Source organism: Musa acuminata, chromosome BXJ1-4 (genome assembly GCF_036884655.1).
Source record: "Musa acuminata AAA Group cultivar baxijiao chromosome BXJ1-4, Cavendish_Baxijiao_AAA, whole genome shotgun sequence".
NCBI lineage: Eukaryota > Viridiplantae > Streptophyta > Magnoliopsida > Zingiberales > Musaceae > Musa > Musa acuminata.
Window position 1 is genome coordinate 1,068,900 of NC_088330.1, and position 117,910 is coordinate 1,186,809.

At 39.0% G+C, this 117,910-nt stretch overlaps 16 protein-coding genes, 2 long non-coding RNA genes and 1 other non-coding gene across 25 annotated transcripts; 10 read left to right on the forward strand and 9 right to left on the reverse strand.

The window, feature by feature from the left end:
* Positions 1 to 8,991: 8,991 nt before the first annotated feature.
* On the reverse strand, positions 8,992 to 12,533 carry LOC135640382 (uncharacterized). Its single transcript, XM_065154747.1, has 2 exons — positions 10,553 to 12,533; positions 8,992 to 9,595 (listed from the first exon to the last, which is right to left on the reverse strand). The coding sequence occupies exons 1-2, from the start codon at positions 12,459 to 12,461 to the stop codon at positions 9,453 to 9,455; spliced, it is 2,052 nt and encodes a 683-aa protein (XP_065010819.1). The 5' UTR covers positions 12,462 to 12,533; the 3' UTR covers positions 8,992 to 9,452.
* Positions 12,534 to 16,037: 3,504 nt separating this feature from the next.
* On the forward strand, positions 16,038 to 17,977 carry LOC108952583 (protein WHAT'S THIS FACTOR 1, chloroplastic). Its single transcript, XM_018824883.2, has one exon. It carries the CDS (start codon positions 16,149 to 16,151, stop codon positions 17,694 to 17,696), a length of 1,548 nt encoding a protein of 515 aa, XP_018680428.2. The 5' UTR covers positions 16,038 to 16,148; the 3' UTR covers positions 17,697 to 17,977.
* A 2,590-nt stretch (positions 17,978 to 20,567) lies between these two features.
* On the reverse strand, positions 20,568 to 24,465 carry LOC135640388 (uncharacterized). Of its 2 annotated transcripts, none has more exons than XM_065154777.1 (3): positions 24,296 to 24,465; positions 22,123 to 24,072; positions 20,568 to 21,169 (listed from the first exon to the last, which is right to left on the reverse strand). In XM_065154777.1, exons 2-3 carry the CDS (start codon positions 24,023 to 24,025, stop codon positions 21,027 to 21,029), a joined length of 2,046 nt encoding a protein of 681 aa, XP_065010849.1. In that variant the 5' UTR covers positions 24,026 to 24,072; positions 24,296 to 24,465; the 3' UTR covers positions 20,568 to 21,026. The 2 variants fall into 2 exon arrangements, with proteins under 2 accessions (XP_065010849.1, XP_065010844.1); XM_065154772.1 differs by having other exon boundaries at positions 22,123 to 24,075.
* A 4,258-nt stretch (positions 24,466 to 28,723) lies between these two features.
* LOC135640392 (hydroxyproline O-galactosyltransferase HPGT1-like) lies at positions 28,724 to 39,606 on the reverse strand. The gene is made up of 12 exons (XM_065154782.1): positions 39,319 to 39,606; positions 39,148 to 39,211; positions 38,944 to 38,993; positions 38,648 to 38,841; positions 37,467 to 37,530; positions 37,318 to 37,390; positions 35,686 to 35,809; positions 32,676 to 32,763; positions 32,533 to 32,583; positions 29,522 to 29,593; positions 29,280 to 29,392; positions 28,724 to 29,044 (listed from the first exon to the last, which is right to left on the reverse strand). The coding sequence occupies exons 1-12, from the start codon at positions 39,414 to 39,416 to the stop codon at positions 29,022 to 29,024; spliced, it is 1,014 nt and encodes a 337-aa protein (XP_065010854.1). The 5' UTR covers positions 39,417 to 39,606; the 3' UTR covers positions 28,724 to 29,021.
* A 1,975-nt stretch (positions 39,607 to 41,581) lies between these two features.
* On the forward strand, positions 41,582 to 45,525 carry LOC103980390 (transcription termination factor MTERF4, chloroplastic). Its single transcript, XM_009396784.3, has 2 exons — positions 41,582 to 42,985; positions 45,101 to 45,525. The coding sequence occupies exon 1, from the start codon at positions 41,799 to 41,801 to the stop codon at positions 42,954 to 42,956; it is 1,158 nt and encodes a 385-aa protein (XP_009395059.2). The 5' UTR covers positions 41,582 to 41,798; the 3' UTR covers positions 42,957 to 42,985; positions 45,101 to 45,525.
* A 1,942-nt stretch (positions 45,526 to 47,467) lies between these two features.
* Positions 47,468 to 52,600, forward strand: LOC135640400 (V-type proton ATPase subunit E-like). The gene is made up of 6 exons (XM_065154793.1): positions 47,468 to 47,781; positions 48,469 to 48,569; positions 49,776 to 49,959; positions 50,327 to 50,523; positions 51,847 to 51,946; positions 52,354 to 52,600. Exons 1-6 carry the CDS (start codon positions 47,473 to 47,475, stop codon positions 52,387 to 52,389), a joined length of 927 nt encoding a protein of 308 aa, XP_065010865.1. The 5' UTR covers positions 47,468 to 47,472; the 3' UTR covers positions 52,390 to 52,600.
* An 825-nt stretch (positions 52,601 to 53,425) lies between these two features.
* LOC135640404 (pentatricopeptide repeat-containing protein At3g61520, mitochondrial-like) lies at positions 53,426 to 56,471 on the forward strand. The gene is made up of 2 exons (XM_065154802.1): positions 53,426 to 55,897; positions 56,099 to 56,471. The coding sequence occupies exons 1-2, from the start codon at positions 54,061 to 54,063 to the stop codon at positions 56,125 to 56,127; spliced, it is 1,866 nt and encodes a 621-aa protein (XP_065010874.1). The 5' UTR covers positions 53,426 to 54,060; the 3' UTR covers positions 56,128 to 56,471.
* Positions 56,472 to 60,927: 4,456 nt separating this feature from the next.
* Positions 60,928 to 62,201, forward strand: LOC135640420 (HVA22-like protein f). Its single transcript, XM_065154823.1, has 5 exons — positions 60,928 to 61,056; positions 61,133 to 61,159; positions 61,249 to 61,371; positions 61,675 to 61,921; positions 62,020 to 62,201. Exons 1-5 carry the CDS (start codon positions 61,010 to 61,012, stop codon positions 62,089 to 62,091), a joined length of 516 nt encoding a protein of 171 aa, XP_065010895.1. The 5' UTR covers positions 60,928 to 61,009; the 3' UTR covers positions 62,092 to 62,201.
* A 182-nt stretch (positions 62,202 to 62,383) lies between these two features.
* Positions 62,384 to 65,631, reverse strand: LOC135640424 (uncharacterized). Its single transcript, XR_010497317.1, has 2 exons — positions 65,251 to 65,631; positions 62,384 to 62,776 (listed from the first exon to the last, which is right to left on the reverse strand). It is a non-coding gene; the product is annotated as an uncharacterized LOC135640424 (long non-coding RNA).
* Positions 65,632 to 65,801: 170 nt separating this feature from the next.
* Positions 65,802 to 71,895, forward strand: LOC135640408 (casein kinase 1-like protein HD16). Of its 2 annotated transcripts, none has more exons than XM_065154817.1 (16): positions 65,802 to 66,314; positions 68,349 to 68,483; positions 68,559 to 68,632; positions 68,713 to 68,782; positions 68,874 to 68,929; positions 69,013 to 69,084; positions 69,234 to 69,328; positions 69,450 to 69,516; positions 69,637 to 69,766; positions 69,848 to 70,066; positions 70,170 to 70,300; positions 70,377 to 70,551; positions 70,706 to 70,796; positions 70,883 to 71,040; positions 71,224 to 71,412; positions 71,495 to 71,895. In XM_065154817.1, exons 1-16 carry the CDS (start codon positions 65,994 to 65,996, stop codon positions 71,552 to 71,554), a joined length of 2,043 nt encoding a protein of 680 aa, XP_065010889.1. In that variant the 5' UTR covers positions 65,802 to 65,993; the 3' UTR covers positions 71,555 to 71,895. The 2 variants fall into 2 exon arrangements, with proteins under 2 accessions (XP_065010889.1, XP_065010881.1); XM_065154809.1 differs by having other exon boundaries at positions 65,803 to 66,314; positions 70,158 to 70,300.
* A 5,172-nt stretch (positions 71,896 to 77,067) lies between these two features.
* On the forward strand, positions 77,068 to 82,921 carry LOC135640427 (elongation factor 2). 2 transcript variants are annotated; one of them, XM_065154835.1, is made up of 3 exons: positions 77,068 to 77,151; positions 79,632 to 79,765; positions 80,267 to 82,921. In XM_065154835.1, the coding sequence occupies exons 2-3, from the start codon at positions 79,675 to 79,677 to the stop codon at positions 82,705 to 82,707; spliced, it is 2,532 nt and encodes an 843-aa protein (XP_065010907.1). In that variant the 5' UTR covers positions 77,068 to 77,151; positions 79,632 to 79,674; the 3' UTR covers positions 82,708 to 82,921. The 2 variants fall into 2 exon arrangements, with proteins under 2 accessions (XP_065010907.1, XP_065010915.1); XM_065154843.1 differs by lacking the exon at positions 77,068 to 77,151 and adding an exon at positions 77,281 to 77,301.
* A 997-nt stretch (positions 82,922 to 83,918) lies between these two features.
* On the reverse strand, positions 83,919 to 86,132 carry LOC135672269 (profilin-like). Its single transcript, XM_065180728.1, has 3 exons — positions 85,848 to 86,132; positions 84,656 to 84,793; positions 83,919 to 84,319 (listed from the first exon to the last, which is right to left on the reverse strand). Exons 1-3 carry the CDS (start codon positions 85,968 to 85,970, stop codon positions 84,185 to 84,187), a joined length of 396 nt encoding a protein of 131 aa, XP_065036800.1. The 5' UTR covers positions 85,971 to 86,132; the 3' UTR covers positions 83,919 to 84,184.
* A 2,166-nt stretch (positions 86,133 to 88,298) lies between these two features.
* LOC135585705 (ATP-dependent 6-phosphofructokinase 6-like) lies at positions 88,299 to 96,377 on the forward strand. 4 transcript variants are annotated; one of them, XM_065154857.1, is made up of 15 exons: positions 88,299 to 88,802; positions 89,223 to 89,269; positions 89,382 to 89,421; positions 89,518 to 89,580; positions 89,670 to 89,807; positions 91,661 to 91,819; positions 91,922 to 91,975; positions 92,494 to 92,562; positions 92,646 to 92,775; positions 93,176 to 93,216; positions 93,369 to 93,593; positions 93,788 to 93,836; positions 93,911 to 94,065; positions 94,946 to 95,095; positions 95,878 to 96,377. In XM_065154857.1, the coding sequence occupies exons 1-15, from the start codon at positions 88,515 to 88,517 to the stop codon at positions 95,950 to 95,952; spliced, it is 1,683 nt and encodes a 560-aa protein (XP_065010929.1). In that variant the 5' UTR covers positions 88,299 to 88,514; the 3' UTR covers positions 95,953 to 96,377. The 4 variants fall into 4 exon arrangements, with proteins under 4 accessions (XP_065010929.1, XP_065010947.1, XP_065010940.1 ...); XM_065154875.1 differs by lacking the exon at positions 95,878 to 96,377 and adding an exon at positions 95,808 to 95,831; XM_065154868.1 differs by lacking the exon at positions 95,878 to 96,377 and adding an exon at positions 95,184 to 95,291.
* Positions 95,330 to 95,908, reverse strand: LOC135640445 (uncharacterized). The gene is made up of 2 exons (XR_010497329.1): positions 95,795 to 95,908; positions 95,330 to 95,563 (listed from the first exon to the last, which is right to left on the reverse strand). It is a non-coding gene; the product is annotated as an uncharacterized LOC135640445 (long non-coding RNA).
* A 2,751-nt stretch (positions 96,378 to 99,128) lies between the features above and the next one.
* Positions 99,129 to 100,424, reverse strand: LOC103980382 (transcription factor RAX2). The gene is made up of 3 exons (XM_009396774.3): positions 100,177 to 100,424; positions 99,948 to 100,077; positions 99,129 to 99,870 (listed from the first exon to the last, which is right to left on the reverse strand). The coding sequence occupies exons 1-3, from the start codon at positions 100,310 to 100,312 to the stop codon at positions 99,456 to 99,458; spliced, it is 681 nt and encodes a 226-aa protein (XP_009395049.2). The 5' UTR covers positions 100,313 to 100,424; the 3' UTR covers positions 99,129 to 99,455.
* Positions 100,425 to 102,066: 1,642 nt separating this feature from the next.
* TRNAV-UAC (transfer RNA valine (anticodon UAC)) lies at positions 102,067 to 102,139 on the reverse strand. The gene has a single exon. It is a non-coding gene; the product is annotated as a tRNA-Val (tRNA).
* A 100-nt stretch (positions 102,140 to 102,239) lies between these two features.
* LOC103980380 (RNA polymerase sigma factor sigC) lies at positions 102,240 to 107,472 on the forward strand. Its single transcript, XM_009396773.3, has 7 exons — positions 102,240 to 102,404; positions 104,051 to 104,229; positions 104,328 to 104,912; positions 105,000 to 105,230; positions 105,318 to 105,458; positions 105,566 to 105,766; positions 106,907 to 107,472. Exons 1-7 carry the CDS (start codon positions 102,311 to 102,313, stop codon positions 107,186 to 107,188), a joined length of 1,713 nt encoding a protein of 570 aa, XP_009395048.2. The 5' UTR covers positions 102,240 to 102,310; the 3' UTR covers positions 107,189 to 107,472.
* A 2,234-nt stretch (positions 107,473 to 109,706) lies between these two features.
* On the forward strand, positions 109,707 to 110,347 carry LOC103980538 (germin-like protein 9-3). The gene has a single exon (XM_009396973.3). It carries the CDS (start codon positions 109,707 to 109,709, stop codon positions 110,319 to 110,321), a length of 615 nt encoding a protein of 204 aa, XP_009395248.2. The 3' UTR covers positions 110,322 to 110,347.
* Positions 110,348 to 114,161: 3,814 nt separating this feature from the next.
* Positions 114,162 to 115,394, reverse strand: LOC103980378 (probable serine acetyltransferase 1). The gene has a single exon (XM_009396769.3). The coding sequence runs from the start codon at positions 115,352 to 115,354 to the stop codon at positions 114,440 to 114,442; it is 915 nt and encodes a 304-aa protein (XP_009395044.2). The 5' UTR covers positions 115,355 to 115,394; the 3' UTR covers positions 114,162 to 114,439.
* Between the last annotated feature and the right edge of the window lie 2,516 nt (positions 115,395 to 117,910).

Consider the following 117,910-nt stretch of genomic DNA (forward strand, 5'->3'; position numbering starts at 1 on the left):
TTGACATGATTTTTATGACCATCAAATTTTAGTGTAATATAACGAAAAAAAAGAGTAAATTTTTCTCCCACTGTAAAAGGGATTTTTTGCTTTTTTAGGTATTATTTTCTTTAAAATAATACCTAAAAAAGAGTCGAAACAAACTTTTTTTCCTCTTTAAAATAAAATAACACTAGCTAGCTCGAATTAATTTTGTACCATAATACAACCCAAATAGTCATAATATCTCTTTTGTAGGCAATATATTTTCTCTAGTTAAAAAATATATTTCGAGCAACTTAATATAATCGACATGGCCAAAGCATCCCCATTCGCTTTTGCCTAAAACTAAAAAAAGAAAAAAAAAATCTCGAAGTGCCTAATGATTAACACATCTTATCATTCCCTTATATTTGATGCATTCATCCAAAATTAAAATAAAATATTCAAAGTGCATGATGTATTTAATAGGGCCAATGTATCTCCTTTGGATACAATGAATCTATTTAGGATAAAAAAAATATTTCTAAATTATTTAATGTAATTAATGTGATTTAAAGTATATCTCTTGCATCCACCTATACAAAAAGATTGGAGTGTCTAACTTAACTAATGTGACCTATACAAAAGGATTGGAGTGTTTAACATAACTAGTTTGGTCTAAAATATACCTTGTGATGTATCTATTTGAAACAATAATTGAAACATCGTTTAATAGTCTTTTATAAAGATAATTATTATAGAAGTCTTGAGTTGGACATTATACTCTTATCTTGAAGAATGATGGAGCAATTGATATGATCATTATTTTCACTCAATTGTGACTAGACATTTGGAGTCTATTCCATCCGAAAATAATGTATTAGTTGAACATGTCATATTCATATTTCATAATATATATATATATATATATATATATATATATATATATATATATATATATATATATATATATATATATATATATATATATATATAAACTTGATCATGAGAAGGAACAAGGGATATATCTTTTTTGTCTCATAAAAATTTTGCTTGATTGAGTCATCCTTCAAGAACTTTTTTCCTAATCCATTTAGATGCATGATAATACTTCGATAGGTCAATCAATCTTACTATTTTAGGTTAATTATCGATATTAACTGTATCATCTTAGATATATATATATATATGATCATATAAGTTAATAAGGATATAAAAATATTTATATAGTGATACCTATTTGGATATCATAATAATTAAATCAACATCCAATTTTATAGTAAATGATCCATTTAATTTGAGATAAAAGCATATGATTCAACACATAAATGATGTTCCCATAAAACAGTTTGACGTTTGATGATGGACTCAAGAGGTACCCAACACTTATCTCTCGTTAGATAACACTTTTTTTTTTTTTTTGGGTTTGGTTCTCCTATTCTTCAACTAATATATAATTAAATAATACTTATCAATGTTTCACTATAGGAGAACTTGTGCCTCTACTACAAGACATCTTGTAGATGTCACTATATTATTTTGTTCCTTTAAAGTCTCAATCCTTTACTATCGTGAGTCCTCTTAGTTGTAAAGAATTATTCATTATGATAAGAATCTCACACAGTTTTATTTTTTTCAAAATAGATCCTAAAAAGTATTTTTATTAGATGAGCCTATCTTTGTATCTCACGTCATAAGGTTTGGGTCCTTTGGGAGATCTACATAGTATGATTTAGGAATGAAAAAAAAAACATGTTAGTATGGATATCTTTTAGAATCTATCCAAAAAAAAAACACTAAAATTAGTGTCCATCCTATCTAACCAACTTATTTTAAAAAATAAAAATATTAAAATCCTCCGAAAGATAATAATTTAAATTTTAACACTCCCCTTTAAAGTAGTAATCTTCGAGTTACCCTTTAAAGAGAGATTTTATAAAAATATCTATAACATTATCTTTGCTTTTGATCTCTCGTACCTCAATAACTCTTCGAAGCATATTTTTTCAAATGAAATAATATTTAATTTTGATATAAATTAGTTTTGTTATCAATTTTACGGTATTTTGATTGTTATATCGTAAAATAGTTAGTTTACTAATTTGATAACAAACATCCTTGATCAAACGTTTTAGTCATATACATTCTTGAACATATAGTATGTGAAGAAGGCTTAGAGTTAAGCATAATCATATAAAAAGATAGTCGAAAGTTGATCTACGATTATCTAAATCACCTCCTAGATTAGCATCTATATAATAATATAATTCAAGATGAATACCCTTCTCTGATCACAAACTAAAAATAGGATCCATTTATTTTAAAGTTTTCTTTCTTGTATTCCTTAGAGATCATATAAAACAACTAATAAGATCAATTAAAAATATAATAATACAAAAATACTAAGGGCCAGAGAGAACCTTGTCATTATTACAATTTAACATAATATTTACATCAGTGGAGAAAAACTATCTAACTTTTGTTAATTCTAAACCTTTCAGAAAAAAAAAATACTTTTTTTTATTCATTATCTTTAAATTATTAAACTCTCCCAGGACTTTTATTTTAGACCGAAGAGAAAGATTATGATGAAGTTTTGAAATCACTATTTCATTATTATTGGTGACGATCATATCTTCCACATATAGAGTTACAATAATACGTAAAAAAGAAAAATAATCACAGACACAATCGATTACTATGTGTGTTCTTTTTCGTGGAAGTTTGACTTGATATCAGCACTTAGAATTTGTGCGCGTATCAGTATAAATCATTTGTGATGGAGGTTTAGTATCAGAACAAAATGAACAAAGATTTGAAATTAATTTGACTTGAAGTATTTAGATCAATGGCTTAGTTATAACATTATTATATTTTAGGGTTCAGACTATTTATTATTGATTAAAGAATGAATGGTGCTGTGGCCAGTGTTCCTGTTTACTTCCCCTCCTCATCTGCTGATAAGCTTCCACCAATACTGATGCTTTACTCTCCCGGTTGATTTAGATTCAATCTCTATGCTTTTGGATGTGAGCAGATGAGGACCGACGAACCACTTACTAAATTGTCACTTGGAGATAGGTCTTAACCCAACCCAACCCAACCAGTATAATGCATTTCCTTTTTATTCATTTGGTTTGGTCCCATATCTTTTATAAACATAAGTCATAACAAGGAATATATATATATATATATATATATATATATATATATATATATATATATATATATATATATACACAACAAGTTATCAACATCTCACGATTGCTTGTTAGTCAAGACATCTTAATAATCGAGCGAACATTAAGCCGCTCGAGTTTAGCTCAACATGCAACTTTAGTCCCACATCGCCAATTTAGAAGTAGATCAATATTATAAGAGCATAGGTCTCCTGTTGTTGTTTGCGCCACAGACCCTGGAAAGTCCCCGGGCCTCCAGCCGCAGAGATGCGGTCACGTAATTGGTGTCTCGACGAGCTTCGGGCCAGTATGGCTGAGACACGTGTGGAGCCTGACAGGCCCGAACCAGAGAGATTAATCATGGCCGTTGAAAACAGTTATTCACTCGATCCGTAACCGGATCACCCAAAATGCCACACATTCCCTTCATGTTGCTTGAGATCAGTAGATCTCTGCCATTGAGATAAATCACATACTAGTCCCCGGGCCTCCAGCCGCAGAGATGCGGTCACGTAATTGGTGTCTCGACGAGCTTCGGGCCAGTATGGCTGAGACACGTGTGGAGCCTGACAGGCCCGAACCAAAATGCCAGCCCGAACCAAAATGCCACACATTCCCTTCATGTTGCTTGAGATCAGTAGATCTCTGCCATTGAGATAAATCACATACTCTTCTCTTTGTATACTAATTGGTATTGTCTAATATTCTGTCTGCCATTTCTTCCACATTTATGCATACCAGAAGATGATTGGGTCTGTTGACCCTGGAAAGTCCCCGGGCCTCCAGCCGCAGAGATGCGGTCACGTAATTGGTGTCTCGACGAGCTTCGGGCCAGTATGGCTGAGACACGTGTGGAGCCTGACAGGCCCGAACCAGAGAGATTAATCATGGCCGTTGAAAACAGTTATTCACTCGATCCGTAACCGGATCACCCAAAATGCCACACATTCCCTTCATGTTGCTTGAGATCAGTAGATCTCTGCCATTGAGATAAATCACATACTAGTCCCCGGGCCTCCAGCCGCAGAGATGCGGTCACGTAATTGGTGTCTCGACGAGCTTCGGGCCAGTATGGCTGAGACACGTGTGGAGCCTGACAGGCCCGAACCAAAATGCCAGCCCGAACCAAAATGCCACACATTCCCTTCATGTTGCTTGAGATCAGTAGATCTCTGCCATTGAGATAAATCACATACTCTTCTCTTTGTATACTAATTGGTATTGTCTAATATTCTGTCTGCCATTTCTTCCACATTTATGCATACCAGAAGATGATTGGGTCTGTTGACCCTGGAAAGTCCCCGGGCCTCCAGCCGCAGAGATGCGGTCACGTAATTGGTGTCTCGACGAGCTTCGGGCCAGTATGGCTGAGACACGTGTGGAGCCTGACAGGCCCGAACCAGAGAGATTAATCATGGCCGTTGAAAACAGTTATTCACTCGATCCGTAACCGGATCACCCAAAATGCCACACATTCCCTTCATGTTGCTTGAGATCAGTAGATCTCTGCCATTGAGATAAATCACATACTAGTCCCCGGGCCTCCAGCCGCAGAGATGCGGTCACGTAATTGGTGTCTCGACGAGCTTCGGGCCAGTATGGCTGAGACACGTGTGGAGCCTGACAGGCCCGAACCAGAGAGATTAATCATGGCCGTTGAAAACAGTTATTCACTCGATCCGTAACCGGATCACCCAAAATGCCACACATTCCCTTCATGTTGCTTGAGATCAGTAGATCTCTGCCATTGAGATAAATCACATACTAGTCCCCGGGCCTCCAGCCGCAGAGATGCGGTCACGTAATTGGTGTCTCGACGAGCTTCGGGCCAGTATGGCTGAGACACGTGTGGAGCCTGACAGGCCCGAACCAAAATGCCAGCCCGAACCAAAATGCCACACATTCCCTTCATGTTGCTTGAGATCAGTAGATCTCTGCCATTGAGATAAATCACATACTCTTCTCTTTGTATACTAATTGGTATTGTCTAATATTCTGTCTGCCATTTCTTCCACATTTATGCATACCAGAAGATGATTGGGTCTGTTGACCCTGGAAAGTCCCCGGGCCTCCAGCCGCAGAGATGCGGTCACGTAATTGGTGTCTCGACGAGCTTCGGGCCAGTATGGCTGAGACACGTGTGGAGCCTGACAGGCCCGAACCAGAGAGATTAATCATGGCCGTTGAAAACAGTTATTCACTCGATCCGTAACCGGATCACCCAAAATGCCACACATTCCCTTCATGTTGCTTGAGATCAGTAGATCTCTGCCATTGAGATAAATCACATACTCTTCTCTTTGTATACTAATTGGTATTGTCTAATATTCTGTCTGCCATTTCTTCCACATTTATGCATACCAGAAGATGTTTCCAGTGCCAATGATTGGGTCTGTTGACCCTGGAAAGTCCCCGGGCCTCCAGCCGCAGAGATGCGGTCACGTAATTGGTGTCTCGACGAGCTTCGGGCCAGTATGGCTGAGACACGTGTGGAGCCTGACAGGCCCGAACCAGAGAGATTAATCATGGCCGTTGAAAACAGTTAATCACTCGATCCGTAACCGACGGAGTGATTGGGTCTGTTGACCCTGGAAAGTCCCCGGGCCTCCAGCCGCAGAGATGCGGTCACGTAATTGGTGTCTCGACGAGCTTCGGGCCAGTATGGCTGAGACACGTGTGGAGCCTGACAGGCCCGAACCAGAGAGATTAATCATGGCCGTTGAAAACAGTTATTCACTCGATCCATAACCGGATCACCCAAAATGCCACACATTCCCTTCATGTTGCTTGAGATCAGTAGATCTCTGCCATTGAGATAAATCACATACTCTTCTCTTTGTATACTAATTGGTATTGTCTAATATTCTGTCTGCCATTTCTTCCACATTTATGCATACCAGAGGCCCGAACCAGAGAGATTAATCATGGCCGTTGAAAACAGTTATTCACTCGATCCGTAACCGGATCACCCAAAATGCCACACATTCCCTTCATGTTGCTTGAGATCAGTAGATCTCTGCCATTGAGATAAATCACATACTCTTCTCTTTGTATACTAATTGGTATTGTCTAATATTCTGTCTGCCATTTCTTCCACATTTATGCATACCAGAAGATGTTTCCAGTGCCAATGATTGGGTCTGTTGACCCTGGAAAGTCCCCGGGCCTCCAGCCGCAGAGATGCGGTCACGTAATTGGTGTCTCGACGAGCTTCGGGCCAGTATGGCTGAGACACGTGTGGAGCCTGACAGGCCCGAACCAGAGAGATTAATCATGGCCGTTGAAAACAGTTATTCACTCGATCCGTAACCGGATCACCCAAAATGCCACACATTCCCTTCATGTTGCTTGAGATCAGTAGATCTCTGCCATTGAGATAAATCACATACTCTTCTCTTTGTATACTAATTGGTATTGTCTAATATTCTGTCTGCCATTTCTGCATACCAGAAGATGTTTCCAGTGCCAATGCCTTCTGACAAGTTTGGTTTGCGCCACAGGACGGAGTGATTGGGTCTGTTGACCCTGGAAAGTCCCCGGGCCTCCAGCCGCAGAGATGCGGTCACGTAATTGGTGTCTCGACGAGCTTCGGGCCAGTATGGCTGAGACACGTGTGGAGCCTGACAGGCCCGAACCAGAGAGATTAATCATGGCCGTTGAAAACAGTTATTCACTCGATCCGTAACCGTTGGATCACCCAAAATGCAGAAGATGTTTCCAGTGCCAATGACTTCTGACAAGTTTGGTTTGCGCCGCAGGACGGAGTGATTGGGTCTGTTGACCCTGGAAAGTCCCCGGGCCTCCAGCCGCAGAGATGCGGTCACGTAATTGGTGTCTCGACGAGCTTCGGGCCAGTATGGCTGAGACACGTGTGGAGCCTGACAGGCCCGAACCAGAGAGATTAATCATGGCCGTTGAAAACAGTTATTCACTCGATCCGTAACCGTTGGATCACCCAAAATGCCACACATTCCCTTCATGTTGCTTGAGATCAGTAGATCTCTGCCATTGAGATAAATCACATACTCTTCTCTTTGTATACTAATTGGTATTGTCTAATATTCTGTCTGCCATTTCTTCCACATTTATGCATACCAGAAGATGTTTCCAGTGCCAATGACTTCTGACAAGTTTGGTTTGCGCCACAGGACGGAGTGATTGGGTCTGTTGACCCTGGAAAGTCCCCGGGCCTCCATCCGCAGAGATGCGGTCACGTAATTGGTGTCTCGACGAGCTTCGGGCCAGTATGGCTGAGACACGTGTGGAGCCTCACAGGCCCGAACCAGAGAGATTAATCATGGCCGTTGAAAACAGTTATTCACTCGATCCGTAACCGTTGGATCACCCAAAATGCCACACATTCCCTTCATGTTGCTTGAGATCAGTAGATCTCTGCCATTGAGATTCTTATGTCCATAAATCACATACTCTTCTCTTTGTATACTAATTGGTATTGTCTAATATTCTGTCTGCCATTTCTTCCACATTTATGCATACCAGAAGATGTTTCCAGTGCCTGCCAATGACTTCTGACAAGTTTGGTTGGCCCAGTAGATTATGGCACAAGAGAAAAGTGATGATGGTGGACAGTTCATCTCAAGTGTCTTCTGCTGAAGAGGAAATCTGAGTATGGCTGTCGCAACAATTTCCGCAGGAAGACTACAAGTACTTTAGCTAGAAAAGGTGCTGGTAACTTTTAGCTGGCACTCTCAGATCATCGGTGATTGCAACCATCTTTGTCGTTCAAGCCATGAGCTGGAACCTTGTATTGCTTTTTCTGGGTTTTCGATTGGGTTCTCAATCTGAAGTGGCAACTATTAGATTGATTACTGGATCAGGCAATCCTAGCTTTGTGGATCTCATTCAGTTTTCGAGTGGGTAGGAGGTGCATGAGGACTTCCTTTTGCTGAGATTTTGTACACAGTGGACCATCATTTACTGCTGATGTCTTTGTTCCAGAATTTTAGGTTATACAAAAATGGGATTCAGATAAACCCATCGCTTTGTATGTAATAAAACAATATGGATGTAATGCAGAGTTAGATGACATTGTGAATAATGCTCTAGAAATGACCTCATGAGATGGAAAAATTCTTTAATAAATGGCATGTTCTTTGGAAATTTTAGTGTGGTGTGGTGCATGCTTTTATCCATCGCATTGTTTTTGTTGCCATTGTTCTTCTCACATGAAGATGCATCAGACCCTGTGGTATATAGATTGTCCAATGCAAAACCGTATCTGATGTCTAGGATCCCAGAAAAATGTCCCTAAATTCTCCTAGAATCTAGCAAGCTAATTGACTGGCCATCAGAAAAAATCTAGTCCTACTCGAGTTCTGATAAAAACCAGGTGCAGGCTGCTCCAAATTAGAACATCAACTCGTTCGATAAAGCTGCACAGACTCTGGCAGCAGGGTCATTGGTCATAGGAGGGGAATAAGGCATGTATGAGATTTCTCTTCAATGTATGGCCAAAACATTTGAAAGTGGTAAGGATTTGCTACATGAGTTGTTCAATTACATTTTGTTCAAATTAGTAGGGTCGATCGCTCCTAAAGAGTTAAACATGATTCCTCTCCGGGAGATTTAACTTACGAGATTCATCGAAAGATTAATCTTAGAATCGATAACTTGTGGCTCTAAGACGAGCAATTAAAATTTCAATCTAGTAACTTAATTTTTATAAGGAACAATTCCTCGTGGCTCTGAGATGAGCAACAAAATTTTGATTTAATAATTTTATTTTTCATAGTGCGATAGATCATTCGTTACCAATTAGGTCCATCCTAAAAGGAGAAAACTGTATGAAGAGTGAACAGTTCTTTGTGGCTCAAAGAGAACAACAGTCCAATAAGACTAATGACTTGCTTTACTCAACACTAGGGGTTAAGTCCAGAGGACAAAGCCAAAAAGAGCAACAAAAATTACAATTTAGGATCATCATTAATAATGTGCTTCCACCCACAAAAGAAACATAAAATCAACTATACTTCAACAGTGAAAAACTGATGAATTGGGTATTCAACATCTCTCATCTGAACCAGAAAGATCTCACACAAAACATCAAGGGAAAAGAAATGGCTGGTGAAGACCTTGCAGAGTATGAAAACAGTATGCTGCAACATAATGACACCCACAACACCTCCTTCTCATGAACACACTCTCCAGGTTTAGGGCAGCTAAAGACTGCATGAGAGATATGACCTGCAGTACTCTGTGGCTTGTATCTATCATGTTTCACTACCTTGTATCCGTCTTTCTATGGAAACACAAACCTTGACTGTATCATAAGGATTAAGACTTGTCTGCTAGCTATGTATCTGAGTTATGTCCTGATGTCTTCTGCCTTCCTGGGCTCATCACAACTGGTTGCAGCTGCCTTTCGGAGTTCATCTTCACGCTGCGTCCACATGATAATTGTGGTGATCTGACCATTCTTGCTTTCTGGTTCTGCCCTGAAGATTCAAACAAGTAGTATAAGATCCATTTCATCGCTAGCTAAAGCATCATAACTCAAAAGAAAGTGAAGAACTCTTCTGAAGAAAGTTGTTCTTTGGCACATGATCCGATGTTGCTCTTTGGCAATAAATTTGCTTAGCAATGTAACAGTCTAGCGGTTGTAGAAAAACAGCAAATAGATACAAATGATCCAGAATATTTCAGAAAACATGACTTTGAGCATATTGAGAAGTATATACTTAATATACATATGCCGAAACTATTCATGTTTCATTCAGAAGCAAAAGGCCCATAAAGACAATAAGAAGAAGACTGTTTAGAGTAGCTCAATTATGTCCTCCAAATATCTCTTTTGGTGTTTACTGACTAATTTTTTACTTGCTAGCTCTGGAAGTTACTCAATCTTAAAAGTACATACACGGCTAATCCTTGTGATATCATCGTTGGCTGCATCCGCTACCTACTTTATGTAACAATCTTTAGATCTCCACCTGCAGCGAGGATGATATGGAGAGAACAGCTCCTTGGCACATTCCTACTTATTCGATACTCACTGCTGAGACCATACAATGGAACAGTGTCAAACAAAGGAAGAATAAGAACATTTCTGCCAAAGAGGTCGATATATTCCCTAATTCACCTGACCTAATGCATTTTGGAGACTTTTGGTGCGGAGATTGCTAAATGGGTAACTCATCAATCCCTAGTGCAGCATACTTTTTACATACTTCCACTAAGAAGATATCCTTTGATTTCTATGCTTGACACAATGAAGAAGGAATTGTCCACAGGCCATGTCTCTGTTTTGGTGTGTGTCATGTGTATTTCCATGAGGGAGGGGTAAGAAGAAGCATTCAGTATGGGATCAATCATCTGTGGTCAAAGAACAGCCGACAGACTGCAATGCAGGCATTACAACAAACACAACGAAGGCAATGGAGAATGTATGTTACCTGATGATTGCTTGTTGGCCTTTCCATCGGCCTTCCTTGCCGATGTTGTTTTCTTGTTCGTGTCAAGGGTGACCTTTTGAGGCAACGACTTATCGGCACTAACAACGGTCGCGATTGTATCATCATCATCTGGAAGAACACCATTACATGCATTCTCATCGCCGCAAACTGATGCCCCCTCGCTGCCCGACTCCGAGCTCCTCTCCTTCACGTTCGCGCTCGTCCTCTCCCTTTCCAGCACTCTGAATGCATACATTTGGAAGGGCACTTCCGAGGCTCGGAGAAGGTCGCCCCTTGCCCAGTTCGCGAACCTCTTCGACAGACTGCTCTCCAGATCGAAGTAATCCACCGGCGGCGGCGGCGGCGTCGGATCCGGCTGGCTGTGATCTGGATTCAGCACCAGGAACCGTTTGAGGTAACGGAGCACCCTGCAAACAGAGGAGAAGCTCGGGCGCTGCGAGGGATCAGAGTGCCAGCATCTCCTCGTTAGGGTCACGAGGTACTTGGGAGACTGAGACGGAAACAATGGCCTCTCCCCGGCCCTGATGTTCTTGCTCATCTTGTCTCCCTGCAGATGGTTGTCCTCGAAGGGTACCTTTCCTGTCAAGAGTTCGAAGCATATCATGGCGAAGCTGTAGACGTCCGCCTTCTCCGTGCGCTTTGAGCTGCTGCTGCTGCCATCCCCCGTCTGCTCCTGCTCCAGTAGAACCTCCGGAGAATGCCAAATGCATGATGAAGCCTTGGAGTTCGTCGCCGGCGACAGCCCCAAGCCGCCAACTTTCGCGTGCAGATAGCCGTCTGGTGATGGATTCCTCGCCTTGAAGAAGATGTTCGAAGGGTTCAGGTCGCCATGGTAGATCTGCTTCGAGTGAAGGTACTCCATTCCTCTGGCTATTTGAAGCATCGTGTCCACTGCCACCAGCAAAGGAAGCACCTTTCTCCTTGTGGAGCAAACCTCTCGTATGTAACAAGAGAGATCTTTGCTTATCAGCTCCATCAGCATCAAGCACTCTTTCTTCTCTTCGTCGGTGAAGCAGTACATGTACTGCATTACGTTCGGGTGCGCGATCGATGAGAGGATGGAGATCTCGTTCGTCAGTGACGCTGTGTCTCCGATAACGTGCTTCACCACGAAGGTCTCGCCCATCCATTGGATCTCCTTGTAGTAGACGCTCCCACTCCCAAATCTTCTTCTTACTTGGTAGTCCGGCGAGCCAACGAGGACTGAGCTCGGCCAAAGCTTCCCCTTTGGGCCAACCAGGAGCTGGGCAAGCCTGTTCTCCTGCTTCGTCAGAGGCCTGGACCCGGAGCTCGCCTTCTCGGCTATGGTCTCGGAGAGAATCCATCGGTCCTCCTTCCATGCCGTCTCCAATCTGGTGCGCAGTTCTTGCGAGGACAAGTAGAGCTTCCCTAGCTTGTGCTGGAAGAGCTCGGGCTCCATCCACTCCCTCTCGTACTTCTTGGAGAAGACGAGCCGCTTCTTTTGGATGTCTTCCTGGTCACCCCCGGCGGTGGCCTCGGCGACGTTCTCGATCGCCTCGAGCACGACGGGGACGCACCAGAGCAGATTGTGGAGGTGGAGTTCGACGCATTCGGAATTCTGGATGAGGGCGACGGCTTTCCCCCACCACTCCCCCGGCTCGAGGCACCGCCTCACGTACTGCTCTCCCTCCCGGAAGAAGCGGTGGAGCTCCCTGAGAGGTTGCTCGAGGGCGCGCCACAAACAAGCAACTTTAGTCCCACATCGGCAATTTAGAAGTAGGTCAATACTATAAGAGCGTAGGTCTTCGATAGTTATTCGCTCCACAGGATGGAGTGATTGGGTCTGTTGACCCAGGAAAGTCCCCGGGCCTCCTTCCGCAGAGATGCGGTTACGTAATTGGTGTCTCGACGAGCTTCGGGCCAGCATGGCTAAGACACGTGTGGAGCCTAACAGGCCCGAACCGGAGAGATTATGGCCGTTGAAAACAGTTATTCACTCAATCCGTAACCGTTGGATCAACAGAACGGGGCTTATGATCCTGTGGCGCTCTTTTTCTATCATCAAAATTGTCAGTCGAATCTTTTTTTTTTTTACCATCATATTTTGTAAATGGTGATCCAAAATTGTATTACCATCGCGCCACAGGATGGAGTGATTGGGTCTGTTGACCCTGGAAAGTCCCCGGGCCTCCTTCCGCAAAGATGCGGTTACGTAATTGGTGTCTCGACGAGCTTCGGGCCAGTATGGCTAAGACACGTGTGGAGCCTGACAGGCCCGAACCGGAGAGATTATGGCCGTTGAAAACAGTTATTCACTCAATCCGTAACCGTTGGATCAACAGAACGGGACTTATGATCCTGTGGCGCTCTTTTTCTATCATCAAAATTGTCAGTCGAATCATTTTTTTTTTACCATCATATTTTGTAAATGGTGATCCAAAATTGTATTACCATCGCGCCACAGGATGGAGTGATTGGGTCTGTTGACCCTGGAAAGTCCCCGGGCCTCCTTCCGCAAAGATGCGGTCACGTATGGCTAAGACACGTGTGGAGCCTGACAGGCCCGAACCGGAGAGATTATGGCCGTTGAAAACAGTTATTCACTCAATCCGTAACCGTTGGATCAACAGAACGGGACTTATGATCCTGTGGCGCTCTTTTTCTATCATCAAAATTGTCAGTCGAATCATTTTTTTTTTACCATCATATTTTGTAAATGGTGATCCAAAATTGTATTACCATCGCGCCACAGGATGGAGTGATTGGGTCTGTTGACCCTGGAAAGTCCCCGGGCCTCCTTCCGCAAAGATGCGGTCACGTAATTGGTGTCTCGACGAGCTTCGGGCCAGTATGGCTAAGACACGTGTGGAGCCTGACAGGCCCGAACCGGAGAGATTATGGCCGTTGAAAACAGTTATTCACTCAATCCGTAACCGTTGGATCAACAGAACGGGGCTTATGATCCTGTGGCGCTCTTTTTCTATCATCAAAATTGTCAGTCGAATCATTTTTTTTTTACCATCATATTTTGTAAATGGTGGTCCAAAATTGAATTATCAATGTCCCCGGGCCTCCTTCCGCAGAGATGCGGTCACGTAATTGGTGTCTCGACGAGCTTCGGGCCAGTATGGCTAAGACACGTGTGGAGCCTGACAGGCCCGAACCGGAGAGATTATGGCTGTTGAAAACAGTTATTCACTCAATCCGTAACCGTTGGATCAACAGAACGGGGCTTATGATCCTGTGGCGCTCTTTTTCTATCATCAAAATTGTCAGTCGAATCATTTTTTTGTTACCATCATATTTTGTAAATGGTGGTCCAAAATTGTATTACCATCGCGCCACAGGATGGAGTGATTGGGTCTGTTGACCCTGGAAAGTCCCCGGGCCTCCTTCCGCAAAGATGCGGTCACGTAATTGGTGTCTCGACGAGCTTCGGGCCAGTATGGCTAAGACACGTGTGGAGCCTGACAGGCCCGAACCGGAGAGATTATGGCCGTTGAAAACAGTTATTCACTCAATCCGTAACCGTTGGATCAACAGAACGGGGCTTATGATCCTGTGGCGCTCTTTTTCTATCATCAAAATTGTCAGTCGAATCATTTTTTTTTTACCATCATATTTTGTAAATGGTGATCCAAAATTGTATTACCATCGCGCCACAGGATGGAGTGATTGGGTTTGTTGACCCTGGAAAGTCCCCGGGCCTCCTTCCGCAAAGATGCGGTCACGTAATTGGTGTCTCGACGAGCTTCGGGCCAGTATGGCTAAGACACGTGTGGAGCCTGACAGGCCCGAACCGGAGAGATTATGGCCGTTGAAAACAGTTATTCACTCAATCCGTAACCGTTGGATCAACAGAACGGGGCTTATGATCCTGTGGCGCTCTTTTTCTATCATCAAAATTGTCAGTCGAATCATTTTTTTGTTACCATCATATTTTGTAAATGGTGGTCCAAAATTGTATTATCAATGTCCCCGGGCCTCCTTCCGCAGAGATGCGGTCACGTAATTGGTGTCTCGACGAGCTTCGGGCCAGTATGGCTAAGACACGTGTGGAGCCTGACAGGCTCGAACCGGAGAGATTATGGCCGTTGAAAACAGTTATTCACTCAATCTGTAACCGTTGGATCAACAGAACGAGGCTTATGATCCTGTGGCGCTCTTTTTCTATCATCAAAATTGTCAGTCGAATTATTTTTTTGTTACCATCATATTTTGTAAATGGTGGTCCAAAATTGTATTATCAATGTCCCCGGGCCTCCTTCCGCAGAGATGCGGTCACGTAATTGGTGTCTCGACGAGCTTCGGGCCAGTATGGCTAAGACACGTGTGGAGCCTGACAGGCCCGAACCGGAGAGATTATGGCCGTTGAAAACAGTTATTCACTCAATCCGTAACCATTGGATCAACAGAACGGGGCTTATGATCCTGTTGCGCTCTTTTTCTATCATCAAAATTGTCAGTCGAATCATTTTTTTGTTACCATCATATTTTGTAAATGGTGGTCCAAAATTGTATTATCAATGGTAAGAGAGTTCTAACAATTAAAATATTTGACGTCTTTATATGACATATTGTTAGCAACAAACAAAGCTAAAGTGATTTGTTATGTCTATGGTTTGAATCAAGATTCTGGTTAACAAGGAAATGTTTTCTTTGTATTGAGAATAACCTCATTTATATATCCAAAATCGATAACTACGATAAACTTTAAAATTTAAACGTTTTTATTGGATAAACAATAATTCCGAGATATAGATTTACTCGTTTCCATGCTCAAAATAGTCTAGCAAATTATTCGATAACATGAAATTTTATTCTTGGATGATATTTCATCAATTGTACTCGCGAAACTATTTCAAATTTTATTTTAGATATTTATCCACATGAAGACAAAAATAAAGTTTAACTTTTGATTTAGTTTGCCTACATGCCCTAAAACAAATACTCAAATTCGATTATTTTTTCATATTATTATTTAGACACTCTTATTTACTATCTACGATCTCATTTTAATTTTTTTAAATATTTCTTAATTACTACTTCACAAATGAACTTAAATATTATTTTTTTATTCTCCTTTTCTTCTTTTTCCTCCTTATGTCAAGAGAGCAACAAGCACGAAAAAGCATCCATGCTAACAAAGAGCATGGGAGAGCATCCATATCGATAAAAAACATAGAAGAGTGTCGATGATTTCGACAATGAACATACGTTAGGAGGAAGAAAATACGAGACAATAATGTGGGCAACAACGTGTCATGTCAACAACGTTAGCGCGGAGCATGAGTTACGAGGAAGAAAAATAAAATAAAATTAATAATACTATAATTATAAATAGTAAAATACTATTTTATTATTTTAAAGAGATTATTGATTATCAATAATAAAAAGTGGTGGTGAAGAATAAACTTCTTACCCCTGTGTACGAAGATACCCCCAAACCAATCCTTAAAGACAAGAATGCCCCAGCAAAAGAAGATAACATGCACCTCCATGATATCTATCCAACGAGGGTTTCTGTTGTTCCCAAAACCCTCATCTTCTCTTCTTCCTACTCTCTCGCTCCATACTCTTCTCCCTCTTTCCGATCTCCATATCGGGTCCATCTATGGATCCAAGATTGCTGCTTTCCTCCCAAAGAACAGCGCCTCCCTCCCCCTTTCCCTTCCTCCTCTCCTCCTCATCTTCCACAAGAATTCTCGTCTCCTTCCCCCCAAGGTCCGCATTCTTTGGCTCCATTCTCGTTGAGGGACTCGGCCGGAGAGTAAAGGAGACACCTTTGCGCTCGACTACTGTGACGGCTGCCGTCAAGCGGCGCAAGGAGGTCCCTTTCGATTCCGTGATCGAGCGCGACAAGAAGCTGAAGCTGGTGCTCAAGATCCGCAACATCCTCGTGAAGCAGCCCGACCGCATCATGAGTCTTCGCGAGCTCGGCCGCTTCCGCCGCGACCTCGGCCTCACCCGGAAGCGCCGCTTCATCGGGCTCCTCCGCCGCTTCCCGGCCGTGTTCGAGATCGTCGAGGAGGGCGTCTACTCCTTGCGATTCCGGCTCACCCCTGAGGCCGAGCGGATCTACCTAGAGGAGCTGCGCTCCCGGGAGGAGATGGAGCAGCTGCTTGTTGTGAAGCTGCGGAAGCTCCTGATGCTGTCGCTCGACCGCCGGATCCTCCTGGAGAAGATCGCCCACCTTCGGCACGATCTCGGGCTGCCGGCCGAGTTCAGGGACACCATTTGCCAGAGGTACCCGCAGTACTTCCGGGTCGTGCCCACTGACCGAGGCCCGGCGCTCGAGCTCACGCACTGGGATCCCGAGCTTGCCGTCTCTGCTGCCGAGATTGCTGAGGAGGAGAACAGAATCAGGGAAGCTGAGGAGCGCAACCTGATCATTGACAGGGCTCCTAGGTTCCGAAGGGTGAACCTGCCCCGAGGTTTGAATCTCTCGAAGGGAGAGATGCGGAGGTTGAGCCAGTTCAAGGAAATGCCCTACATATCTCCTTACTCTGATTTCTCTGGATTGAGGCCAGGAACATCTGTGAAGGAGAAGCACGCATGCGGCGTAGTCCATGAGATCTTGAGCTTCACATTGGAGAAGCGGACTTTGGTCGACCACCTCACCCACTTCAGGGAGGAGTTCAGGTTCTCGCAGCAGCTGAGGGGAATGCTTATCAGACACCCTGACATGTTCTATGTCTCGCTGAAGGGGGACAGGGACTCCGTGTTCCTTCGCGAGGCTTATCGTGGTTCGCAGTTAATTGAGAAGGATAGGATGTTGCTTCTCAAGGAGAAGCTGCGGGCGCTTGTCATGGTTCCACGATTCCCAGGAGGGGGTGCTCAGAAGTCAGATGAGACAGAAAAAGCCGATGGAACATCAGGAGGCGGAAGCGGCGTCAAAGGTGACGAGGAATGGTCTGATGTGGATGGTCTTTTGTCCGATGGGTTTGGCAGTGGATTTGATGACGAGGATGACGAAGATGATGATGATGATGAAGAGGATGATTGGAGCGAAGAAGAGGATGAATCTCCTCCTGATTTTAGTGATGGTGAAGGTCTGAACTTCAATGCGAAAAAGCCACAAGCAGTTAATGGCTTAATAAAGGTTGAAGATCAAGTTCTGATTCCTACACTTCCAGATGGCCAGCCAAGAGAGAGATGGTGAACAATGAATTTGTTCTTTTTTCTTTGTTTGGGGCTATTTTTGGGTAATGACAATTATACACACGATGCCCTTGCCCTTGCTGATCATATACTGTTGCATCTACTTGCAAACGCAAATATTGGTACGCTTATGAACAAATCTTCATGCATTGTAGTGTCGAGAATTGAGACAAGAATTTGAATGCGTGATGACATTTCCTTGTGTCAAAATATCTCCGTGCATTGTTGAATTTTATATCAGTTTTTTAATGTAATGACAATATACTAGTTTCTACGGATTTAGCTATCTGTCATGGTTCACCAAATTGTTGGTTTGTTGAATTCTAGTGCATATAAGTCTAGTTCTACATGATGTCAATGTCCATCATGAGCAGATTCTTTCAAATTCTTTGCAACTACAATACCCCTGCATTGGATCATGTTTCTGAGTACCCATCACCTGGCATTTAAATTTAATTTTCTTGTTCTCTTTGGTCTTCTTTTCATGCCTTTTCATAGATTATTAAGCTTTTTTTATACTCTTATGATGATTATACTACTATCCTAGCATCATTAGAAACTAGGTTTACTTCAAATATCTCTTATATAATGCGAATAGCTGTCGATAACATTCTTCCTCCATGACCATTAGATGTGCTTCTTGATCTAACACCTTATGTTTATCTAATAGTTTCTAGGGTTTTACCAGTTCTCATGGTTCACCAAATCACAGGTTTCTTGAATTGTAATTCACATAAGGCTATTTCAATGTTTATTGTCAGCAATTTCTGTCTTATTGTTTGCAAAGTGCACTACCCTTGTGTTTGATCATACTTATCAATTACTTATTAACTGACCTTATTATTTGATTAAGCTTTTTCTATATATTTCTCTAACCTTCTATAGAGTAATAATGTTGTGATACTTCATATATGATGATGCTACTTCATCCAAGCATCATCGACAAGTTGGATTACTTAAATTAGCTTTTATATGGTACCATAAAAGCTATTGATAAGATTCCCTATTGTTAGAGGAACTTTCTCCCACTCTTTTAGATGTTTGCTTCTTGATTTAACATCATGCTTTCTGTGTAAGGCAGATATGATATATCCGAAGTGTTTAGCAATTTGTAATGGCTGGCCAAATTGTTGGTCTCTCGAGTTATAAGACACATAGGTCTTGACAGATAAAGAATGACATGGTGGACACGTAGGCTGTACGCAACTAACAGGTGGTGGTCGGATCGGGCAACACATAATCACCATGGGCGATACGTGGCTGAATGGTCGACCACTTGAACCCCCTTAATTGGTGCAGTCAGCCAACATGGGCATCAGGTGTGGTGAACATCACTCCATGCCTTCACCCAAAATGCCACACATTCCCTTCATGTTGCTGGCAAGACATTATAGAAGATTGTGAGATCAGTAGATCTCTGCCATTGAGATTCTTATGTCCATAAATCACATACTCTTCTCTTTGTATACTAATTGGTATTGTCTAATATTCTGTCTGCCATTTCTTCCACATTTATGCATACCAGAAGATGTTTCCAGTGCCAATGACTTCTGACAAGTTTGGTTGGCCCAGTAGATTATGGCACAAGAGAAAAGTGATGATGGTGGACAGTTCATCTCAAGTGTCTTCTGCTGAAGAGGAAATCTGAGTATGGCTGTCGCAACAATTTCCGCAGGAAGACTACAAGTACTTTAGCTAGAAAAGGTGCTGGTAACTTTTAGCTGGCACTCTCAGATCATCGGTGATTGCAACCATCTTTGTCGTTCAAGCCATGAGCTGGAACCTTGTATTGCTTTTTCTGGGTTTTCGATTGGGTTCTCAATCTGAAGTGGCAACTATTAGATTGATTACTGGATCAGGCAATCCTAGCTTTGTGGATCTCATTCAGTTTTCGAGTGGGTAGGAGGTGCATGAGGTCTTCCTTTTGCTGAGATTTTGTACACAGTGGACCATCATTTACTGCTGATGTCTTTGTTCCAGAATTTTAGGTTATACAAAAATGGGATTCAGATAAACCCATCGCTTTGTATGTAATAAAACAATATGGATGTAATGCAGAGTTAGATGACATTGTGAATAATGCTCTAGAAATGACCTCATGAGATGGAAAAATTCTTTAATAAATGGCATGTTCTTTGGAAATTTTAGTGTGGTGTGGTGCATGCTTTTATCCATCGCATTGTTTTTGTTGCCATTGTTCTTCTCACATGAAGATGCATCAGACCCTGTGGTATATAGATTGTCCAATGCAAAACCGTATCTGATGTCTAGGATCCCAGAAAAATGTCCCTAAATTCTCCTAGAATCTAGCAAGCTAATTGACTGGCCATCAGAAAAAATCTAGTCCTACTCGAGTTCTGATAAAAACCAGGTGCAGGCTGCTCCAAATTAGAACATCAACTCGTTCGATAAAGCTGCACAGACTCTGGCAGCAGGGTCATTGGTCATAGGAGGGGAATAAGGCATGTATGAGATTTCTCTTCAATGTATGGCCAAAACATTTGAAAGTGGTAAGGATTTGCTACATGAGTTGTTCAATTACATTTTGTTCAAATTAGTAGGGTCGATCGCTCCTAAAGAGTTAAACATGATTCCTCTCCGGGAGATTTAACTTACGAGATTCATCGAAAGATTAATCTTAGAATCGATAACTTGTGGCTCTAAGACGAGCAATTAAAATTTCAATCTTGTAACTTAATTTTTATAAGGAACAATTCCTCGTGGCTCTGAGATGAGCAACAAAATTTTGATTTAATAATTTTATTTTTCATAGTGCGATAGATCATTCGTTACCAATTAGGTCCATCCTAAAAGGAGAAAACTGTATGAAGAGTGAACAGTTCTTTGTGGCTCAAAGAGAACAACAGTCCAATAAGACTAATGACTTGCTTTACTCAACACTAGGGGTTAAGTCCAGAGGACAAAGCCAAAAAGAGCAACAAAAATTACAATTTAGGATCATCATTAATAATGTGCTTCCACCCACAAAAGAAACATAAAATCAACTATACTTCAACAGTGAAAAACTGATGAATTGGGTATTCAACATCTCATCTGAACCAGAAAGATCTCACACAAAACATCAAGGGAAAAGAAATGGCTGGTGAAGACCTTGCAGAGTATGAAAACAGTATGCTGCAACATAATGACACCCACAACACCTCCTTCTCATGAACACACTCTCCAGGTTTAGGGCAGCTAAAGACTGCATGAGAGATATGACCTGCAGTACTCTGTGGCTTGTATCTATCATGTTTCACTACCTTGTATCCGTCTTTCTATGGAAACACAAACCTTGACTGTATCATAAGGATTAAGACTTGTCTGCTAGCTATGTATCTGAGTTATGTCCTGATGTCTTCTGCCTTCCTGGGCTCATCACAACTGGTTGCAGCTGCCTTTCGGAGTTCATCTTCACGCTGCGTCCACACGATAATTGTGGTGATCTGACCATTCTTGCTTTCTGGTTCTGCCCTGAAGATTCAAACAAGTAGTATAAGATCCATTTCATCGCTAGCTAAAGCATCATAACTCAAAAGAAAGTGAAGAACTCTTCTGAAGAAAGTTGTTCTTTGGCACATGATCCGATGTTGCTCTTTGGCAATAAATTTGCTTAGCAATGTAACAGTCTAGCGGTTGTAGAAAAACAGCAAATAGATACAAATGATCCAGAATATTTCAGAAAACATGACTTTGAGCATATTGAGAAGTATATACTTAATATACATATGCCGAAACTATTCATGTTTCATTCAGAAGCAAAAGGCCCATAAAGACAATAAGAAGAAGATTGCTTAGAGTAGCTCAATTATGTCCTCCAAAATCTCTTTTGGTGTTTACTGACTAATTTTTTACTTACTGGCAGTGGAAGATACTCAATCTTAAAAGTACATACACGGCTAATCCTTGTGATATCATCGTTGGCTGCATCTGCTACCTACTTTATGTAACAATCTTTAGATCTCCACCTGCAGCGAGGATGATATGGACAGAACAGCTCCTTGGCACATTCCTACTTATTCGATACTCACTGCTGAGACCATACAATGGAACAGTGTCAAACGAAGGAAGAATAAGAACATTTCTGCCAAAGAGGTCTATATATTCCCTAATTCACCTGACCTAATGCATTTTGGAGACTTTTGGTGCTCAGATTGCTAAATGGGTAACTCATCAATCCCTAGTGCAGGATACTTTTTACATACTTCCACTAAGAAGATATCCTTTGATTTCTATGCTTGACACAATGAAGAAGGAATTGTATACAGGCCATGTCTCTGTTTTGTGTGTGTCATGTATTTCCATGAGGGAGGGGTAAAAAGAAGCATTCAGTATGGGATCAATCATCTGTGGTCAAAGAACAGCCGACAGACTGCAATGCAGGCATTACAACAAACACAACGAAGGCAATGGAGAATGTATGTTACCTGATGATTGCTTGTTGGCCTTTCCATCGGCCTTCCTTGCCGATGTTGTTTTCTTGTTCGTGTCAAGGGTGACCTTTTGAGGCAACGACTTATCGGCACTAACAACGGTCGCGATTGTATCATCATCATCTGGAAGAACACCATTACATGCATTCTCATCGCCGCAAACTGATGCCCCCTCGCTGCCCGACTCCGAGCTCCTCTCCTTCACGTTCGCGCTCGTCCTCTCCCTTTCCAGCACTCTGAATGCATACATTTGGAAGGGCACTTCCGAGGCTCGGAGAAGGTCGCCCCTTGCCCAGTTCGCGAACCTCTTCGACAGACTGCTCTCCAGATCGAAGTAATCCACCGGCGGCGGCGGCGGCGTCGGATCCGGCTGGCTGTGATCTGGATTCAGCACCAGGAACCGTTTGAGGTAACGGAGCACCCTGCAAACAGAGGAGAAGCTCGGGCGCTGCGAGGGATCAGAGTGCCAGCATCTCCTCGTTAGGGTCACGAGGTACTTGGGAGACTGAGACGGAAACAATGGCCTCTCCCCGGCCCTGATGTTCTTGCTCATCTTGTCTCCCTGCAGATGGTTGTCCTCGAAGGGTACCTTTCCTGTCAAGAGTTCGAAGCATATCATGGCGAAGCTGTAGACGTCCGCCTTCTCCGTGCGCTTTGAGCTGCTGCTGCTGCCATCCCCCGTCTGCTCCTGCTCCAGTAGAACCTCCGGAGAATGCCAAATGCATGATGAAGCCTTGGAGTTCGTCGCCGGCGACAGCCCCAAGCCGCCAACTTTCGCGTGCAGATAGCCGTCTGGTGATGGATTCCTCGCCTTGACGAAGATGTTCGAAGGGTTCAGGTCGCCATGGAAGATCTGCTTCGAGTGAAGGTACTCCATTCCTCTGGCTATTTGAAGCATCGTGTCCACTGCCACCAGCAAAGGAAGCACCTTTCTCCTTGTGGAGCAAACCTCTCGTATGTAACAAGAGAGATCTTTGCTTATCAGCTCCATCAGCATCAAGCACTCTTTCTTCTCTTCGTCGGTGAAGCAGTACATGTACTGCATTACGTTCGGGTGCGCGATCGATGAGAGGATGGAGATCTCGTTCGTCAGTGACGCTGTGTCTCCGATAACGTGCTTCACCACGAAGGTCTCGCCCATCCATTGGATCTCCTTGTAGTAGACGCTCCCACTCCCAAATCTTCTTCTTACTTGGTAGTCCGGCGAGCCAACGAGGACTGAGCTCGGCCAAAGCTTCCCCTTTGGGCCAACCAGGAGCTGGGCAAGCCTGTTCTCCTGCTTCGTCAGAGGCCTGGACCCGGAGCTCGCCTTCTCGGCTATGGTCTCGGAGAGAATCCATCGGTCCTCCTTCCATGCCGTCTCCAATCTGGTGCGCAGTTCTTGCGAGGACAAGTAGAGCTTCCCTAGCTTGTGCTGGAAGAGCTCGGGCTCCATCCACTCCCTCTCGTACTTCTTGGAGAAGACGAGCCGCTTCTTTTGGATGTCTTCCTGGTCACCCCCGGCGGTGGCCTCGGCGACGTTCTCGATCGCCTCGAGCACGACGGGGACGCACCAGAGCAGATTGTGGAGGTGGAGTTCGACGCATTCGGAATTCTGGATGAGGGCGACGGCTTTCCCCCACCACTCCCCCGGCTCGAGGCACCGCCTCACGTACTGCTCTCCCTCCCGGAAGACGCGGTGGAGCTCCCTGAGAGGTTGCTCGAGGGCGCGCCACTTCCCCGGCTTCTCCTCGAACCTCAAGTGGCTACGCATCTCCTCCGCGACGGCGTCGAAGGCCAGGTCGAAGGCGTCCACGAGCAGGTGGCACTGCCGGCGGTTGACGCGTATCTCGTCGCGGAACACCATGAGCGCCTTGAGGCTTCCGACGGCTTCGCCAAGCTGCCGGAATTGCTCCATCCCCGAGGCGAGAAGGAAGCTGAACTCCGCTCTGTTCCTCTCGTTAGCTGCTGGAAGAAGAAGAAGAAGAAGACAGACATCTGTGTTCAATTCAAACACCGACAGCAGGAAGCACTACACATCTCGGGTAGAAGAATAGCAAGATCTCCCTCTTAAACACTAATCAATACGGAAAGAATCATCTCGAGTTTGAAGATTTGAATGTTAGGAAAGACAAAGACGAGACTTCGATGCAAGAACAGTCATGCAACACCAAACAGGCAAATCAACCTGCAGCGGAGAAATCGACTTCACGTATCGCAGAGCCTCTGCAAATCCCAGCAAGAGAAGCCGATGGGTCGATGGAGAGGGATGGGAGAAGGGTCAGAAGGGAAGGATAGGAGAAGAAGAGACAGCCACCTTTGTTGATTCCTTCCACTCCTTTTTCTCTTTTCCATGTCACGTCTCACAAATCCAAAATAATTCTACTTCTTCTTCGTCTTCACAAATTCTACTCTTCTCGACTGTGAGATTTCACGTCCGCTACAGACGCAACGATAACGGCCGTTAAATTTCTGGGGGAAAAGAGAGAGAAAACAGAGTAGGCGAGAGAGGTGGCGGGTAACCATGAACCGCTACTTGACGGAACCTGCTGCTTCCACCCGGCGACATTCTTGACGGCGTCGCTCCCTTGCAAGATTAATCTCCCTAATTTAACGATTAAATGATTAATTCAACATTAATAGAAACTAGTTAATGATAGTTATGATTAATTATATTAAGATTTACATGTAAGGAATACTAATTGGAAGGATATATGTGTGTATACGTAAAGGTAAATATGATTTTAAGAAACTTTCGAAAAGATCAATCTATATACAAACTCCATCATCCCACAATTTATTAATATCAAATTATATTTTATTTCTATCATCGATCTCCTAATAAATATGAGAGTTTGGATTTAAATTGTGTCTAATTATTAATATTATTTCATCGGTGAATTCTTTATTATTATTTTTGTAAAAATTAAAATAAGAAAACCGTTACGGGCGATCAGAGTAACGGGGAAATGTTGTGGGAGGCGTGCCGTGCTCGGACGTCGCGCCACGTGGCATGGTTGACTCGGTCGTGCGAGTCGTGCGTCGCATTTGGTTCGTCGGCGCACCCACCTGTGACCCAACGATCCCAACCACCGCTGTTTGTGGGCCACCACCACCACCACTTCGGACGCACCCAGAGCGGTGGGCCCGGGTGATGATTTGGGTGCACGCCTCTCGATCGTCCGCTCCTTATAGTAGGAAGAGGCAACGGTTGGCCGTGGATTGCCTTTGCGTCGCCAATACTCTATATATATATATATATATATATATATATATATATATATATATATATAGTTCCCGTTATTGGACGAATGTTGGGAAACATGATGGTTAAAGGTAGGTGGGATTAGTTAGCATTTGGACCACATAAATAATAATGATCATTAGACAGTGCAAAATTATTAAAGCCATAATTGGGAATTAAATGAATCTTGTCATTTGGATTGATGGAGTCTACATGTTGGGCATATAAAATTTGCATGTAACTAAAGTAGCTCATCCAATCAAAAGAATCTTTTGTTTGAATCATAGCTACCATATTTTCGCTTGCAATGACATGAACGGGTGTTGGAGATCATTTTTGAGAACCTAAGAGCAATTTCGCTAAGATTTCTCCATTCAAATCGGTAATGTTTATTGTATTAGTATCAAGATAAAGGATTAGTTGATCTTCCTGTACAAATCAAACCCACGTTCTTAAATTTAATGAGCTTATTTATGATGGCAGTTGGAATTTTAATGTGATTAGTTTATGTTATGTCACATTCTCAACATGGACTTAGAAACATGTTCTTCATGAGAAACTGTTAACCAATTATATATATTTTTCTTGAGCACTCAACTTGTCGAAAACAATTGTATCTTCTCGATTTGTTGTTGATAATTGACTCGAGGAGGAAGGGAACAATCTTAATGAACTTGGTACTTTTGAACGTAAGAGCTCTAATTGTTTATACTTTATAGAATTTGGAATGTTCGAGATAAGGATGTGTTCTATGATAAGAAGAAGAATTCATCCTAATGAAGTGGTGGATCGTCGTCATCTCGATTCATCATCTTCTATGAAACGATGAATCATTACTCTAATTATATTTTTGACTTCAAACCATTATTGTGATCGAAATATCTAGGTATCTACTCTTTTAAGTGAATTTTGGATCACTCATAATAATGATTTTTAAACTTAGAACCATATATAATTAATTATGGACTATTTAAGTCACTTTTGCTATTTGGATTGATCCAAGTCTAAGAATGGAAAGAAATAGGATATCAATAAAGTTTGCTTGAATTAAAACTTTTGTGCTTATACAAATACCAAAGTATGTTTCCTAAAACATGATGGTATATTTGACTTCATCTAATAAACTTTTTTTTCCCAAAAATATCAGTCAATTTTGACTGTTGATTGGTGTATCAGACTACTACAGAGTTACATCAATTACATTTTCTTTCTTAGAAATTAATTGAATTTATCATTATAATCTGAACCTTTTTTATTTACAAATGAGTTGACTTGGACTGGAGTTTACAGGTCAAGCAAGCTTCATGCAATTTTGACTGCTATTTTCTGACTCAAAATTAGACTGTGAGCAACCTTCCATGAACCATTTGACAGATTCAATCTATAGCATCACTTTAGAAACAAGAAGAACAAGAATAGATGAAGCATTAATCTGAAATGGATGCTGGGGTTTCAGCAGCAGAAAAAAAAACAAGAGCTGAATCAGCATCAAGCTTACCTCAATTTCATCTGACAATGGGAATAGGGGATTATTCTATGCATGAAAAAGGGGCAGTCCATTTCAGAGTTTTGGCAATTTAGATGACAAGAGAACAAGACCCGTTCAAATGGACTGCATCTCCAAGACCAGAGTATTGTCGTTATCCATTCATTTGATTTCCTTTAGTTTATAGTCTTTTGCTGATCAATATTATACCTTTTATATTAAATGAAAATTTTTTATGTTAGATGGACGATCCTCTACTAATCCAACGTTGAGCAATTAAGATATATGGTATACTAGAAGATTGTGTTGACGAGATTAGAATGTTAACGCGAATGTATATAATTACTTGATCATTTTTATTTGTGAGAACAATTACCTGTATATTCGATAAAATACTAATAATGGTGAGTGCAGGAAGACCCAAAAGGATTTTACTGGAAACTATCAATAAATAAATGAAATACTCTTAGCTTCATTAAATGATCGATGTAGTTCATTGGAATAATTGAGATAGCAGAATTTTTATGTCTGATTAGATGTTGATAGCAACACCAAAAAGGAGAGACAAAAGTCTTGGATGAACATTAGAAATCTCAGAGGATTATTATAGACTTTGAACTTTCTTCGTACTTACATAAAACACAAAGCTGGAAGTGGGATCAACAAATATTTCTGTGATGCTATGTATCTCACTATAGAAGCAAGTAGTTTGGTGGATCATCTCATTACCTTTCCTGGACCTTACAACAGAACTTTTCTGGACTTGCAAGAAAAGCAACAGAGTCCAGGGGTGATCATTGCTCTTCCATAAATGCCTGGTGGAACCTTAAGCGATGCTCAACCTTCAGGCCAGTCAGTGAAGGTGCAAATTGTCAGAACGAGTGGGAGCTTGGGATACTTATAGGAATGAGCTAACCTCGATTGGAGTGAATGGGAAAACTTGAATCCTGCCAACATCTTGTAGAATGAAGTCAATAATTGAGACGGCAAATGATTCTGGCCAACGAGGTTCATCATGTTGAAACATCTTTTCTGAGTCGAAAATGATAGGAAGAATATATTTCTCTGACCCAAGCGAATTAGAATTCCAAGATTTAAATAGATGTTCTTCTAGCTATGCTATGATGCAATCTTTTTTCTCTCTCACCATTAGGGTCTTCCAAACCCATATTGAATATTTTTTTTTTAGACTTAAACATCCAAAAGATATTGTCCAACACACTTCTGACGTAAATTAATTTATACAAAAGAACATGAAAAACTCAAGCCTTTCAAGTCAATATTGAGGTCTTGCTAAGAAGATATTTAGACTTTGATTCGAATCTATTTTCGTCGCTTATCTTTTTCCAAATCAGATTTCACTTTGAGATCTTTTACCTCGTAATCTATATTAAGAGCTTAATTCTTCGATGTGATAAGTTTAGAAAGACGAATTAAGTCGGATCAACTTGTTTATGTGATGTTAACAATAATAATAATAATAATAATAATAATAATAATAATAATAATAAAAGAGTTGCACATTTGTTTTTTGGTAGGTGAAGAATGGCATTATAATGTGAAGTTGTTCCAACACTATCTTTTCCCACCTTTGACCTCTCTTTAAATATATATATATATATATATATATATATATATATATATATATATATATCATAAACCAAACTAACAATTGTCAACAATGATCAAATATCTTTTATTATTTTTGGCTAAACTTTTCTTGCGTCTAATTTTATCTCTTCTCGCATCTGCTTAATCTCACAAGTTTCCGTCCAGACAAGTGGTTCCCTATCGCCCTCTTCATCGTCGAGCCCACTAAGTTTCGCATCAAAGCAGAGCACGCAGACCACCACCCCATATCGCTAATGGAAGCAACGCATGGCATCTCCTGACAAAAAGAACAAGAACATTTCATTTGCCAAAAGAATGGTGAGTGTCCTTCATGGATGGGCACAAATACACTGATGCTTCATGGACCCAAAAAAGACCCTGTTCTCTCAATCTTCAAAGAAACCCTAACCCTAGTAATTCATTCGCCTATGCAAGGAAGACCAACTCTTCTCAAGATGGAAAGAATTGTTTGTGGTGGCTGCAGCGCCATTTGTCTTTTTGCCGGTTGAGCGGATTCGACATCCTCAAGTTCCCAGTTAACATTGTTCCTACACGGCTTCAGGGCATGAATCTTCATGCAGCTGCACATACGGCTCCTGACAAATGCAAGATAACAAAGTTCATAGAAAACTTAGCTACTCGAAGCTGATGGAAGTAAGATGAGTTTTTTTAAAGCAAGAGCAAGATATTGCGGGTTGGCCCGAACAGGTTTTGTTCCGTAGACTGGCACCAGAGTTTTACTGCATCAGGGCGGAAACTAGCATGTGCAATTTCCAAGGACAATTAAAGGGATGCTGTTAACTAAGATACAAATCTAATGCAGAGACAAACCTGAGGACCACGATGAGCAGCATAGTTTTCCTTCGTTAACATGCTTAACATCAAGACCAATCATCCATGATCCAACACTGACATCATCATGGGCAAATGTGCGAAGAATAGACCTAGCATTCAAAGAAATAGGTGATTGACTCCAACTGTAATAAGCCTGACTTTTGCTAAATAGAGGATATATCATTGCCAATTTTATCAATATACTAAGAGAGAATATTTGATAGTTTCCATGTACACACTTGTTGATGGAAATAAACTGTGCAACAGCTCTGGAGACTACAAACATTTCACCAGAAGCATGACGGAAGTACCTGTTAATCAACATGAATCAAAATTTAGTGACATCAGAAAATACATAATCACAATGGAAAATAACAAAACAATGCTACCATAAGTGGCAAAATCCACATTGCAGCACAGAATGGCTCGTATCAAGGATAAATTTATTGAGGCACAAAAGTCATTTCTGCATAATAGTTAGTCAAGCATTAACTTTACCAAACATTTAACTTATGTTTTAAAGGGAAACTAATTTTTGTTGGTCATAATTGAGTGGCTATGCAACACACTTTAAGTGTCACCAGTCAAGGCCTTCCCAACTGCTACACGCCAACATGCTGCAGTTCAGAGAACAAAAAGATAGTGGAAACTATGCCATTGTAGAAAAGCTGTTACACAAAAAAAAATAATATCAATTAGATCTATCTTGAAGCCCATTTGCAAATGCATATCTGGTTCCGCATGGTCGTATCATGCAACTAAAGACTACGAACACAATTCCTGAAGGCATCAGCTTACACAATGACGAGCATCAGAATGTATCCAGCAGATTCAGACCTTGAGGCAAGTGGACCTTTGCACATTTATGTCAAGCTTATATGTAAAACTAAATGAGCAAGGTGGGAGATCATATTTCAGACAATATTCTGCAATTGTTAATGAAAATGAGTGAAAAGCAACAGAAGCAGCCACAGCTCACCAACCAACCACAAGAGCACCCCGGCAAGAAGAAACAGACAATAAAAATATAACGACATTCGGAAGAAATAAACAGTAACAGAAATGAACACGATCAAATACAATGAGAAAACAGAATAGATATGTCAAACCACAAACAATCAGGTCTCATTAAAAGAAGACATCAGAAATCAATACCAACAATGAAATTCACAAGCATGCAATAGTTTGTAAAGAGGGAGTTGAATAAAAAAGACTTAGAAGAAAGTATTGTTTATATTTGCCAGAACCAGGGTTCTCAATTTTGATGTGTACTGCCTGGTACGGGCGGTACATACCAGACCAAAAGGATACCAGTACACGAACCGCCCTCTACTGGGCGGTACCAATGTTTTGACCCTATATCGGGTGATACAGGGTCTGTACCGAGCGGCAATGGTCAAAATTCGATCGTTACCGAGGCATACCTGTCGGTACGCCTTGGATTTCGACTATTACCAAGGTGTACCGATCGATATACCCCAGATTTTCACTGTTATCGAGGCTTATCGGTAGGTACGCCCTAGTATTTTAGGACCGTTACCTCCACGTATTTTTGGAGGTTTTTCAGTTCTTTTTGGGTATACCGTCGGCATGCCTCGGTACAATACTCGATACACCGATACAAACCGAAATTGAGAACCTTGGCTAGAACTTCATATATGGAAATCTCTACAGATATGGTTTCAGAACTGCTTTGGAAAGACTTTAGTTCAGCATCTCTTCCCTAGGAATTTCCTAGCTTCTTTTATAGGGTAAGATGGAATGAAAGATAAGTTCTTGATCTGAATCATTGGAAGATGTTGAAGGCAAGTTTATTGGTTTTCTATGCATGCAATTTTCCATAAATTCCTGGTAGTCATATCCTGGTGTTACAAGCCAAAATGCAGCATAAATTGAAGTTTGAGGTTCTTTATATGAATCATTGGAAGATGTTGAAGGCAAGTTTATGGGTTTTCTATGCATGCAATTTTCCATATATTCCTGGTAGTCATATCCTGGTGTTACAAGCCAAAATGCAGCATAAATCGAAGTTTGCTCTGGACAGAGGTAAGATGGCATGGATCATCTTCATCATCCATTAAAAGGCTTCACCACTTACTTCTAGTGGCTAATTTACTTTAAATGTGATGCATCCCTGTTTTCTGCATTCTAAGAACAATAACAGGAATCTCTGTTCACCTTTTTCTCTGAACTTATGTCCATTGATTGGTGATGATAGTAAAATGATTCCAATTCTCTTATAGTAGTTTGATGATTTCATAAGACAGTTGTGAGACCAACAATATTTTATAGATCTGAGTGTTAGGCAATTAAGAAACAACATATACAAAAATTGTGTTGTTGAGATAGATATGTGGAGTTACTAGGAAAGATGAGAAAATGAATATTTTTATTAGTGAACAACTAGGTATTGTTTCGATAGAAGATAAGATGAGAGAGAATCATTTAAGATGGTATAGACATATGCTTAGAAGACCTAAGGATGCGATAACTAGAAAAAGTGAAATGATTGATGTTCATGGTATGAGAAAATGTAGAGGAATAACAAAAAAGACTTTAATAGAAACTATAAATAAAGATGTGAATACTCTAAAGTTAACTAAACATATGGCTTTTTACAGATCTCAATGATGACAAAAAATCCATATAGCCAACCTCAAATAATTGAGACTTACGATTTTATTGTTATTGATGTTGTTGTTTGATGATCTTGAATAATCATGGTTGTCACCTATTTATTGCCTCAGGGTCTAAATTATTTCAATCCATTGTTCTTTCATAGATAAAAGGTGACAAGCAATTCAAAGTTAATGTAGATTTGATGAGTCCAACATGAAAAGCTTGAACTTACAGAAAAAAAAGAAAAGAAAGGAAGAGAAACAAAATTAGAAAGAGAAAATAAAATTAATAAAATTAATAATTATTTTTTATTAAACTTGTGGTCCAACCAATTGACCCACTAATCTAGTCAGCGATCCAATGACCCAATCAATAGCCAATTCAGTTTTGATAACTATGCCAACAACCAAGTTTAATATCCTTTCTCATTTCTAACTGACAGCTACAGAGTGCAACTACCGTGCAGCTGCTGAGCGGATAACCATCGGAGAACAGGGTCATAAATCAGATCTAGGACTAGTGGCAAATTTTTATCCACACAACTGTGTAAACAAATTAAAACTTGATACAGATGAACATAAGGCACCATTCAACATAACATAAATATGAAAGAAATACAAGAATCACTTACGATTTTCCATCACCAAACTTCCACCACTCTGGTTCAAACCACTTGTGACTCCTAGACATAAAATAAGCAGTTAGCGAACATAATCAAGCATCAAGACTATCTTTAAAAAAGTAGCACCAAGTGCTTGTGTTCCAATAACTTACAACTCAGAGAAAACTTCACCAGATTTCATACAACCAATGTAAACACGGGGCTTGTCCAAGTGTGATGCAAGCATTGTTCCCAAAGCATCTAAATATAACACGATTTAAAGATTATCATTAATGAAAAGGAGGCACATCCACCAAGCAATTGCATTAGATTTGTTATTGTATCCAACATTAGAACTTGTTACACATAATAGCAACCATGATATGCTAAATCTAGTGAACATGAAGCTAAATCTAGTCAGACATTCTTAAAAGAGAAATTGTCTGTATTAACTGCATTGGTGTGCCTATATGCTCATTATGGGACCTCTCAAAGCAATGAATAGGCAAATCTACCAAAAGTCTGAAGAAGTAAAGAAATTTTTTTTTTTTACTGGGAATTAAGTATCATCACCAAATGTCATCTGAATTGTTCTCATATTAATTGTACCTCTAATTAAAGGTTTGTAGACACGATTTACTCAGTATGAAAATTTAATCCAAAAAGGATAGGCAAAAATTAGAAGTTCTAAAATCAACCATCATTAGGATGCCATTTAAATACAAGAACAAGTCTAACAGGTCATAGTTAACACTTTCCAGTTCAAGGAATTGGACACCATCTTATTCTGCCAAAATCTTTTTCAACAGTACAAGCAGTTCCACATGAGGTAGCACAGACCACAAAGCTTTATCTGGACTAGTGGGTGCTTTTGCCCACCACATCTTGGAGAACTAATCCCACTTTGATACACCCAATCTTTAACATTATCAACTAAGGCCAATCTAAGTTTAATCGACTTCTCAGCGTTATAGTTCTTTGAATTGATTTGAATCAACCAAAATTGCCTAATATTAGCAATTCTAGACAATTTGATATACCACAAAAAAAGAGGGAGAGGAGCAGGAGTATAAGAATAGAGAAAATGAGTTATAGGAAAGACAAAAAAAAAAACAAATATGATTGTAAAATATAGGACAAGACTTTATTACTGTTGTGCTTGTTTTTTACAACTATTGGAATTACTGTTTACCACCATTGGCATAATTATCCATCATCAACAACCATAAGGCATGGAGCAAAGGTATATGGAGAAGAAAGAGGAGGATAAAGGGTAGCTTTTAACCATTTAAAATATAGGGAACCTATCATGGAATATATATGTGATAGAATATGAAGTTAATCCCAAATCCATAGGTGCTCTCTCTTTTCCTTATGTCTTTGCATTACCTTATATCCCAAGCAGCAAGTTGACAAGTCTTTCACCCGTTGTATAATGTAATAGTTATTTACTACAGTGATATTATTGTATAATATGATTAATATTTATTTTACAAAAATGTCCCATAGATATTTTTTAACAAATTAATCCCCATTAATTTTGTTTTGTATTTTCTCTAATGATTTGCTACTTCCAAGAATTTTTAATATTATATAAAACAATTTCATGGGTGTTCCCAATCTCGTCGATCCAAATTGAATATTTTTTCCTGATTCCAATTAAATTAATATGAATCTATCGTAATCCCAATGTGAATTTTGCAAACTATGAATTAGATGTCAGATCCAATAGAGGAACAGGCAGGGATAAGCTTTAATTATGATGAAATGAGATCTCTTTTCTTTTCAAAAATTAACATGAAATGAGAACTCTTAAGGCATTAAAGTGTAACTGAAAGATACTTATGTCAAATTAAGCATCAGCTATTCTGAGCATCAACATGGTTAATTTTATAATGATTCTTGAACATTAAGTTCTTGAGCCAAAGTTCAGTAGAGAAACAGAATTAGATTTGCTTTGAATGAACCTTAAGGTAATTTAGTAGAAAGATAATTGTTTAAGTCGAAGCAAGCATTTGTTTTATGACACAAGTACAAAAATTTCCATTTGCAAATGGAAATGGTTGACATCACATGTTCTCTGAAAGTTTATTGAGCCCATGGTCACACTGAGGTATTAATCAGAAGGCAAGCCAAAAGAAGGGCTAAATATTGCATTCTAGGTGGGCAGGGAATCCAAAAAGTGTCTTGTAGCCTGATAGCCTTGATTGGAAGGCAATTAAAAGGAGCTGATGTATAACCAAAGCATATAGCAAGCAACATCTAACAAATTTGTGACAAAAGCAAGCCCACGCTTCAGGTGTCCACATCTCAGATCAAAAGGACAAAGAGCATGAAGGTCGTAAAAGTATACTGGATATCAAATTAGCTAGTTCTCAAAGCACACTTGCCTATTCTGTATCATTAAATTCTTTGGTGTCACATTGGAGTGTCCCCATAAAGATACACATGAAAGCCCACATCTATTACTGCTATTCCCTTCCAACGAATGCCACTGCACCAAGCTACCTCTATCTTTTCTAGTAGTATCCTTCAGACCCAGAAATCAAATCGAAACAAAACAAAGGCACAAGCATGTTGATGCCACTAGCTCGAAAATTAGAGAACATTGTAGCTAAAATAAGGCTATGATTTGCAAAGAAAAACTTCTCCATTTACTTCAAAAACAAAAGACTATCTGATAAAAGCATGATAGGATTAATTAAACTAACCTTTGAGAAACATAGTCACATCAAGCATACAACTCTAATAAAAGATAACATGTGGCTAATTCTATTTCATCAATGCTTCTTTTAACAATATTAAATTTTATGCTAGAAAAAGAAAATGTTAAGTAAAATATCACACAACTGAACTATTAACCAAAAAGAGATGACTACAGATGACAATTCTTGCCAAGTAAATAAAGTTCAGTGCAGCACATAGTCTACTCATAAAGGATCTCAAACTTCAAATATAATAATAACAATTCCTGCCAACGAATTAACCCAGGATGTCTGTCAATCAGGTACCAAATTCCTTGGACAAAACAACATGAACAACAAATCAAATGCAGATGTGATACAAACTTTAAGCAACTGTAAATTTTTTTCCCTATAAGTTACTAAAACTGATAAATTCAAAGTGTTTCAACAAAACATAACATCAAGGTAGATCATTTGATGCTCCACTGAAGAAACATACCAATATTAACATAAACATCATCATTAACCTTAGCATAGAACTCAGCATCCCAGGTATCTGCAGCATAAACTAAAAACAGCTTTGTCTTCTTTGGGCCTTCTTCTGAAGCTTCTACATGATTATCCTGTTGAAAATTAAAATGCTTTCATGGAATTCAAAATAAAAAATAAAGGTTTTTAATAAGACTTCATCTGAACTTTCAGCTAAATACTGCAGATGGTGTTGTTCTATGCAATCTTAAGGTAGCAATAGAATTAGAGATCACCTATGAAAGATTGAGAAAGTAATGTCAAAGAACACATGAAAACTCGAGTAGCTCAAAATATATCCGTTTATATAATATTAATTACTACATAACCAATAGCACACTATACTGAGAAACTGTGAACCAAAATAAAATTAGAAAATAAATAATAAATAAGGCATGAAGCCAGATAAACATAATGGTGATAGAGAAGTATTAGGTTAGAATTTAGAAGAGAAACCATAAGAATAAAGAAGGATAAGAACCATCCAGATGTAACAAACTTTTAACAATAATAAAGATTCATATCAAGGTTTTAAATACGAGTCCAATACTGATTTTGGAAACTATTAGGCCGGTATGGTACCAATACATCAATCGGGCAATATACCAACCTGTACCTATCATTTAATAAAATATAAAATTATTAAAAATGAATGGTTATTGTAATGGTACCAAGCTATACATTTCGATACCAGTACCTGGTTGAAATTGGCTGTTGCATATCAGTCCTACTGACATCTAAAACCTCAAACAACATCACAATGCTTCTCTTGTAGCCATGAACCTTATACAGATCCAGACCTGGATGGCTGAATCACATCTCAGAAACCAGGTTGGTCTCCTGATCATGACAACTCTGCAAATAGTTTGACTGCAGAGCTGATTGAAGTAAAAGCTGCAACTACAATACCTTCTAATATCCTTGCCTATGACTCTAAATCTAAAAAGGATATACCCAAGTGCACGAGGCTCCCGTCAATGTGATGTATGGGGGGCGCTGATGTACGCAGCCCTACCTTTGGCAGGTTTCCTGACTCATACCCTGATCTCCCAAGTCACAAAGGAACAATCTTACAATTGTATCAACCTTGATCTCCCTGGTCTACCTGTCTCTAGGCCTAATATCACAAAACCAAGCATCACATGACACATACTTAAAGTGATATTAGTGATTAAACCTGGTATACAGTAAACAATGGGTATAAGATGTGAATGAATGTGGCCAGCACTTCCCATTCTATGGTACACTCCATGTCATTAAATCTCATGGGATCCTTATATGGCAACAGGCAGCAAGCCAAAACAAACTGTTACATGCTTATAGCTTATTGTTCTCTTCTATTCCTTCTGCTCTCTCCATCAAGTTCAAATTTGGTGCTAATATAATATAATGGAACTTGTTTAAAAATTTCATTTATACTGAAAAATACAAAAAAACAATAATATGGTGAATTTTGGCATGTAGGAAATGTACTAAGAGTCAAAAGTATAGTGTAACTAGGAAAATAAAAAAAACATTTATTTATTTTTATACTGCAAGGATCCCCAAACAAGAATAGAAAAAAAAAATGAAGACTAAACGTTCAACATGAAGTTAAACATACGAGAACAATGAAGTCCTTTGTCTGACTATTTTCATCATCAATCTCTCTGTCCAAACCATCTCCCTGATTTGCACTACAAGCAAAAAAGATCCAATAAGAATAAGAAACCTAATAAGATGTTCCTACATTGTTGATGCATCCAAAATTACCTTCGTCCTATTACAAATCGTGCTACCACACCTTTTTCTGATTCCAATTTTTTCATTGCTGCACCTGGGAACAAAATGCAAGATGATTGGTACTCAGAGAGGCAAAGCATTCAAAAGAGTCATCATCACCAATGTAGAATTAAAAGAACACAATGCTTTTTTACTTCCAATGTAGAATTAAAAAAACATGAGTATTTTTTCTTTTCTAGGAAAACAAGTAGGCATTATCACTTCATACTTTATAAATATGTCATACAAGTACATATATATCAGCAAAACTATCAACTATTTGAGATATCCTCTTCGAAAAGGTTGAGTTCCCACCATCCTCAACAAAGCTAGGGATGTTCACAAGATATGCCTAGAAGAGATGGCTCAATTGATACTCCATTGTTAAATTGTTGGACATTCTGTTTGTGAAATACTATCACCATGCAATTGGATGCCATCAAACATAAACTTGGAAGAAAGGTTTTCATCTGATTTTATGAAAGTCAAAGTTACTTTGTATGTCTATTCGAGACAACAAAGGTGACAATGTTCAGAATTTTTCTTTTTCCTGCAAAGTTAAGTGATGTAGGTGGGATTTGATTCCAAGACCTTGCGATGATCTGACAAACCCCTAAGCTAGCTAGCACCCTCATAATGTTCAGAATTGCTATAAGTAATTGCAAATTAAAAAAGAGATGGTTTATAAGTTTTATGATAAGTACAATCAAGAAGAGCAGAACATCATGAGTTACCCAAGAAACAGAAATTTCTTAGGAGAAAGAAGGCACGATAACTAAATGGCTTAACATGATACTACAGTAAAACCTTATGTTGAACGAGACAAAAGTATCTTGAACCTTTTTTCACAAAAGCCTTTGAAAATAATCTTCGCACAACCTTCCTAACAGCCAAATGTTATACCTCAGAACATCTAAGAATTTATCACATATAGTAAACCACAACCACCAAATTGCACTCAGTTGAGATGACCAACTTCTTGAAGGATAGTCCCGGAGTATAAGCATGTCTCTATGTGAGCATTTGCATGAATAAGTTCAATTACTTACTAATGAGGGAGGTAGGTTTCTCCACTTCATGATAAATGAACTCTAAAACAAATGATATGTTCCCAATCAATGCATTACTTTAATAAAAACTACAAAAAGAATAAAAAGGGGCTTGTACTGCACCAGTTGACAGCCACGACTTTCGAACTGCATCCCTATGCTTTTTCCGTCCAAATTCTGTGACTATTCCTATAACAACCAGCAGCCTTTTCCTAGAATAAGTCCCATTGGTCTCTGAAGAGTACTGCCCAACAAAACCTTCATGTCTCGCCGCAGCAAGCTCCATCTCAAGTGCAGCTAATTTCTTCTGTTGGTGCCTGAACAACAGAATCTATGCATTTAATCACTGCACAATTTGGTTTCCTACTTCTCTAACTTGGGCCACATTGAACCGAAACAAGAATCTAAAAGCAACTCACCTGCAGGCTACTAACTTCAGCGTCTCGTCGACGGAAATAGCAGACTGACCCTGAAATTTTTGCATAATCAATCCCATGCTTCCTCAAATCTAATACCATGAGCCAAAATCGAAACTTTGAACACAATGATTCTCATTTTCACGAAACTGACGTAGATTCAAAAGGTCAGAACACAATCTAATATGCAGGAAAGCGAATAAGAACCTGCCCAGTCCTTCGATCGAGTTCTTTGATGAGATAAACCCTATTCTGCGCGTCCTGCCAAAGACTGTCCAAAGAAAGATCAGGGCTTTAATTCAAGCTCCCATTTCGAGTACGCAATAAACTCAAACCCTAAGATTGATTCAAAGATGGATAAGGAGAGGCGAAACAGACCGGCCGGCGACATAGAAGGAAGCCATGGTGGCGAACATCGACAGCATGATGGAGGAGATTCGGGAGAGAGGGCGGGGACCAGATCCCCGGCTCTGCATCGCTGCTGATGCTCTGCGTCTTGACCCTCCTTCGAGATCAGAACAGTGGACGCGGTCGAGCAGATCTCGTCAGTGTCTTCCCTCCATTGCGGAGTCGATGCATCGATCGGGTTCTTCCTTCAGATCTCTCACGATGCAATCGGCTTCTCTCTCTCTATATATATATATATAATTTGTTTGGGGTAGCTGACAGGTGAACGACTTGTCGCCTCCAATCGCAAGGTGAAAGAAAGGACGCGTCGAGCTCATCATCATGGGAACCAAGGTATCATTACCGGGTCGAATCCAAGTAGATCCGAATCCGACAAACATAAGAGAAGACCAAAGGGACCTAAATATAGAATCGGATCTGATCGTTATCGGATTCCAACCGATTAACGGGTCGGGTGTCGAAATCATGCAATATATACGAGGATTCATTCCCCCCGATTAGATATATTAGTAATTCCAAACCTTATAAAAATACAATACGGAGTTTAAAAGTTTGTTCTATTAAGATTTAATTTATTTGAGTTTTAAAAAAAGTATATAAATATTTAAAACACTCAAAATATTGGTAATATTTGTATATCTTAATGAGTTTTTAGAGTGTGTTAATGTAAATTAGAGTTTCAATTAAGAGTATAATTATAGTAACTAACGTAGATAACTAAATAAGAAAGTTTTTTAGGTTTTGAAGATATTATGGACTCTACTGTAAAGTCATCAATCGGAAAGCCATTGATTCTGAAATAATACTATAATGTAGTATTTTGTATGATTTTATTAGAAAATTTTAGATTTTTGAATATCTTTAGTCTTTTTTTTATTCTTATGGACGGGTCTATAGTATAAATCAATCACATTTGTTATCATATTTTTAATAATATATAAAAAAAATTATAACACAATACAGTATAAAAAATCATTATATAATATATTTTTAGTATTATTAAAATTAATATAATTAGACCAGTCCATAAGAATATCGAAAATTCTCTTCCAAATTAATATGACAACCTAAATCAATCTTTCTCAAACTAAATAAGAAAAAATCCCTAATCATGTTGAGAAGTTAAGTGTATATGCATTTTTATATTTGTGTGTATGTACCAAATATTTGTTGTGTTGTTCCTCTGAGGTTGTTTTAAACTTGCTTAAAATTTGTTCTTCATTGTATTCAAGCCTTCATTGGTCTATATATGCATTCATTTCTTTAGGTGGCATTTGGTTTGTTATTCTAATAAAAATTGAGATCAAAATTGAAATTCAAAAAAAGAAAAAGAACAAATACTTTGGGATGTTTGGTTCATATAATTATTGTTATCTCCCCTACATTTGTACCATATATTGATATCATATAATTAGTGTTTTGTTCTATACCTTTAATATATTTATATTATTATGGTTATACTTTTTGTATGAGTTTGCAATATGCTGCAAAACATATTGTTTGCTGGTTTATTTACTTTAATACACTCTATAGTTATATTTTCTAGTTTATATCAAGGTTCGTAACATCGTATTGTATCGGTGTTTCGATTTGGGCTCGATACCGATACGATATAGTATACCAAGCGGTACACCTGGGTGTACAGAGTATTATAGTTCTGTTACAATGTACTCGGACCGATAACACTGATCGGTAACATGTCAGACCGATACGTACCGTTCGTACCGGACGATAATACTGCATACACTAGTTTATATTAACTTGTTTGAGATATAATATTTTATATTTATATTTTTTTTATTTATAATATTCATTTTTTTATATTTATATTAATTTTGATATTTATTTAGTAAATAAGAATTAATTGGCTAATACCTATGAATTCGGAAAATGTGATTCCACTCTATAATTAAAATGAGAATGTAATTATCACAATTCAGACAACAACAAAAGAATGAAAGACTCACAAAATCGATGCATTGGATAATATATGGGACATGAGAGTGAATGATTTGCAACATGCCGCCCTCTCAAAAGGCTCATAAGCCACTTCATATAACATAATTAATTAAGCACATAAACCAACATTTTTAGTAAAATTATCTAATAAGAATAAAAAAAATATAATGATATATTCAAGAATTAGCTTTCCACAATGCACTCCATGCAAATACTAAAGACACCCAATAAAATAGAACGGCAATGGATATATTATTCTCACTCTATTATCGATTACATCACAAATTCAATTAGTGAAAAAGTACTGTTGGGGAAAAGGAGGCCTGCGGTCGCAAAAATCTCCGACTGGAAGAAAAGAGTTCGAGCATTGACGCACTACTAGGGTTTCGGATGCAGGTACTTCCGGCCAGTTTCCTCCGGACGCAGCAACACCACCATCGCTAGGTTTTGGTGAAGAGAAGGAACATACAAAGAAGGAGAAGTAGACGACGATGACGTTGATGAATAGACCGCCGTACGTCTCTCTCTTGTTCAAAGCCCTCGCCTTCATCCCTCGCCGTCGTCCGGCCGATGCTGCCGTTTTTCTCTCAACCCATTCTTTTTCCGCCGCCTCCGGGGATCCACAGAGCAGCCTCATGGCTGAATACCTAGTCAGCTCCTGTGGCTTCGATCCGGATAAGGCGGCCAAGGCCTCGAAGCTCCTTGGCCGCATCGAATCCCGCCATCAGCCTGACTCCGTCCTTGGCTTCTTCAAAAGCTACGGTTTTGATAATGCTCAGATGAAAAGGGTCCTATCTGTAAACCCCCGGTGGCTTCTCCTCGACGTGGAGAAGACTCTGACCCCAAAGTTCCGAGCTTTGCAGGATCTGGGCTTCTCCTGCTCCGACATTACCCACATCGTCATCTCGAATAACATCGTCTTCAGAAACAAACTCCAGAACGTCTTGTCCAAGATCCAATTTTGGCAAGGCACCCTCGGGTCCAACGACTTACTGGTGAAGGTATGCAAGAGAAACAGGTGGTTTCTCGGGTATAGCGTCGAGAAGAAGATCCAGCCTAACATTGAGCTTCTTAGGGATTTCGGGATCACGGATCAGAAGCTCTCAATGATCCTACGGCACCGCCCCTTCCTCATTGCCCAGAAGGCTGAAACCCTGAAGGCGTTAATCAGTCGTGTCGAGGGTTTGGGAGTAGCTCGCACCTCAGGGATGTTCCTCCCGACCCTGAATGTGCTCACCGGCGTCTCCGAGAAGAACTTCAAGGCTCACTTGGAGTTCTTCAAGGGTTTCGGGTGGTCCGAGGATGATTTCCTTGCTGCATTCAGAATGGCTCCTTCGCTTGTGGCATTTTCTTTAAAGAGTTTGCAGAGAAAGATGGAGTTCTTGGTAAATGAAACCAAATGCGCTCCGTCTTATCTTGCACGCCGGCCACGGATTTTGTCGTTTAGTTTGGAGAAAAGGTTGATTCCAAGGTATCGGATATTGACGGGCCTGAAGTCAAGGGGAGTTCACATCGGTAACCTCCAAATGAACACATACATGTTTTATCCAGAGAAGAAATATCTGGAGAGGTTCGTCATCCGCCACAAGGAGTTTCCAGAACTCATTGAATTGTATAATGTAGCCCCAAAAAACCAAACTGCTCTTTGATCCTGCAAGTGCATAACGCATGGTGCAAGGTATTGTACCCGAAACTTGTGTTTCTAGGTTCTAATTTTCCACTGTCTGCATTACTGTTTGCATCCATGTAGTGTGATTCCTGCCATTCAACTTTAATTTGCAGTTTGCAACCAAATAATTCCTGCCATTTACTTTTTTTCTTTGTGAATGTAAGATGAACTTGGATGGACACATGTAGCAAGAAAATGAAGAATGATGAGAAGATTTGCAATGATATTGTCGATATAGTTAATTGCTTGTTGATAATCACTTTCTGTAGATGTGGTTGTTATTCTTGCCCTGTTTGTTTTAAGTCTACTGGAAGATATCAGACTTATGTAGGTTGTTCGACACCTAAATGTTTTAATTGATTTGGCTATGGATATTTGGTTAATTTTCGAGATGATAAGAAGCAGGATTCTTTTGGATGACTGGATAGGATGCTTAAGTGATTTTTATGTGGAGGATGAGGCTTTTGATTTAGGGTAAGGGTCGGTCACCTTTTATATAACTTTGTTACTCTCCTATCCAAATCCAAAACCCAAAAAAGAGAAATGATGTTGAGTATCATCCTCTTTTTGTGTATTTTGTTTGTCAAATTTTGTTCTCTTTCTTAATTGATTAGTTTGATGAACAAGATTGGCAGCATTAGTAGGCAGTTTCAAATGGGATTAGTAGTCTTCCAACATGATGATAAGAGATTGTAGACGAGTTTCTACCATTGTGAGTGGTGCACCATTCTGTTCGAGTAATGAAGTAATAGCTTGGAATGTGATATGAATTGAGTTCTTATTCTATAAGGAGCTTGTTTCATCCCAAGTGGTTGGACAAGTTCTGTTACAGCTAAGCGCATTGCTGGATGTGCTTTTCTCATGAAGAAATAAATTATGAGATCTTCTATTCTAGTTTATGCTTGCCTTTTCATATTATGATTCTTATAACCTGATTGCGTGACACATGATTAGATTTCTTGACGTCCTGTTTCTACTAAGATAATCCCTAGCGAGCTGAAAATTATATATTTCAGATGGTCCATAGCTAGGGAGCTTAGGATTGAAGAAGTGTTCTGTTCCGGCTGGGTGAAATCCTTAGCTGATTATCTAATAAAATTATATTTAGACGTTTACTATATTAATAATGATGTGACTTGATGGGATGTTTTTTCAATTGTTGGCAATGAGTATTATTATTTTGCTCTGTGTATTACTGATGTTTGGATGATTTTTTCCTCTCCTCTTATGACTTGGACAAATTGAGCACAACATGTTCTTATCAATCCAAAATACGTGGGTGTTGGCTCGGTTTGCAGAGTGTTTGGTGCAAATGAAGTGAATTAACAGTGTTCTCAGAAATTGCCCTTCTAGCAGGTGTTACTGTCCAGAGGTTGGCATATGCAGTGTGCTAGTTCGATTACAATAGTAAGGCTATGTTGAACAAATTGGGAAAGTAAATATAATTCTAGGAGCTACTTTTATAGGCAAAATTCAGCCATTGCCCAGTCTTCAGGAATGAAAGAGAAATGAGACTCGCTGGCTTCTTGTAAATCAATTTCACCCTTCCCAAAATGTATTTTTTCCACTGTCATATGATACCAACTTCAACCTTCCCAAAATGTATTTTGCCCACAGTCAAACTCGAGTCAAGATATTTCTGACAGTTTGAATCTTTAATTATATTTATGATATGTAGTTATAGTGGTTTATGCACTATGAAAATCCAAAATTTCAACTTTTTTGGCATTTGCTACTGTATGTTTCTTTTGCATCCTGTATTGGGTATCTTCTCATTGTCAAATCTGTAAGAGCTATATGACAAAAAGGTGATCTGCAAGTCAAGTGCAAGTTGTTTTTATGTTACATACTTGAGCTTCAATGTGACTATAAAGCATCTCTAAATTTATTGCCAAATAGCAACATGTAATCTGGAATTTAATTGCAGCCCTTTGTTCGCCAGATTCTTTTATATGCTACTCTGTTGTTTTATAGCAGCTAGTCTCAGCTCTATATCTGAATGTCTTTCGGTGTGTTAGTTTTATTAACATGTTGATGTATTGTTGTCTCTGGACAAATAAATCAAAATAATCTTCCCTGAGGCATTGTAGCATGCTAATTCTTTTGCTTTGTGCTTTCTTTTAGGTTTTGATGCATCATTGGCCCTGGAGAAATGATGGTCACAGCATCTTTTGCAGCTAGGTAATCTGTCAAATTAAACAGAAGCACTGGTTACTCTTGTGACAGAAATTGGAATTTTCTGGATAATTTTTCATCTTCGTCAAGTCGTCAGGATCAACAGACGCCATAGAGGATTTGCACCCTAATACTTGTTGATCATCGTAGAAATGTTTTTCTGTCAAATGCTTGGCTTGTTATCAGTGAAGAATTATATATGTACTTTCCTGCCTAAGAACTAGTTGATGGATAAGGCATCTGGTTGCTGGATGGAGATGTTTTCTAACAAAAGTTCTTGCAGTAGCAAAAAGACTAATTCTCTTTGTAAGTTTTGTTAATTTTTGTGGGGAATTTTGTCTTTAAAAGGACTGAGATCCTTTCAACTTGTAGAACTATATGTATGTATGTATGTATATATATATATATAATATTTATTTATTTATTTATATATTTTTATGTATATATATATATATATATATATATATATACATGTGTATATATACATACATAAAAAAGTTAGATTGCACTATAACAAACTGAACTTTCTTCTTCTTTTGTTTCCACCACATTGATGGAGATCAAGTGACAGTTAAACTTGGAAGACTTTCTTTTTACACACAACAAGTGTTTTTTTCAGGTCTTAATCATACGACATCAGTTCTTATTTCTGATAACACAGATGTGGTCCTTTCTGCTTTCATCTGATTGTTCTTATTCTCATCAATATTGAGAATAATTAACTGAACCAAAAGGTTGAGGTTCTCACCATCCTTTTGATTTTCCTAAAAGAAAAGAAAAAAGAAGAAGAAAGAAACAGGGAGAAAAAAACTGCAGTCTTTTGTATTGAATCGACTAGTCTTCAAGAAAAGATGAAGAGAAAGAGCTTCCGGAGATGAAAGCAAACCAAATCATAGCTAATTAGATTGCAGACACAAAATGGAATTTTGGCCATAGGCAGAGATTCGTGCTCATTGTTCAGTAAAGAAAAGAAGAGCTCTCAGTGTTGCTACAAAGCGTAAAAGACCTACTGCTTCAAGGCACAAAAGATTTGACTTACTGGGGAAAAGGAATAAAAGTGATGACCACTTTAGATTAGCTGATTTAGATCATTCGTAGGCAAATTAAGCAGATTTTATCAGAATAGATTCTAACCAAACTGGCACGAATAATCTTTGATCTCTTCGATATTTGTCCGCATAAATTTGCTGATTTGGTAGCTAATTTACAGTGTTGAAGATATTTTTTACATAAATTTCATGGACAGTTAATACAGAAAAATAGAAAAGAAAAATTCTAGAAATTTTTTTAAGCATTTGAATTTGCAAGTAAATTATTCACGCAATAACAATAAAAATAAAACTGTAAGTTTCAATTATTGTTAATAGAAAGTAAAATTGATTGTAACAGCTTTCAGATTTCACAAAGGAAGAAAATGGGAAGAGGATTTAAGTACCAATTTGTTTATCAAACAAAATGATTTAAATATCACTCTGTTCATGAAAATCCTATATGCATTTTATCATGTCTAAATAACTATTAAATGATCAAATGCTAATAATAATAATAATAATATACTTATATGATATTTTTTATTTTATTGATTCAATAACAAAGAAAGAATAGGATGGAGGAAGGAGCAACACCACCCACGTATAAAGCTAGAAGAAAAAAAAAATATTCAAAGAATAAGAAGAAGATAATAAGAAAAATGAAAAGATGGAGGTCTTTTAATTTTTCTAAACATTACTAAAAAATAGGTCTTATCTATCCACGGGTAAAAGAATAAATTTATCGATCAGAAATTCTGTATGAAAATTTTTAGAGATAGATAGAAATGTTCTATAAAATTTCTCAAAATTAAATATTTTTTCGGAAATTCATGTTATAAATATAACGGTGGATAATAAGCTCAAAATTCGCCTCCTCTACCGGACCAATCGGCCCATGGGCGGCGTCACGTGTTGCTTTCACGTGGTTCACGTGCCTCGTGGATACTAATTATATTACCATCAGTCATAGGTGATCGGAACGGCCACTCCGACTTTCACGCATCTTAAGGCAGCGCCACATCAGCCGATCTTATATCCAACGGCCACTCCGGAACACGGTGTGGCGGATCTCACGACAGGCGTTAAATATAATCACAACAGGAGAAGAATACATGCGGGTCCCATCGGACCCACCCTGTTGTGTTTGATGATGGTACCGGTTGATTCTTGGGCAACAGCAAACGAGTAGCCAAAAAAAATACCCTAAAAGAGTCAGGATTCTGTCCGATTTCTACTCTACAATTGTGATCGGAATCGATCTGGACGGTTAACGAAGTGGGCCGATGGAGAATGAACGGTTATGATGTGACCGATATCGTATTCGTTGTAAGCGTGGTTGGAGAGGAGCATTATCTTGGTCACTCGACGGACTTATCAGACATCGCCGCTCTCTCGCGGCGTGCGTGGTCGCTGTTCCCTTCTCGCGTCGTTGGCGATCGATCGATTGATCTGGAACTTCCCATCCCTGGTCGATCGGGTAGCCGCCGGATCGGAAAGATGAACGACGCGGATGTCTCTAAGCAGATCCAGCAGATGGTGCGGTTCATCCGCCAGGAGGCCGAGGAGAAGGCCAACGAGATCTCGATCTCCGCTGAAGAGGTCTTCCCATCGCGCTTCCCCCTTTTCCCCTTTGATTTCCCTTTTTTTTTTTCCGACCCAGTTTCTTAGGTTCTCAATTGGTTTCCCCGTCGTTGCTCTTGTTTCGGGCATGATCGACTGAGGGAGAGTTCTAGTTAGAAATGAAGAGGGGTTTTATTAGAGTAAGATATTTATGTTCGAATTAATCGATGAGTCGAGTACACTCCCAATTTTTATAAGATCAACCAGCTTAAGTGGGATTTTCTACCTCATGGAACGTAAATTACGTATAAGATATGCTTTATCTTTCAGATTGGAAATGCTTGGATGAAGGATTTGAGTTTATTTGATATTAGTACTTCGTTTGAGGGTAAATAAAAGGAAAAAATAATACGACTTTGGAATCTGGAAGTGATATTGATGAAGCTGAAAATGATGCGATTTAGATAAACAATATTCTTGCACTTAAAGCTATCGCACATCTGTCAGAGATTTATTTGTAGTGGAATCCTTTTACAGGACCTTTTGTGTTTATGATGAAATTGTAGTCTTTTGTGTTGCCTTGGTATGGATAATTATGCCAGGTGTACTATTTTCGTTGCAGCTCTATTTTCCATTCAATGCTCTTTTGATATTGACATTTACGATTTTCTTATTTCTTTGGGGGGTTAAATTAAAGTGTGTGTTCCATGCTCTTGTACATTCTAGGAATTTAACATTGAAAAGCTGCAACTTGTTGAAGCTGAAAAGAAGAAGATCAGGCAGGAATATGAACGAAAAGAGAAGCAAGTCGAAATTCGGAAGAAAATGTAACTTAGATATTTCTTCTTTGTTTTTTTTATTCTATTGCATACTTTTTCTCAATTTTCTGATCCGTAATCTTCTTTGAGCGATTTGTTATTTACACGTAGATTTGTACCCTTTGTTTGATAATTATCTTGGAAGACTGCAACTTACTTTTCTTTTAGTATGCTGGTTCTGAAATTGATTCTCGTACAGGATGAAATGAACTATTTAGTTCCAAACTGAACTATGTTTGTACTTATGGAATGATATTTTTTTAATTTCGGTTGAAGATTCCTTGTTAAGGGATGGGAAAAATTCATTCCTTGCGTTCATTATGTTCTTATCATCTTTCTTTGTGTTTGTTTAACATAACTTTGTTCCTTTTTCTTGGAGCTACTTCACCTTATCCATGGCTGGCAAGTATAGGTCTGTGGTTATATAGTCACTAAGCGTTTTTATTTAAGGATAGAGTGAAGAAGGCATGAAACTATTAAAAAATTATCCACATTCAGCTGTTAGATGCAAAGCTTCCCTAGGAGCAAAAATAAAATCATAAATAAATGTGGTGAATTCAAGTGATTGCTTCATATACCTGCAAAGGTCAAGTGCACCAATATAGCCAGCAGCACAGAGCTGGCAGTCTGACAAAACTTACCACATAAAAGCTCAAAATGAATGATACTTGAAACTTCTTCCTCTTCCTCTTGAATTTTATGAGATTGCTAATCATTATCACAATATACCTTCAAAATTTGAAACTTTAACATCACATTGCTCTGTTATGTTGTTAAGCAAATAAATTTTTTTTTCAGGTAACTTAGGATGTCAAATTATGAAGGAAGAATGTGGTTTGTTGCAAGATACTCAATGCTTAATCAAATAATAATTCATATGAATTTATGTTTACTCCATTAGTCTTTTACCACCTGTATATAGAGAAAGAGAAGCTGAATGTTCTATAGGTGACCACTAACTACTACATTGGGCATAAATTTACCAGTTAGCTGTCATATGACGGGAACACTAATGCAATTAAAATAACACACCAATTCACTGTCAGGTCTATTTTTTGTTTATGAAATAAACAAAGAAAACACAATATACAAGTATGTACACACTATAACTAACTTATACGAGATGTATTTCTTTTCTAAGTCACTATTGCTTAGGTATATTATCTATATGGTCATAACCAGTGATTTGACAGTTTCCCCTGTTGTTTTCTACAGTGAATATTCTATGCAGCTGAATGCATCTCGTATTAAAGTTCTTCAAGCTCAAGATGATTTAGTCAACTCCATGAAAGAGGATGCTGCAAAGGAGCTTCTGAATGTCAGCCATCATCATCATATCCTGAATGTCACCCACCATGATCATGAATACAAACACCTTTTGAAAGAACTCATTGTTCAGGTAGGTTTCTTCATTTTTTTTCTTCTAGTTACTGACAGGATAGCACCATTGTATTGGGAATATATACTGACAGAAGTGATGAATCATAGGGATATAGAATGATGGAACTGGTGTAACTGGCATAATTCTTCAATCTAGATGATGATGTATATGTCATAAAATGTTTCCTACAATAAGCTAAACAAAGATGTGATATGGCAATCGCTGTGACTATCTCCCTGAGATTTCTATGATTTCCTGTGAATGGTCAAACACCATTTGCTTCATGTCTTTATGTTAAACTGTGATAGTTTTTATTGATCAATATAGCAATATTGTCTGAATATCCCAAACTTATATACGTAAGCTGAAATATTTATCCCTTCAGAGCTTGCTGAGATTGAAAGAACCGGCTGTTCTCTTGCGCTGTCGTAAAGATGATGCTCATCTTGTGGAGTCCGCTCTGGAATCAGCAAAAGAGGATTATGCAGCTAAAGCAAATGTTCATCCTCCAGATATCATCATAGACCACAAAGTCTACCTGCCACCTGCTCCGAGCCACCACCATGCTCATGGTCCCTCTTGGTAATTCACTGTCCATGGAGTGTTTTGAAATTCTAGTGATATCAAATTTACAGCTGTTTCAGAGGAGTTGAACCAATTTGTCATGAGGATGAGACCTACCCTTATAAAATGTCCTAGTCATCTGGATGTTTAAAATGTTTAGTCTTTTTCTATTCTTAAGTGTCTTTTTAAACAATAAGAAGCTCTGAGATACCTTAAAACTTTTAGTGATTGCTCAGTGTCCCTATATTGAATAGTTAACCATGTGTGATATATTAGATATCCAGAAGACATTTCAACATTAAACTTGCACAATCTTGTGCATGAATTTGGGTCAGACTAAACAAATCAATAATGGTAACCAAATTGTGACTAATGATTTTCTTTATAACATTGGTTCTAATATCTTGTAGGAGCTTTATATACAAGGTGTTCTAGGTGATGTTAATAATGTTAGGCGCCAGTTATATAGTCTATTGTATGTTGGTTTGGGATTTTAATACTTTGATCTTATTTTTTATCTACCAACTTGGAACTATTCCATAACAAATGGCAGGGACACTTAGGCTTCAAATTGGGGCCAAAAGATACACTATTTCAAAGCCTGAAACCTTTTTGTTTGTATTTTCAATAGCTTACCCATTTGTGGTTTTTTTATTGCAATCCAATTTTTAGATATGTTACCCATTTTGTTTCATTGTCTTTCCAATCAGACTTGACCTTTTTAGTCCCTGGCAATATTAAAGATTCTAATCACAACAGGTAGTGCTTACCCTTTTTCTGGCCTGTACTTACCATCTCTCGTTAGTGCCCCATTTGCGAGGATCTCTATTATCATAGCGTTCGAGTTCTATCTCCAGAGACATATTTACAAGACACCCGTTCACCACAATTGTGCTAAGAGTTCCAGTTTCATAATCCTTCTATTCTGTATTCCCTTCATTATCAGAGTGTAATCCTCCACCTCAGAAGCTGATGTGTGCTGCATGCTTATATCATGAAGTTCTGTTAGCCAGGGCTTTATGTAAAGTTAATATGATCCAACTTGTATTATATTTGGGTCCAAATCTGGTGTTTGAAACTACTGTTTTAATTGTAACTTCACTGGTCATAATTTCAATCTGTATGCAACAATCTTGTGCACTTCTCAATTATTATGGTTCATATTTTCAAGGTTGAAGAGTACACAATGATCAGTCTTTAACAGATTCTTTGTTTCTTATTCGTTGAGGTCATTTTGCATTTATATTTGAGAGAGACTGAGTTTGTGATCACCATCTGTCTATTGAAAGCTTTAACAACCAAGTAAAAGATTTATGCTGATGAGAAGGTTTGTTTATTCAGCTCTGGTGGTGTCGTCCTGGCTTCTATAGATGGGAAGATTGTTTGTGAGAATACACTTGATGCAAGACTGGATGTTGCCTTCCGCAAGAAACTGCCTGAGGTGCTCACTTATTTTCACGTGTTCATCCTGTGCATTCTTTTATTTTAGTGAGGTGAATGCCTAGGAAGACCAAGTTTTTTTTATGTCTTTTCAAGTGGAATCACTATATACTGAAAATTTTATATTATCACTTTGTTGATTTTGAAGCCAAGTTTCATGCAGGTTATTTGGCAAGTTTTAAGACTATTTAATGGTTGTTTCAACTTTCAACCCTAATCTAGTTTTGTGTTAACACTCATCACATTATCATGTCATTGGTGTCATGTTTGTCAAGTTCTCGTGGTAACGCGCAGTTGTTCTCCATGAAGGCCACACTTTCCAAGATTGTCTTTTGTTATTGTCAGATCTAATTTAATGGGACGGCACTTGCGTTGGCAGTTTGCTAAATCAATTCTTGTTGATTGCAGATAAGGAAGAGTCTTTATGGCCAGGTCGTCGCATGATCAAATGGGTGTAATCAATGCTACATGTATCCTTTGCCTCAGAGATGCGAGATGGCTTATCCATCACTAGAGCAGTTATATATGTTTTGCTTTGTCTGGATTTAAGTGCTTTGATCACTCATTGGTGAGATACTTGTTCATCCAATAATGTAATGACTTTCACATGTGTATTGTATTTCTTATGGTCGCTGGACCAAATATTTTGGTGTCATTTCTTTGCATCATGCTGGATTATGGATTAGAAAACTGAAAAGTGATCATTTTACCAATTATCAGCTTTATTTTTTTCCTAGAGAAATAAATAATTACAACAATATTGTGGTAGTACATGATCAGAGAATCTAAGTTGGCCCCAGGTATTTTATGAAGTTGGAATTAGACATCTTGGATCATGCTGGACGACATTGAACAATTTGTTGCAGAAATAGATTATTGTCATAGATCAGGTAATTTATTCATATACTAAGCTGGCATTCACCAAAAAAAAAAAACAACCAGGTAAAATAGCTATACTTCATAACCTACTTATGAATTGGAATAGTTTTGAGGAGAGGGCTTAAAATCTCATTTAGCATCTTTTTTTGTCTCTTTGAAATGAAATGCTGAACTTATTTGTAAGAAAAAAAAAAGAGAGTAAAATACACTTTTCTTTTGTGCTTCGTTTACTGCATCAGCAAATTTTTGGTACCAAAGTCGGGAGTTGCATCTGCTTGTAGATGATGGGATTTAAATGAGAATAAGAGTTAGAAGACGGAAGCAGAAAAATCTTAAACAATAGTATACCTAATGAGTTCATTACGAGAGGCCTAAACAACTATCAAGAATAAGTTGTTGAATGCTATTTTTAGCTTGTTCTTATTCCACTATTAGATGTGAGAAAAATTACAACGACTTCCAATATAATGTCGATATGTACATGGAGTTGGAAAGAGCCGTGTACGACATCAATATGGCGACAGTATTGCAACTATGACAATGAAGACGTACATTCCAAAGTTCAAGAACAAGAAGATCTCACTACTACCTGCGATATGAGCTCTAATCCACTGCTCTCTCGGCGTGCTTCCTCCACCGATACCCCCATCGTCGAGGATGTCATTAGCACTCCTCGCCTCAAAAACGAGCCTCGGTCTGCTCACCTTCTTCGGCTCCGTCGCCTTCTCTCGCGCTCGGCCGTCCGCCCGCCATGCTCGGTATAAGCAGCACCGAAGAAGCCCAGTTGACGAATGAAGCAGTACTCAGCCCTGCACATGAAAACGAAGTAGGCTGTTTTGGTTCCTGCAGCACGTGCTGATACCCGTGAGAAGAGCTGGGTGACGGCGCGAGCTGGGCTGAGGAGGGGAGAGCGGAACAGCGTCGGTGCTTCTCCTTCCGAGGTTTCCATTGGAGTTGCACCAGATGATGAGAATAACCACGAGCCGGGAGTGCTGCTGCTGCGGGATTACATATAGCCAGAGAGAGAGAGAGAGAGAGGTGGTCCCCATGGCAAGGTGACTAGTCTCCCGAGAGAGCCGAATCAAATTTCGCCACGAATCTTAAGGCATAACGCTGAGCACGAATATTGTAGCATGACGAATCACCAAGCGTGACGGCAGTTTGCGTCACGGAGTTCTGCGTCTCATCCGCCCCTCCGATTAAAGAGTCGGCCGAGACGCCCGTGCGGGCTGAAAGATGAGGCTGGCAAAGAACCCGTCGTTGACGACTCTCCGCTGCCGCCCCTCCCATGCCCGTCTTGCATCTGCTGCCGCCTCGACCGACAGCCATGGTAGCGACGGCGAGCACCTCCGCTCCGGGAAGGCCTCCCTCCGCAGCTGTAACGACACACTCCGTTCGCTCCTCCGCTCCGCCGTCCGCCGCCACCACGCCGAAGCCCTGTCCGTCCTTCGCGGCATGCTCGCCCCTGACTCCACCTGCCGACCGGACTCCAACACCTGCGCGATCGTGTTCTCCAGCTGGTCGAAGCAGAGCCTGCCCCTGGACAACGAGGCCCTCGGCCTCCTCGTCCAGATGGCCAATATGGGATTCTTCCCGACGGACGCCTTCCATTTCACCCAGCTCGTCAGCAGGCTCTGCCGCTCCGGCGCCACCTCCGCGGCCTGGGATTTCCTTCACGCGGTTAAGGATGCCGGCGGCGCCGTCGAGACCCCGGCGTGCAACGCCCTCTTGACCGGTCTTGCCGCAGCACGAGACTTTGCAAGGATGAACTTTTTGTTCTCGGAGATGAAGGGAATGGGCGTCCGACCCAGTGTGGTCACCTTTGGCATACTCATCAATCATCTTTGCAAATCCCGCCGCCTGGATGAGGCGATGAAGGTGTTCGACGTAATGACGAGCCCAGAGTCGGGAGTCAGCCCCGACACAGTCACTTTCAACACGCTCATTGACGGGTTCTGCAAGGTCGGGAGGCTTCACGACGGGTTATCCTTGCTCAATACAATGAGATCGAGCTACGATTGCAAGCCGGACACCGTAACATACAATAGCCTGATCGATGGGTTCTGTAAGTCAGCGGAGATCGATATGGCTCACGAATTGTTCGTCAGGATGGAAAAAGAAGGGATACCTCCAAATGTGATCACACTCAACACGCTTGTCTGTGGAATGTGTAGGCATGGAAGGATCGGTAGCGCCCATGATTTCTTTCGGAGGAAACAGGTGGAGTGGCCACAAGTCAAAGCCAATGTTGTAACCTATAGCACTCTGGTGGGAGCATTCCTGCATTCGAATAATGTGGGCAAGGCAATGGACTTGGTCGATGAAATGCATAGGGAAGGGCATTCTCCCGATTCTGTGACATACTTCACTCTGATCTCTGGGTTGACACAGGTGGGCAGATTGGACGATGCTTGTTCGGTTGCGTCTTCCATGAGGGAGAATGGCTTTCGATTAGATACAAAGAGCTATAACACTTTGATCAGTGGATTCTGCAAGAAGAAGAGGTTGGATGAGGCAGGTGAGGTGCTCCGTGAGATGTGTGAGGCTGGGCTCAAACCTGATGCCTTCACTTACAATACTTTGATTGCTGCTTCGTGCAAGGCTGGGGATTTCGCCACAGTGAATCAGTTGCTGAACAAAATGGTGGATGATGGTTGCAAGCTTTCTGTGGTCACATATGGAGCTCTGATCAATGGTTACTGCAAAGCCAGTGAGCTGGACCAGGCCATGAAGACCTTTGAGAACATGGGTGCTTCGATGGTGCCAGCCAACACAGTCATTTACAACATTCTTATCGATTCTCTCTGCAAGAATAAGAAAGTTGACATCGCGGTATCCCTCGTCGAGGAGATGCAGGTGAAGGGTGTCCCTCCAAGTGTGACCACATACAATGCCATATTCAAGGGGCTCCGAGATCGCCATATGTCCGACAAAGCCTTTAAGCTTATGGATCGAATGAGCGAACAGGGATGTAAACCTGACTGCGTTACGATGGATATTCTTACGGAGTGGTTGACGGCAATTGGTGAAATGGAGAGACTGAAACGCTTCGTGCAACGAATGACACCTCAGGGTGAGTCTCCTTATCCTAATGCTGTTGCAGGCTTGTAATTTGTGTTTCTTTGACATGAGTTTGTGCAAGAAGGGAAGCCAACTGGTATGAGTATTGATGAAGCTCTCAGATATAACTTGAAATCCAGTATAAGTTGTTTGCTTGACACTGCATTATAATCGCGACATGTATTGATCTTGCATGTAACAACTGCTGAAAAAGATAAGTCTACAACTTGCGACATGTATTGATCTTGCATGCACCAAGAAGAAGGTGAAAGATAGAAGCCAAGCATCAACAGAGAGTGGATTATTTATGAGACCGACACAACTAAGGAGCTAATGGAACTGGAGGTCGACGGAGAGTGGCATCTTGGGTTCCATCTTACACTAATGTGCAAGGTAGAGGCAAACTATCATACACTGATTAGTCTTACATTTGAAGTAGTCATGGCCTCAATTAGTAATATATATGTAGCTACCTCACCTACAAAAATTTGTGTCTGAGTAGTTGGGAAAGCTTTGCCGGTGTACTTTTCTAACTTGAATCTTGACAAATATGGGATTGAGCTAATAATTATTTTGATTGATGGAAATGGTGATGGCAATGTGGTAAACCGTTGTTGATCTCGTTCCATGCTATTGTCGAGCTAATAATTTGTTAACTAATCTTGCCTTATTTCAATATGAGAAATATCTTGACGATCTTGTCTGGTGAGGAACTAGAGCCTGAAGATGATGTTGTTCCACATAAATAGTTTTTTTTTTAATATATTTTTTCTTTCTCATGATCTCTAAAGCTTTAGGTTTTGATTCCCAATTTGCAAGGCCTTGGAAGAAACCAAGAAGATTAAGATGGCCGAAAAGGTTAAGACGAACAAGAGAGACGAGACGTTCCTAGGAGATTCGATGTCAACAAGTCGACATCTCAGGCCGCCATCGACGACATTGGTGCAGCAGTAATTTCTTCGAGGTTACAGTTGGCTTTGGGACCTCTGGCTTTCCCCGAAGAAAAATTAGTTTTATTACTTGAAAAACGATATGAATCCAGGTCAGCATAAATAAAAAAAAAAAACAGGGCACGCTTACCTTTGGACAAAATTTGACTTAATCATTTGACATAATTTGCAAGTCAATAAGCACATTTGATGCCTTCCTGTTGAATTAGAGAGATTTTAGTACATGGAAAGCCCGTTGAGTTAGAGAGAATGTTGACGAACTATGAACCTCTCGATATCCATCGAGATGAACACGATCAGGTCGGTTTTCTAATCCCTCAACACCTTTACTCGATCCTGAGGTGAATCAATTGTTGGAGACATCGGTGGGTGAAACATCTGCTCTACAGAGACCGAGGACACCATCAAGCCATAGAAGACGGTTTTTCTCCCTCCAGAATGCTTATGGTGGTGAGTCTAACTAGTTTTTCTTCATTATCCTTTTTCACCCTTCTGAACCTTTTTCTTTTGCAGAACTCTCCACTGAACATCAAGACTGACATGCATTCTTTCTTTTCTTTTTCTTTTTTGATTTTTCTCTCTCAAATGTTCACACCTAAAATCATTTTGTTAGTGATTTTCTCTAACAAAATCACTAAGCCTCAATTACTATTTGAAGTGCTTAAAATTTTATTTATATTTTTTATTAAAATCTTTTAAGTTTTTTTTATTATTTCTTATCATATAATTAATATTAATTATTTCATATCTTTTTATTACCAGGAGGTTTCTTCAATATATGTTCATATTATCTTAGATGATTTTTTTTCATCTTATCCTTTATCAAAATGATATCTAGTTGTTCGCGAAAAAAAATATTTCTATTTCTTTCTTAGTAACTCTATATATTCATCTTAATAAAAAAAATTTATTTTTTATTTTTATTTTGTTAGGATGTGTCATTCACCGTATTTTATAAGTGTTGTAACATAGAACTTCTACCCATAAGGTCCTAATCCTACGCCAACTTCTCGATCATATTCCAATCCTAATCTCGAATCGAAGAAGATGGGAGGACTGAAGGGAAGGGGAGATCGGGCGGGGCGGAGCGGAGGCGGGTCGCTCTCCCGCCCAACAACGCGACACCGATAAATGAAGTTAACGGACGCTACATCACATACAAGTTTCTCTCTAACGGACGCCACGTGACGTTCGTCGTAAAGTAACAGTTTCTGGCAATGTTCAACGTTAGCCTCGATTCTAGAACAACCCAGTAGCAACCATTCTTTCCACTCCTATTTTTCACCCGATTACATTACCTTTGCATCTACATATGGGACCCGGTGTGGGCCTTGCTTTCGGTCGTTGCTACTTGAGAGCTACGTTTTGGGGTGAATGACAAGAGGGGGTGTCGACATTTTAACTGGTGCCGTTACGCCTCTGTTTTCTCTCGAGCAATCACGGCAGATCTGCTTGCTGCGGCTGGTGGTCGCGTTCCGACCATCCCCCATGTCCATGGCGGCTCGTGCTGTGTCCTCGCTTCTGCTACTGCTTCTCCTGCTGCCGTGTCTCCTCCAGCTCGCCTCGATCTCGTGCCTCGCTTCCCCCACCGGTGGCCGCCGGGGACTCCTCGCGTACGTGCCCGCCAGGAAACGGGCGGGCATCGGCGGCGGGAGGGGCGCCGACTGCCTTGCGATGACGTCGAGGAAGGCGTGCCTCGGCCGGTCCGAGTGGTGCCGGTGGTGCCGAAGCGACGCCCTCGACGACATGTGCTTCGGATCCGCGGAGGCGTGGCGGCTCCCTCGCCAGATCTTCTCTTGCGAGGCGCCCGATGCGTGAACTCCCCCCACCGTTTTCCTTTTAGTTTTCCGTGCCCTCCTCACTTGAATCATTTCTGCTATGTGCTTGTCGGATTGCAGACTCTTACAGTTTCTGCGAGCAGTATTCTCCTCTTAATCCTATGATCGGTCTGCTACTCTATTTGTCCTCGATGATTTTGGCTTGATCCATTGGATATAGAATTATGCTCTCTCTCTCTCTCTCTCTCTTTCATTGCAGATTCATCGAAAAGTATCTGTAAGAAGTTATAGTTCTATTCATCTAATGTGCTTCAAAACATGAGGAGGACGAACAAAAAATTGTGGCATTCTGCTGGAGTGCACATATTCTTGATAGGCAATATGCCGTTGGCATCAAGATTTCATCTTCTTCGACTGTGAAATTTCCTTGTTTGAGAAGTTGACGTCGGTAGGTGCATTTCGTGTTGCGTCAGGGTGAAATTTCATTGTGGAAAGAAAGAAATGCTTAGTTTTCAATCAGAAACAGGGCTCTTAATTCTGCACGAACATGTTCTTCGGATAGACTTAAAGGTAATCCGAGGCGATCTGATATCAAGTGTTTTCATTTTATCATCAGTGGCCTCTTAAATTCGAGGAAGATGTTCTGTAGCTAATTTTGCAGATTGATCTGAGGCAATCTGGTATGTATTGATTGTATCGGATGCATGTTCTTGTATCAAGTGTACCTGGCTCAGTATCTTGAATATGTTTTGCATTCCGTTCCATTATTCACTGCCGAAAGGCTTAGTTTTCGATTAGTAATATCTCTTGGTTTTGTAGGAAGATGTTCTTTAGATAAACTCATCAAATTATCAAAATATGTTTTGTAGGAAATGTTATGCACCTAACTGAAATTATTAAAATCGTGAGACAGTTATCCGTCCGTAAAGCATTAGTCTAGTTGTAATATTGCTCGGGTAACGAAGGACTAGTAAGAGAGCAAATCGATTAGTTCAAAAAAACAAGCGAGGAATAAATTCTAATATCTCACAAAGAGGATAATTTTATAAGTAATACAGTAAACGTTTGTGTGCAAGAGAGAATACGAAGGAGAAACAAAAACTCTATAAGGTAAACGAGCAAAGGAGAAACAAAAACTCTATAAGGTAAACGAGCAATCGTAAGTCCACATACGATTGCACACTGACTTGTCGAGCATGTTAGCAATTCCCCGTAGTCTTTTACATGAGAACTTGTACTATTCTGAACCCCCATCAAGTCCTATGTTGTTCAAATGGTTCTAAGGAGCTGAGAGGGTTAACATTTTGCTACGCATCGTAGTATGTAGAAAATAGGTTATGATAAATAAAAATTGAGCCATTGTAGGATAGTTTTGTCCGTTCTGATGAGCAATCACTGTAGCTTACAAACTGTTCATACTTACGATCTTTAAGCAAAAACACAAAAACAAAAAAAATCATGTTACCAAACCATTGTACAAGCAAACAAAAATAATAAATAATCTATTGATGAAGGTGTTGCGGGACGGTAGTCCAAAAGTAAAATTTTTGAATGAGGAATAAGACTTTTAACTTTGCAGGAATATACTCTTTGGACACACTTGTAGATAATCTAAAGCAATCAATACCAATCGTTTCCGGCAAAGTGTATGTGGACGTATATTGCGTCGTGTTACAGCGTTTACTTCCGAAATGCTTAGTTCAATCCAGTAATAGGTGTTTAATTCCACAGGAAGATGTTATTTAAATGTCCTTCAATTGTCATCGGGACGATCTCTGGCATCAAGTGTTTCTGACCGAGTACATGGATGCATTTTGCTTTCCGTTCCAACATTCGCCGCCGAAAGGCGACGGAGCTCTTAATTCCGGAGGAAGATGAGCTTTGGATAAACTTGTGTACGTAACAACCGGCAATCAATCTGATATCAAGCGTTTCTGATGCATTGTTTGTATTCACTGCCTCTTAATTCTGCATGAAAATATTCTTGGAATACACAACATGATATAAATAATTCCAGGCATTGTGTTACAGAAATCGCTATGGAAAGACTCGTGATAGGGCATATTCTGCGTTTTTGTTTCCTTGGGAGTCTTTGTGGAATATTGAGATTCATAGCATATGCCCGGTTTTGCGATCGATCGATCCTTTTCGTATCATCGAAGCATTGGATTTGATTTAAAATGTCGGATTTGAATGATGCAACAGGCGGTTCCTTGTTTGCCTTCCTCTGCAACTCCTTTCTGCCTCCTTTTCTTGGCCATGGAGGAAAGAAGACTTTGAACAGGGGCACCGAGAATGCCTTTCTTGTAGGAAGGAATCCTCCTCCCTGTGTGCTCCTTAAAACCATCTCGTCTCCTCCACTGAATCTATAATTCTCATAGCTCGGTGAGGAGGAAGATGGGTGTCGTAGTAGCCATGGCCAGGCATCTTGATGCATTGATCGGGTGAGACATATGATCTGATATTAATGCAGCAGTTAGGCTTCATGTTTCTGGCACTAATGATCTGTGTATGTGGCAGCCCTGTGGTGATGCTGCTTTATCCTCTGTAAGCGCCACTCTCTTCTTCTTCTTCTTCTTCTTCTTCTTCTTCTTGTGCATATCGTTCTTCGTCTCATCGGGTTATACGTGATGCAGATACGCATCGATGCGGGCGATCGAGAGCCCTTCGCCTGTTGATGACCAGCAGTGGCTGACCTATTGGGTGCTCTACTCGCTCATCACCCTCTTCGAGCTCTCCTGCTGGACAATGCTACAGTGGTAACCAAACACACCCTGTCGTCGGAAGACCGTCAGAGGTCGACTGCAGAATCTCTTTTTACCGACCATTAACGTTAAATTAAAAATACTTTAAATTGAAATTTTATACCCTATCGTTTATTATTATTTTTCTTTCTTAGATTTTATTAATTTCTTTTATTAGCTAAAATCACGATTCAGACTGATAGTATATATTTAACTGAAACGAAAAAGAGTTTTATTGAAATTAAGATATGCTGCGTTTCATTTATCATCTTCTCTCCGGGATTACGTGCAAGTCTATGGGATGGGATCTGTGGTCAGGTTTCCTCTGTGGCCGTACATGAAGCTGGTGTTCTGCTCCTGGTTGGTGCTTCCCATCTTCAACGGAGCCGCCTACATCTACGAGAACCACGTCCGGAGGTACGTCAACCTCGGCGGCACCGTCAGCTCCAGCTACTCGGATCGACAGCGGCGCGTGATGCAGACGCTCAGCCTCGACGCCAGGAAATCCGTCGAACGGTTCGTCGACGTTTATGGACAGGAAGCCTTCGAGAGGGTCGTCAAGGCAGTAAGCACGCCCGATCGAGAGTGTTTTGATGTTTTACCCTCCATGCTTCCGACAGACTCCTCCCTCCGTAGAAACCTCATCCCAACTTGACATTGCAGGCGGAAAGAGAAGCGAGGGGTCAGCCAGCGAAAGTGATGCCAAGAGCTTCTTCTGTCAGTGTGGATGCGTAGTTGAAGTGAGAAGAGGATGAATAAACATTCTAAAAGGACAGTGTGTGGCAATGCAAGTCCCTCTCTTCATCCATGTCATTATTGCCTTTGAACCCAACCATTTCAGCTCATCATGGCATTTGCAAATGAACTCCTCCATCTCTGGGCAAGAAATTTCAGCTTTTTATTATTATTTTAAATAAGAAAAAGCAAAAGGCTCTCTTTTCAAAACTTATCCTGACCTTAAATTGGAAAAAAAAACCTAACATATGAGAGGATGTTGGGAATATTAAATCAAACTAAACGTCAAAGATGATATCATAAAAGGTTGAGTTTATATAAATGTCCTTCTCTCTAAGGTTCTACATGTCAAGTTTACAAGAAGAAATCAGAGCTTGGCATTGAATTGCTTATTTTCTAATAATTGAAGTGATCATCCCATTCAAGAACATTCCTTTTGTGGACCTGAGACACTTTTTGAGGTTCTTTGCTGCTCTAGCATTCTACAGTGGAGCTTCAGAAGCACTCATTCTGCACTAAAGCCTGAACTGCAAACCTGGATATGACTGGGTGTGAAGAATCTGTTCAACCGTGATAGTTGCATTCACACATATGAGAATGTCCTTTTGCCTCTAGTGCGAATGTGGCGAAGATGAGCACAATAGTATTGCCGATGACGGAGGCAAGTGATCCCCCCGACAGGATTCTACAATATTTGAGCAATACAATATGATAACACTAATGAGTGAAAGCAGAAACAATCAGAAAATATTTGAGATTTAGCCCAAAGAGTTCATGTAATGATTTTTAATCACATCCGATATATCGGCTCATAATTTGACTGTTTCCATTTGGGGAGAGGAGCAGCAGAAGCTCCCAGTCTTTTAGTTTGTGATTTGAAATAGTTTGGATTTGCTCTAAAAACACAGAATCAATCAGAAAATGTCATCATAAAGCAAGAAAGAATTTTTGAAACGGCTCATCTCCAAATCATAGAGAAATCAATTTTTTATTTTTCCAAAGAGCCAGAATTCTACGTCCTCTTCGGATGCAAACTTCTTTCGAAGAAACAAATCTATAAGAAGTTTTTCGTTTCAGGATCTTTTTCACACTCGTCTTCCCAGAAGAGTGTTATATTTTTTTTTTCCTAGGATAAGAGAGATCAATAACCATATTGATATCTGTCAAAAAAGTTCAGTAAAAAAACATAGGTGACAACTGACAAACCAGGAAATTTCGTTCAATTCATGTTGACACGACAACAATCTACCGTCAACAAGTTCAAAATATAAATTACATATCAGTCAGAAAATCAGCAATCCTCCACCAGAATTTGTTTCATTTTCAAAACACAAAAAGAGCTTCGAATTCGGATTCCAAAATGAGCTTCTTGCTGTTGCATTTGCGTGCCTTGTAAACTCATCGGGAGTTATTTTCGGCCTCAAAGACCGGTCATATTGAACATATTGAACATATGTGGTGATCCACACCACACAATCATCCTTATTGATGTAGGAGCTATCGAAGCTAAGTTTAACCTAATCAGATGATGGAGACAGAAAATGTTCTTTTCTCACGGTGCAACCTGAAATTGCTTTAAGTGGGTACCAGTATATCAGACTTGGAACAAATTGTTTAAGACTATTAATGCCATGTAGAAAAACAACAAACCTGTTCTAAACAAGATCAGATAGCTTCTACAACTTCTGATGTGATCATGGAACTCAGAAAACCTCCTATTACCTTTCTTATTTATAATCTGAACCATGCGATGCTTTCTTCATGAGTTGTTCTAGTTTGACTGAATGTTGCTGTACTGTGTTACATGCTCTTTCAAACACCAACTCAGAGTTCTTTACATCTTACTTGCACACATGTGAGAGAGGTTATATCTTCTTAAGCCTTTTTCAACAAGACGTGAAATATTTCAGACTCAGGGAGACAAACATGTACCAAAGTATAGAAACAGAAGACGCTTGCCTGTTGTAATATCTTGTATAGATTAAGAGGCAACACAAGAGCGAGATATGATACCACCAAGATCAATCATAATAATCAAAGTAATAAGTTTTAAGGATGAATTACACCTTCATGTTTTACAAGGTTGGCGACAAACAAATAGCCTTCCAATTCTAAATGGTATGATGCACAAGTTGCAAGAGGATGCAGTATGGAAGTGCTAAAAGAGCCCTAACAAGACCAAGACAGCACAAAGGATTAACTGACTGAAAAATATCCTGCATAAGCCCAAAGATAAACAGCTGAATCCCTGAATTAACCATTAATTCGTTATATCATAAAGCAGACATCTGATTGGTCTTTTCAAAGGTCATTCACATATAAAATGAACCAAATCCATTTAATATAATGTCTGTACTTCGTTTTTGAGGCGATGATGGATTGCATACAGCTAACTTGTGCTATCTGAACAAATAAGAGATGAGATGGTGATCAGAATATCACAGACTGCTACCTCCTAAACATTCTTAGCTAGTTCGATTTGGTTAAGGCCAATGCACGAGTAAGATTCTCATTAGCTATAAGCATACACATGGGATTGCCAAGGCGTGACAGCATTGATTGTCTGCAAGGTCTCGCTCAGAGATCTTCCAAGATCAAGGAGTCATGACCGAGACCAAGTGCAGCTGCGATGACAACTTGATATATCACTGCGTTTAAACCCCACAAGAAGTTCATCCAATGTGAAGCTCTAAAACAGTGAACAAGAAGCTAGAAGACAACCCTAGAACATCCATAACACTCTCAAGCTCATCAATTCTCTTGGATGATGTGCCCCCTTGATCCTAACTTGTTGAACCACAGCTGACAATAACGAATCAGATGTTACTTCTTTTTTAGGACAACTATAAAAATCAGAAAATTACTTAATTTTGAGGATCGAATCTCTCTCAGCGGGGATTGAACAGTTTCTTGAAACAGTTTCTTGTTACTTAAGGTAACACCAGAAACGTGGTTCGAAGGTGTTCTACATCGGAAAGGATTCCTTAGAAACTCGTATTCAGCGTCCACCCAACTTCGACTCAATCGAAAGCAGGAAACAATCGAGAGATCCCCTTTCCCAAACAAAAAACAAAGCAAATCAGAGGAAAATGAGCGTATCTCAATCAATTCTCTCGGATATGATCATATTCGAACTGTACCAAAGGAAAAGGAGCTTACTTCATCCGGTGTTCCTCCAGGGATCCAACACACCACCACTTCGAGGATGGGTCCGGCAGCGATAGGCGCGGTAATCCGCCGTCGGATAGAGGTCGTCGCCGGCTTTATAGCAAGCGGGACAGAACCCTAGCGGCCGTTGCAGGGGACGACTGTCGATTATTTTTGTGCTCTTTTTATAACATTAATACGCACCGTTCGATCAATATCAGACGATCGATCTATGGGATTACTGCGACCCGCTTCTTTGTCAACCGGAGCTGTTCGGGTCGGGTAAGGATCGTACGGGTCCGTTGGATTAGAATAGGACCCGAACCTTATCCGAACCATTGCAATAGATGGGTTGGGTTGAATTGGGTTGAACCATCGGATCAATAAAATAACTTATCGACCTGACTGCAAACCCGTTTGACCAGCAGGTCAACCATTCTCGAACCAAACGGATCATCTTTAACTGATCGGATTCAGATCTGGTTGAAGAGTCCGATTCAAGTCAACATCCCCGTCCCTTTGGAGAGGTTCCTTAGAAAGCCCTCTCTCGGTTATATTTCTCCCGAATCGAAGCCCTAAGTCCCAATTCTTCTCCAATCCCAGATCGAGCTCCGTGTTTGTTCTTCAACTTGCCGATCCATCGCCGTTGTCTTAGTCGAATCAATCACGCCTTCTGCTCTTTCTCTTGTTCGAGGTGCGATCGCGTCGAGCCGTGGGATTTAGGGCTTTCAGGCATGGGGTTGGATCGATGAAGGATGCCGGAGTTGCGTAGCGGCGCGCGCAGGGGCCGGGCACAGGCGAATCCGGTGGTACAGGCTGAGCGGCCGAGCACTAGGCGGAGGCGGGGGGCTAGGAACCAGCAGCAGCCGGTGGATGAGAACCCGCCGACCCTGACGAGGCCAGCCGAGCGGAGGGAGGAGATCGGGTTGGTCGAGGGCCGCGGAGAGGTCGGCGGCGAGGAGAACAGGGAAGGGGTCGGTGAGAGGATGATGAATGACTGCGATAGTGGGGCGAAGAGTGGGGGAAAGGTCCCTGGTGGGGAGGAGGAAGGGAGCACAGCCCCGCTTCCGGAAAAGGTGAGTCCCTCCCCCTTTTGCCTAGGTTATGATGAGGATGTGTTGGTTTTACGTTGAGACTCTCAGATTTCACAATTTGTTAATGTTGGAATAGTGCAGCTGTTCTCTTTATTTCTATATCAGATTGTTTCTTGAAATAATTTCCACTGTGCTTAGCATCTGTACATAGTTGAGCAGTCAAAGGAAACGTCAGCTGCTTGAATATTGTTTCTTTGTTTATGTTGCTATCGAGTTTAACGTTTTTTTGTAATATGGATTTTGTAATTTTGATCTATGAAACTGATGATTTCCTTTATGGATGCAGCTGTAAGGCACCTTTTGTTCTATAATTTGTAATTCATATTGTAATGTTTTGACGAGTAATCGCTGCAAATTGCTGTCGCTGTCATGTTTCCAGATCTTGCATATATTTTATAAGAGATTTGCTGATGTATTTTGTTCCTTTTACCTACTTTGAAAATAAATAATAAATTATTTATGCTTTTCTCTTGTGAGGTTAATTGTGAGTCCAGTATTTCTTTTTTTCCTGTTCTATTCCTTTCTTTTTGAAATCGCCTCTACTTTTAACATCTAAAAAAGATGAGTTCTCTCATGAAAAGAATCAACCTAGAGTGGGTAAGATTTGCCTTTTTTTGTTTTGACTCGAGCATGTACCTATTACTTCATTGGCCTTGTTTCACCCCCCAACACCCCCCCCCTTTTTTTTTGAATGAGGGAATCGTCTTCAAAGTTGTAACATTTTGCAAAATGATGGAAACACTAATAAAACTCAAAGAGCCTCTCATGATAATGACAAAATGACGATTGTGATGATTTTGGTTGCTGAACTCATTGAGAAATTTTTTAGCTGATTTGTGACTTAAAACCTATATAATTAGTGGGGTAGGCATGTTAGAATGATAGGAATTAGCTCTTCACATGTGGACACCAATGTTAAGCAATTTATAATTCATTCTATTAAAAGATGTTCAATCAAGGTGTCTTCTTTTAGTCCCATTTTCAACTTAATTTCTAGTGTTGATTTTGATGTGAATGAATTATGTAATCTATTCAAAAGCAGCTATTCAAAAGCACTAATTACATCCATGCTACTTGGTGCCATACCACATTTCTCAGTAAATGACCTTGTTGAAGAACCATTTTTCACTGGAGCCATTAGTGTAAATGATCAGAGGTGGAAAGTAATGTCACATAATTATTCTGAAATGTTACAATAAAATTAATTCACTTTTCCTTGAGGTTGAGTTGCACGGATGAAAATTTTCTCTGCTGTTGCTGCTGCTGATGTGTTCATCTTTGGGTTATTCATCCTCAGAATTCTCAGGGAGGCTTGAATTGCTGGTGGATGGCCTCATGCCTGTGTTTTTGGAGAGATTTCTATACCATGTTTGCTGTGTACGAGCAGCAACATTACCTGATCCATACCTAAGAAAACATTATAAGATATTCTGCTAGCAATTATAATCTTATTTTTCACTTGTTGCAGCTGGAACCCCAAAAATAAGAGGATATTTAACAATAGAAAAGGCACACAAACAATTGTTTTCTAGTTCAGAAATTTTACACCACTAAAAAGATCACCAAGTGCTCCAGCATGGTGTAAGCAATCAAATGATGACAACATTCAGCCAGCAGATGTTATACAGTCAACAGATGATAAACAAGAAAACAGAAACATCGAGGAAAATCTAGTGTGGTTGCAACATCTGTTGACACAGATTGATGCATCTTGATAACAAGATCCATCATATTGGTCCTTAATTAAAAAAACTCAAATAACTAGTAGGTGAATTTATGGTCTTCCTTTTACCCATGAATCACACAGCATACCAATTTGAGCATTTCATGTGCGGTCAATAGGGTCATGCGATACAGTATTTTGTAATAGAAAAGCTATATTCTTTATTATGATCACTGGTTATTTCTTGCTTCACTTTTCTTTTATGTTATGGTTTGTACTCTGATTAGGATAATTTTCATATCTCTACAGCAGTTTGTACCTTCAGTGTGGATCTATTTTTACTTCTGTGACAGGTACAAGTGAGCAATTCACCGGTCTACAAAGTTGAAAGGAAGCTAGGGAAAGGAGGATTTGGACAAGTATATGTTGGTCGCCGTATTTCACCTATCAATGCAAATGATAGGACTACTGGTTCTAGTGCCATAGAGGTGCAAACTTTTTCTATCATTGTAATTTATGAACTATCGAAGTATCCTTAACTTTATGCAGCACATGAATGCCAGGTAGCACTAAAGTTTGAGCATAGGAGTAGTAAAGGATGCAATTATGGTCCACCTTATGAATGGCAGGTCTACAAGTAAGTTCGGTACTGTTAAATTTTTCAGTGGAAACCACGTTCTGTAACTGTCTGATCAATATTGCCTTCTATTTCTGCAGCACTCTTGGTGGCATCCATGGTGTTCCACGAGTCCATTACAAGGGTCGCCAAGGGGACTATTATATTATGGTACTTGAGAATTTCTGTGGCTACTATCTACTCTATTTTCAAGGTTCATCTAGTTGTTTTAGATGCATAATTTCATAACACAATTCTGCAGATTATGGATATGCTGGGACCAAGTCTGTGGGATGTATGGAATAATAACTCCCACACGTGAGTTCTAGATTAAATTTTGGTTGGTGTGATAATATTTTGAAAAATATTGAACTTCCTAATTTGTCTCTCAACTTATTCAGAATGTCTGTAGAGATGGTTGCTTGTATTGCCATTGAAGCGATCTCCATATTGGAAAAGATGCATTCAAAAGGGTAACCTTTTATTCTGTGCTTGTGCAATTTAATTGATCTTCTTATGAATTGAGAAATCAGTAATCTTGTGATCTTTTAGCATTGTCTGTTCTTGTCCAGTCGCTGAAAATTTAATGTTTTCTGAGACTCACTGCTATTGTTAATGTCAGATATGTGCATGGGGATGTAAAACCTGAGAATTTTTTACTTGGTCCTGCTGGAACTTCTGAAGAAAAGAAACTCTTTCTTGTTGATCTTGGCTTAGGTAATATAAAAATTGCCTTTCATGTCTAGCTTAGCTTGTGAGTAGACAAATTTTCAATTTATTTCCATAATCTGTTATGACATAGGATGTCTTATTAAACTCTGAGCTTCTTGACTTGCAGCCACCAAGTGGAAGGATAGTTCAACCAGTCTGCATGTTGAATATGATCAACGGCCAGATGTTTTTAGGTTATTTGTTGCTGATCACTTCTAAACAAAAAACAAATACAAGAGTTGCAAGATAAACATTTCAAGATTTGGTATTTGTTATTCCAAGTACAGTTATTATTCTACTGTTACACATTGCAGGGGGACAGTGCGTTATGCTAGTGTTCATGCTCACCTTGGGAGGACAGCAAGCAGGAGAGATGACTTAGAATCCCTTGCTTATACACTAGTCTTTCTTCTCCGTGGTCGACTACCTTGGCAAGGTTACCAGGTATAAATACTTGGAGTTCTAATTGACCATGGTCGATGTTTGATTTTCTTCTGTCATGCCTTGTTTTTCCTATATTGATAGGGAGAAAACAAAGGTTTCCTTGTCTGCAAGAAGAAGATGGCTACATCTCCAGAATCTCTTAGTTGCTTTTGTCCGCAACCTTTCAAACGATTTATTGAGTACGTGGTCAACTTGAAATTTGATGAAGAACCTAACTATGCAAAGTGCATCTCTCTTTTTGATGGCGTTGTTGGTCCTAATCCAGATATTAGACCAATTAACACTGATGGAGCTCAAAGGGTATTTCAATTTTTTCTGTTTGCCTTCTTTGATTAATGCCATTATACTTTTAAGTCATAAGTCTATTTCACCTAACTTGCATGTTATAAAGCTTGTGTATCAGGTCGGTCAAAAGAGAGGCCGTCTGATGATGGAAGAAGAAGAAGAAGAGCAACCCAGAAAGAAGATTAGGATGGGGATGCCTGCTACACAATGGATCAGTGTTTATAATGCACGGAGACCTATGAAGCAAAGGTGCTTGTTCTCTGTGGTTTAAATTTAAAATTATTTACTTAGATAAGAAGAATGACATCTCTATCTGATGCTGTAGGTACCATTATAATGTAGCTGATATCAGGCTTGCACAGCATACTGAGAAAGGCAACGAAGATGGCTTATTCATCAGTTGTGTATCATCTTCTTCGAATCTTTGGGCCCTGATTATGGATGCAGGCACTGGTTTCTCTGCTCAAGTGTATGAGCTATCTGCAAGTTTTCTTCATAAAGTAAGTGCCTATGTGCTGATCCACTGTATATTGGTTTTAAGTACAATTCTTGAATGCATGAAGCAGACGTTACATTATCCGAGAACATGTGTCTCTATTGTTAACATAATTAGTGGTTTCTAGAAACATTTAGATATTTCTATTGTATTTGTAGGAATGGATAATGGAACAATGGGAGAAAAACTATTACATTAGTTCCCTAGCAGGGGCAGACAATGGTAGCTCCTTGGTGGTAATGTCAAAAGGTAATCTTCCTGTTTTGTGTATTTTTTTTATTTTGAGCTTCACACTGTTTTGGTAGTTATTCTTCTCCTTGTTTATTATGTTGCAGGTACACCATATGCACAACAATCTTACAAAGTCAGCGAGTCATTTCCTTTCAAATGGATAAACAAAAAATGGCGAGAAGGTTTTTATGTCACTGCAATGGCAACAGCTGGAAATCGATGGGCCGTTGTTATGTCTCGTAATGCAGGCTTCTTAGAACAGGTCATATGCATGCACCTTTTCTTTTGAATAGAAGGCGAAAAGAGGAGCAAAATAGTAAAGAAAAGGAGGGGAATCATGGTTGATGGATTTTCTAGTATAACTAGTTATCAATTGATTCCAAATGTATGTATTTGAATTTGGATATAAGGGACCTATAACTGAATCTACCATTCTCCATATCAGGTTGTTGAGCTTGACTTCCTATACCCTAGTGAAGGCATTCATCGGAGATGGGATAGCGGTTACCGTATAACTGCAACTGCTGCAACATGGGACCAGGCAGCCTTTGTGCTAAGTGTACCTAGAAGGAAACCAGTGGATGAAACACAAGAGACACTCAGAACATCCGCTTTTCCTAGTCAGCATGTGAAGGTGGGGTCCCTTCCTTTCACATGGTTGAAGATCACAGACATTAGTTTTATTGTTAACAAGTGAATGTATTATTTGCTTGCAGGAGAAGTGGGCAAAAAATCTGTATCTTGCATCTGTTTGTTACGGCCGCACAGTTTCTTGAAGTCGCCTAGCTTCAGTTGGAATGACTGGACACCTCGCCCATGCAACAATCATATTGTTTCATTTTCTGGAGGCTATGCTATTATTAGACCTAGCTAAGGCACCTTTTCACCATATCTATTATAGGTGATCATTAACAGATTGGTGCACATCAGTGTCAAGTTTTGAGGATGCCCTTGGTTGAGCTGTCAAATTATATTTGAGCTGGGCATCTTAAATTACTTTTAGTTTTGTACAGTTAAAAGATAATTGCTTGGCTAGTACTTCTTATTTTGCTAGAGAGTTAAACATCTATTATGTGTGACCATTTACTAACAGAGTTGGCTTTCCATTTTGGTTTCATCTCTTAGCACCATTGAGGGATAGTATAATAACTGGTTGCTTGTCCTTCTCTTATGATTGCAGTCCAACATCATGTGTTGGTTCATGATTTGACTTGTTTTCATGCTTTCAAATATCATTGTGACTTTGTGAGTCTTTAATGTGGGAAATGTTCTTTTCAATGATGAGACATTTAGTTGTGGAAGTTGTGGTCTGCAGCATCTGTTTTTTTGTTTGCCTTCTTTTAAACTACTCAGGTCTATCTCGGTGCAAATCATGAATGTTCAACCAATTCTTTTATATAGAGCGATGACTAATGTATATATTTCATTGTTGAGTGCACGATGAAGTTGATTTTCAATTTATAGTTTCATTGTATACAAGTTGCCGTTCTTTAAAGGTTATGTACATTGGTAATGTTGGTTTACTTGGTCAGGATCTTTCAAGCTAATATGCACACTGCAATATCTGTTGCATTTGTGCTGTGTTATACTCTCAAAGAGGATAATGTCACCATTTATATTTTGAATTGTTAAAATAGACAACTTAAAGATGGCAATACTTACCAACAGCTATATACTTAATAGTTAATACTATTTAATTACTAGGATATTATTGTAAAAGAATAGTTGAACTGTTAACTGTTGCAGGTTAGAAGCAGATGGCAGATCTATTTGTATGGTATGATTTTCTAAACTTTTTGAATGATGCCTGTGTACTCAATTTCTTTTTTTAGTCATGCTAACTTTGAATAGCTGGTGCACTTCTTTGAAATGCATGGTAATGATATTTTGTTGGCAACATATAGAAATATTTTTATTTTCTTCTTAGCACAGATACTTAAGGTAGCAGTTGAAGAGACAGCATAGTTTATTGGGTATAATTTTGTCATATAGAAAATCAGTTGTTTTGAGTTTGTCATCTGGTTCATATAGCTAGTGCCATTTGAAACTCATTTTTAGTAACAATAATGATTGAATAGTCACCGCTTGGGTATTGGCCATTACTAGAAAGATAGCACACATTTTATTTGTTAAAGCAGTTATCTTATTGCATCTTTCTCCTGTATTTGCAGCTTATTCTAAACAAGTTAAACTCTAGAAAAACAATATTTCAAATCTCATTAGTTTGTCTTTCTTATTGGAACCGTGAGCAAGGAGGATTGCTTAGTTAGATGGAATTGAAGTGATTTGTTATAACTAAAACAGACCACGCCAGTTGGATATTGAATTTAGACAGAATTCATTTACTTGTGTGTTATTTTCTTTATGCTGAAAGTATTCCTTTGCTCCTTTTTTCTCTCAAAAATGAGGCAATGGGTCAACCCAGGTCTAAAGAGATAGGGCAAAGACACTGGGATGACCCAACTGGATTAAACGGGTCAAGAGTTTTTGTTGCACATGCGAGTTGGACTAAAGCAAGTAGTGTCTGGTTAGATGTTTTAAGATTTTTTGCTTTGTATTTATAATGTTTCTACCAAGGAAACATATTGCCTAACCTGAACTTGACCCAACGTACGAACTGTTATTATCCCTTGACACCTCCCCTTTGTTCCATGAACCAAATAGGTCACTTTAAATGGGTTAATCGGGTCAGGTTGATCTGATGGGTTTTGATCAAAATGATATGTCATCTCTAACTAATGTGAGCTTGATGTAAGGAGCTCAACTAGCAAATTTAGTTCTGTTGAGTTCTAGATACCAAAATCATCCTTAAGCTGTGGGATCTAGACCTGAGGCATGAGTGACTGCATTGTATTAGAAAGCTGTTGTGGTATGCAGGGTATCAAATAGCACATAAGTTGATATGTGGAGACATACATGACTGTGTAATGTTTTTAATAAAATATTAAAATAATATTTTATTTATTATAAATAAAGAAATATGCTGGAGTCTATTGGAAGTTCAGGTCTTTGTCATGTTGGAGTCTAGTATAATATTAAAATAATCTTTGTCAAGAATGGAAGTTCAGGTCTTCATTATTTTGTCAAGCATCGTTCATGTGATGGTAGAATATGTCACATATCTAGTGAGGTCGATTTGGATTTGCAGCTTAACGTAGAACATGAGATTTAAATTCTCTCTCTTCTTTTGATATAGCATCTGTACTTGTCTTCTGCATTATCAATGGTCTTTTTCCTTGCCAGTTTCTTGAAAACTTAGCAGATTTATTAGTCTTTTTCATGTTGCATAAGCTGCTTCATCATCTATGTTTTCTCGTCAAGGCTTCAGTTCAGCACTTTGAAAATCCAAAGGATGTACATTGTACATATAAAGATGTTAATGGTGATCCATTAGTTTTTATTTAAGCTTACCATAAGAATGGTGTTCTTTTGTGATGTTACTACTACTGACTGGAAATGCGGCAACCCCAGGTTTTGGGATGAAGAGGATAGATAGCTTCATGGTTCCAGCGCCAAAGGATTTGGAGCAAACTGTGACCAGTTTAATGCTGTTTGTGAGTATGTTCTAAACTTGTTAATTGCATTCTACTGTCTGAAATGCTGGCTGTTGCTGTTTGTAGTTGTGCTAGAGGGATTTGTATGTTTAACTGCTGCTTGAAAATGTCATAGCTAAATTCACCAAGAGTGGTCTAATATCCTTGCACTTTGCCACTCTAAATCATTGCTCACTTGGATAAGCACTTCCAGAAGCATTATTTACTTGTAGGTGATATATTGATTAATAATGTAGCTGTCGACAACCTGAGTGCATATGAACTGCCGAAGAAGGGTGTTCTCTGGCTTAAAATTGTCATTATGATTTTTTATAGCCCTAGCATTATGGAATGTTATCCTGCAGAAAACCTAAGAATATAATTAGGCAGGTGATCATGTCTCCTCTGTTGCTATGCTAGCAGAGGCACAAACTAGTTCATAGTTATGTATTCTCAGAATATAATTTTTTTTCTATCAACAATCAAAAGATAAATAGATCAACATGCTATGGTAGGTGTTACGGTAAGTAACTTTTTAAGCCGTGGCTTCGGGGCCGACGCGGCTCGGTTCTAGGGTTCGGATGTCGAGGATCTTGGGAGACGTCCCTCGGGGTCTCCCGGCGGCCAAGCATTGTGGTTCGGGGCGGTGGATCGGGTCGGCAGCTCCGCAGCAGCGCCGGGAAGAGGCCACCTCGTCTTTGTTCCTGCATACAGGTCGGGTCGGAGGCTCGGCCCGACCCCTCCGACGATCAAGTCAGCAATGATGTGGAGAGGGTTTTTGAGGAAGAGAAGCAGAAGTTTTCTCAAATGTGTTCGGAGTGTCCTCCCTCTCCTGTTCGTTTAGAACTCGGGGGTATTTATAGATGAGCTTGGATGCTACCTGAAGTGCCCGCTTGCAGGGGCAGGACAATACCTCATGTGGCGTCTGACATGGCCACTGGGGTCGCGTGGAGAACCGGGCTGCCGCAGGGTATATGGGCAAGCCTCGGTCGAGCGCACGAGGTCAAAGCTGAGGTGGTTGCCTGAGGGCTGGTGACGTTGGCGGCGTCGGGTCGGCGTTAATGCTTGCCTCCTCGGGCAGTGTGTCTACTTGGCGGGCTGACATGGCACGTTGTCGTTTTTGCCCCTATCAGTAGGTACACATATAAAGGTAGAATATAATTTATTGTGGTTATATATGTTTCTCTAATCAAACAAAAGAATCATACCATTCCTAACAAATTGTAATTGCTACTTAATGTTTTATTCCCATATTTAGTAAAATGAAAAAAATAAATATTCAATAAGTCTGTATAGTTAGATGGGTGACTTTTTGAAGAAAAAAAATTAATTTGCTCGAGTGTTTTTATTTTAAAAAATTTTAGTAGAACGTCTTTGCTTTTAAAAAACATAAACGTACCCTTATAGAACTAGTTAGCTCACATACAGTTAAATCGAAGAAAAAATTGAAGTTTACTTTCATTGTTTCACTCATCCCAATCGTTGCAACTGGTGGTGTGCAATGACTTATACCACCCGAGTAAGACTTTCGAATACACTACTTGTCACCGTCGGACGCCTCCCTCCTCACCTGTTGGCGTTGTGGCTCTATATACATATGCTTTCCTATTCGGTATGTCGATATTTGCCATGATGACGAGAACACCCAAAGGAAGTCCATCTTACTCGGGATCTCAAAAGCCATCAAGAATATCAACCCTAACCTCCTATGGTCTAATTTTAAAGTTGCTGTGGACATATTGAACAAACGGTAGGAGTTATTGGATTATTCTTGTGCAAATTTAATCGATTCGTCTAAAAGTTTGAGCTAGTAGTAACATTCTCATTCACTCATGAAGCGAACCAATTTGTTGACTTTCTCACTCACCTATTGTTCATACTAGTATGTTGGAACCTTAGAAGTCTCCTTGTTGAAACTTACGCTACTAGGAAACTCGACGTTCCTTAATGATTTTCGAATAAAAAAAAGATCGATGAAAGATATGGAACAAGTCATCAGTCAGTATCGGCATGTGTGAAATAGTGAAAAGTGGAACCGATTCAAATAAAACTGATTTAATCATATGAGTCCAATCGATTCTTCAACGGTAATTTTATATTTTTTGAAAAATAAGCATACTATGCAAGAAATTATCAAAAGTAAGAACGTTTTTCAAGAATCCACCCTACTTAGATTAAATAATAAAAATAAAAATGCGACATCATAATAAATAAGATGTCACAGTGTTAAGTACAATATATACCATTCAAGAAAGAAAAACAAATCCTTGTCTCAATTACCCAAGTGGACAAGATAAGAAGAGACAAAGCTAATGGATCCACCAAGGATTATTATAATCCGAATAAAAGAAAATATCTCTCCAAATGCGAATCGGGATGCAATGCTGTTTCAACTCTGACCGCACATCAGATTCTCATATGTTCAAGAGTGGATCATTGATGATCAGTGTTTTTTAACACGACAGCTTATCGGATTCAATTTCAGAACATGTATCCGACATTTTCGGATCGACTTTCCGGGTTCTCGGATCTCATTACCAAGTAACCGGAGCGTGATGCCACACGTCATCCGAACGGGGGAGAAGGCTATGTTCGAGAAAGCGTACTCTCCTAGTCACGTACCCTAACTCTGCAGACTGGCTTGTGTAGTCATTGGAGAAGTTTGCGGAGCCCGCCGGGGCCCGTTATAATAACACCAAATAAAAACGCGGGTAGATATTGCGTAACACGAGACTGACGTGAGACCACCACTCCTGTTTAAAATGGGCCGGTGGCTTTGCGTGTATAAATACACTGCGAGGGGGCTAACGTGCGACTGCGGCGGTGTCTCTTCTGATCTGGTAAAACCCTAACCCTAGCCGCTGCTGTCCTAATCTCTTCTTTTCGTGTGTTCTTCTTGATATCTGCTTTTGGCTGTCTGCCTGATTCGTTTGCAATTTGGATCGGTGTCGAGGTTCCCCCTTTTTTGTTTGGGTAATTCTTGCTGAATGGTATAGGATCTTTCCTTCGATGCTGGTGTTTGTATGTGCCTGGCTGCCTTTGTAATATATTCTTCTAGGAGATCTGTTTTATTATATGGTGTACATAAGACTTGATCCGGATCGGATCGGCATGCTTTTCACGTTGTTCGCATGCATAAAGATCGCTCCTTTTCTTCGTGTTTTATCGAAATTTTTAGATCTGCCGGCCAACTTTTTCTTCGTGGTTTGGTGATATCAATCTTGTAAGTTTATTATATATCACTAGTTTTTTTCCGTCTACTATGATGATTTATTGATGAAACGGGAAGCCGATCTGTCATAGTAGTGGAAGAGTTTGAGAAGAGAGATTAGTGACTGTTCAAGATTGTGTGTCATGCAAAGAATCCTTTTTCTCTTCGAAACAACTAGTTCAGCTTATTACAGTTTATTGTCTTTGTCATAATTATAAATTATGTCATATCATTCATAGTAGTGGAAGAGTTTGAGAAGAGAGATTAGTGACTGTTCAAGATTGTGTGTCATGCAAAGAATCCTTTTTCTCTTCGAAACAACTAGTTCAGCTTATTACAGTTTATTGTCTTTGTCATAATTATAAATTATGTCATATCATTTGTCTTGAACATCATAGTTAGGACCATTTTATTTGGATGGGTTTGATCATGGTAGATTGAGATTTAAACTTGATGACACTCACAGGTTTTTAACTTGTAATGAGTTCCAAATATATCTTATATTAATATGTATCAAAGTTAGCTTTAAATTTCAATTTTTGTTGCTTTTTTATATACCAATCTCTGTTTGTTTGTTTACACTTAACTGACTCTTTTTCTAAGTACCCTTTTTTATCAAATTTAGTTTATGGTTTATTACAAATATCACTAAGAAAAATCCTTGTACTATGAAAAGAATATCAACCACTGAATGATACTTCCTGTAGATCAATCTCTGCATGGTTCCCATAAGAATTATCATTTAGTATATTTAGAGACCCCCCTATTGCTTTGCTTTAGAAATCTCTCAGTTGTTGAATTGGTTGGATGGCCTAGGCACCTATTTGAGTGTTATGCAGTACAAGCTAGCCGCATGTATACCACTTGGTTGACTTGCCCGGGCATTCCATCTCTGTGTAAGCAAGGAAATTCAAGCTTTTGCAAGGCACACTATGTAAAAATAGGGGTGTTGGTTGGCTTGTTTAGATTGATTTATTGATGAGGCTCTACTTCTATTTTTAATAGGTTTGGACTGGCATATCTGCCCCTCCAAATTTTGAGTTAGTATATATATTTTTCCAAATATTTAGATCCTCCATACATGCTACTCCCATTAGCATCTGTCCACTAAACCCAAGTTAACTACTGCTAATTGTGCTTGACAGTCGGTTTGAAAAATATTATAGTCTTTAATATCTTGAACACCTTTGTTACTTTCTCCAATTAGTTAGTTAATTTCCATTTCTCTTTCATTTCACTCTAGTTTGCTTTCTCCTTTTTGTTATATTTACCTTACCACACCAGAATTTGGCTTTGGTGGGAAGTATAAATTTTTTTAAGGATTATTAGATGAGAGTTGTGTTGCATTATGAAAGAGAACAGAGTAATCACTTAATTTGATGGCTCCAATAATTCTTCCTAATTTGAGGGTGTATTAGTGTTGGTGGGAATTTCAATATCGTTTTTGTAATGATCAACTTTTCGAGATCAACTCCCATGACAAATACAAAAAATAAATCACTAACTTTGGAGGGATATATGTAGATTTGCATTTATTGAACTTTTGAGTATCATTAGTACCATAATTTCGGATACTACTCACATGTACCGATTAGTATTTTATTAGTCCGACCAAGAACAGACACTATTGTATATCTAGAAAGTTTTATTTATTAATATTATTTTCAGCTGTATCAGTTGCAAGTTGTCAAAATCCATATTGGAGAGGTAATTAAACAGTAGAAGTACTAAGTTTGGTTACTGGTTGGTGCTGAAGTTTTATGATGTGTGAGCACATTAGGTTTTTTCTTTATTAAATGGACTTATGTTATGTCTTATATAACTGATTCCTTTGTTGTAGACAACAAAAATTACAAGCTGGTGTCCCAGCTTGGAAGTATATACCTTTTTTTTGTTTGCTGAATATATTTGTAAAACCCTAGATATCCATCTGATACTAAATTGTTTTTCTGTTTTAATTTTTTTAATGGACTTTTAGAAAGTGAAAGATAATAAACAAACATTTTTATATAGTTGTTTGTTGATTATCAATTCCTGAATACAAGTTTAGTTGTGATGTTGTATGATTTGTTGATATCTGAAGCCATTGCATCATTTTTGCAATTACAGGGATACTTCTTTTAGAACTGTTTGATTTCTCAAAGTAGCCAAGATGGTGAAGTTCACAGCTGAAGAGCTCCGCCGTATTATGGACTTGAAGCATAACATCCGTAACATGTCTGTCATTGCACATGTTGACCATGGTGAGCAACATTTAAGTCTTTTTCTTAGTTCAATCTTGTGATTTCTGTCATCGCATAACTCGAGTCGTTCGGTTTTTTTTTTGTGAATTCACAATAGTATTCACTTGCTGATTTTGAGTTTTAATTGACTAGTTTGATGATATTTTCATATTGAAGAAATTATAATGATGGTTTTCTTATTTTTTTGTGAAGTACTTTCCGCATTCATGTCAATTAAGCTGTCAAGAGTTGGGAGTAGGGACAAGGAAGAAGAGTGTGTGCATACAAATAAAACCAAGTAATTTGATTCAATCTACTTAGCGGTTTTACTTGTGCAGTTGTACTAAAAAAAGCATTTGTGCACATTGGTTGATAAGGTTTCTATTTTTTACTCAAGTGATAAAATTAAGTCAAATTGCTTTTCCTTGGCAAGGCTTTATACAGAGTCATAACTATCTCTATGTGGTTTTAATGCCAAAACATTATAGACTGCAGTGGTCAACATCTAAATTATGTTTGCAGGTAAGTCTACTCTCACCGATTCTCTTGTTGCTGCTGCTGGAATCATTGCACAAGAAGTTGCAGGTGATGTTAGGATGACTGATACCCGCCAGGATGAGGCTGAACGTGGTATTACAATCAAATCTACTGGAATCTCTCTTTACTATGAGATGACTGAGGAGTCACTTAAAAGCTACAAGGGTGAAAGAAGTGGAAATGAATATCTCATTAACCTCATTGATTCGCCTGGGCATGTTGACTTCTCTTCTGAGGTTACAGCAGCACTTCGAATTACTGATGGTGCATTAGTCGTTGTCGACTGTATTGAGGGTGTTTGTGTGCAGACTGAAACTGTTCTTAGACAAGCTTTGGGAGAAAGAATTAGACCTGTATTGACTGTCAATAAGATGGATAGATGTTTTCTAGAGCTTCAGGTTGATGGTGAGGAAGCCTACCAGACGTTCCAACGTGTCATTGAGAATGCAAATGTTATCATGGCTACCTATGAAGATCCTCTTCTTGGCGATGTCCAAGTATATCCAGAGAAGGGGACCGTTGCATTCTCTGCAGGGTTGCATGGTTGGGCTTTTACGCTTACCAACTTTGCCAAAATGTATGCTGCCAAATTTGGAGTTGATGAATCTAAGATGATGGAGAGACTTTGGGGTGAGAATTACTTTGACCCAGCCACTAAGAAGTGGACCAGCAAGAACACTGGATCTGGTACCTGCAAACGAGGCTTTGTTCAATTTTGTTATGAACCTATTAGACAGATTATTTCTACTTGCATTAATGATCAGAAAGACAAATTATGGCCGATGCTGCAGAAGCTTGGTGTGACCATGAAATCTGAAGAGAAAGAACTGGTTGGGAAAGCTTTAATGAAGCGGGTCATGCAGACTTGGCTCCCGGCGAGCACTGCCCTTCTTGAGATGATGATCTTCCACCTTCCGTCTCCTGCCAAGGCCCAGAAATACCGTGTGGAGAACTTATACGAGGGCCCTCTTGATGATATATATGCCAATGCCATCAGAAACTGTGATCCTGAAGGCCCTCTTATGTTATATGTGTCAAAAATGATTCCTGCTTCAGATAAGGGCAGGTTCTTTGCATTCGGCCGAGTGTTCTCTGGCAGGGTTGCTACAGGCATGAAGGTGCGAATCATGGGGCCAAACTATGTGCCAGGTCAGAAGAAAGACTTGTACGTGAAGAGCGTCCAAAGAACAGTCATCTGGATGGGTAAGAAACAGGAGTCTGTGGAGGATGTGCCTTGTGGAAACACAGTTGCTATGGTTGGTTTAGATCAATACATCACCAAGAATGCCACTCTTACAAATGAGAAGGAAGTCGATGCACATCCAATCAGAGCAATGAAATTCTCTGTATCTCCTGTTGTACGAGTTGCGGTGCAATGCAAGGTCGCCTCGGACCTGCCCAAACTTGTTGAAGGCTTAAAGCGCCTGGCCAAATCAGATCCCATGGTGGTGTGTACAATGGAGGAGTCGGGTGAGCACATCGTTGCTGGAGCTGGGGAGCTCCACCTTGAGATCTGCTTGAAGGACTTGCAAGAGGATTTCATGGGAGGGGCAGAAATTGTGGTATCTGACCCAGTTGTTTCTTTCCGAGAAACAGTGCTTGAGAAGTCCTGCCGGACAGTGATGAGCAAGTCACCTAACAAGCACAACCGTCTGTATATGGAAGCCCGACCCATGGAAGAGGGGCTTGCCGAGGCAATTGATGAAGGGCGTATTGGTCCAAGAGATGATCCTAAAGTGCGTTCTAAGATCCTATCAGAGGAGTTTGGTTGGGATAAAGATCTTGCTAAGAAAATTTGGTGCTTTGGTCCTGAGACAACAGGTCCTAACATGGTTGTTGATATGTGTAAGGGAGTTCAATACCTGAATGAAATCAAGGACTCTGTTGTGGCTGGTTTCCAGTGGGCATCAAAGGAAGGAGCAGTGGCTGAGGAGAACATGCGTGCAATATGCTTCGAGGTATGTGATGTTGTTCTGCATGCTGATGCGATCCATAGAGGTGGTGGTCAGATCATCCCAACTGCAAGAAGGGTCATCTATGCATCCCAATTAACAGCCAAACCGAGGCTTTTGGAGCCTGTTTATTTGGTAGAGATCCAGGCCCCTGAGCAGGCACTTGGTGGTATCTATGGTGTTCTTAACCAGAAGCGAGGTCATGTCTTTGAAGAGCTTCAGAGGCCCGGAACTCCACTTTATAACATCAAGGCTTACCTCCCGGTCATCGAATCCTTTGGGTTCTCGAGCACTCTGAGAGCTGCCACATCAGGGCAAGCATTCCCCCAGTGTGTGTTTGACCACTGGGACATGATGTCTTCCGACCCATTGGAGTCAGGCTCTCAGGCAGGACAGCTGGTGAGTGAGATCCGCAAGAGGAAGGGTCTTAAGGAGCAGATTACCCCTCTCTCTGAATTCGAAGACAAGCTGTAGAGCTTTATGATATAGTGACATGCCAACCTGGTGTGTACCTTGGTCCCCATGTTTATTTGCAAGATTTTTGCCTACCGAAGTTGCTGCAATTTGCTTGCCTTATGTTTTAGATACTCATTATGTTATTCGAACAATTCTTGTTTCCAGACTATATTTGTAAGATGATTTAGACATCTCACGGGATTATTATTATTTGAACATGTACTTTTTGCTATGTTTAGTTTCTGTAGTCTGCGGCTGCGGATGGATCGAGTTTACATCTTTTATTATCTTCCTTTTATTCTTCAATGCCTCATCACCTGCTTGGTTACTGGGAGAGTGGCAGTTTGAATTAAACTCACGCTGAGTGGCAGGTCAGTGTTACATCTTTTATTATCTTCCTTTTATTCTTCCTTTTATTTTTTGCATGTAAACTCATGTTGATCTCCAGGTCTGTAGTCTTTAAAAGTTTCATGTGGTTGCTTCCTTGCAAGTAACACGACTCCCAGGATCTTCTACTAGTCACACTTATTATATGCCACAACCTAGCAAAATATATAGGTCTCTAAAAACTCTGGTGGTGTTAATCTATTTCTTGATGAGGACAATTAGCTAATCATGAAATAAGTAAAATAATGGCATCTTTATAAAAGTTGTTAGATCATTATAGATCAGTACTCAATTTCACTTGGTCTTACATGAATTGGTCATGTATTGTACTCGATGTATATTTTTTTGACATTATAATTTTATGTCCGTCGTAGTTAAATTATTGGGTTAAATTATTGGATCAGTAAATATATCAGTTTGAGTTCTGATGCGGTCTCTAATGAGTTAAATGAGAAAAACAAGCAAGGGATTGATAGTTTGTAATCAGTGAGTGGGAACTTTTAAGTGATCAGATTCAAAGAAAAATATTAGAGTTTGACATTGATTTTTGTAATTGACCAAATGTATGTATATATATATATATATACATATACATATATACATATATATATATACATATATACATATAACAATTTAGACGCAGTGATCATTATGTTTCTATGAGGTTTAGACGGAGTATAGCTGTACTTGATCAGTATCAAGTAATTTGAATATGGAACTTTAGAACTCTGATAATATAATCAAATTATTTTCCAATGATGAGGTACCATTTGATTGCTAGGAGTCAGCATTAATCCTCTGCATCATCAACTCATCGACAGGCATATACTACATATCAAACCTATTCAAGGAATAGCTTATTGATAAAGAAAGACAACAAGGACAACAAAAATCAAGAACACAAACCCAAGTTATCATCATATGGGGTTTGATCTGAGAGAACAAGATGGGAAACAACTCCTCAAACATGGACTATGGTATTTGCTGTCTGTTTGCCGAATTATTACCCTATAATTATGCCGAAAGATTGATGGAATGAAGAAAATGTGTGGTGGATTCCATTGGCAGGGAGAAGGCATGTGCTGATGAATCATAATAGCATCGGGAACTACAGGCCCTGATCAATGAGGTAGTCACCCAACCTCTCCACCACCATGTTGCACTGTCCTGGAGTCATTGGCTCATCATAAATGCCAAAGATCATAGCTTGGTTAGTCTTCTTCACAGTGATGCCTCCTGATCCCTGCCATTGATAGCAAAATCATTGTTTTAGAATCTGAAACCTTCTTAAAATAAGCAAAACTACAGTCTTTAATATGGTGGGTAAGCCATATCCTTAATTTCTCCTCTCGACATATGGACCTAAAATATGCCTCTTGGATATGAATAACCTTTTAACTCTTTAGTACTAAATATGACGTTACAAAGAAGATAAAAGTATGAATATGAATGAATGTTCTTGGACAAATGATTTTACCTGTGTATAATAAATTTCAGAAATTATCATTATCCTATGAAGCCAAGAATGTATTCAATATAAACTATAAGATAGTAACATATTAAGAAAGAAAAATGTTACCTTCTTTCCACGGATTACAGCTCCAGACTCTCCTTGGATGACCATGTACTTTGTTGACCCAAGGAATAAACCGATTGGGGCAAGCGTTCCAGGTTCATTAAAATCATTTATTATGTTGGTGATTTCCTCAGATTTAAACTGAAAATTGACAATAAATAGAAGCATCATCTCAGAGAAGAGGGGAAAAGCAATCAGTGGAAGGGAAAACATTTCAATTGATCGCATGGATTTGGCAGGAAAAGAGGAGAGAGATGTCATTGGATTACCAAATGAGAAAAATAAGAGAAGGTATCATGGATTAAACATTAGAAATTAGCAGCACTACTTACAGATTATCCTGATGAAGCAACAAAGAATTAGCACAAGGCAGCATTATCAAATAAGAAATGAAAATCTAATTCACAATCTTGAGAATGCAATTAAAACTGGCAAGAAAAGCTAGGATATCAGTAGTGCATGCCAAATCAATTAGGACAATAGGATGTCAAGCATAAAACTACTTTAATTATGAACAAAATCATATTTTGATAATTATGTTGGACAATCCTGGAAATGGAAACTGCCATTCAAGATTGTGTCAATCACCAACACTATTCTTTCAATAAGTTGCAACATGAACTTAATGTGATTGGAGATAGATCTGCTTAGCTTTACCAAGATCATACTGTACACAAGCAAAATTACTCAGTATATAAGATCTTTTCATGCGAGAAATTTCAAGAAAAATACTTCGCAAAAATCACAGTATTCAACGATATGAACAAGTGAAAATTTTACACGAGAACACACAAAAAAAGAACAGATGTTGAAGAGTCATCGAATACTAGAGACTAAAAAGCTACAATTTTTGTGAAAATCTAAGACAAATTTAAGTCACGGAGCAAAATCAGAGTATTCAACAATAAGATCATCTGCAAATTTCAGAGGGTAGCACGAAATGAACAGATCTTTGAAGAGTTGCCGAATCATAGGGACTAAAAAGCTCCAAATGTAAGATTAAATTTTCATCATCAAACAGGCATCTCAATGAATATTGCCGAATTGCGAGATTCACACTACAAATCCAATTAGATCGTGTCACAGAAGACCACATCGGTGATGAAACAAATCCCGATCAGATCAAGTGCAACGACAAACTCCTCGATTACCCAACAAGATCAGACCAAGAAAAGGGGAATAAGGTGGGCAAGACCTGGGGAAAGGATGCACTCTGCGCCCAGACGCTGCCGTCCTGGCCGACGATCGCCGCCGCGGTGAGATGGTGGCCCTCGATCTCGCACATCAAGTGGTCGTCCACGTACGTTTGCCACGACATCGTCTCGCTTCTTCTTCTTCTTCTTCTTCCGCTTCTGCTTTCCCCTTCGGTCCGTCTCTCGGTCGCCCGCGCTTTAAAGTTGGTGTGGCGCGAGGGAGGACGGGTTAAATAGGGGAGGGGAGAGGAGAGCGGATCTGAAGTGCCGCCCCGCCACCCGTTCAACTCGATTGAAGAGTGCCCCCTTCAAGTCGGGCTTCAACGGTGCCGCTATTTTATCGTTCGCCAGGTGATTTAGCAAATATTACGGAATGACCCAGACCACCGACGGTCTCGATTGGATCTCTGACGGAGCAGGTCAACCAGATGGACGGCAGATGGAAGGTCTCCGTTGCTGCAGGGACGGGTTAAGGAGCGCGTTACTGTACCCGTCTAGGGACGACTCTACAGTGCGGGTCCCGCAATTGTAAAACTGTTCCTTCAATCACAGGGCTGCTATAAGGGTGGGTACGTGTAGCGGATCGAACAAGTATTGCTCAAAGGTTGAGACGTGGCTGTGTGCTGTACGCCTTTATTTTTTTGCTTTTCTTTTGTGGGAGGAGATTAAATAATTAAATATATAAATATTAGATAATTTCTTGGAGACAATCTCAAATTTTGGGTGTTTCCAGAGAAAAAAATCCTTTTATTTCTCATTGTGCCCCTCATATTCTTTTAATAAAATAATCAAGATATCTTTTTTCCATGAAAACTTAGTCGAATCGATCTCATATTAGACGTAACCAATTATAGTATATTTTAATAAAATTATAGTGAATAAGCTCAATAATCAAGAATTTTATGAGTCCAGTCAAAAACATTATAACTCTTTTTATTTAGTTATTTTTTATAAATCTTAATTATTAATTTTATCAAATATTTTAGGATTTTATAAAAAAAATTTATACAAGAACCAAAGATTAAATGATCATCAGGCTTTTCAATACAAGATTAAGAAAAGAAATCTTGTTTACAGGAGATTAAATGATTTTAAATTGATTGGAGATTCAGATTCAAACTTTGTTGACTATGTTTATACAAGAAAATTAACACTTGTACTATTTATTCCCTTTTGCTAGAGGAGTGATTTATCTCAATAATTTTAAATTATAAAGTCTATTAATTCTAATATAAGGGTAAACAATAATTTCTTAAATCCCAAATCACATCTAAGAGAATTTTATTTGTAGAGTGATGAAGAAAATATTTTTTAAATAATAAATACCCTTAAAATATGATAAATCTATAAGAATAATGTTAAGATGAAGCAATTTGCATGACGACATATATGAAAGGTTTAAAATTATGAAGTGGCATATCTATATATGTGAAATATATTAATGTACTATTAAAATTAAAGGGTCTAATATGCAATCTTCAAATTTGGAAAGGATTGATATATAAAAGGGACGTGCTTAAAACTAGGATGATGTTGAAGTACAAATTTAAGCTCATGTGATCATTATAGTTGCAAGACTCAACTATAGAAAATTCTCAAGTGAGAAGACTTTAATGATGCTTTGCATCTTTAGTCTAATCATTTAACCCATGTCCTATCTATAATTAACATTGTTTATTTAATCTATCAAATAAACTAAACTAGCGGCTTGGTTACTATGGGCGAGAGCACCAAATTCGATTGGAACAACTAATATTCCTTTTTGATTAGTACAATTGGAATGACTAAATTATACTCGTTAAGAGAAAATTCAATTTCTTATAGCTATAACACCTATGACGACTCTCGATATTAAGTTTCTTAATTTATTATGATCGAGATAAATTTTGTCAAGACGATGAAGATACTTTCACTAAGCCCTCTAATCTACCATGGAAATAAAATATTTTGAGAAATATAAGGTTTCTATTACAATTCTTTCAAAGATTTAAATTCACTTGAGAAGACTGTTTCCTATTTTGAGCGTTGGCTGTTATTTTACTCAAATCTTTCGAGGAATAATATAGTTGCTTTTTGTGTTCGAAAAGCCAAAAAAACGAAGCATTTTACACGGCCACCTTTTCTTGGATGCTCGCGTTTCTCCCTCTACGAAGACGGGCGCAAATGTGGGCCCCGATGCGGATCAGACGTAAACGTCCTCCCGACCCAGCAAACAAACCCAGGGGAGGGGGTTCGTCGAGGCACCAATGGACTCCCACCACCGCATCCTTCTTCGGATGACGTGGCTATCTACCATCGGTCGCGGCCGGGAAGCCCGGACGAATTAGCCGCGGGGTCAAACGATTCGCACGCAGTGGCAAAGTGGTGGTTTCCGAGTGGTTTCCAGGTCTAACTATTAGAAGACCTTTTAAATAAGACGACATCTCTCTCTCTCCCTCTCTCTCTCTCCACTCTCGTCGCCTCCCCCTTCTCCTCTCCGGCCAGCGTCACGAGAACTCCCAATATATAAAAGCAAAAGCGACTCCATCTTTTCCATTCCGTGACGACATCGAGGGAATTCCACCACTGTTGAATATTGTTATATAGACATATCGTACGCATGGCAACGATGGCTTCCTCCCAAAGCCTCCCGTCTTCCTCACTAGCCATTTTGTCCAGCAGTTGCCGCGATGCAGTCCGAGGCCGCTGACTCCCGCATCGACGCCGCCGCCGCCGCCGCGGAGTCCCACGAGCCCCAGTCGCCCACCGGCCGCCAGATCATCGACTTCGAGCTCCGCAACTCACTCCCCCGCGTCCGTGCCACCTCGCCGTCCTCTGCCGATCCTCCGCCCGGGCCTGCCGCTGCGTCGCTGGTCATGGGTACCGACCCGGGATCCACGCTCAAGATCGTCAAGGGAGAGTTCGGCTACGTCCTCGAGGACGTGCCCCACCTCACCGACTACCTCGCCGATCTCCCGGTGAGTTCACTCTTCTTTGGTCCTTTTATGCGTTCGGATCTGGGGGATGAAGGGGAACCCCGATTTCTGGTCAGAGGAGTGCGTGATCTTTACAGGGCAAGCAAGTTATTGCTTGATCTTGGCGTCAGGTGTTCTCTATCGAGACATCCCGCTAGATCGGAACCATCTAGATCAGATCCTAGTCTCAGGTCAGAGTGATTACTCGTGAAGGCCCTTGATGTAGCTTCTGGGGGCTGCCATTACAATAATCAAGAAATGGAGGAGAGAGAAGAACAAGATCTGAGATCCGGAGGAGGAACTTAATATGGATCTTTATCACATCAGGACCTCTTAATGTTGTCAGTTTTATGTGTTCGTCACCTTTGAAATTAGTCTCTTGGAAGTTAAATCTCAAGTGCTGTGATGATGCTTTTGCTACAGACATACCCAAATCCAATCAAAGAAAATCCAGCATATTCAGTTGTCAAGTATGCTCATTCACCCTGTCTCCTAATACCTTACATGAGTTTCCAACAGCTAATGATATTTTTGTTAATGTCATACCTTCCTGATCCATTAAACTCCTTGTTTCCTTTGCAGGCAGTTCTTCGTTAATCAAGATGATACTGTTCCAAAGAAGGTGAGGAGTGTCTTAGATGCAAGTGGAAAAGATGTTAATGGTATTTCTACGGTCTTTATTCTTTAATGACTAAAATTGGGTTTGTGTGGTCTATAGGTTGTTGTCCAGAAAGACAGCCCAAGAGGGATCCATTTTAGACGTGCTGGACCCCGCCAAAGGGTATACTGTATTGGTTGTACGCCTGAATGTATTGATCATAAATTGGTTTGAACACTTTTTAATTGACAGGTTACCTTGTATTTGTTCAGGTGTACTTTGAATCAGATGACGTGAATGCATGCATTGTAACATGCGGAGGTCTTTGCCCTGGGCTTAACACAGTGATCCGTGAAATAATATGTGGCTTGTCCTACATGTACGATGTCAACAAAGTTCTTGGTATCGAGGTCAGGGAAAATCTCTGAACTACATTTGGAGCTTGCTTTCTTAGGTCTTTTGCATAATGCTGCATGTACTTCATTTATGTGCTTTCTGTTGGTGCTTTTGTTGGACTTGTTGCATTGAAAATGAACTTGGCAGTGTATACATTTAGAGATGGATTGAACAAGGCTGCATCCGCAATTTCTTTATCACCTAGGCATTAACTTTTATCTAATAATTTTAGTATTTATGTGTTGCATACCACAAAATTGGAGCCTAAGTCTAAGCTACTTCTGGACAATTGCTTGGATTCTTTTTCTACCTTTAATTCTCAAGGATAGATACATGTTTCTGTGAGACTATCTCAATAAAACTGTCTACAGCTGACTGTATGATGAGTTTGGTTGAAAAATCAGTTGTCTAGGTACTTAGACTGCACATTCTTGTAAATTTATTCACAGTTAAGGGACTGGATATGAAAAGATGGGGGAATTCCTGTGTACCGTCATGATCTACAACATGCTAAAGCCTGTCCTGACTATTACTAGCTAATTGGTTCCGTTTTTGTCTATCTCCTATTTATGATCATCAAGGAGAAAATGCTTCCTAGGAACTTGGAAAACCTTCAGATATAGTCTGCAATGTTATTTGTGTACCATGGCAACTTCTTCATTGTAGAATTTACTAGGGGAGCTACTTTCTGTCCTAGTTGTATCTCCATTTAGGAACGACTCCTAGCTGTGTCTCCATTTAGGAATGACTCCTAGCTGTGTCTCCATTTAGGAATGACTATAAAGGTCAGTGCCCACCTTAAAAATCTTCCACCTGTAGAGGTTTCCTGATTTTGTCACTAGATAAATTTAGTTAGATTGATTTATCATGATCAAGCATCTTTAATGAACATCTTTTTTTCCTTTGAAACATCATAAATATCTGTAACTTCTATGGAGAGTACTTGAAATTGCACACTAGACAATCAAGGAGACTAGGAGCAATTAAATGCTGGAATTACGGATACAAAGATATCTAAGATATCTCCACGGTCACTTTGAGAAATCACATTTGTCTTGTCCGTATGTCCTGCATCTCCAAATAATGTAGCTGACTAGGTGTACATTCTTTTCCTGAAAAACATCTCATCTATCAGGTAGCAGGGACAATATTTTCAAGCATCAGGAGGCAAAATTAATATATATGATGATGACATCTAAAGACAATATGGGAGTTGAATCCTTTGTGGATCTTTTTCTGTATACTCCGTCATTTATGGTACTTCAATTGTTAACTAAGATCAATGTTTTTTACTTGGTCTGCACATCACTAATAACAGCAATCCTTCAAGTAATGAGGTATACCTAAGATGATTCTGCATCATAATACTATATGTTTCAAGTTTGGAACTTGTAGACAGTAACTTCACCATTTGATGCCTGTTTTTGAATGTAGGCTGATAATTTAAAGCAAACAGGACTCATATATGTTACGTTGATTAAAAATAGGTCGAGTTTGGCAGATGACGCATGAATGATGTTGCCTTGTCTAAGGATTTAAATCTTGATCCAATACCAGCCAGTTTGGGTAATCTACTAGACTGATATGGTATCGGTATACCTGATAGGATACCCGAAAATATATGGTATCAGTCAGTAAATACTGGAGGATATGCCCCGTCCCAACCGATATTTGAGAGTTGAAACCATGGTCTCGGCCATGGTACAAATTCCTTGTTTTGACACTAGAATGGAGGTCAATATGGTTAATGGCTTATGCTGTAGAAAAGTATGATGTTTTGTCAATTGAGAATGTATATTTTGGATTGGCTGCCTGGTCTTTTGCATGTATGATATTGCTGTAATGACTTGTTTATTGGCATTTATAGGGTGGATACAGGGGATTCTATGCTCGCAACACCGTACAGTTGACACCAAAGAGTGTAAATGATATTCATAAACGTGGCGGCACAATCCTCAGCACATCACGGGGAGGTCATGATACCTCGAAGATAGTTGACAACATTCAGGATCGTGGGATAAATCAGGTAAAGGAATGTGTTGCTTTGTATTGTGAATTCTATTTGTTTTCTGCAAGTTCAACCAATATTAGTTTTAGATTGATTTATGAAGAAATATTCATACTCCAGGTTTACATCATAGGAGGAGATGGAACCCAAAAAGGAGCTGCTGCTATTTTTGAGGTATAACCCAAAAACTTGCTCCACACAAGTATAATGTCACCTATCTGTTAATGCTATCTGACAACACATGAAGATATTTACTTTTCATGAAGGAAATTTATGGAGGCAACTTTATCCATAGTCGTCTAGGGTAAATTACTATTTGCTCCCTCCCTTGCTTTCGCTGATGATACCACTTCTGATGCAAACTTGGATTTCCATTTCTACTCTTCCTCCAAAGCTCTTCCTTTCTAGTGCTTGAAGAACTAATACAATCTACCTTCTCATTTTAGAATTTTATTCGATCTTTGTCTTAGGGAATTATGATCTCCATTTCTGGAATGTTAGAAGATGATAAGCTATCTGACAAGTTCTACTTGATTGTAACTTGCAGGAAATCCGAAGGCAGAACTAATACAATCTACCTTCTCATTTTAGAATTTTATTCGATCTTTGTCTTAGGGAATTATGATCTCCATTTCTGGAATGTTAGAAGATGATAAGCTATCTGACAAGTTCTACTTGATTGTAACTTGCAGGAAATCCGAAGGCGTCGCCTTAAAGTTGCTGTTGCTGGGATCCCTAAGACAATAGATAATGACATTGCGGTACAGCATTTGTTGTAAACTTCAATGAGCTTCCTTGTCTTGTTAACCACTTTATGATTGTTACATTTGAAGTGGTGATTTAGGTTATTGACAAGTCCTTCGGCTTTGATACTGCTGTCGAAGAAGCCCAGCGGGCAATTAATGCTGCACATGTGGAGGCTGAGAGTGTTGAGAATGGTATAGGCGTAGTGAAACTAATGGGTCGCTACAGTGGTATAGCTCTTTTCTTGGTAAAAATAACATCCGATAGTGATATGTGACATAATTTATTCTTAAATTGTTGGACCTTATGGGATGATTAACATGAAAAATAAAGATTGTAGATACTCAATTCTATTTAATAGATAACCTAATTAGAGATCTACTAGAGGCACTATCTCTTCATGTTGACATTTGATTAATCTGGCTCCATGTCTCAAACGTTTGCCAAATATGTGCATGCTGGCAAAGTTTTCTCCAGAACAGAAAACAGCCATGAAAACTTTAATATGATTCAAAATACGGTCTCAGCTAACATGAACTGTTGAATTTTATGTAGACTTGGATTATGTTGATTAATTTAAGACTTCATTGTGCAATGTGGATTATAAGCCTAAAATATTTAATGATGCAGGGTTCATTGCAATGTATGCTACTCTAGCGAGCCGAGATGTCGTAAGCATCATACTTACGTTTTTTTTGTATTAGTTTATTGTAGATGCTTTTATCCACTGGCTGAGGCATTTGGTTTTGGAATTTCAGCTATGGAATGATTTAAGAAATGACATGTCATTTGCCTTCTGGTGCTTCTTTTTTCTTTCGTTTAGGACTGTTGCTTAATTCCAGAATCACGATTTTATCTGGAAGGAAAAGGTGGTCTTTATGAATACATAGAGAAGAGGCTTAAAGAAAATGGACACATGGTAATTGTTGTTGCCGAGGGAGCAGGACAAGATCTTATTGCTGAAAGTATGAAGTCAATGGACCATGAAGATGCTTCTGGAAACAAGCTGCTTCTGGATGTTGGGCTTTGGTTGTCCCAGGGAATAAAGGTGAATTTTCATAATCAGATCAATTTCCTTGTCGATTTATTGCTTGTTCAATACGGATATTGCTAGATTGGACTTAATCACCTAGCAGCAAATGATTCAGTATGATTCATCTGCAGCTATTTGAAGAACAAATTATCCATAAGTCCACTATACTAATTGTTTTCCCTCTTTTTTTTTTCCTTTCTACCATGCAGAATTACTTCACAAGCAGACAAAAGATGACAATAAATCTTAAATATATAGGTATGTTGGCAGCCTTGACCCAATCAGATCCTCTTTAAATTGTTAGACGTAAATGTTTGTATATTGAAACGCAGATCCGACATATATGATTCGTGCAATTCCAAGCAATGCATCTGATAACGTCTATTGCACGCTTCTGGCACAAAGTGCAGTCCATGGGGCAATGGCTGGATACACAGGTTTCACTGTGGGGCTAGTTAATGGCAGACAGACATACATACCATTTGACGTAAGTATTATAACTATGTGATCAAAGCTCACTTGCTGAAATCAGGGTTTCCGGTTAATTCTATATTGACGACTGGAAATTTCACCTTAATTTAATGTCAAATTCCATGGAGAAATTTTTTGTGCAAATCATTTATCTTAGTTAATTTGAAAATCTAAGTCAAGGTAAAATCATGTTCTGATTGCATAATCTTCACTGTGACTATCAAATCCAGTTGTTCTTTCATTTCCAATGTGGAATACTTGTTTGCCTATGCATAATCATTGTTTAGAACTTTATATTGTGTCATCCGGTAACCTTCTGTTTTCTAGTGTGGGTAGTTATTTTCTGAGGAGCTTCTAGAGTAATGTAAATTGAAGAAACCGAATTTGTCTTCCAAATTACATTCAAGCAATATACGATATTTACAATTATGAGACTAGAAGAATAAATTTCAGAGGCTAGTGGTCTTGAGGTCTACTTTATATCCTTACATTCTTTACGAATACGTTAGTGTATGAGATATTTTCTGATTTGTTATATTGGTCTAGTGCATTTAGAGAAAGTTATGTGATCTTTTTGACTGTCATTAGAAGAATCATATTGGGAGTTGATTTATATTATCAGTACAAGGCCACACTGCATATGCATGTTCATGTATGACCCATATGCACAAATGCACCTTGATTATCTAGCTAAAGTGAAGATTTTATTTTGTTCATAAAAGAATGTTGTACATATTTTTGTATAGTTGAAATCTTTTATGTGATTTTGGAGATTTGAAAATCGTATGCCAAATGTACTTTAGAAGAGAAATTAAAAACATCATAAGAATCTCTAATCAATTGCTGATATTGGCATTAGCTTCTCATTTGTTGATAAAATCTTTCTACAACTGCAGAGGGTGACAGAAAAACGAAATAAGGTCGTCATCACTGACAGAATGTGGGCAAGGCTGCTGTCATCAACCAATCAGCCAAGCTTTTTGAGTTCGAAAGATGTCGAGGAGGCAAATATAAGAGAGGAGCAACCCAAACAGACATCTGGCGAGGTAAAATGCTTGGAAAATGGTTCTAGTTAATATGAAGGTTATTTAATAGCGTCGGCAAACCATTATCTTGTGCTTACATTGTTGACAGCGTGTGCCAGCATAATTAAGTGATATATTGTCTTCCAGTGGAGAAGCAACAAATCTTTACGATGTGTGCATTTATCAAATAAGTGCATCTAGATCATGATCAGTATGAGCTTAGCACCAAATAATCTATGGAATCATGTAGCAATGTATCCCACAACCATGGTGATTTTGAAGTGGTTTAATTATCACAAATCTATTGGTAAAAGTCTTCCCAAGTTTCTTTGGGTAGACAGTCAAATAGCATATAGCCATTCTACTTGTTCTCCAATTATTGTTGCTAGCATTCCCCAAGTTGTTTATCTACAGGAAAATTTGGATAGAGATCTACATGCATGCTTCCTCTTCTTTACTTGCGCAAGATACACCTTGGCATTACATACTCTGACATCAAATATTAGCAAACGGATAATACTCCTTGAAAGAGAGTGAATGTGGACTATGAAAAAGACCAAATGAACGGTAGAATAAATAAAATTTGTTTACCACAGAGAGGTAGTGTTTCCATTAAGTAAACACTGGCTTCTATTATATAAAGCATGTCAAAACACCTTCAAATAAATAACTTGAAACTTCCAAAAAGTTGTTGGTCAAAGGTTATAAAAGCTCGCTCACCTTGTCATTGCAGTTCCCATAGATGTTAGTGTGACTTTTTCTTGCTCGATGGATGCGTCTTCAAGCTAAATTCTTGGCTGCAGGTAAATATGAAATACCCAGAAACAAAGGATTCCTACAGACAGAAGCTAGAATTTTTGTTATTTTCTTTCCCATAGGAAGAAGATGATTTTTTTTTTTTGTGCTAGAAAGCCAACTCCTACGTGTTTCTTTAAGCATCGAAATCAATGTAATCTCATGCCTCCTACTGGAAGATGAAGCCTTTTTTTTTAACTAGAAAGGGGACTCAAAAGTGTAGTGTTTCTTTAAGCATCAAAACCAGTGTAAATCTGATTCCTACCTAAAAGAGGGTCAGTATGCTGAAACAACGAAACATTCTAATCTGAGTAGCCGCAGGGACTCGGGTTAGTTTCAGAGACAGTATCAGAAACCCTAATCGGAGAGTTAGGGATCGATGGAAGATCCTGGTTCGCCCCCAATTCGGGGGGACAATATTGCTCGCGAAACGTGATGGATTTACTTGAGAGAAAGAGAAGGAATGAAAGCGTACCATTGAGATCGATAGCCGAGAGCGACAGAGAGTATCGAGAGATCACGTTGAATAGAGAAGGCGAATGGAGATCGGAATTCTTTCAAATTCGTGAGGTCCGAAGCCCCTTTTCGACACTCTTCCTACGAACGAACCAGAGAAACCGCGTTTTCGCACGTGACATATTTATGTAAATTTTATCATTATCATTTTTATTTTCAATATATATATATATATATATATAATTAGAAGAAACATATTATCATTAAAAATTTTGATATAGCTTATATCTCATGAAATATTAAGATCCTCTCAGCGTGTCACTGTTTTTAATATCGATCTAAAAATTAAACATTACTAATCATAATTAACATTAGTAATGTTAACTAATTAGCAAAGTGTATAAACATATAAAATGCATAATTTTAGCATCATGATCAATTCTTAGAGAATATTGGTTTAAATTATAATCTCAAATAATAGTTAAATTTTGATGGCTAATGGAGATTAACTATAATGATGATATGTGTATGTTTTTAGTTTTTTAAGGAGTACATATAATAAACTTAAATTTATAATTATAAATACAAAAAAAAACATTAACTTTGTTTTTAATATAATATAAGATAATATATTTATTTTATTAATGGATACTTTATTATGGATATGTATATCGGTGTTTTCAGTTTAATTTATTAATTATTATTCACAAAGTTTTTAAATTGAAGAGATTCATTGTAATATCATAAACAAATAAATAAATAACTAAATAATAAAATTGGAATTAAGGATTGCAGAAAACTTGTGATAACAGAAAGCTTTCAGTCATAGCTTAATAATTGTTTTGTTGTCTTCTTTTGTGGGGCATTAGGCTGATGAAGACACAGGAAAAACTATTTATTAGATAATTTATTTTCATCAAATTTTTGCCTGACTAATTTGGGGTTTGCTGGCAGAAAATATCAATAAATTAAAAAAATAAAGATCTTGTGAATAATTTATTTCATAACACTTGGATTGACTGTCATGTTCTTTGTTCTTGTTTGACTATCATATCTCCTCTATCACCTCTGCAAGGAGATAAACAGTGAGATAAAACATATGGTAAGCATATTTCATCTTTACTCCATGAATTAAATCATGCATAATAAACAAAAAAAACATCAAAAGTTAAGATCATTGACTTCACCAAAGGAAAGCATGCTCTTCCATCTCATCAATATAAGTGGAATTATGAAAGGAACTCTAATCTCATCAACAGGTCTTACATCCTATGGATACAAGTAATAGATATTTTCAGTGAAAGATACAGATCATTTATTACGTGGAACACATCTCTTTCAAAAATCTCAAGTAATAACTTATATTTGAGATTGTCTCTCGATAGAATGTTATGTCATAAGACTTAACTTAACTTATGAGTTGATGAATGTCAACTCTATGACTTCCAATATTGAAGTGGACACTAAGTGAATATTCTTTCTTCGATCATGAGGGCCAATTTAGGTCGATTTTATTATAGTCAACCTATAATAACGACATGAATATCCAAGGAAATTTATGATTGACCTTATTATATATTTTATCATGAATCTTAATAAAGCATAATGGTTGATTCCTTACATGATAAGGTGAAAGAGATCGGGACGGAGTATCGCGATGCAACTATGTAAATAAATGAGTACATTAAAAATAATAAGACACCGATTCTCTTTCAATACTAAGTTAGATAAAATAATATACAAAAGTTAAAAAGAATAGATTTTTTCTATATGAAAGATATTCCGAGTGTAGAGGGTGACAAACATATTCTATTTAGACAAGAAAATTTCCGTTTTAATTGGATGGTGGTGTGGCAATTGATTTATTTCCCCCACATCGCTAATTCATTTGAGAAGCTAAATTGACTGTTCTAATCAACTTAAGAAAAGAGGAAGAAGACGCAATAAAGGAGTTCAGCTTCCTTCTTCCGAGCAGCACTACTGTGAGACTTATCATCATACATGAATGACAAAGCACAATTCCGAGCACTTGTAAAGCAACTTGTTAAACCATGCTATGCTATGCTACTGGACATGATTTATATTAAGTCTGATACAGATATCCAACCTAATACTTGTATCATTCTTTAACCTTATTTCCACTTGTGAATGAAAGAAAAAAGTTGCATGTCATCTCTCAAGATTCACACAGACACAAAAAACCAAAAGCCAGTACTTTCTTGTATTGATCTGAAATGTGTAATATGAGCTGATGCAATGGATTGTCAAACACTTTTGTGTGGAATTTAGGCCCTGAGCATTGATGTTTGGCAAAGTCAACCAAGTCACAATCTTAACCTCATTACACCAGTGATTAAGGTAGGATCACTAGTACTAGTGTCTTGGATAATATACGATCTTTATCATCCGATATCAATAAAAGAAATTAGAGTCTACTATTGGTCTTTGATCGGACCGATAAGTACTAATTAATTAGTATACACTATTTTGAGCAGTATTTTAAATCATACCTCAAGTCTCCATCAATCAGACATGGATGTACATTAGTTCCATAATCTCAGTCAATCATTCAGAGAATCGAAGAGAGAGGGAGAGAGAGAGAGATGTACTCCACATGATCTCCATATATGTAGGGAGGTTTGAGGTTGCTGGCCTCATTTGGACTGTTAGATAAGAACTGGATGCATGTCTATGTTTGGGTGTTTTGATCAAAACATGTGAGAGGCATGAGTGAACCTTCCCCAGAGTTGATACTGTGCCATAGTCACAGCCCCACAGTGCTATGAAAAGAGGAGAAGAGATGATCAACAAAATAGACTTACCAAAACATTGGCTGAATCAACAAACAACAAGTGGCCATAGTAAACGACAGGCAGCATTAAAGAGGGAATCTTGTTGCTGTAGAAACCATGCAACTTTCATGACCTGATCTGCGCAGTAGGTCAGACAAGTGAAAGAAGCATGCACGCATTTGCAGTCTCATCACCATTCTTAAAACTCAGATTTGATGCAAACTATAAGCATTAGTTGAGGTTTCCCCAAGTTTAAAGATCGAAGCAGCCAAACTAAGAACTGGCAGTCTGTCCTCTCAGTTCCATCATGTCTCCCTGGCTATCGGTTGATGGCTTTGCTATGAGTATGTGAGAGTTTGGCCAGCCGTAGCCCACATGATCGATGAGTCGCTGAGTAAGTCGCCGGCGTCTCCAAACCCAATCATTGCCGCGAGGAGCGAGTCACTGTTGCTGCTGCTGTTGTGTTGGACGGAAATGGAATAACTGAGGCTCGAGTCATGAGGCTGTTCGATCAAGCTCGTCATGGGAAACGGCACAACCTTCAGAGGCCGCTGAAGAGGCATCGAGGAAAGCTTGTTGCTGCTGTAAGCATCGGATTCGATGACTGTTGGGAGGAGAGGAGGAGGTGGAGCTGTGTTGTGAGCTGAGATGATTGCCTGCTTTGCCATCAGCTTCTTCTTGAGCTTGGTGTTCCAGTAATTCTTCACATCATTGTCGGTTCTTCCGGGCAGATGCGAGGCAATGACAGACCACCTGATCACAGTCAAACTTAGAACACCACAGTGCAGATGTTGAACTGGACATGGTTGCGAAGATGAAACACTTGGAACCTGCTTCCAAGTCTGTCATAGAGAGTGCAGATGATGGCGTCTTCTTCCTCCGTGAAGCCTCCATGCTTGATGTCCGGCCTGAGGTAATTGAGCCACCTTAATCGGCAGCTCTTGCCACAACGCTTGAGGCCTGCATACGACAAGGAATTGGGAGAGAGAATAACTCGAGAGGTGGAAACTGAGCAAAGAACACGGTTGCAGAATAAGAGAAGGATGAGCAAGGGATGACCCGCTTTGTGGGGCAAAGCGATCCAGTTGCCACCGGTGCCATGGTGGTGGATGTAGCTCTTGAGGGCGGCGTCTTCCTCGGGGGACCAGGGGCCCCTTTTCACGTTGGCCTTGTCGCAGCACGGAGCTCTCCCCATTTCTCCTCTCTTCCCCCTCCGCGGAAGACCGAGCTCCTTATTACGACCTCAAGTGAATGAGGCAAATGGGCGGTTCTGTGTCCTCTCCAGAGAAAGAGAGAGAGAGAGAGAGAGAGAGAGAGAGAGAGAGAGGGCGCAGTAGGGCCTCAAGGCACTGCAGTTCTGTGCTTATATAAAGAGAGAGCCGTCGAACATTGGCTTTCTCTTGCGTTTCCTTTTCGCATATATATATATATATATATATAGTTAACTCTAAGTTAGCAAATAGTTAACTCTAGTTAATCATTGTTAACATGAGTTTTTTTTCTATGGATGGTATAAGAAGATATATGCCAAAGATCTTAATTGGAGTGATATATGATAGATTATAATTTTTAAGAATAAATGTACCATTTCCAAATTCTAAAAGGATACATATATAAAAACTCCTCTTTTTAAATCTATCTTGCCATTACGCTCCCAAAATTGTTATATTTTCTTAAGTTATATTTCCAACTTATACATTCTTTTTCAAAATCAACCTTCATCAATTAATCATATGTTCATTAAGATTCTAGTTGATCTCAATATCTCTAAAATGCTCGATTACCTGATTTTTTATGATGGTAACGAAATAGAGAAAAAAATTATTATTTATCTTACTCACACTAAATACTAATTGAACTTTTATAATAGGAAGAGTACTGATCTTAATTTATAATATCACATTCTATATTAAAATTAGATCGATAATAAGATATCGAAATCGTACTTACCATTTACTATTTGAAAAAAAAAGAAAAGAAGAAAATTTCTACTTTTTTTCTTACCATGAGATATAGTTTAGCTATCATGATCTACATTGTCTTTTGCTCATGATTGGATCGATAAACATGCCATTGACTTTTGCCACCTCATAGTTCAAACCGGATGCAATCATTGTCATGAATTTGTCATAGTTATCTTCATTGACATTGGAATTATGTACGGTTTGCGTTTGCATTAAGTTCTTCTCTTTTTTAGTGGTCTATACGAAGCCTATATAAGTCTACACAAATTTTATTGGTTTGTGGTTTGACTTATTAAGTGAAACGTGAACCAGGTCTAAAGATGTTATGCGTCCATTTATAATCCACAAGTTGGAACATTAAAAGAACAAAGGGATACGACACTCCTCGTTGACTTTTCATTTATTGAAGAAAAAAAGGACAATAATAGGCGATGAGTATCCCACAAGTCGGGATGTGAGCCTTTTTTTTCATTTGGCATGGTTACGGCATGAGTTTGGACTTTAAGCCGGGTTGACTTTTGTGTTGTTCTTTTTTTTCTTTTTTCTTATCTACGATTAAGATTTGTTGTTTTCCGACCATTAGAAAAGTCGTAAGAAATAAGAGTTTTCTTTTCTTTTTTTTTTCTAAATTTTTTTTAAAGAAGGTTATTTTTAAAAACGAGTAACGATTTCTTTTTTGAATTTAGTTAATGTGTTTATGTTTAACTTTAATTTACTCTCATACTATATTATCATTATAGATATTGATGAGACATAATTCGATCATCCAAACCTATCAATAATTACAATAACAAAACAAAATGATCCATCAGAATAGAAATGAATGTAAAATAATAAATTGATGCACAAAACAAATATCTAAAAAAAGATTAAATATAGGAAATTAACTGCTTGATGCTTATTTTGAATCCATCAGATTAATAATGCATGAAAAATAAATAAATCGATGGACAAAACAAAGTTGGAAAAAAAACAAAATATTAAATGATGCTGCCCAGGATCGAACTGGGGACCTTTAGTGTGTAAGACTAACGTGATAACCACTACACCACAGCATCTGTTGTGACCGCGTGCATCATTTAATAATAATAATAATAATATAGGATCTCTCCCAAAGATTGGAAATTGGTGGTGTGAGTGGCCAAATTCCCTCTCGATTTCTTCCTCCACACGCGCGCTACCACTACCACTACCACTCTAATCACCGGAAGCTTCTTCCGCTGCAGCGGATGGGCCTTCGCTTCATGGTGGTCTCCAAGGGATGGGTTTCTACGAAAATCCCGCCGCCTCCTCTCCTTCCCAATCCATGCTCCTCTTTTTCCTGTAAGTCCTCCACTCACTATCTTCTTCTATTCTTTCACTTCTTTCTTCGAGTGCAACTCTTCTTGAAACCCTAATTCACGAATTACTCGGAGTTGCCGTTACTCGCGAGGAAGAATTTTTTGGCGGATGCTCCGAGTAAACGCAAATTTCTGTTAGGATTAGGGTTTTTACTAGCATAACTTTGATTGATTTATCCAATACTCTTTACGGCTCATATGTAGATAAAGGTATCGTTTTCTTTCTTCTATGGCTGTATGCGATAATTGTTGTGATTCCTTGATGTGGTTATCGTGCCGATCATCTCCTTGTTAGAGTTCACATATAAGTTGGGCCTTTTCCTAGTAATTTAAGCTTTCTTGTATCTGATATTAGCGGTTTCCTCTTTTTCCTTGTTTTCCCACTCACTTAGTTTCTTGTGGTAGCATCAGTTACTGCAATGGTGGTGGTGGTGGCTTGGTAACTGTGATAGCAGCAATAGCGATGGTAGCATCACTAGTGGCTGGTAGCTGCTACAGTGGTGGCAACAATAGTGTTGGTTACAATCGTGTGTGAGGTGATCGCATTTCACATGGTAATGGCTGCAACAGCTTGGTGATTTATGTCCATCATTGTGATGGTGGTGGTGGTAGTGGCATGTCGATGGAGTTGAATCGATGACAATAGCAGGCACTGGTGGCAATAGTTGCAACAAAGGTGGTGGTTTTATTCACGATTATGGTGTTGCTGGGTACAATGAGGTTGATGATCATGACACAGTGACGGAGGCAACGGTTTGAGACCCAAATCTGAGCTTCGATTGTGATGCAGAACCATTTTGATCGAAAATTAGTTTAGGGCGTCTTTTGCAATTTTTTTTTAGTCACATGATGACATCTGCTACAATCCTATTTTAGTTATCAAGGCTGTCCAAGAAAAAAACAAAGAAAACTAGATGAAAGGAAGAATGGAATTAGAGGTTTGATTGAACTTTCTGAAGAATGATATGTTTGATTGAAGATAATCATTCTAATAAGGAACTCTTTTCTCTTGATTCAAGGATATACAAAGAGGAACTATACCTATCATATACTTTATCAACTTGAAATATTGTATGACAAAACAAATAGAAAATACATCTACCTTATAAAAGGAAAGAGAAAGTGATTAATATGTTTTTGTTTGTGGAATACAATTTTTTGAAACTAATTTCATTTTGCAATTTATTATCTGTTGTTTTCTTATTTTGAAAATGATTTGCTGTATCAGGATATAATTTGCAAGAAAATGCACTCGATGCCAATGCGATGTCATCATTTGTGTCATTCTAATATGTTTCATGAGCATAAACTCTGTGAATTATCATATAGGGCTTTCACCAACCAATTGATTATGAAGTTCTCATGGCATACCTCTATTTTTTTTGTCTTCTTGTAACTGTGGCTTGTGAGTTAGCATGTGTTGGAAGGAATAGTTAGGAACTATTTGCCATGGCTGCAATTGTCTTGACATAGATAATCTTTTATCATAAAATCATGTTTCCTGAAATGTACGTGATAATCATTATGCAATATATTTTTGAAGGCCTTGTTTCTTTGTTGTTTCCTATACGATAGTCGATATATGTAATAGATATGTAACAGTATGTGTTTGTATTTTGTTACTTGCAGCTGTCTGCTTACTTCACACATTGGGAGTTAGAGAGGTTTATGTTAAATTTGTAAGACTGCCTTTGCAGCGTACTGTTTTAGATGGAGGTAAATTACTACATACATCTACATTGAGAGCAAATGCCTCATTGTTTGGAGAAATACAGAGTGTTGAGGGAATTTCTGATAATGCTCCAGAGGTAAAGGTCTATCTTATTATGTGTCTTTGCTTATGTACTTATCCTTATGATTTAGCTCATGCTGCTGATACCAAATTTTGTTTTCTTCTAAATATCAGGTGAAATTGGATGGATGGTCTTCCAGAATTTGCCTTGATTTGGACAAACAAATTCCAATGATGGAAGCTTCATCTTCTTTTCATGCAAATTTAACAGTGAAAACCCCTTTAGAATTTAACTTATTAATGGAAAATATTGATAGGATAGAAGATCTGATTGCTGGAGCAGACATGGTGAGGTTGGAAAGAGATATTCTGACTCATATAGGAAGTCTTGGAGCTCTGAAATTATTTCATACCTCCTGTATCTCCAGAGCCCTCATGGGAAGCACTGTGGTATACTCAGATTTCATGGTAAATAAGCATCTTAGTGACTGTCCCTCTGAGCCTCTGTTGGATGACAAAAAGGGTAGCACAATTGTCCGCTCTGGTAAAAAGGAAAAGAGAAAACTGAGAAGAGCAAGAGCAATGGAAAAGGCTTCCAAGATGTCTTCTCCACAAATATTTTCAAAGGATAGACACTTACTGAAGAGGTCTTTGTTGTTGGAAAAAACTGTTTCAAAAAAACTTCTTGGCCATTTTGAGTCAGAAAACAGGAGGGAAGTGATTGCTAGAAATGAATCAGAGATGTCAATGGGAGTTAAGGTACTTATCATGCTGCATGGATTTGAAATGCTTCAGTTGTGCAATTCTTAAGAAGGACAAGGTTAATGAGTTTAATTTGATGTACAGGAAATTGCAAACCTAGAAAAAATATGTAAAGAGCTGGAGGAAGAAATTGGGCAACCACCCAGTTATACGAGATGGGCAGAAGCAGCAGGAGTTGATATGAGGACATTGCAATGGCGTTTGCAATTTGGTTGGTATTGCAGAGATGCACTTATAAAAAGTACCCGTTCCTTAGTCATGTTTATTGCGAAGAACTATCGAGGAATGGGGATTGCCTTTGATGATTTACTTCAGGTTCAGAAGATGCATCTTTGTACATTTGTTAAGAAGTTGGATAGTTATCTTTGAATATGTCTTTATGTCCATGCAAACGTTCCACAGGCAGGGTATGTGGGTGTCCTTAATGGCGCGGAAAGGTTTGACATTAAGAAGGGGAATCGCTTTTCAACGTATGTACAATATTGGATCAGGAAATCAATATTGGCAATGGTCGCACGGCATTCCAGAATGATCCAAGTTCCTGTAGGTCATCTTAAGGATATTGAAGATTCAGTACTTTTTGGCATTAGTTTCAGCTAATTTTATTGTGACTTATATAAAACTTCCATTTTGGTTTTTGACTTTTGTAGGTGAGAATGGAAAGCATGATTAAGCGGATACAGAAAGCTAGGAGAACACATTATAACAGGGAAGGAAGACAGCCACAAGACGAGGAGATAGCAAAGTTAACTGGTTTATCTCTAGCTAAAGTTAGACTCGCTAGTAAATGCTCTAGAGCTGTAGGTTCAATTGAGCAGGAAATCAGGGATGGTTGGTGCACAAAATTCAGGGTATGGAAGCTAACCCCAATCTTAGTTTGGAATGATTAATTTATTAGTTAATCTTGGAATATCTATTTGATGCTTTGATCAGTTTCTTTGCTTTGTAGTGTTCGTCATGTTTCTGGGTTGTCTGATGGAATTTGATGTGTATCCAAATAGTGCATTCTATATTAGTCATTGAAGTGTATAGAAGCAGATTTCACTGCTATTTGTTTCCTGCATTATGCATGTTATAGCTTTGTATATGCAATTCACAGCTTTAAGAATCTTCCTTGTCCTTTCATTTTAGTCAAGCTGAAAGCTTTTGCATGTATGCATCTTTTCTCCTTCAAATTTTAGTTTACATATTTTGATGCCTGCCTTGCTTTTGGCACTTTGATAATTGCATTCTGCCAAACATCAATTAAGAGCATAATTTGCTTGGATTTCTTTGAAGGAACTGAAGGTTGGCCCTTTCTTATTGTCTTTATGGATCTTTTTACCAAGAGTATGCTTAACTGGAATTAACTCTTTATCTGACCACAAATTACCAAGAGTATGCTATATACAAGTGTTGGATTGAGAGTTGGGATTTAGATGGAGAGCCATGGTGCCATGACAATGTTGTGACTTGGTGATAAGGGCCCCTTTTTGTTTAGAATTTTTGATAAATTTCAGTATATTGTCATCTATCTACATGCATTATATTATCTTATTATATAGGCTGGTCTCTAGTTTCTTTCATGGCCTTCTGGTTTCACCTAAAAACATGTTTATAAACTAAAAGATGTTAAGTGTATTTTAAAGAAGTAAAGGTGGTTTGATTGAAATAAATCTTTGTACTATGGCTTACTGTCACTGGTCCATTTTATTTCAGTCGTAAGTTTATTTAGTTCTGACCTTGAGAAAGTATACAACGTAGGACCTCTAAAAAGCAAAGCTATAATAATTTAAGCATCTCTATTTACTTTTTCTGATTCATTTTCTTAAGCAAAGTTTTATGGATTTTTGTAATGCTTTTGTGGCTTCATGAACTTGAAATTATTTTTGAACTGTTTACTCTTGGATGTAGCATGACTTCTCATTAAAAGTATGATTTATTCAATTTGGAAAAAAGTATACAATGTATGTCCACTTAATACATGACATTGAATCAAAATTTTCAATCAGGAAATTATAGCAGATGCATCGGTTGGAACTCCAGATGAGGTCATAGAGAAGCAGCACTTGAGACAAGATACTTTGAATCTTCTTCAAACATTGCATCCCAGAGAAAGGCAAGTATTAGCTCTTCGATATGGTTTAGAAGATGGGAGTTGCAAGTCACTTGAAGAGGTTGGAAGGCTTTGCCATGTAACCAAAGAATGGATACGGAAAATAGAGAAGGAAGCCTGGTCAAATATTAGAAACGAAGAGATGCCAAAAAAATTGTCACACTACCGACAGTTGTAGTCTCCCATTAGAAAAAAAGATATGCCTTTGGGCCTATACCATCCAAGTTGAGTTTGACCTATATATAATTATAGTCTATATAACCTTTTGGGCATTCTTTTCTTCGATACAAGAACAGTATGTCGTTCCTGGGAAGGTGTAATTCAAATAATTGTAAACATGGGTTTGATCAAAGGTCCTGGCTTACATTTCAAATCCTCAACACATATAACTAAAAGAGTAGTGTTATTCTTTTACAAGTATTTTCTGGTTAATCTTATGCATTGATGAAAGATTTTATATCAGGTCGGTTTGTTTTAATCTCTGCAAATCTTCCCCCCCTTTTTTTTTCTATATCTGTTGTCTATGTTTTCCCAAAAAAATGCTAAGAGAACCATGAGACTTGATTCCTAAAGCATATTTGCAGGCTTCATACTAGAGCTGCACAATTTTTATGGTTGATGATGCCCAAGTGCAACTTGTTTTTGCAGGATATGAACCTTGGAGAGAAATGGATGAGGGTTGAATGATGTTAATTCTCTAAAATTTAGTTTAGAGGCAGTCTTTGGAGCCAGATGTGGATACCTATGTTATTAAATAGGGTAGCAGTAGCGAATTAAGCGTTATGCATTACCTAAAGCTGAAAGGGGACACAAACATAGAATGTACTTGCTCATATGATGAAGATTTATGGGACGGATGATGACATAGAATGTCATCAGACGACATTACAAACCTATAACCAAATTAGTACAGAAAAGCTTCTCTTTTAGAACAATTATAGAACATCTAAAAATATTATCAAAGTAAGTAAGAGTTTGAGCGGAAGTGTTTCTCATGAAAATATGAATGGAATACATATGGTTGTTACTTTACAGTGCACACAGAAGCAGCAAGATGAGAGGCAGCGAATATGAAGGTGGACATTGGAAATCCTCTGCTCTTTATGTAAATTTATCTGGTTCGATGTTAACTTGTTCATTCCAGTAAATCCTTATCACAGGTATCTTTCAGGTGATAGTTGAGCTGCTTTATGGTGCAGTATATTTGATTGCATACTTAAACTTTTTTCAGCTTTTTTTGCTTTGAAAGTCTGCATAACATTTAAACAGAAGTGTTTCTCTCTCTCCAGATAACTTTTCAGTAGCTTCTTTCTTATTGTATAGTCAGGGTTATCATGTGTCTGATGGAAAACTCTACTTCGAATCTGATTGGAAATCTGTTGTTGTTCAGGAAAATGATAGTGCTGCTGTCAACTCATCCCGCCCACCTACGTTGAGGAAGGTACCTACGCAAAAGTATCAACAAACAACAGACGTAGGGGGTCATCCCCCCAAGAGTTCCAGTAAAACATATCATCACGACTATTCATACTTTAATCTATCATTGGCATCACGTCATCGACCGACCGCTTAAGTATAAAACTCAAAGCCCTTAAGTCAAACAAGGGCAAGCGGGATATATCTAAACCCTTCTGAGCTCTACCAAACCTCATCCACCTACTCTATTAATTTGAGCTTCCGAGGGATCGGGTTGGGATATCCCCTGGACTTGTGCAGGACCTAGGCACATCTAAGAAGCACCTCGGAGCAATGTTGTGTGCTTCCAAACAAGGCCAAGGCGCACCTCGAGATGACCCTGAGCCTCCTTCAACAGATAAGTCGCTCCTCGAAACGATCGTGGATCAGTCGTTGAGATCCTGCAATACTTTGAGAGTCCACCTGCCACCTCCACTGCTCGTTTGGGTTGTCACGCCTGTCCCGACACTGACCCCTAAAATGTATCTGCGCCTTCGAGATCGAACCAAGCTATGTTGACTCTCTAGCCAACGACATCAAGGAAAAAACATTTTGACACTAGAATGATGACTCAAATGTCATAAGAGCATCCATCCACAACTCCTCCCGACAAACGCTCCAACAAGGAAGCATCGTCGCTGGCACTTAACGCCTTTGGGCAAGGAGGACAACCACCTTTCTTTCCTCAGGTGGATGCCTTCGGCATAAACACCAAGACATTACTAGCGTCTTTTCACTTATCTGTTCAACAGATAAAGGTATGATCGGATAGATTGTTCACTAGTAACAACAATAATAGATCTTAAATGGTGAGCTATATTAATCTTTTGTCATCATCGAGCATGTTGTACTCATAGAAAATAAAGGAAGAACAAAACCCAAAAGCTGGAATCTAAAAAAATAATTTAACCAAATAGATCGCTTGACTCAGTTTATTTTGTTTTGGAACTTTTGGCTTATCAAGATATAATAAATTACCAATTAACAACATTGGTTTCAGCGAATTCCATCCGATAAGTACCAAAATCTTAGCTGCTTTGTGATATATCTATATATGTATTGCTTTGTGATTTCAGATGACTCTTCTTCTTGGATTGCTGCCCTCGTTAGCACTGGAGCTACGACAATTTCCTTTTCCTTCAGCCGGCAGTGCCGGACGAGTGTTACGAACCGCATATGCATATAAATATAGATCGCTCGCCACGATACCAATCACCGTATTCTAATAGGCTTCGTGAAACATGGCCTTCCGTGATCTCCGCAATCCCTTCTTCTTCCTGCTTCTCGCATTGGCTACTTCGCCAGTAGTTCTTGCAGGTGATCCCGACATCACTTCGGACTTCGTGCTCCCACCGAACACCAACGCCGTCGATGGCAGCTTCTTCACCTTCACCGGCATGCGCAGCCTGCTGGACTCGTCCCCGCCGACCAACTTCACCGTGCTGAAAGCTACAATGGCGGAGTTCCCGGCCCTCGGCGGGCAGAGCGTCTCGTATGCTGTGCTCACCTTCCCTGCTGGCTCGGTCAACCCCCCTCACACTCATCCCCGCGCCGCCGAGCTTCTCTTCCTCATCGACGGATACCTCGAGGTCGGATTCGTCGACACCGCGAACAAGCTCTACACGCAGACGCTGCAGCCGGGGGACTTGTTTGTGTTCCCAAAGGGACTCGTTCACTACCAGTATTGCAACCGCAAGAATCCTGCAATCGCCATTTCTGCCTTTGGGAGTGCAAGTGCTGGCACTGTATCGGTTCCCAAGGCTGTGTTCACGACGGGCATCGATGACGGCATCCTTGCCAAATCGTTCAAGACCGATGCCGCCACCGTTGATAAGATCAAGGCTGGACTTGCATGAAAGACCAGAATTCAAATCTCGTGGAAGCAGTCTTACAAATTGATTTGATCGAGTTGTTCAAGAGCAGGCATTGTCTTCTCTTAGTATATCAATAAAATTACGAGCGTGTTTCATCATGAACTATGATTGCTTGGAAAATTCAACTTGTTGATGTTATACCATGCACTTCTGTTACTCGATGCTATAAATATGATTTCTTCATTGAAGATCCACATTCAATTTTTTATGAAGTAAATTTTGGTTTACATGATTAGATTTTTTTTCTTCTTCATATTTGGTTGTCAAAGTATTGATCTCGTACAAACAGCATTATATATATATAACTCAATGTTCCCCGACTCTTAGGGATCATTACAACTCTCCTTTTCACCATGCATTTCTTTGAAATATTCTTTTCATACAATATTCAACATGTCTGTTTTCATTCTATCACATCCTGCATGAAAACACAATTGCACAAGTTAAATACAAATTAAATCCTTGAAATATTTAAAACAAAATCCTTGAAATCAAATAACAATATATTAGATATTATCCAAGAAAATCTTTATTTGATGGGTAAGGGCATGGTCCTCCGATTCAAAAATCACAATAATGTCAATTTACAAGAAGAACTAAACTTGTTTCTTCTCTCTTCCTATCAGGATCACTATCAACGATAGATTAAGGACAATAAGAGATGAGAAAAGATTTATAATCTCTCGATGACTTGCTCATGTGACTAAAAGAAAACGAGAGAATATCTACGATCTCTCAATAATGTCATATATCTATATTTTCATACTAAGTCTGATTCTGTTTATTTATAAGCGAAAGTAAATTATTCAAGATAAGTAATTATTAAAGTCTCTCCCATCAAGATCATATCATAAAGAATTATACCATAATTAAAATTTTATTTTATTGATTGATAATCAACATCAAAATTTTTAATTAGTATATCTTACCTAATTAAATATCATTACCCTAATTTTGCATAAATATTACACAACCAATAAGAGAAATGTATTGAGCTTAGTACCTCGAAGTAGACACGATAATTACAAAAGAAAGAATGGAAAAGATAGAAAAGATGCACTTAAATCGAAAGATCATCGAAGACGGCATGCCTCCGCTAATTGACGCTATTCTTCGATGGCCTTGAGAGGAAGTGAAAGAAGAGCATGTGTCAACATGCCAATGAAACACTTGCCTATTTATAGGCAACTCAGCAATCCTAAAGGGAATAGGAAAGCCCTACTTCTTCATTTCAAATAATAGTAAAACAAAAAAGTCTTCCTCCGTCGCTTACCTCTCGACCCACCATGGGGCCCACCATGACCTGACGTAAGACCACTATGACGTCCAATAGAAAGGCGGGTATCTTCGAGCCCTAATATCAAACGAACTACGTAGTCTGCCCTCCTCATTTATCTTGCTAATTGACTATGGGCCCAACGTGACCACACCACTATAGTGGCTTCTCGTTGGATAGGACCAATTTGACTTGTGACGTTAGTAATCATCCTAACTTTTTCGAGACAAGTCAAAATCATTATTATTATTATTCTATTTCAGAAAGCTCTCTTTGATGTAGCTGATAGCAAAGTTATTATCAAAAATTTCAAACTAAAAAACTATTGTTTAGGCAATTTACAATGTCTATTTTTGAATTAATAAGATCTAATGCATTAGTACTCGTAACTGGATGGGGCCTCTTAGTATGGGTCCCCTCTCTAGGCCCCTCGTATTTGCTAACTTGGACCACTCAAATCAATGTAGATGAGGTTGATTTGATCATATCATATCGAAATTAGAATCATAACTTTCTCGAATGAAGTTAGAATCACTATTATGACCTCACTCCAAAATGTTCTCTTCGAGTCCTATGCGATTGACTACAAATTAGGCATCAAAGATTTGGACCAAAAAGTCATTGTCCAAGTAGTCTATAGCATCAAATTCTATTGCTTGATACAATACAAGGTGAGGCAAAAAGAGTGCAACACTAAAACTTTCTAACGAGTCACTCATCCTATTATTACTTTTGCCCACATTCCTCTTTTGTCACCCGACGCCTAAGTGCACATCCCCATCCGCAGTGGGCGAGGCGTATCCTATTGTGGGTATCCTCTCACGTGTACCTTTGATATTTGTTGACTTGGATCACCTGAATCGGCTCAAATGTGATGGTTTCATGTTGCGTGAGGTTGATTTGGCTAGTTGTATTGAAATCATCATAACTTTGTTGAATCTTGAATGAAGTCAGAATTGCTATTATGACCCATTCCGAAAAATTATCTTTGGGCCCTAAGCATCGAAGATTTCAGACCAAAAAATCATTGTTTGGATATATTTTGATGTCAATTTCTATTGTCAACGCAACAAAAGGGGGTGCAAAATGAGAACTTCCAAATGAATCACCCATCCTAGTATTATTCTCGCTCTTAGTACGCTGAACTTTGGAGTTTTGGTGGGATCTAATACATAAATTTTAATATAATCACACCCATTCCTTTTTAGACCACTCGAATCGACTTGAATGGGGGTGGCTTTGTGTCCCGCAAGGTTTATTTATATAGCTTCTCTACCAAATTAATACAACCACAGATTCATTAATGCAATGAAAGAGGCATGGAGGAAATCTGCGTGAATTAGGTGGAAATCTCAATGTATACCTTCGAAGCACAGTGTGGCCAACAAGACAGCATTTGCAAGTGGGAAAAGAGAGGGGGAAAAACATAATCCAAATATTTATTAAGAACTCACAAATTAATTTAAATAAGAATATTAAGATGAAACTAATTCAATTATCAAAAATAAGAAGAGGTACGAAGAAAATTTTATGCAGTAAATACTTCTTATAATAACAAGTCGCTACGAATGTTTCTTCTATTATTATCGTTGTCATCGTTACCGTCAGTGTTTATCAAAACATTATTTTACTGGATATTTATTTTACTAAAAATAATAATATTTAGATTAAAGAAATAAGGCAACATCTAAATTAAAGCCTACGAAATGTTGCTCGATTCCTCTAAAGAACCACTCTAGAATAAGTAAGGAAAACCAAAATTACACACACAAGTGTCTTTATTTTCTTAATTATTACCTTAAATTAACTAAGTATACATCTCTTACAATTAATCTCTATTAGCTATTGTAAGTTAATTGTTATTTGGAACTCTAATATACATTTGTACTCTCTTATAACTTATTCTGATGTTGAAAATTGGAGTATTTATGTATTTTCAATATTTTATATACCATTTTGACCTGAACAAACTAATATTAACAAATCATTTGCATTTTTGGGATGGTTGTTAATGACTTGTAACATATATGAGATGCTATATTAAAATTTATAATGACAAATATTTGTCATTCTTAAATTTTACGAGTGTGTATATATATATATATATATATATATATATATATATATATATATATATATATATATATATATATATATATTCTCATTTTATAGTATGATTTCTCATCAGTTATTTCCCCATTCAATCAACCAACAAAAAGGGACAAACAAAATGAATGGATCCCAAACAGCAACTTATCACAACAACCTACTATTACAATTTTCCTGGTTCTGCACATTAGATTCTATTGCTATCTGATCCTAGAATGTTTGGTATATCAGAATCGACTATCTCAGCTGCTTGGATAATGATTAGATCAAATTTAACTTGTGTTAAGCTTCATTAAGGATAAGTATATGAATTGTGCTTTTAAAGCCTCCATGGAACCCTTACTCCACATACTGCTTGCGTTAGAACCCTCGAAGACTGAGAAGAGGTGTTGATTCTGATTGAGAAGGTGCATGCAGTTGGCGTAAAGAGGCAGTGATACCATATCATGAACAATCTTATTACCAATACAGCAAGCCCGAATAAATGAACAGAAACTTGGAGGTACATTCTTCAAAGCACAAGCAACAGTGGCAGCAACAGAAGAAGAAGGAAGAAGAAGAAGAAGATGCACGAGGGAAGGAGAAAATGGGGGGAGAACCGTACACCACCAGGTACCAATTAACATACACCAACACCAACACCATCATCATCATCATCATCATCATGTATCGAGATGTGCAGATGCATGGAGTTAATGGCGGCGTTCAGTATCGATCAGATGACGTAGTCGGACCACAAGTTGTGATCCAAGTTCAGCCCCGGCAGGTCCTCGTGGCCCGCTGGGCTGCCGGTGCCCCCCACGAGCCTTGCCGGGTTCCCAACGGCGGTAGTTTTCGGCGGCACGTCGATAAGCACGACGGCGCCGGCCCCGACCTTGGCCCCCTCCCCTACCCTGACGTTCCCTAGGATGGTGGCCCCGGCGCCGACGAGCACCCCGTCGCCGATCTTGGGGTGGCGATCGCCGGTGGCCTTTCCGGTGCCGCCGAGGGTGACGTGGTGGAGGATGGAGACGTTGTCGCCGATGATGGAGGTTTCGCCGACGACGATGCCGGTGGCGTGGTCGAGGAGGACGCCGCGGCCGACGCGGGCGGCGGGGTGGATGTCGACTCCGAAGACGTCGGCGACTCGGGACTGGAGAACGAGGGCAAGGGGGCGGCGGCCCTGGGCCCAGAGGAGGTGAGCGGCGCGGTGAGCCTGCAGAGCGAGGAAACCCTTGAAGTAGAGGAGGCAGTGGGAGAAGGAATGGCAGACAGGGTCGCGCTGGCGGGCGGCGAGGAGGTCGGCGACGGTATCGGAGAGGAGAGACGGCGCGGAGGAGAAGGAATGGAGGAAGAGATCGTAGAGGAGGGTTGGGGAGCACAGCTGGTTGGCGAGGTGGAAGGCGAGCGACCGCGGCAGCGACGGGTGGGACAGCACGGTAGCGTACAGGAAGCTCGCCAGCGCCGGCTCCTCCTCCGCGTCCCGGTGCGCCTCCGCCTTTATCTGTGCCCACACCCACGACTCCGCCGGCGGGAACGTAGGGATCGATGACTGTGCGCCATCGGTGTCGGTAGTGGTGACGCCACCTTCTCCTCCTCCACCGCTGCAGCTGCTGCTTCCTTCGGTGTTCATGTGGCCGGCCGTTGGCATCTCTCTCTCTCTCTCTCTCTCGTGTGCATATATATGAGAAGGTTTTCTTCCTCGAGACAATGTCTTCAACCATGTTGGACTTTCGCAGGTGTATGTAAGGAACGAAGACGAGATGTGACGTTGGATTTGGAGATTGATTGTGTGCGTTGGAGAACAAAAATCTTATTATTCCTCACAAAAGATTTTGTTAATTGGATTTGCCGTCCAATAGTGGTTAGTAGACTTAACCTGTGCAGCATCTATTAATGTTACAGAAGCTTTAGGTGCTGTAGGAACAATTGACCGGCATTAATGTGATGAGAATGAATGAATCATCAATGAGACTATGCTTAAAATTTATATTTGTTTAATGTATGAAAGCATTTATAGTTAATTACTTGTTAAAATATATACATAATTTAAGAAGGAAAATAAAGAAAATATATATACATACATAATTGACCTCCATTTCTTGCAACATGCTTAATTTCTTATCCCTTAAATCTCTTGAATCAGCATCAGCTTGCGTCAATAGCTAGCTTTGTGAGGTTCATTGGATGTGGCCACATTTCCAAGTTCTTAAGCTAGCTTAAACCCATGTGCCATCGCCTTTAGAGTACATTAGAGACATCTCCAACATAAATATTACGAGGCAGATTGCACTAGAAAAGATTCTTTTGAGAAGAAAGATGCCACTAAGAAATATTATGTTTATAGAGGAATAGGAACTCCATACTTGGATCAGTGCAACTGCAACTCGTGTGATGAAGTTGAAATACTAGTCATACTCCTAACTATTTTTACATGTCCAAAATGTAGAACCAAATGGCCAGTAATATCAAGGTATACTTATGCTACTTTGATTGATAAATCCGAGGGAAATTGATATATATATATATATATATATATATATATATATATATATATATATATATATATATATATATATATGCAATTGGATGTAATGTTAGACTTTGGAAGATCTAATTCTTACTAATTTGTCTCTCTTTAAGAAGGGATAAAAATTCATTATATATCAAGCTATAGGACTACTTCATTTCTAGACAAAAAGTAAACACTAAATTAATAATAAATAAATAAATAATAGATACATCGATAAGAAGAATTTTCATAAATTCACTAGACGACATGATAGTATTTTGTGAACGAGGATCGAAATCATTATTTTTTTTATTCCTAAAAATAATCTATCTTCTACATCGTTAATAGCAACAAAAAAAATAGTGAAAATCATTTTTTGCTATTTAATTGGATTTCACTAGTATCAATTTGTAGTAGACAATTAGCACATACTAAACACAGATGTTGAGTGCGCATCATTACCAACAACTTCTCATGCAAGAAAACCATCTCCAAGTTCAAGATCTTTAGAGTTTCTAATAACAATGTCAAATACTTGAATGACTAAAAATGTTTGTTTATGATGGATATATATATATATATATATATGTTTATTTATTTCTCTTGGCTATGCACACCTAGCTTTCATGCTAAGTTGTTCTACTTGTTTCTATAACATGTTGACCATCTCATGTTTCTTGTATGGTAGTGATGTGATGAACCTTGACGCAAAGAGGGATACATTCGGTGCAAAGTCTCCTACCTTACTCAACGAGTGGGTTCTTCATCCATTGAGCATGCGTAGTGGATGGCTTTCGAGGAAGCTTCATCAACCACCCTTCTAATTACTTTCCTCCTCCATGTTCTTTTTTCTCCATTATAAACCTTTGTTTTCAATCGTAAGACTTGGTCTATTCTAAATTTTCTACACCTTTAAGACTAACTCAATTAAGTGATAAAAACGAGATGTAAGCTTTAGACGTCATGATATATCGTCAAAGTCTTTACCGATTAAATTAAGTGATATCTTCAAGATTTTAAATCTTGATATTATACTTTTATTTTTTAAATTACTAATGATAATATTTGATAAAAATATAAATATAAATTTTTTTAGTAGTCTACTTCCCATCAAATGATAACTATCATGAGATCTTAAAAAAATACTTTGGGACTCATTTCAATTTTAAGTTCTCATTCTAAAGAATGTGATTGGATTGTAGGAGTCAGAAAGCATGAGTAACAAAGGTTGGTTGACCACTCTAATTGACACCAGTGAGTATAATTCTCTTATGATTCAGGACTCATAGTAGTAATAAAGAATGTTCTAAATTATTTGTATGAGTGAAAATTTGATACCAATTTGATCAATGCAATATCGACACGTCGAATAGTACACCGACTTCTATTGTTTAATATCATTCAAAATAATCAAAAATTAACTAATGGCTTGTACTACCAACCTATATATAATTTGATCTACAACATTAACACAAAGAATGGAAGAAAATCTTTGTGGATTATAAGAAAAAATTGTTGAACATTAAAGAAGTCAATGACACAACTTCTATATTAATGTAGGTCAGAACTTATCGACGACAGAGGATCCAGCTAAAATGACACTCTTACGTAAGCATATGAAGATATATTTATGCAATAGTCACATCCTTTTCTTATTAATGGATATAACAATTCAAATCAAGTTTGTCTTTCTTC

Excerpts from the sequence above, each read along its gene's own strand:
- LOC135640382 (XM_065154747.1), bottom strand. The coding sequence starts at position 12,461 with ATGCTGGCCCGAAGCTCGTCGAGACACCAATTACGTAACCGCATCTCT. Across the intron at positions 9,596-10,552 it reads GGCCAACAAGCAATCATCAG|GGCAGAACCAGAAAGCAAGA; the intron begins GTAACATACATT and ends TTGAATCTTCAG.
- LOC108952583 (XM_018824883.2), top strand. The coding sequence starts at position 16,149 with ATGGATCCAAGATTGCTGCTTTCCTCCCAAAGAACAGCGCCTCCCTCC.
- LOC135640388 (XM_065154777.1), bottom strand. The coding sequence starts at position 24,025 with ATGGAGCAATTCCGGCAGCTTGGCGAAGCCGTCGGAAGCCTCAAGGCG. Across the intron at positions 21,170-22,122 it reads GGCCAACAAGCAATCATCAG|GGCAGAACCAGAAAGCAAGA; the intron begins GTAACATACATT and ends TTGAATCTTCAG.
- LOC135640392 (XM_065154782.1), bottom strand. The coding sequence starts at position 39,416 with ATGCAGAGCCGGGGATCTGGTCCCCGCCCTCTCTCCCGAATCTCCTCC. Across the intron at positions 29,393-29,521 it reads CAGTTTATTTCCATCAACAA|GTCTATTCTTCGCACATTTG; the intron begins GTGTGTACATGG and ends TTTGAATGCTAG. Across the intron at positions 29,045-29,279 it reads CTGCTCATCGTGGTCCTCAG|GAGCCGTATGTGCAGCTGCA; the intron begins GTTTGTCTCTGC and ends TGCATTTGTCAG.
- LOC103980390 (XM_009396784.3), top strand. The coding sequence starts at position 41,799 with ATGACGTTGATGAATAGACCGCCGTACGTCTCTCTCTTGTTCAAAGCC.
- LOC135640400 (XM_065154793.1), top strand. The coding sequence starts at position 47,473 with ATGAACGGTTATGATGTGACCGATATCGTATTCGTTGTAAGCGTGGTT. Across the intron at positions 48,570-49,775 it reads GTCGAAATTCGGAAGAAAAT|TGAATATTCTATGCAGCTGA; the intron begins GTAACTTAGATA and ends TGTTTTCTACAG. Across the intron at positions 51,947-52,353 it reads TCCGCAAGAAACTGCCTGAG|ATAAGGAAGAGTCTTTATGG; the intron begins GTGCTCACTTAT and ends TGTTGATTGCAG.
- LOC135640404 (XM_065154802.1), top strand. The coding sequence starts at position 54,061 with ATGAGGCTGGCAAAGAACCCGTCGTTGACGACTCTCCGCTGCCGCCCC. Across the intron at positions 55,898-56,098 it reads GCAACGAATGACACCTCAGG|ATAAGTCTACAACTTGCGAC; the intron begins GTGAGTCTCCTT and ends CTGCTGAAAAAG.
- LOC135640420 (XM_065154823.1), top strand. The coding sequence starts at position 61,010 with ATGGGTGTCGTAGTAGCCATGGCCAGGCATCTTGATGCATTGATCGG. Across the intron at positions 61,057-61,132 it reads CATCTTGATGCATTGATCGG|CCCTGTGGTGATGCTGCTTT; the intron begins GTGAGACATATG and ends TGTATGTGGCAG. Across the intron at positions 61,922-62,019 it reads TCGAGAGGGTCGTCAAGGCA|GCGGAAAGAGAAGCGAGGGG; the intron begins GTAAGCACGCCC and ends TTGACATTGCAG.
- LOC135640408 (XM_065154809.1), top strand. The coding sequence starts at position 65,994 with ATGCCGGAGTTGCGTAGCGGCGCGCGCAGGGGCCGGGCACAGGCGAAT. Across the intron at positions 69,085-69,233 it reads GAAAAGATGCATTCAAAAGG|ATATGTGCATGGGGATGTAA; the intron begins GTAACCTTTTAT and ends TGTTAATGTCAG. Across the intron at positions 71,413-71,494 it reads TTCCTAGTCAGCATGTGAAG|GAGAAGTGGGCAAAAAATCT; the intron begins GTGGGGTCCCTT and ends ATTTGCTTGCAG.
- LOC135640427 (XM_065154835.1), top strand. The coding sequence starts at position 79,675 with ATGGTGAAGTTCACAGCTGAAGAGCTCCGCCGTATTATGGACTTGAAG. Across the intron at positions 79,766-80,266 it reads CATTGCACATGTTGACCATG|GTAAGTCTACTCTCACCGAT; the intron begins GTGAGCAACATT and ends TTATGTTTGCAG.
- LOC135672269 (XM_065180728.1), bottom strand. The coding sequence starts at position 85,970 with ATGTCGTGGCAAACGTACGTGGACGACCACTTGATGTGCGAGATCGAG. Across the intron at positions 84,794-85,847 it reads AGAGTGCATCCTTTCCCCAG|TTTAAATCTGAGGAAATCAC; the intron begins GTCTTGCCCACC and ends GTCAATTTTCAG. Across the intron at positions 84,320-84,655 it reads CTGTAATCCGTGGAAAGAAG|GGATCAGGAGGCATCACTGT; the intron begins GTAACATTTTTC and ends TATCAATGGCAG.
- LOC135585705 (XM_065154857.1), top strand. The coding sequence starts at position 88,515 with ATGCAGTCCGAGGCCGCTGACTCCCGCATCGACGCCGCCGCCGCCGCC. Across the intron at positions 93,837-93,910 it reads AATAAATCTTAAATATATAG|ATCCGACATATATGATTCGT; the intron begins GTATGTTGGCAG and ends ATTGAAACGCAG. Across the intron at positions 95,096-95,877 it reads CCAAACAGACATCTGGCGAG|GTAAATATGAAATACCCAGA; the intron begins GTAAAATGCTTG and ends TCTTGGCTGCAG.
- LOC103980382 (XM_009396774.3), bottom strand. The coding sequence starts at position 100,312 with ATGGGGAGAGCTCCGTGCTGCGACAAGGCCAACGTGAAAAGGGGCCCC. Across the intron at positions 100,078-100,176 it reads CGCTTTGCCCCACAAAGCGG|GCCTCAAGCGTTGTGGCAAG; the intron begins GTCATCCCTTGC and ends TGTCGTATGCAG. Across the intron at positions 99,871-99,947 it reads TATGACAGACTTGGAAGCAG|GTGGTCTGTCATTGCCTCGC; the intron begins GTTCCAAGTGTT and ends GACTGTGATCAG.
- LOC103980380 (XM_009396773.3), top strand. The coding sequence starts at position 102,311 with ATGGGCCTTCGCTTCATGGTGGTCTCCAAGGGATGGGTTTCTACGAAA. Across the intron at positions 105,231-105,317 it reads CCTTTGATGATTTACTTCAG|GCAGGGTATGTGGGTGTCCT; the intron begins GTTCAGAAGATG and ends AACGTTCCACAG. Across the intron at positions 105,767-106,906 it reads GTTGGTGCACAAAATTCAGG|GAAATTATAGCAGATGCATC; the intron begins GTATGGAAGCTA and ends ATTTTCAATCAG.
- LOC103980538 (XM_009396973.3), top strand. The coding sequence starts at position 109,707 with ATGGCCTTCCGTGATCTCCGCAATCCCTTCTTCTTCCTGCTTCTCGCA.
- LOC103980378 (XM_009396769.3), bottom strand. The coding sequence starts at position 115,354 with ATGCCAACGGCCGGCCACATGAACACCGAAGGAAGCAGCAGCTGCAGC.